At 37.0% G+C, this 136,588-nt stretch overlaps 24 protein-coding genes and 1 pseudogene across 30 annotated transcripts in view; 12 read left to right on the top strand and 13 right to left on the bottom strand.

Moving 5' to 3' along the window:
- LOC137746796 (20 kDa chaperonin, chloroplastic-like) overlaps window positions 1–21,720 on the bottom strand; it is a 28,328-nt gene extending 6,608 nt beyond the window's left edge. The window contains exon 1 of the mRNA XM_068486802.1: window positions 21,717–21,720. The gene's annotated coding sequence lies outside the window, so the exon portion shown is untranslated. The remainder of the gene's footprint in view (window positions 1–21,716) is intronic.
- On the top strand, window positions 6,125–7,268 carry LOC137748935 (ethylene-responsive transcription factor ERF017). Its single transcript, XM_068489124.1, has one exon. It carries the CDS (start codon window positions 6,191–6,193, stop codon window positions 6,893–6,895), a length of 705 nt encoding a protein of 234 aa, XP_068345225.1. The 5' UTR covers window positions 6,125–6,190; the 3' UTR covers window positions 6,896–7,268.
- LOC137747731 (beta-galactosidase-like) lies at window positions 8,268–11,534 on the bottom strand (annotated as a pseudogene).
- LOC137748217 (FCS-Like Zinc finger 13) lies at window positions 14,394–15,631 on the top strand. The gene is made up of 2 exons (XM_068488331.1): window positions 14,394–15,048; window positions 15,257–15,631. Exons 1-2 carry the CDS (start codon window positions 14,468–14,470, stop codon window positions 15,417–15,419), a joined length of 744 nt encoding a protein of 247 aa, XP_068344432.1. The 5' UTR covers window positions 14,394–14,467; the 3' UTR covers window positions 15,420–15,631.
- LOC137746795 (oligouridylate-binding protein 1-like) lies at window positions 16,668–21,497 on the bottom strand. Of its 2 annotated transcripts, XM_068486800.1 has the most exons (12): window positions 21,158–21,497; window positions 20,262–20,323; window positions 19,815–19,917; window positions 19,530–19,606; window positions 19,390–19,451; window positions 19,198–19,285; window positions 18,952–19,027; window positions 18,819–18,849; window positions 18,576–18,695; window positions 18,094–18,179; window positions 17,463–17,636; window positions 16,668–17,166 (listed from the first exon to the last, which is right to left on the bottom strand). In XM_068486800.1, exons 1-12 carry the CDS (start codon window positions 21,236–21,238, stop codon window positions 16,888–16,890), a joined length of 1,239 nt encoding a protein of 412 aa, XP_068342901.1. In that variant the 5' UTR covers window positions 21,239–21,497; the 3' UTR covers window positions 16,668–16,887. The 2 variants fall into 2 exon arrangements, with proteins under 2 accessions (XP_068342901.1, XP_068342902.1); XM_068486801.1 differs by lacking the exon at window positions 20,262–20,323.
- Window positions 21,721–27,975: 6,255 nt separating the features above from the next.
- LOC137748272 (protein TIFY 10A) lies at window positions 27,976–30,101 on the bottom strand. The gene is made up of 5 exons (XM_068488399.1): window positions 29,705–30,101; window positions 29,079–29,265; window positions 28,596–28,912; window positions 28,445–28,502; window positions 27,976–28,344 (listed from the first exon to the last, which is right to left on the bottom strand). The coding sequence occupies exons 1-5, from the start codon at window positions 29,877–29,879 to the stop codon at window positions 28,233–28,235; spliced, it is 849 nt and encodes a 282-aa protein (XP_068344500.1). The 5' UTR covers window positions 29,880–30,101; the 3' UTR covers window positions 27,976–28,232.
- A 14,531-nt stretch (window positions 30,102–44,632) lies between these two features.
- On the bottom strand, window positions 44,633–50,367 carry LOC137747394 (probable polygalacturonase). Its single transcript, XM_068487499.1, has 5 exons — window positions 49,620–50,367; window positions 48,033–48,153; window positions 47,027–47,275; window positions 46,136–46,289; window positions 44,633–45,431 (listed from the first exon to the last, which is right to left on the bottom strand). The coding sequence occupies exons 1-5, from the start codon at window positions 50,043–50,045 to the stop codon at window positions 44,906–44,908; spliced, it is 1,476 nt and encodes a 491-aa protein (XP_068343600.1). The 5' UTR covers window positions 50,046–50,367; the 3' UTR covers window positions 44,633–44,905.
- Window positions 50,368–57,438: 7,071 nt separating this feature from the next.
- On the top strand, window positions 57,439–59,110 carry LOC137747433 (photosystem I chlorophyll a/b-binding protein 6, chloroplastic). Its single transcript, XM_068487540.1, has 5 exons — window positions 57,439–57,567; window positions 57,668–57,847; window positions 57,929–57,966; window positions 58,237–58,751; window positions 58,878–59,110. The coding sequence occupies exons 1-5, from the start codon at window positions 57,521–57,523 to the stop codon at window positions 58,896–58,898; spliced, it is 801 nt and encodes a 266-aa protein (XP_068343641.1). The 5' UTR covers window positions 57,439–57,520; the 3' UTR covers window positions 58,899–59,110.
- A 679-nt stretch (window positions 59,111–59,789) lies between these two features.
- Window positions 59,790–62,540, top strand: LOC137747432 (pollen receptor-like kinase 3). Its single transcript, XM_068487539.1, has 2 exons — window positions 59,790–61,334; window positions 61,846–62,540. The coding sequence occupies exons 1-2, from the start codon at window positions 59,909–59,911 to the stop codon at window positions 62,412–62,414; spliced, it is 1,995 nt and encodes a 664-aa protein (XP_068343640.1). The 5' UTR covers window positions 59,790–59,908; the 3' UTR covers window positions 62,415–62,540.
- Window positions 62,541–65,059: 2,519 nt separating this feature from the next.
- On the top strand, window positions 65,060–67,063 carry LOC137747574 (uncharacterized). Its single transcript, XM_068487705.1, has 3 exons — window positions 65,060–65,292; window positions 65,945–66,066; window positions 66,496–67,063. Exons 1-3 carry the CDS (start codon window positions 65,169–65,171, stop codon window positions 66,817–66,819), a joined length of 570 nt encoding a protein of 189 aa, XP_068343806.1. The 5' UTR covers window positions 65,060–65,168; the 3' UTR covers window positions 66,820–67,063.
- A 1,216-nt stretch (window positions 67,064–68,279) lies between these two features.
- LOC137747701 (sm-like protein LSM1B) lies at window positions 68,280–70,715 on the bottom strand. The gene is made up of 5 exons (XM_068487860.1): window positions 70,372–70,715; window positions 69,568–69,636; window positions 69,342–69,457; window positions 69,178–69,240; window positions 68,280–68,781 (listed from the first exon to the last, which is right to left on the bottom strand). The coding sequence occupies exons 1-5, from the start codon at window positions 70,430–70,432 to the stop codon at window positions 68,704–68,706; spliced, it is 387 nt and encodes a 128-aa protein (XP_068343961.1). The 5' UTR covers window positions 70,433–70,715; the 3' UTR covers window positions 68,280–68,703.
- A 1,163-nt stretch (window positions 70,716–71,878) lies between these two features.
- LOC137747730 (protein DEEPER ROOTING 1) lies at window positions 71,879–73,793 on the bottom strand. Its single transcript, XM_068487888.1, has 6 exons — window positions 73,788–73,793; window positions 73,584–73,656; window positions 72,976–73,502; window positions 72,300–72,444; window positions 72,122–72,137; window positions 71,879–71,912 (listed from the first exon to the last, which is right to left on the bottom strand). The coding sequence occupies exons 1-6, from the start codon at window positions 73,791–73,793 to the stop codon at window positions 71,879–71,881; spliced, it is 801 nt and encodes a 266-aa protein (XP_068343989.1).
- Window positions 73,794–77,707: 3,914 nt separating this feature from the next.
- Window positions 77,708–80,120, top strand: LOC137747589 (protein LAZ1 homolog 2). The gene is made up of 8 exons (XM_068487722.1): window positions 77,708–77,887; window positions 77,992–78,048; window positions 78,280–78,388; window positions 78,690–78,877; window positions 78,952–79,040; window positions 79,154–79,403; window positions 79,519–79,746; window positions 79,843–80,120. Exons 2-8 carry the CDS (start codon window positions 78,022–78,024, stop codon window positions 80,041–80,043), a joined length of 1,092 nt encoding a protein of 363 aa, XP_068343823.1. The 5' UTR covers window positions 77,708–77,887; window positions 77,992–78,021; the 3' UTR covers window positions 80,044–80,120.
- Window positions 80,121–80,289: 169 nt separating this feature from the next.
- LOC137747588 (uncharacterized) lies at window positions 80,290–85,594 on the bottom strand. The gene is made up of 13 exons (XM_068487721.1): window positions 85,070–85,594; window positions 84,694–84,849; window positions 84,354–84,566; window positions 84,174–84,269; window positions 83,970–84,086; window positions 83,590–83,859; window positions 83,108–83,264; window positions 82,792–82,869; window positions 82,348–82,448; window positions 82,010–82,180; window positions 81,463–81,537; window positions 81,111–81,197; window positions 80,290–80,834 (listed from the first exon to the last, which is right to left on the bottom strand). Exons 1-13 carry the CDS (start codon window positions 85,460–85,462, stop codon window positions 80,481–80,483), a joined length of 2,268 nt encoding a protein of 755 aa, XP_068343822.1. The 5' UTR covers window positions 85,463–85,594; the 3' UTR covers window positions 80,290–80,480.
- Window positions 85,595–87,150: 1,556 nt separating this feature from the next.
- On the bottom strand, window positions 87,151–90,917 carry LOC137747385 (protein trichome birefringence-like 16). 3 transcript variants are annotated; one of them, XM_068487491.1, is made up of 6 exons: window positions 90,735–90,917; window positions 90,094–90,245; window positions 89,786–89,983; window positions 89,238–89,450; window positions 88,931–89,132; window positions 87,151–88,433 (listed from the first exon to the last, which is right to left on the bottom strand). In XM_068487491.1, exons 2-6 carry the CDS (start codon window positions 90,242–90,244, stop codon window positions 87,605–87,607), a joined length of 1,593 nt encoding a protein of 530 aa, XP_068343592.1. In that variant the 5' UTR covers window position 90,245; window positions 90,735–90,917; the 3' UTR covers window positions 87,151–87,604. The 3 variants fall into 3 exon arrangements, with proteins under 3 accessions (XP_068343592.1, XP_068343590.1, XP_068343591.1); XM_068487489.1 differs by having other exon boundaries at window positions 90,743–90,917; XM_068487490.1 differs by lacking the exon at window positions 90,735–90,917 and adding an exon at window positions 90,503–90,727.
- Window positions 90,918–93,038: 2,121 nt separating this feature from the next.
- Window positions 93,039–95,923, top strand: LOC137747243 (methylthioribose-1-phosphate isomerase-like). The gene is made up of 10 exons (XM_068487315.1): window positions 93,039–93,197; window positions 93,288–93,383; window positions 93,516–93,571; window positions 93,660–93,818; window positions 93,892–93,991; window positions 94,110–94,252; window positions 94,382–94,487; window positions 94,828–94,966; window positions 95,049–95,317; window positions 95,399–95,923. The coding sequence occupies exons 2-10, from the start codon at window positions 93,300–93,302 to the stop codon at window positions 95,477–95,479; spliced, it is 1,137 nt and encodes a 378-aa protein (XP_068343416.1). The 5' UTR covers window positions 93,039–93,197; window positions 93,288–93,299; the 3' UTR covers window positions 95,480–95,923.
- A 534-nt stretch (window positions 95,924–96,457) lies between these two features.
- LOC137747346 (ATP-dependent DNA helicase Q-like 3) lies at window positions 96,458–101,283 on the top strand. Its single transcript, XM_068487443.1, has 19 exons — window positions 96,458–96,779; window positions 96,920–97,030; window positions 97,154–97,161; window positions 97,256–97,339; window positions 97,465–97,605; window positions 97,718–97,752; window positions 98,092–98,175; window positions 98,332–98,420; window positions 98,539–98,691; window positions 98,792–98,888; window positions 99,083–99,086; window positions 99,217–99,366; window positions 99,468–99,560; window positions 99,644–99,709; window positions 99,803–99,936; window positions 100,048–100,139; window positions 100,251–100,375; window positions 100,466–100,572; window positions 100,711–101,283. Exons 1-19 carry the CDS (start codon window positions 96,626–96,628, stop codon window positions 101,165–101,167), a joined length of 2,184 nt encoding a protein of 727 aa, XP_068343544.1. The 5' UTR covers window positions 96,458–96,625; the 3' UTR covers window positions 101,168–101,283.
- Window positions 101,239–105,870, bottom strand: LOC137747345 (protein STRICTOSIDINE SYNTHASE-LIKE 4-like). Of its 2 annotated transcripts, none has more exons than XM_068487440.1 (6): window positions 105,562–105,870; window positions 105,132–105,344; window positions 104,388–104,455; window positions 102,217–102,453; window positions 101,846–101,978; window positions 101,239–101,723 (listed from the first exon to the last, which is right to left on the bottom strand). In XM_068487440.1, the coding sequence occupies exons 1-6, from the start codon at window positions 105,709–105,711 to the stop codon at window positions 101,451–101,453; spliced, it is 1,074 nt and encodes a 357-aa protein (XP_068343541.1). In that variant the 5' UTR covers window positions 105,712–105,870; the 3' UTR covers window positions 101,239–101,450. The 2 variants fall into 2 exon arrangements, with proteins under 2 accessions (XP_068343541.1, XP_068343542.1); XM_068487441.1 differs by having other exon boundaries at window positions 105,204–105,344.
- Window positions 105,871–107,214: 1,344 nt separating this feature from the next.
- Window positions 107,215–107,664, top strand: LOC137747729 (uncharacterized). The gene has a single exon (XM_068487887.1). It carries the CDS (start codon window positions 107,215–107,217, stop codon window positions 107,662–107,664), a length of 450 nt encoding a protein of 149 aa, XP_068343988.1.
- A 3,186-nt stretch (window positions 107,665–110,850) lies between these two features.
- Window positions 110,851–114,788, bottom strand: LOC137747442 (aldehyde dehydrogenase family 7 member A1). Its single transcript, XM_068487550.1, has 15 exons — window positions 114,620–114,788; window positions 114,353–114,489; window positions 114,075–114,161; window positions 113,856–113,987; window positions 113,612–113,684; window positions 113,400–113,422; window positions 113,209–113,272; window positions 112,955–113,000; window positions 112,532–112,712; window positions 112,265–112,441; window positions 111,950–112,114; window positions 111,701–111,841; window positions 111,510–111,607; window positions 111,255–111,404; window positions 110,851–111,155 (listed from the first exon to the last, which is right to left on the bottom strand). The coding sequence occupies exons 2-15, from the start codon at window positions 114,485–114,487 to the stop codon at window positions 111,101–111,103; spliced, it is 1,527 nt and encodes a 508-aa protein (XP_068343651.1). The 5' UTR covers window positions 114,488–114,489; window positions 114,620–114,788; the 3' UTR covers window positions 110,851–111,100.
- A 2,188-nt stretch (window positions 114,789–116,976) lies between these two features.
- Window positions 116,977–119,311, top strand: LOC137746889 (uncharacterized). Of its 2 annotated transcripts, XM_068486907.1 has the most exons (8): window positions 116,977–117,141; window positions 117,274–117,317; window positions 117,393–117,511; window positions 117,879–117,961; window positions 118,168–118,289; window positions 118,428–118,592; window positions 118,763–118,856; window positions 118,959–119,311. In XM_068486907.1, exons 2-8 carry the CDS (start codon window positions 117,293–117,295, stop codon window positions 119,158–119,160), a joined length of 810 nt encoding a protein of 269 aa, XP_068343008.1. In that variant the 5' UTR covers window positions 116,977–117,141; window positions 117,274–117,292; the 3' UTR covers window positions 119,161–119,311. The 2 variants fall into 2 exon arrangements, with proteins under 2 accessions (XP_068343008.1, XP_068343007.1); XM_068486906.1 differs by lacking the exon at window positions 116,977–117,141 and having other exon boundaries at window positions 117,157–117,317.
- An 87-nt stretch (window positions 119,312–119,398) lies between these two features.
- On the bottom strand, window positions 119,399–122,910 carry LOC137746890 (DNA-directed RNA polymerases II and IV subunit 5A-like). Of its 2 annotated transcripts, XM_068486909.1 has the most exons (6): window positions 122,643–122,910; window positions 121,268–121,368; window positions 120,945–121,153; window positions 120,683–120,862; window positions 120,071–120,184; window positions 119,399–119,726 (listed from the first exon to the last, which is right to left on the bottom strand). In XM_068486909.1, exons 3-6 carry the CDS (start codon window positions 121,143–121,145, stop codon window positions 119,601–119,603), a joined length of 621 nt encoding a protein of 206 aa, XP_068343010.1. In that variant the 5' UTR covers window positions 121,146–121,153; window positions 121,268–121,368; window positions 122,643–122,910; the 3' UTR covers window positions 119,399–119,600. The 2 variants fall into 2 exon arrangements, with proteins under 2 accessions (XP_068343010.1, XP_068343009.1); XM_068486908.1 differs by lacking the exon at window positions 121,268–121,368.
- Window positions 122,911–126,492: 3,582 nt separating this feature from the next.
- LOC137748191 (cation/calcium exchanger 4-like) lies at window positions 126,493–128,981 on the top strand. Its single transcript, XM_068488297.1, has one exon. It carries the CDS (start codon window positions 126,838–126,840, stop codon window positions 128,797–128,799), a length of 1,962 nt encoding a protein of 653 aa, XP_068344398.1. The 5' UTR covers window positions 126,493–126,837; the 3' UTR covers window positions 128,800–128,981.
- Window positions 128,982–129,343: 362 nt separating this feature from the next.
- On the bottom strand, window positions 129,344–130,778 carry LOC137746522 (protein LURP-one-related 6-like). The gene is made up of 3 exons (XM_068486545.1): window positions 130,459–130,778; window positions 130,101–130,343; window positions 129,344–129,995 (listed from the first exon to the last, which is right to left on the bottom strand). The coding sequence occupies exons 1-3, from the start codon at window positions 130,693–130,695 to the stop codon at window positions 129,861–129,863; spliced, it is 615 nt and encodes a 204-aa protein (XP_068342646.1). The 5' UTR covers window positions 130,696–130,778; the 3' UTR covers window positions 129,344–129,860.
- Window positions 130,779–136,386: 5,608 nt separating this feature from the next.
- LOC137747303 (guanine nucleotide-binding protein subunit gamma 3-like) overlaps window positions 136,387–136,588 on the top strand; it is a 3,271-nt gene continuing 3,069 nt past the window's right edge. The window contains exon 1 of the mRNA XM_068487392.1: window positions 136,387–136,588. This exon is cut by the window's right edge and continues 703 nt beyond it. The gene's annotated coding sequence lies outside the window, so the exon portion shown is untranslated.

Genomic DNA, 136,588 nt, shown 5'->3' with positions numbered 1-136,588 from the left:
CTCTCCTTGTTTTGCGCGTCAGAAGCCTGCCCCATTTTATGTGAGTGGAGCCCGCCTTGTTTTGCATGTCATGGCTCACCTCGTTTTGCATGATTCAAGCCCTTTTAACACCCATGTTTTTTGACAAAAAATGTAAATTTTTTATTTTTGCAAAATATTTTTCATGAGCATTAAGTTAAACTTTTTAAGGAATTTGGAAGAATTTTACGGTTTATTGAGCAACAAAAGTATATTAAGTATAATATTTAACCCGAACACTAATAAAATAAGTGCAAAATATAGTATTGAGGCACCAAACATTGTCAAATGGGGTTCTACACTCAAAAATCTCAGCGGAAAGTCTCACCTTAATTTTCAAAAAATCACAGTGAGGCGAATGTGAAAATAAATAGAACTATAGAGAGATCACACACAAAATAAATGTAGAATATTTAAATTCTTTATGTCCCGGAAGAAATTCTTGGTTATCATACACATGGGAAAGCACGCACACAATTGGTTAGGTCCTTCAATATATAGATTTTAGTGTTATTATGCTCACTCGCTTTACATTGGTTCGTCACACCTTGTCATTTAAGCCTAAAGTGAGTGGGAAGATATAACATGTGAGTGGGTATAGCATATAAGTCCCATACTTGATCAAGAAATTCTTCCATTCGGCTGCCACTTTCACAGTAGGTGGGTTTCATGTAGCGCTTCGACTCAACTGTTGTGAGAGTACTATCGTATACAACCAGCCGGGCGATCAATTTGGTGCCATTCATTTTGAGCGTGATGTCCTATTTTGCAACCATGCTCAAGACCCCTTCATGTTCCTATTCATATAGCCGTCATTTCGTGATTCAGCGTGCTCAAGTTGTTATCCTTAACTAAATCACCATGATAGAAAGAGCTCATGGAAACTTTGCTGGGGAAGTAGTGAAGGGTGAAGGCATCAGCAACACTACTTGTGGTCGAAAAAAACTCATGGAAGAGCTTTTAGGCATCAGCCACACTACTTCCCAGCACTTATGGTGCACCAAAAGCTTGGAAATCCTCTTCCACAAGCACACTCGTGTCTTCTAGCATGGATTAGGCTCCACCTGAGAGCAGAAGCTTCAGCCTAAAGAACACCTCCAGAACCAAATTTAGCTACATGTGTCATGCATTCGGATTATAATTCATTTACTTTGAATCTATCATTGTTCACATTTAACATATTTTCCACTTGTTAGTTCATAAGTTCAACAATCCAATCAATTTTGAAATCCTGGGTTCGTTCCTTTAGGTAATAAAGTTATTCTCAAATAGTTAATACATGTTGTTGAAGAATATAAGAATCTCATATTAGAAAGCTTACAAAATTAAAAAGAATTTGATTTTTGGGAAGTATCATGATCATCCAATAAGAAGGGTTTCAATTTTTTTAAATGAACTATTGGAAGACCTATTGGTTCTAACAACTGATTGCATAGTTGATCATTCGGACCTAGCAATTCATAGATGAAAAAATAACGTACATAATGTTTTATTCCACCTCTACAGCGATTAGAAAACTTACAACCAATTTGTTGTGCAAGTGATCCAATGCAACTTGGAAAGCAAAATAGGAGTTCGTCTCTTTGAAACTAAGTCTCACCGCGGGATAGATATTAATTCCAAGTGGGCGGCTTAAGGAGCTAGATGACCATGAATTCATGAATCAGGTGCTAACTAGCTAGTTGACTGTCAATTTAGTTTCCCACACTATTGATTGTCAATTTCATTTCATTTTTTATCATAATTGTGTTCAAATTCAGCCCATATATGTATAAGATCGGCAAGAAAACGTGCGAAGTGGGGGCAACTAAAATGATCGTTTAATAATCATTTTGGTTTTATATAGAGAAGAAATGCAAACGGAAAATAAGAGATGAAGGATAGTGAGAGAAATGTATAAGAAAAAACACACACGAAAAACATTAAAAATCAAAACGAAAATTTATTTTGTGTTGTTTTCACTTTTAAGGTTTTGTTTTCATTCATTCATCCGTTATTTCTCTTATATATACATTCGTCATATTTCAAGCAGAAAAAAGTGAAAAGCTAAAAAACAAAAGAGTTATAAACCGAAGTAGAAGAGAAGTTTACCCTGAACTGAAAGATAAGAGATGTTCAAAATCATTTACGCACTGCAATGTTTTTTTTCTTTCTTAAATAATAACGCGTGATTGAATTGACGTACTACTGGTAAATGAATTTAAGTTCTTCTATAACTAATTGGTCTCGTGGAAATTACAAAAGCTAATTAAATGAACATTTACACATTGGAGATATTTTTCAGTGTAACCGTTACACGAGGTGGTACACCACGTGTTCCTATATAAATGGTGAGTTATGTGAGTTAAAAGGTTAATAACTTAAAAATTAAAAAATTTCACTACTTCCATAAAAACACGTAGTGTACCATCCGTATTTCCGTCATAACTATAAATTTCTCTACGCATTGAACAGAAAAGTGAAACAAATTAATACCCGTAAATAGAGATTTAGAGGAAGAGACAAAGCACAGTGAAGAGACATGCAACAGGCATGGGGTTGGGAATCTTCGGATCAGCTAAGGTCTTAGCCCTAGATGACGCAATCCCAAAGACCTTATGTTGCATAGAGCAAGCGTGCGTCATCTCGGATATGGGTTATATATAAGTTCAGCAGTTTCTGAGAAAGATTAGATTTTGAAGACAAATTTGACCAGTGCAATACGACGAAGCTGGGAAACCGAGTGATCAATTGGAACTTTGGATAAGGACGACCAGATTAGAATTAAGGTGAAGACGAATACGTTCGTCAATGAAAAAGCTTTGAATAGCCAGAACTATATCCTAAACTACTATGTTCCAACAAGCAATTGGAAGATGGACCCGAGAAAGTGAAAGGTTCCACGCTTTTAACTGCAGCATGTACTTTCTTTGGAGTCGAAACTCTTAAGCAAAGACACATTTTCTTCTTTAGTTACCAAACTGACCTGGACTAACCAAGGAGCGGATCTACCTTGGGGCAAGGTGGTCAGTAGTTGACACTCGCAAGCTCAGAAATCTTTTACAAAAGGGCTGGGAGCTGCCCTTTAAAAATATGAGATGCCGTTGAAAAGTGTCCTCCATCTGCTAGACGAATTCCCTTTAGAGGCATTAGATAGGGTAGTTGCTAGCCACATGTATTTGTATGTCTTGTTATGGGATTTGTCGAGAGCCTCACTCAATATACATTGGCATCTGTCGGTATACTCGCTTAAAAGCTATTAATATCAATCGACACGCTCGCTTAGAAAATGTTAGTATTTGTCGACATGCATGTAATATGACTTGACAATTGACTTCAAACCTACTAAAACTCGATAACATGCTAGTTTGCATGTTATTATGTCCATACAAATATTGTGCGTTGTACGTGCGATTCTTACAAACCTCCAAATATTTTTGGAATGTGCTTCTAGACTTGCCTTTTCATTGTTGTTCAGGTTTGTCCCGCGGTGACGCTGCTACTAGACTTACCCCTTCACTGTTGTTTAGGTTTGTCCCGCGGTGACGCGTAGTTGACGTTGAATTGATATCGTACCGTAGTTGTTGAATCAAACTTTTGGGTGTGCTGAAGCTATAAATGTACGTATTTTGGTCTTAAAGAGAGAAAGACGAACGGCGTTGACGCTTTTTGATATCATTTTCAAATGCTTAGGTTTGTGATGACGCATTTGGGCACTCAATTTGTATACTACATTAGTTTATAAAACAGACAAAGAAGCATGTGTATGTAGTGCACAATTTTATTCTATTTAAATGCAAATATTTCGTTGATACACTATTGATATCGTCGATTTTGCTAAACTTAATACTTTGACCTTACCATATGAGACTGTTTTTGAATGGAACATTTCAGCTCATAAGCATTTTTACTATATGTACTTTATTATAAACACGTTAAGAAAAATGTTTTTTAAAAAAATACTTGTCATGTGGTTATTTAAAAAGCGCTTCTATAATATATAAACACTTTTAAACGTTTATGCTTATAATCATTACGGGTTTTGGTCATTTCATTCTAGAAAAAAAGTCTCAAACAAACTTTTACTGCACTTATAAATAATCATTATTTAACACTTGTGTTTACATATGTACCATGTATGTTTATACTAAATTCATAATTTATAATTGCGGGCTGACGATCGAGTTTGAATAATTCTTAGTAACTTGCTAGTGAGTGAACTAATTCATAGTAATAGTCTGTATGTGCATATATATAGATGATGATTTTGGACTTCATTCTTCGGTTCTACCATCTTTTTTCATTATTTGTTTAATAAGCTTGACAATATCAAATTGAGAATCATGCGCGTGCTTACTCTTATTTTAATAATAGAGGCATGTTTATATATATATATATAAGGATTCGAAAATATACGCTTTTGATACACATTTTTACACAAAATTTGTAGAGCACATTTTGTAAAGTATTTTAACGATCTGAATCGTTTTTGTTTTAGTGCATCATTCACGTGTCATTTTTGCAAAAAAAAATAGACAAATCTAAAACCATTATGACATTCATTTGTATTGAAGAAAATGGACAAATACGATTTTACAAAAAACGCTAAATTTAATTCAGCGGTCATATAGTTTTGAATTGTGGGGATTTCAGTAGACATGATTTTTTAAGGTAAGACATAAAAGATAAACGGTTGGATCGTTAAAATACATTATAAAGTGAACTCCACAAAAACGTGTCAAAATTATGTGTCCCCAATCCTATCATATACATATATATATATATATATATATATATGTGTGTGTGTGTGTGTGTATATATATGCACTGTTGAAAACTTAGCTCCTTTGTTCTTTATATTCTTTCTACGCGATTATGACCTTTTCCTTTTTTTTTTTTTCCTTTTTTTTTATTTTTATCAACATGAACTTTTGCTTTTTCTTATCAATATGAACTTTTCCTTTTAATTAATAGTATCTTGACTTTCCCTTGGGTAGAATGTCTATAATCACATCAGAACCTTCGAATCCCTTATTATCATATCGCTCTCACTTTTTTTTTTTTTTAAATTTATTATTATTAAGAAGTTAAGAATGTTCGAAACTATTACAATAATTTAGGATATAAAAATTTTCGATATTGAAACTCATGTGTGGAAGCCAACACCTTATCACTAAAATATTGGACCACATGCTATTATATCGCTCTCTCTCATTATTATACAATCTTATGTTCAATTTTGACAAAAAGTGATTAGGTAATGTTTATGTTTTGGTGTAGACGAGATTAATTCAATGCAATCCTATGTTTGGTACTAAAAATGAACTATAATTCCATCATTTTGGAATCTTGTTGGATAACAAACTTTTTTTTTATAATATACAACGGTATAGTTACGCTAAGTGAGTTTACATAATGAGTCACTCATAGTAAATTAAGATCAGACAATTCAAACTCACCATGCACGAGAATCGAACTTAAAAATACTTTATTATAACTGAAGAAGAATAACACTAAACCGCAATATTAAAGTGGTGTTGAATTATTAATCCTTAGAAAACACATGATAACTAACCTTAATTATTGCACAAACTAAAAACGTGAGCCCAAACTCAAGTATTAGAATCGAACTCGAGACCTTGGCGTTCAGCTTCTAATACTTTCAATTGAAACCTATGTTACGTTAAACACGGAATTTTATTATAATTATCGTAATTCAATCTAGTCGATATTGTTAAAAAATATCAAATTCAATCTTAGAATAATAATCCATGGGAATATTGCGAGTCCAAAATTTTCCCAAATTAGTCACTTGGTTTGATTTTCATATTTTTCCAAATGAAGAAAAAAAAAGAAGTATATATATATATATATATATATATATATGGGGTGCAGTGCACGAGCCGTATGAGGAAATAACACACGTGCTTCCAAACCCGTCTCTCTGCGGCTCTTCCCCCGCGTAAAATTTCGTACTACCACTCTCTGAAGCCGCCATTTGTCCCTTCAAAAGCCATTCCCCAGACGCGGTTAATAAGTATTTGACCCACCCACAGTCCTCAGTCAAATCCCCCTCTCCTCCCACACTCCCCCCTCCTCCCCCACATATATATACCCAGCGGCCGCAAATTCCATAAAACCCAAAACCCACAAAGAACTGAACAAATCACTTCTCGCAAAAGCACTTTCACTGCATGTCAAACCACTTCTCCAAAATTTTTGATACGTCGTCGTCGTCGTCGTCCATGTTGAACCAGACGAGCGGGGAGCCCTCCGAGCGAAACGACGTGAAGTACAAGGGCGTCCGCAAGCGCAAGTGGGGCAAATGGGTGTCGGAAATCCGCCTCCCCAACAGCCGCGAGAGAATCTGGTTGGGATCCTATGACACGCCAGAGAAGGCGGCGCGTGCCTTCGACGCGGCACTATTTTGCTTACGTGGTCGCACCGCCAAGTTTAATTTCCCCGACAACCCGCCGGATATTCCTGGGGGAAGGTCGCTGAGCCCTGCCGAGATCCAAGTCGAGGCGGCGAGGTTCGCGAATTCGGAGATTCCGAGGAGCCACCAGTCCATGTCGGCGCCGCAGGCTGAGTGTCAGTCGATGTCGGAGTTGCAGGCGGAGTCTCAGTCTCCGTCCCTGTCGGAGGGCAGTGGGACCGCCTTCATGGACACTGATTTTCAAGTGACTCCAAACGAGTCGTTTTCGGACCTGTTTGGGACATTCGGGTCGGGTAATTACGCCACGGAGTACGGTTTGTTTCCGGGATTTGATGAAATGAACGGTCAGTTTTTCAGTCCAGCTTCGGCGGCGCCAACGCCGGCCGTTGATTACTACGCGGAAGAGAACTTGGACGGTCAGTTTTTCAATCCGGCCCAGGAGTCTTTCCTCTGGAATTTCTAGAGAAGTAGAGAAGTACAGTAAAAATTAAAATTACAAAAAAAAATTAAATTAAATTTTTAACGGGTCGGGGCTCCGAATAATTTTAGTTTGTGGAGCTTTGATTAAAACCCGGATTAGGGATGAACCAATTTTTGTGCGGCCATGCCCTTGATTAAATTCATTGTTCATGTTATTGGTACAAAGAAATTTCCCACAGATGATATAGATTTCTGTGACCTTTGTATTTATTCATTGAGAATTCAGTGGAAATATGTCTTTAATTCATGTTTTGGACTAAGCAATACTCTAAACTATTTTCATATCTCGAGAAAAAGAACTTGCGTGTCGCATAATCAACAAGTTTAACATACGTCTGCTATTCAAGCTTCCTTTTTATCTTATTTTTTAGAAACAATGTTACTCTTATAAGTTAAACTAAAAATAGAATGTTTAAACTCAAAATACGGTGAATAAAAGAACAATATGTTGTCTTCAAGACTAATCCACCACTTGCAATCTCTTTTTTATTTTTTACTTTAAAAAAAAATGAACGAAAGGGCGTTATTATCCCTTTGTATAACACTCTAGTATGCACCCACGTTTTAAACAAGTCATGCATCTTATATAATATCTCAGTCCAAATCCAGAGGGTCCAGCAGTAGTGCAGAGGTCACGTAACCAATTACACCATGGACGCTTCTATCCGAATCCAACCATCCAACAAAACGGTATTGCGATTTGCTTACCTATGCAATCACAAGTTATCGGGACAATGCCTGATATGTTAAAATAATATTAGACATCACTAATTCATTTGTAATGTGCAATGTTCACGTTTGGCCAAGGTCTTGTTAGCGATAGTCTTCTTCGGATACTTGAATTCGAACTAAAATCAAGATTCATCTCAGAAAACTAAAAGAATCACCACGAGATGATAGAGTTTTGTCAAAGGAATAGAGATTTGCTAAATCATTTAAGTTTGGTTGTTATATATTGACAGTTGGAAAATCTCATCCCTCAAGCTATATAGGCACAACTATCGTTCTCTGAGATTTGAACTACTAGAACATTGATGTTAATTTCTTTTTACACAAATGATATTATCTAAATTAAAGGAGTGGGAAATTAGGCTAAGCCTCATAATGAGCTAACAATAATGTGGTTCAAACTCACCTTCGGCGAGAATCAAATCTAAGATCTCTTACTGACAAGTGAAGATGAATACTACGATACTGTAGTACTAAGTGGTAGAAATTAAAGCTGCAGTGCTTTTGAACACGGACTACACTGATAGAAACCCTAGTTAATTTACAAAACAAGATACTTAGATCATCATGCTAACTAGTATAACTAATTTCATGGCACAAAATTATTAAGAAGAACCTAAACTCTACTAGCAAATTGCTTCCGCAGCCAGCCTCTTCACAGCATCACCGCAGTTTGCTGAGCCAAATTTGGTGTCAGAAACATGAGCACTTCTCCTTGCCCACACATTCCTACAAAATCATTAGGAAAAATAAATAAGAATTTCTTAGCTATAGTAATATAAATAGAAAATTAGGGTTCATGAAATTTAAGTTGACAGAAAAATTAAGAGTTCAGAAAAAAAAGACTTGCCTTTTGAAGGATGGACAATGCACTTGCAGAATCACAACTGCCTTTATCAAATGATCCACATACAGGTTCCTTGTGGATTACCAAAACTAGCAAACTTGGTTGCAGAAATGGACAACCTTCGCATGCAATTCCACTGTGTGCTTCTCATATGCATGGGCACAGACAGCTCCAACTTGGATGGTTAGGAAATTCACAAGAGATGGATTGCCACCAAACTCCTCAAACAAAACAATTGTATTTTCTCCGTCTTGCATAAAAGATCGAGGAACATGGTACCTTCAATACAATCAAAAGAGATTAAATCAGTGATCGTTATTAAAATACTAAGTAAATAAACATGAATGCGAAAAATAGAAAGCTATTACCATCTTTGGGTAGGATTGCCACAGTTGAAGGAATACTTCTTGTTTTCATATGAACCACGGTAAGCACAAGCATCGAGACTACAATCAGTGTCGTATGACAAATAACTCGGCCAATATCGCCCGATACTATGACCACTGATCCAAGAGTGACCTTTACCTTGTAAGTCCACAGCAATTGGATCGGTTCCAAGTGGAGCTTTGAAAGTTGCCTATTTAAAAATCAAACAACAACAAATGTTATAGTTTGTCAAATTTAATAAGTAATCATATTTGAGTTAAATTTGTACTATGTCAGCATCCGGTTAACGGGTCAGTTTTTCGTTGTTATACCAGCTAGGAGCGTAACGAGAATCAGTGCTGAAGAGCTTTTTTTCAAGCCATGAAGACCAACCTTGTATATATGGCCATTTGTGTGCGGATAGAACTTTGATCACAGTTTCATCACCATTTTGTCCCACAAACCAGTACAAAAGGACCAGGAATTCCAGTTTTGATCTCTTCAAATCAACCTCCGTAATTCTGATATTATTCAAATTAGGATTCAAAGTTTTAAACAAAATGAGATTACTAATCACAATTAAGTATTTGTTTTTAACAATATAATACTAACCGGAAATCCAACAGTAGCACTCCACAATGAAATAATGTTCTTTCCAGGATGTAACTTGACATTTTTTCTCAGAAACATAGTTGAAGACGTAGTATTGAGCCCATTGAGAACCTATGAAGGATGAGAAAATAAATAACCTTAAAACAACAAATTTGTAAGTATATTAAAGATTAATCAAGAAGCAATATTGGTTAATCTTACCAACATGATCCCCTTTGACATATGCATGAAGAATTAAACCAGCGCCATTGACCCTTAAAGCCATGTTCTTACTCCAGATTGGTTCATATTTCTTGAGATGAACACTGGCCAAAATTCAAGATAAATAAATTAAGTAAATCAAACCCTAAATATATATGGAAGGAAAAAACAACTTGAAAATAAAAATTAAAATATCTTCAGTACCTTGTCATGTACCAAAGAGAATCACTAGAATCGTTTCCAGCTTCCTTTTGATCCATACGTTGATCTGCGCGCAGTACCTTCTCCCATTGCAAGGAGTCTGGTGTCATCAATGGTCTCGGACCTCCACGACCAAGCAAATGATTCGGGTTCATCTTCAGCCTTGTTCTGTTGTTCACTACCTTCACCTTAACTGTTGTTTGTGTGTTGACCTAAAAATATGTACAAGAAATTCAGAAATACTTAATAAACCAGATTACACACACACATATATAAATGAAAAAATAGTTGTGAATGTTAATTGTTCATACCTTTGCAGTTTTATATCCTTCTATTATGCAATTAATCAGGAAGAATACTAATAGACCAGGCAGTACATGGTGTATGTATTTCCTCGAACTGCTCTCACAAATTACACGCTCTCTACTAAACCAAAGTCCTATTGTTTGGTTGAGCATTGAGTATTTGCAAGAGAGGAGAAGGTGCACAATTTAGAGGTCTGTTTTGTCCTCTGCTTCTACGCGTTAGTTTAATTTATCGAATTCTAGCTTTGATACTTGTGTGATTTGTGGTTCATGAGCTTAAACTGTTAACTTATGTTTTTTATTAGTCTTACATAACATAGATGATAGAACAAACAATGGAATCAAATTAATTAAATGTTGCAACAATTAAACTATGAAATAATTCACTCTCCATTCATCTTATGGGAAGATGAATAATAAGAGGACCATTGTGAAGGTACGCAAGGTCGAAAAAACCGTATCGCTGAAGCTGTTTACTGCTTCTGGCTTTTCGCTTGCTCATGCCACGATTTTCCCAGGAAATATGCACGAAACCAGCTGCAGGTCTAGTGAAAATCAAGCAAATTGCAACACAAGGCGTACAACAGAACACCAAACGACTGAAAATTAGAACATGGCCCAAAGGCCTACATCAGGAACAGGAAAGATTAAATTTATAATAACATTAGCCAGCTGATGAAGCTGGACGACCAAACACTTCAGGAATGCTACGTAGAGAAACAAAACCCCCATACACATTTGCTCATATTTTCTTGGCAACCAAACAGACAGTAAAGCACTTCATTAAAGACAAAGGGAAGTGATTTTCAAACACGTTTTTTTTTTTCCTCACACGCACTCATGTTTATTATGGCATTCGAATTTAAAAAGGGGATGCAACTTGCAAGAATAAAATGCTTGCATGTAGAAGGGAAAAAAAGGTGTGGAAACCACTTCTCAAAAAAGAAAAAAAATTAAACAAAGATCTTGAGTGAAAATCATAAGGAAAATTAACGAAAAATCATCAAAAACTTTAGTTTTAATCAAAATGACAAAGTAAAGGTGTAAGTGAATAGTAACAGAAATGACTTTTTAGGCAAAAAATGTCTTTAACGTTAAAAATGAACAATATCAATAGTTTTTCATTAAGATTCTCAAAATCACATGTAGAAAATGCAACAGTGGAACACCAACTGCCTTGACAATTACTAATTAGGGTTGTTCATGATCTTCTGTTCCGGAAGCCTATAAAAATGTAAAGTCAAGAGTAGTTGGAAAATGTGGTACATTTCTATGACACTGCTGACTGCCAGAAGGAAGATCCTTCCTGGTCCTTCCATAAGACCTTGTGAGTAACTAACAGTTACCTTGGTCAATGCCATTTTTCTTATTCCAACGTTTTCACCCGAAGGTAGCATTTTCAAGCGGTTTAGGACTCGTTCGGAAGTATTTTTAAAATAATTGAAAACGTTTTTAGTGAAAATGTTAATAGAACCAATTTTTGGTAAAAACGTAAGTAAATCCTGGAAAAACATTTAAGTGCTTACCAAAAAAAGTACATAACTAGAGTTTCTTCCGAAAACCAATTCAAGTGCTTTTGAACCAAAAAATATTTTTTTTACAAGCGTTTTCAGTCATTTTAAAATCATTTTCAAACGAATCCTTCATGTGTACTGATCGGGTGAATATGTACCTCAATGATGATATGTCTTTATCAAAATGGCATCTAAGCTTGAGCTAAGTAATATTCAATTTGATTCAGCTTGTTTACGGTCCTACAATCTTATACGTCTTTGGCATCGCGACCTCTAACCCTATCGATCTTACATTAGCATTATCCGACGACGAGCCCATTCATCGAACCAGGCCTTGATTCACGTAACTCGACCCAATACTAATATGGTTCATATGAAGCTCAACTTGGTTGGTGAATATTTGATCAACTTGTCCAAGACTAGAACAAAATGGAGTAGTTTTAACCAAAAAACAAAGGACATAATGGAGTAGCAAAAGTCCATACATAGCCAAAAGGTGATATCGCTTTCGAATATTAAGGTGAACGTAAAAAATGGTACGTCCACATCTTACATCTAAAATTTATAATTTAAAAGATAGAAAGTTGAAGTTGAAGGGTACTTGGTTTTTCAATATATTTTAGTTTTTTTATATTTTAATTGTTGTTTTGCAATTAATAATTGAATGCTGTCAACATCTTGACGCCCTCTCATGTATATATGATTCTTAGGTCGTTGTCGCTGGCCACTGAAAGAAGTGTCGACTTAGACGGATTTATTGTTTTGTGGCGTCCGAGACACTACGAAGAAGTAAATTCATCGTATATAAATTGTTCTCGTAAACTTTCGTCATAGTCTTGTTTATTTTTATGCGAAAATAAATTTACATAGAATGAATTTACTGTCACCTGTGACAAATCCAAAATTTTATGTTTATGTGCGGGGAAATATCGCCACACATGGTTTTCAAGGCCCCGTCGTGGTTTGTTGACGTTTTTGGAGCTTTCTCTTCTTGTAAAATATGTACTTCGCCAAATGACCAAATTGCCCTATGCTGGTAATATAATAGTAAAGCCTTTCCCTTTCTTTGAATTGGTGTTCCTCTATATTATATGAAAAATGAAAAATGTTAAATAAACAAATGATGACACGAAGATTAGAGGCTTTCATCACCACACATAAAAAAGTAAAACAAATCTTATCACTAAATATCTCTCAATATTAAATTACTAGCATGATTTATTCTGAATACATAATTACATACTTTAAAATTTATTTAAAATGTTTGAGTAGATTCTTAAAATAACAATTTAATTTTCTTAATTAAGTGCTATTTACACAAGCCTATAAAAATAGTAATAATGCGTGTTTCTCAAAAAATTTAACAACTTATTATCGACATTAACATATTAGAATATGCTTGATGTGTTCACAACATGAATTGAAATCTCGTATCTTTATTTTAACTCATTTGAAATACAATAAGTTCATTTTTATATTTAAAATAAATAAATTTTCTGAAATTTAAAAACAAACATTCAAACAAACACAGAAGTTATATGAAAACTACACGTTTTAGAAACCCAATTAAAATTTGAGAATATAAAACATAGAAGACAGCTAATACTCTCAAACAAATTGTATTTTGTCCCCTTACGGGACTATCATAATGCAAGGGTATTATAGTCATTTTAAGTTGCGAACAAGAAACCAGGCCCGCATCGCTTTCAATGCCGGAAATGGGCCCCCAGTTTTCTGTGGGCTCATACAGCTCTCTCTTTTAGTGGTTTTAGTGGTTTCGTAATTATTGCAGTTGCCCAATTCCTTTGGATCTCTTACACGTGAAACCGATCCGACGGTGCTAAAGCTCAAGGAATCTTATGGTGGGCCCTGACTGAGTATGTGGTCCCAATAATTGGAAAACGACATTTCCTAAACAATTGCCTCTTGACAAAGTGACTGATTGGAACCAATTTTATGATAAAATAATAATCATATACTTAATAAGTAGGTTGATCTCAGAGAAATCATAATTTTTGTAGACCACATCTGAACAATTTTTCTAATAGAGATGGAGTTTACCAATACAATTCAGTCACGCTTCTATCGAGAGTTCATATGTGGTTTACAAAATATCATTCTATAGCATTTTAGAAATAATTAAAGAAATAAGTGATTTTCGCACTCAATTTTTATTCTTATTTCTATAGAGAAATAATCTAAAATGATGAACTTATAAATCTTAATTTTAAAAATTATCATTCGTTTAGTACTTAACTGATTTGTTGTCGTTAATTTGGTGAACACATCGTTAGTATTTTCTAAACAGTTGAGCGGTTGAGATTTATAACTTCATCATTTGAACTAAAATTTTCTTTTTTAACAGGTGGTTGAACAAATCGAATAAGAATTAAATTACAGATAGAAAAGAGATAGAAAGATAAAACGAGAATGAAAAATGAAAATGATGAGCATACATTTTTTTTTCTATTTATACTCTTTTCTTTATTGATACTGATGAGTGATTGAATTGAACAAATAAAATAAATCAACAAACATATTAAAATAAAGTGTTTTAAAAAAGAAAAAGTGCTTTTTATTATAAAGTTCTCGTACCAAATTCATTTCCCATAAAGTAAAGTAACTCAATGATTTCATGGGTGTTTGAAAACAATCATCACCCACATAATTCCAAAACAAAACCATGGGCTAAGTCCCATGTCCACCCACTCCACCATCATATATTGAGGAGCCTAAAACTCAAGAGCATTCCAAACACCCTTGACACTTTCACTTTTCTTATGTTGAAGTTTGCCAAGAGACCTTTCCCGATGATCGGAAAGATATCGGAACTCCTAGTTTCCGGCAACCGTGCCGGGTTTTCCGACACGGAGACAAGCCCTAGAAGTCCACTGGACCTCAAGATGCAACCTTCTCCAAGTCCTAGAGGCTTGAAGAGCTATGACGTTGGCGGTGTAGGGTTGGGCATATTAGCTGCCTTGGAAAAATCAGCCCATAACGGACGTGAAATATTGGCAAAATACGGCGTGTTCTGTCCGAACAGGAACCGGTCCGACCCGATTCCGGTGAACTCGGGTAAAAACAGTGATGGGTTTTCGTCAAGAGGTGGCCAAGAATTTGAGGAAGATAGTCTGGAGAATTATACTTACGTGACTCTTCGTGGACAAAACAAGCCGTGTACGAAGGTGTACTATGACGGAGGTGACTGCGCGGGAAGTGCCATGCACTGCCGTACCGGTTACGGTGGTTTGACTATATGTGACGATGATCTTGAAAGCTCGGTTTTTCCGACGTCGGATTTTCTCAGTTGCTGCCATTTGTGCAAGAAAAGCCTTCATGGAAAGGACATATACATGTACAGGTATACAACCTTGACAATCTTTTCTTCTTCTTCATTTATTCGAGTGATGTTCTAATTAATCTAATCTAAACCAGCGCTAAAATATTCGAACTTGAGTACAGAAGAGCGGTTAAAAAACCTTAAAAACCATTCTTCTTCGTGTTTAGCTTTTATTTGTTGGTTTTATGTTTGATTAGGTGACTAATGTTTTATGTGTTATTTTTTACAGAGGAGAAAAGGCATTTTGTAGCACAGAATGTCGGTCAACCCAGATAATTGCCGATGAGAGGAAAGAGCAGTGCAGATCAGAAGCTTTGAGATCTGCAGATGCTTCGAGATCATCGTGTTCGAGAGAGGAGATCATCTTCTCTACTGGGATTCTTGTGATTTAAGGCAGATAATTACATAGACGGCCATACACTCTATATATATGAGGATATTAGGTTTTTTTTTTTTTTTTTTTTTTTTTTCGATTAACTGGAAAAAGAGGGGAAAAGAGAGGGAAAATTTTGGCTAAATGGTATCGATCGAGCTTGTATTTTGTTATGACAAACATGAACAATTTTGAATAATAAAGAACAAGTATAAATCTTGATTTGAATTATACATGGTTGGATGAGAGTATCGAATTGTTCTGCTGATCTAACGGTTCAGACTGTATTCGTATTACAGAATCTCAAAACTCGAGTTTCATGATTCTGCATATTGTAATGGTTCAAATTTCGTATGGCAGACAGTTTCTAAAAAAGATTTTGTTCTAGTCTTTATTTTAGTGCTAATTAGTGGCTTGTACTGTGTTACTGTTATGGAATATTTTTATAAAATATGCTTTTATGGAAATCGAACGAATTGAAGAGGATAAAGTATACAAATCCAGTCCCATTCGATTGAAAGCTTTCTCCTTTGAATCGGACACAGTTGGACCCCATTTTTGAAGACTTTTCAGCAAAAATTAGACAGTGACCCCCCAAAATTAAGTGTCCACCAACAGAGAGCATCCATACCCTATAGAGTATTGATGCCTGGAAAGTTCAGTTCAATCAGTCTCACTGCCCTGGAAAAGACTTGTAAGACCAATATATTTACAAGAGAAATGATTTTCGTACACCTGTTTCTCTTACAACAATTTCATGTGTAATTTTAATCATGAGATTAAATAAAGCAAACGCATGTTTTTCTCTTGGCAGTCCAAGTGTAATTTTGGCCGTCATATTAAATAAAATAATGAAATTAAGAGATAAATGTACAATAGTGTGCAAAAGAAAAAAAAAATAAGTGCGGAGATCATTCATGTATCCACAACTAAAGTCGGATGTGCAATAGTCCACTTTAAATTTTTATATGATGTTCGTAACCAATCTCATCCACCAGACGAGTCAGAAATCTTGTGGCCCTACTAGGGTAGAATTTTGGATGCGACTATTCTGATTCTCTCGTCACATGACAGTGTAACTAGGTCACTTGACAAGTGAGAAAGAGAAAGAGATATACAACCGATTACATGTTAGAATCCCGACGGGGTATGCATAAAGTCTTTCCAACCGAAGCTCTTGAAGCCATCTAGAGTGTTCATTTGGTAATATGAAATCCCACAATGACTCGCTAATAGAAAGCTGTAAATAAGATCATGCTAAGCTGAGTAAGGTCGTAACCCCCAAATATTAAAAATAAAAAGCACAGTATCCATATACACAGTGCAGGTATAAGTTAAAAAGATACATAAAATCTAAAAATTACAAAGAAAAACACCTTAAAACGAAAAGAAAAAAGGGAAAACCGAAAAACGTTTACACATCCTACAGGTTTTCTCAAACACTTATTCCTCAGTGTCGAGGTATATCGGAGGGTGTTCCGACTCAGTTACTGGTAGTACATGAGTTGCTGAGTTGTTGCTAAATTCTGGTAACCACCGTCGTATATGGCCTGACTAGCTCCAGCACCCATCCCCATAGCTGCCTTCAGTGCATGCTGACCCTGCGGAAGCATGAGGGCTTGGGCACCACCCATTTTGCTCAATGCCATTTGTCTTTCATAGGCCACAAGGTCAGCGGCTGAGAAACCTGGAATGTGAACTGCAGCTGGTGGCGGTAGGGGGGTCGAGCTTGTCCCTGGTGGAGTAGGCTTGCTGCCCCATGAACACTGTTAACAGAAACGGAACACATTAGATAAAGCCAACTGGTCACTCGACGACATCATTAGAACATATACATATCGCAAATATATAAAACATCAGATGGTAAAGCCAACTGATCATTTGACAATACCATTAGGACATACATATTGCAAACATTTAAAACAAGCATATGTGCCTGCTCCACACGACAGTCAACACTCTAATACTAAGAAAAAGCAATCATCTAAAATCCAACATATTTGCCAAAAATTTGTCAATTGTTGGTAATTCAACTGAATTGTGAGCTCCGCCAAGAGTGTACCTTAATTGGTTTGCCACACAGAAACCTAGCATTCCCCAACTGGATAGCTACAGCTGCTTCAGAATGGGTACTGTATCTCACAAACCCAAAACCTTTATCTCGCTGCACCCGAACATCTTCAATAACTCCCGCACCAAGGCCATGGAAATGACGATGGAGGTCAACTGAAGTAACCTGCAGAATAATGGTAAATCCTATTTACAACATTTTTCATTGTTTCTTGTGCAATTTTGACAAATGTAGACATTTATTTGTTATGCCCAATGGGAGTTCCATGCTAACCAGAGCTGTTTGCCCATGGATCCTACCACTACTACGCAATTAACCTATGACCTTATAACATTGGTAACTTTGCAGTTTTGAAAATGGGCCAGCTGTCCACCGCATATACATATAAAAGCACAATCAAAACCAACAGTGAGGTGATAAGCTGACATTAGTTTGCTGAAGAAGTCGGTTCTTGCACACTTTATTTACCTATGTTTTAACAGAAATTTCAGACTCAAATGTATTTAGTCTAGACAGTATTTGACTTCATTTGCATAAGAACATTGTAATTACAGTACGAAAAGAAAAGATATAGCCAATCCACAACCAGTTTAAAAATTAAAGTTAAAAAAGAAATCCTTGCCTCAGGAGATAGATTGCCCACATAAACTGTAGTATACTGAGGATTGTTCTCTGGAGCATCTTCATTAGGCTTCTCCTGACCATCTTCTGCAAGGGAAAACACAAAAACAGTAAGCTCATCATTATGGGAACACAAATGTGGCAGAAAATTAGAAAGTGAACATCTTATCTAACATCTTCACTACTCAAAGATTTCTGATTCCAATTCAAGATAATTTCGTACAACTAAAAAAAACATTTTGGAAAACGAAGAGTAGACAACAGATTTAGATGCAAGATCTAAAGACAAATCATTACCTCACAAACATGCCCTCATAAAACAAAAATAATAGTTTCTTACACATTTATCAAGAATAACAATAACGAGAGCTACACCACTCATTCAAATCAAGGATAGTAACATACAAGGGAGAACACAAAACCAATGTTACTTCTACATAAGCAACTACAGAAACTTGTTTCGTTACAAATGAAGCAGCTTACCTGATGTTCCATTCGTCAGCTCTACAACACTTTTAGAATCAGAACTCTGCTTGTCATCACTGGAAGTAGCACCTTTTGTGGCCCAATTGCACCGAATCTGTCTACTTCCAAGCCACTTTCCTGAGATATCAAGTTAAGAGTTATGTCATCGTAGAACTTCTTAATGGGTAGTCACACTAACCAAAATCTAAATAACATATGCAAGGAAATAAACTTCCATCAAAACAATGTACATTGTCTTACCATTTAAGTCATTAATTGCACTTTGGGCCTCCTGAACCAAAAAAAATCAGTGGCACAATCATATAACAAGCCCAATCAGAAAACAAGGAGTAAGAACAAAAACGCAAAAGGAAATGTTTAATAATTTCAGTACCTGCTGATTTCGGAAAGAAACAAACCCAAAGCCCCTTGAACGCCCAGTTTTCTGATCCCACATAACTCTAGCATCTCTATTGACAGCAATTAGATCAAATTAATTTAAACAGCCAAGTATGTTTGAGATAGAGGTACTTCGATTATCCAATAGAAAAAAAACCCAAAATATCAAAAGACATCAGCAGAATAACAGTAAACATCAATGTTGAATAAATAAAACAAAAGACATGGAAGTGGATCTTACGAACAACTGGAATAACCAGAAAAGCATGCAAACAGTGTAGCATCAGTAACCTCAGGGCTAAGATCACCAACAAAAATATTAAAATGACCTGCATGCCAACATAACAAGCATAAGAAATTAAAATTTTGGAACACATCATTCCATGATAACTAATGCATACACTGATCCATGATAACTGATGCATATACAAACCTGATGTATCCTCTCTCTGACTACTTGCATATGCCCAATTAACTTTAATCGGCTGCCCAAATCTGAACAAACAGCACACTCAGCAAAAGACACCACCAAAAAAACGAGAGCCAACATGATTCTGTAAAGATTTTACTTACAGATGCCTGCCATTAAGGGTCACAATAGCAAGAGCAGCTGACCTACGATCGAAGTAGTCAACAAATCCATAGGATGACTGCATTGAGGAAAAACGCAAGTAAAAAGTCTACCGAGGACATCTAAAAGAAAATAATGCAAAGTACCAACATTTCATATGAACCCACAGCTCATCCTCAAATAGTACAAACAAACAAAAATTCTCGCAGGACTAAGAAGAATCTATCATCTGTCCTAACCTCCCCATCCAAAGAAAAACGCACAAAGTAGGCAAAAATAAACCCCACCTTATCCTTCCTTATGAGCTTGCATCCTTCAAGTGGACCAGTACTGGCAAAAACTTCTTGCATAAGGGGTTCGGTAACTTGTGGGTGAATATTTCCGACATAACTGCATTGTTTCACGAATTACAACATTATAACATGCAATCTGATAAAATGACAGAGAAATGCATTCTACCTAGCAGATGCTTCAAATATACAATAACACGTTACCCATCCCAAATATATATATATATATATATATATATATATATATATGTGTGCGGCAGAAAAGGTCAACTGTGCCTGATATGCTTGTGCACACTATTATTAGCACAATAGATTGCATTCATTAACATACGAACTAAACATTTCAGGCAAGAAAACAAACTATTTTCAACGAGTACAAAGGAAGCTAGTTGTAAAGAAGAATAAAATAAAATAGAAAAAGAAAAATATCTATACAACACTCACACACTGCGGCAAGTACTCGAATCAAACCCAGGAGGCAGATTTCCACTCAAGATAGGCTCTATCTGCAAAAAAAAAAATGTAAAAAAAAAACAAACAAAAGGAAAAGGAAAAGGAAAAAAAACCGAAGTAACGAATTTACACTCCCCACAAAAACTTAAAAGAGATGCATAAGCAAACAAATGGTTGAAACAAAAAAAAAAAAGACGACCACAGGCTTGGAGACAAGCTGGCATATGATAACAAAATTGACAGAAAGAATCCAATCTATGTATAATAGCTACCCCCATCAGTTTCGAGCAATCCCGATAAAGTTTTCCCTTATCAATTTTCCAATTTATATAGGTAGTGGTAACAAATACTAATACTTAGAGGTGCTCGGTCATTTACCGGGACTGATGTACACACATTATACGCCCTCAGTCGAACAGTAGATTAATAGAAACAAGGAAATAATAACAAGCACGATAAGCTACTAGACCAAACAGTAGTTTGCCACATTATATGTATAACAATGAGGTTCCTCAATGGATAATAAGTACCCAGAAAGTATACAGCATTACATGAATACAGTTGACATAAAATTTCAACATTAAACAGATAAATTTAGATAATTTCAGCTGAATTTCAATTAAGTTACAGAAATTTCTGGAAAAAAAAAATCCAACTTTTAGGATCCTTGTAACACAAAGCCGCACACAGATCAACCAAAAACAAAAATCCCTGAAAATAAATAATTTCAATGGTAATAAAAATACATTTTATCAAACATCTAGCATAAATTTCAACCTACAAACAAATACCCATATCCAAACAGCCAACAAGATCAAACTTTTGGCCCAACAAAGCGAACAAATTAAACCAGAGAGAGAGAGAGAGAGAGAGAGGGAGAATAGAACCTGAGGGGCGCCTAAGAGGGCAGGGTGTTGGTATAGCGACTGCTGCATCATGGCTTGCTGCTTGAACCTCTGCTGTTGCATATCGTCCTCCTCACGCAACGAAGAGAATTGGGGAGTTTATATAAATTGCTTAGAAATTGCAATTTTAGGGTTAGGGTTTCAGGGAAAAACGAAGACCAAGATGAAATTACAAGGGAAACGAGGGAGGAAGAAGAAGAAGAAAAACAATAAAAAATGAAAAACCAAAAAAAAAAAGGGGAAAAAAGAAAGGAAAAAAAAACCCTCTGGAAGAGGAGGGAAAGATGAGAAGGAAAAAGCAGAAGGATTGGGAATTGATTCAAGAAAATGAGCAGAGCCAGTCTCTGCTTTTATATCTGCCGAATTTTTATTTTTTACTATAAAAAATATTTAAATTATTATTTTTTTTTTTTTTTTGTGTGGTATTTTATCCCATTTGATTATTGTGTCATTTATATTGGAAACATAATTAAGATGAATGCCTAATTTATACAGTCGTAGGTTCAACTTCTGGTACCGAGGAATCAAATGATGGTGGTTAGAGAGGTTGAAATGTCTTTTTGAATCTTCTATTTTTTTAAAAAGTGGACTAGCGTGATAAAATCGCAAGTAGGTCTCCTTTTTATAATAAATAAATAAATAAGTAGTTAGGCTAATTTTTTATGTTTAACTAACTTGTGGAAGGCGAAATCATATAATAGGAATCAACTTACTTATAAAATAAATTTTTTTAAGAATAAATAAAAAATTTATGGGTAAAGTACCAAAAACTACCTTAATTATTGGTGTCATGACACTTTCATACCTTATCTTTTAAAATTGAAAATGTCATACCTCATCTTTAGAATTTGGTCAAATGTTATACATTCCGTTACTTGGTCGATTATTTTTTAGTTAAATGCTGACATGGCTTGATCCGAATCCCACTTTTTATTAAAAAATTAATAAATATTATTAAAAACTAAAAAAATCATTTAATAATTTTTAAATATTAAAATAATTAAAAAAAGTTTTTAAAAAAAAAAAAGAACTTTTGTTCGTACCCTTCCACCCCCCCCCCCAAACAAAAAAACCCTCCCTCTTCTCTCTCTTCTCCCCCATCTTCATCTTCTTTTCCCTAGGCCCTTCCTGCAACCCAGAAAAAAAGATGGAGGAAGAAGAAGAAGAAAAAAAAAAAAAAAAAAAAAAACCGAATCTACATCCCAAGAAGAAGAAGAAGAAGAAGAAGAATATAAAAAAAGAAAGAAAAAAAACCAAAAAAAAAAAAAAAAAAACTCGAATCTGCAACCCAGAAGAAGAAGAAGAAAAAAAAAAATTCCTGAATCTGCAAAAGAAGGAGGAAGAAGAAGGAGGAGGAGGAAGAAGGAGGAAGAAGAAGAAGAAGAAGAAGAAGAAAAAAAAAAAACCCAAATTTGCAGAAGAAAAAAAAAAAAAAACCCGAATCTGCAAAAGGAGGAGAAGGAAGAAGGAGGAGGAGGAGGAGAAGAAAGAAGAAGGAGGAAAGTGGGATTTTTTTTTTTTTTTTAATATTTAAATTTTTTTTTTTTAGTTTTTAATAATATTTTATTAATTTTTTAACAGAAAGTGGGATCCAGATCAAACCACCTTAGCATTTAACTGAAAAGTAAATGGCCAAGTAACAGAAGGTATAACATTGGACCAAATTCTAAAGATCAGGTATGACATTGTTAATTTTAAAAGATGAGATATGAAAAGGTCGTGACACCAATAATTGAGGTAATTTTTTGTACTTTACCCGAAATTTATTGTTCTCTCAATAAATTAGTAATATTTCTCTTTACTAATAAATAAAACTTTTTAAGTTGAATTCAAATGGATGAAGATGATGTATTCTAAGTTCGATATTTAGTTAATGCTTGACTTATTGTGTGACTTGATCTAATCCTCATGTCCTTTTATAGTATAATATCGTTGTAAAAAGTTATATGAATCATTTAAACGAAGAAAATAAATTTTTTTGGTTGTGAAATATAAACGAAGTAAAAAAATTCAAGAAAATGATTTTTTTTTTTTTTAAATAACAATAAAACAAAAATAGTCCCTTCTTGTTGGGCCAGAAAGCAACCAATTTCATAGATTGGGCCACAAAAGCAATAAGTTTGCTATTGGTGGAGGATGTATCATAAACGCTCAAGAGTCAACTTTAAGCCCAACAAGTTATCATCCGGCCTAATTCGGGGTCTCCGTAAATAGTATAGTGACTTCAATTGCTATTAGACTTCAATTCGTACAAAGTATTCAATTCACCAATATAGGTACGACTGAGCCACGAGAGTTCAAATCTTCTACACTTAATTTGTGTGTAGCCATAAAGTGACACGCATTAAGTTTATGGACAACAGAGTTAAGGAGCGTTAAGTTTATGAACACGTGTCAATAATGATAGAAGCCACAGAAAAATCACGCACAAAATGACTGCAGAAGATTTGAACTCGAGAAATGAGAGATTTGGTAGCTCAATACAATTGTCCACTTCAATGAGAAGTTGATGATTCAAGCCCTTCGGATGAGTATTAGAATTATCCTGATTCTCGATCTTTTTTTTTTGTGCTAATTCACATACAGAACATAATCAACAGTGTAAGTTCCACTTGTAATTCATTACTTGAAAATTTTACGAGTCAAATCAATTAGGGGATCTATTTGATCTGATACCCATTATTTTTAGAAAACTTTAAGGAAAAGCTCCCGGTACTGTTCACTTTAACGAAAAACCACATTTTTACACTAAAAAGTCAATAATGGTACTATTCACTTTACTCTTTATTTTGTCGTTATCGTTAAAACTCAAAGTTTTTAAATCATTTTCATTAATTTTCCTTTATTTTTATCCATGTTGAGGTTTATTGCCTCACTCATTCCAAGTAAACATACTTTTAAGGGTTGGTACCAAATGAAAATAATGGGTTAGAATATGTATTCATTTTTTTCATGGCCAAATGCCCAAATAATCCAAACTCAACACCACCCAACTAGCTATTGGGCTCAGAATTAGTAAGCCCCGTAAGCAGGAGCAATGAAACCCACTTTGTAAGGCACCCAAAAACATAAAAAGATCCTCGCCGGATCCTTTTTCTGGAAATCTTAGGGATCACGTGATCATAATTGTTTCTTGTATATCGTGCAATCAGTTTTCATTAGGTACTATTTATATTTAATTTTAAAATTTAAAATTTCAAATGATTTCTGACCGCACGATGTACGATGAATGACCACGATTATGGGATTCGGCGAGGATCATTTCCCCCCCAAAAACTTCTCCATCTCTCTTTTGATAAATACGAATGCTGAACGCAAATGAGTCAGAAAAAATTGTGAAAGCAAGTGATGAATTGTCTGGATGATTAATATAATTTTTTTTTAAAATTACTTGTGTAATTTAAACTCTTTCCCTTCTACTTATGTAATTAAAGCAATTATATTGCTTGTATTAATAAAAAGTACAAAAGCATGTGAAATCTATTTTATTTCAATAATTGTTCATGCGAACTACCATGGGGTGACTTAGTAGTTAGGGACGAATTTCATGCCCGTATTTTATGCGACACGTCTTGGGTTCTTTCCTCGTACTGTTGACTTACACGATGGTGGTTATAATGAGGATAAAATGCATCTGTGAGTCTTTCTATCCCAAAAAAAATAGATTGTCATAATAAAGCTACCTACTGTTTCTTTTTAAATAAATAAATCAGACTCTCTATATTATTCAACATATTTTTTCAATTCATGGAATCCATCACAATAAAATAAAAAATAAATTTCAATTCATGGAATCCATCACAATAAAATAAAAATAAATAAAAATAAAATTGGGTCGAAAAAGAGAGGCGACCCCACCTACCCACCACCAAGAACATTGCATGTGATGCCCAATTAATAAAAATTAGCAATTACCCTACTAAATATCTCCACTCAGCACTCGTATGCTTTTGGAAGATAAACGAATAAATAATGTAGAAATAAAGATATGATCGTGAACAACGTGACAATTTCAAACCTCTTTGTTTGAATAAAGATGCTCAGTGCCTTGCAATGCAAGTGTCTGCCACTATTACTTTTTGTTTCTATATATCACATCATCTCAAATAGAAAAACATATATATCAGCTGACACGTTGCGCTATCTTTTTTTATTTTATAAACGTTTAAATATGTTCATGTAAAGTTCACTTCATAATATATTTATCGATCTGAACTGTTTATCTTTTAATTTTTTTTTTTTTTAAATTATGTCTACCAAAATCTAAATCATATGACGTTAGATTAAAGGTTTAAAGTTTATTTATTGAACTATATTCGTTTATTTTCTTCAATACAAATGAATATCTTAATGATTTTAGAGTTGTATGATTATTTAAAAAGATGATCTACGAATGATGTTCTAAGAGATAGACTGTTTTGTTCATTAAAATGAATAAACCCCACAAAAACGCATATCAAAATCATATAAAAAAATAGCGTTACGAAATCTTTCCATACGTATATTTGTATTTGTATACAATATACCATACAATTGTTGTATTTGGGACGGTCAAAAGAGGCCAAAGAGGCCACCACTTGCCTAACCAAAACAATTCTTTGTTTATTTTGGTCGACAAGAAAAACTAATCAGAATGCTTTCGTGTTCAAGTTGGAAACCGCGTGTTTTTAAGATAAGTTTGATGGAAAGCACTACTTTTCGTTACTTCATGAGATACTTTTAAGTGGTAATTTTCTCGCTTATAAATTTAGATGGCCAAATCGGTAGTTTCACTCATATTTAAATAGAGTCAAACAAAAAAAGCAACTCCGTGAACCAAATGAGATAGTTGAAAAGTTCAAACAAAGTGATTTGATTAATCTGATCCACAACATTTAATCTGGCATCACTGTTGTTTACAATTAGGATGTAATTAGCATTAGGCTTTTCAGTCAAAATGATCTCTGACATAACTCTTCATTTTGATCCTTAATATTGAAAATCGATAGACGTGATTCTTAAGTTTGTCTCTGTCCATAAAAAATCTCCGTCGAATGGAAAAGCAAGTGAAGGGTTGATTGATTGAACAAAAATTAGCCTCAATTTAACGAGATTTTCACGTGATTACCAAAATGATTGACGGTGGACAAACTTAAGAATCATTCTATCAATTTTCAATATCAATGATCAAAGTAATAAGTTATATCAATCTCATAAATCATTTCACTGAAAAGCCTTAGCATGAACATAAATGAACACTTCACCTCATTTTTTAATTAACAATGTTTACTAAATTTTGAACACAATATTTTGCAGCAAAAATGGAATAAAACCTAGAAAATGTGACTTGTTTGAATTTGTTGCGTGTTGATTTTCTTGTCCAACTTGAACAAGTCAATCATGTGAACCACAAGAGAAACATAATCTAAATCTAGTGATAATGCTGCCATTAAAGATAAGAGGAGTGGTTGAGAGGTGGTGGTTAATGTTCCAGCATATTTAGCAATTAGCATCAAAACTCATTTCCCTTTAAGTCAAAGCATTGTGTGATTTATCAACTATATTATGCATGTTCCATTTCTAAAATTGCACGATTCAACATGCCAACATGATTATTTGGTGACTGGTCTAATGACATTCTATATTTGTTATAGATAAAAGATATTAGTGTTGAGAGTATGAATCTCACGTCAACAACATGAGGGGTTGTGTGTGTTTTTAGGTAGTTGGACGACTCTCCATATTGCTAATTAGTTTTATAGTGGAACCTCAACTTTCTTTATGGTATCAGAGCAGATTTATCTCATGTGTGAAGCTCAATGGCCACACATTGTCCACGTTACCCAATGTGTGTTGTCCATGTGTTAGGCTTAAAAAATTACCATACATTAGGGGGTGTATTGAGAGTATAAATCCCACATCGAAGAAAAAATGGACCTTACATGTACTTATAAGTAGTGGGGCTTCTTCCCATATTGACAATTGATTTTATGATGAAATCCCAACTTTCTTCAATAGTTCTTAATTTCTATGACTATTTAGCACAGTGACACCTAATATTTACTTTGCTGGAAAATAATTTAATTTTATCTGAACTATTTGGTATAGCGACACCCATAATTCATTTAACCAATAGGTTTAACGACCCTCAATATCTACTTTGTTAAAAAGATCAGAGTTTACAACACTCAGTTTTTACTTTGCTGAAAAACAGTTTAGTTTCATGTGAACTATTTGATCCAATGCCACCCAGAGTTCACATAACTATTTGGTTTAATGACAGATGAAAAATACCCGAGTGTACGATGGTCGGTTTTTTTAGTTCATATCTCATCAATGAGACTTGTTGATAAAGTAAAAAAAGCACATAATAGTTGCCTACGTTAGAACCCACATGCTATTCTTTATTTGGTCAAACAAGGAATTCATATTGTATGGTACCACTTAGTCTTCTTACTTTGGACACAAACCACAAGCAATGGGGCCACATATATCACATATGTTGATGAGAAACCAAGATTTTGAGGACCACTCAAATAAAAATGTTGAACGTGCTTAAAGCAAACCTTGTACACATCTATCTACCTCCACCAACAAAGAGTGAATATAATTCACTCGTCGTGGATCGTTAGTTGCAGATATAATTGTAATTTTACAATTTAGCTGTTGCAAACCCCAATCACAGATGGAAACAGTGCCCCAATAATTAAAATTGAAAATTATAATTAAACACATGCTCATCTGAGATTAGGACTTCAGCAGTTGCTGCTATTGTTTCAGCAGCGAAGTAACGTTCTTTCGGGCTTGACACTTGTGGACCGTTGTCAACAAAAGAAAAAGTAAATTTATTTTATAAAAGTTCAAAATTATATCATTAATAATTGAATTCCTTCCATCAAAAGCTTAATTACATGCTTACATAAACTAATTAAGATTAACCAACAGTTAGATCTAATATGACAGACAAATACAGAGCTAATGGAACTCCGGGCTTTAAATCAAACCCGCCAAAATTGAAAAACATAGCAGAGGCTTGAACCGTAAGAAAGCCTAAGGATGCATACAACAGCACAGGTTCTCATATCATTGGGGTTTGCTGGGCAGCCAACCCTAACCATGACTTGTTTTCGGTTGGCTTCGCCGGGCCGGATGCAGGGCTGCTCGTTTGGTACGGTGCTAGGGTGTTGAGCCTGTAAAAACAGAAAGAAATTGCAAACCAGATCAATCAAATGGATCTTAAAAATATATTACTCCAACATGAATTATGGTATAGTTGTTTCGGATGCCTACCTATCCTTTCTCTTCTCGAGGAATCGATGAAGCGAAGCTTTCCTTGCAATCGGAAGATCTGCAATGGAAAAGGAAATCATTGATTAGAAACGTGTTGTTGATAGGACTACTTAAGATATGGAGACACCGATGATCACAGAAAGAAAATTACCACAAACAACGGGTCGAGGGGGTGGTTTGACACCCTCCTGAATCGCTTGATTGCCAAGGTTAGGAAACATGTTGGCGCTCGGAGGAACTGAACTGCTGGAATTAATGGGACTCTTGCCCAAATGAGAGGCAAAGACATTGTTAGTATTGGCCGGAGGTGAAGCCGGAGCGGTGTGGCTCTGAGAACTCTCCTTGCTTGCTAAGAGCATGACTTCCTTGGCCTTGTCCGCCGGAAAATCGTTGTACACGATTACTTGTCCACCATAAAAGATAGTCATTTGCGCCTTCTGAGGCTCTCCAGGAGCAGATTTCTTCACACTGGTACATCATGAACAGATCAAAAAGAGCTAACAAAGATTTCACATATAAACCGAAGAACATCTTACGTTGCTACAATAATTCAGAAATCCGAATTTCGCCTTCCAATATCGACAAAAACTTTAACTACAGGAACCTCACAACGCCGTAAATTTCGAAAAATTACCTAGAGTCGGCCATCTTGGGGACCTCTTCTCTGGGAGTGGGGGCAGAGGGACCAAAACCAGCTTGTTGAGGAAACAAATCCATGGACTTGAAGTCTGTAGCCGCAGTTGGCATGTTCCGAGAATTTTCCATAAATGGAAAGAAGTTCATGGGTGGGGCTTTCGGACGAAACATCTCAGGTGTTCCTCCTGTCAAAACATTGTCCAATTTTAGAAACCAAATAAGGAAAATTCTGAAACCCTTTTGATATAGAAACAAAATTAAACAGAGCAGTGCTTTTTACTGCAATTTTCAGGTGCTCTTGGTCAAATTTGAATGAGATCTTATTAAATCTTAACAGAAAAATAACATGAACAAAAAATAAAAAAGTTCACAATTTATTTCAGGTGGTTTATGTGACTAAATACTTTCCCTTTTCTGATGGTTTATGTGACTAAAAACTTTCCCTTTTCTGATTTTCTAATTGGAAAGCTTCTTTGTTTCTCAGCAACCAAACAGAAACTAAAAGCCTAAAACATAGACATGCACACATAAGATTCTAGATGAAATTCATTTTCTCTTTCTCTAATTTCTCAGCAACCAAACAGAAATTAAGGTCCGGCTAAAAAGTAAAGACAAGTGTTTTACGATTAGATTGTTGCATGTTGTTGCCTGCCATGTCAAGATTCAGATCTCCAAAGCTGGCTTTCTCCTTGAGGTACTGGCAAAGCATGCTGCATGTCTGAGTGAAGTTCGACGGCTTCTCCGCCGTCCTCATCCCTCTCTGGCCTGAAACCTCCGCAGTCTCCGACGAACTCGACATTTCTCCACCGACCCAATACACAATCCGACAATCCAAACACAACCCACAACTCAAAATCCACTCTTTTCCCACCGACCCAGTTCGAAATCACAGAAACCAAACACAACCCACAATTCAAAACGCAATATTTCTTCCCTTTTCTGTCGTTGCGCTGAGTCCTCCTGCCTCCATACCCTTCTTGTAGCGAGAGAAGACTTGTGGTCCTATGTGTCTCTCCCCCTCCTTTTATCAGCAGCCCACGGGCTCATCTTCATTTGTTTATTGATTTTTAAATTAATTATTTAATTATCAATTGGTTGTTTTATTGTTTTATTGTTTTAAATTATTATTTGTGTTCGAGTTAAAAAGCACGAGGAATATATGTGTATTTAAAAAAAAAGGCCATTGGGAGTTGAGTTGGTTCCTCGCAGCATTCCGCGTGGATCCCACCACCCGTCGGTTTCACATTTCCAAACACGTGTTCTTTGCGCTCGTTGGTAACGTCCGGGTTCGCGTTCCTGTCTGCCAACTTCAGCATGGCCCATGCATTCTCTGTTTAGTTACAGAACTGCCCTCCCCCTTTATTTTTTAATTTTTTTTATTCCAACGATCTCCTGGATAATCTACGTTCTATCTACATACTCATTTTTTTTACTTCACACAAGTTTCTCAGTTTCAGACGTCAGACCAAATGAATAGAAGATTAAAGGACAAAATGTGTGTGGCACATAAGAATGAGTGTGTGGATTGAAAAAAGTTGAGGACATAAGAATGAGTGTGTGAATTGAAGAAAGTTGAAGTTCCATCCTAAAATCAATTGGCAATATGAGAAGTAGTTCAACCTCTTATAAGCCCATGCAAGGTCCCTCATCCCATCAATGTGTGACTCATTCTCAACACCCCCTCATGTTTGGCAAATTTTTTAGCTTAACACGTGGACAACACAATAAGATGACGTGGAACACATGTGGTCATTTGGTTTCATATGTGGGACAACCTACTCTGATACCATGAAGAAAGTTGAGATTCCACCATAAAATCAATTGGAAATACGAGGAGTAGCTCACCCTCTTACAAGCTCATACAAGATCCCTCCTTCTATCAATATGGAACTCATTTTTAACATAGATAACATCATCTTCTATACAAATAAGAAAGAAACATATCTGAAGAGCGACATAGTGAGTTGAAGTGGCAGCCTCTAATCACCAAGGCAGTAAGTTAATAACCACTTGTGCCCTCCCATTTATTTCATTACGTTTCAGGAGGTGCAATCTACAAACTCTTTGAACCATTTACTAGGGGTGGCACTTGATTTGAAAACTGAAATTGAAAAACCAATCAAGTCAAATCGAACCGATCGTTTGGATTTTGCGATCTTGAAATCAAACCGCAGTAAAGTAAATTATTTTGGTTTCGGTTTTAGCCTTCTGAAACTAAACTGAAATCGAACCGTACCATAAAAATTAAAATAATATATAATATGGACTTAATGACGCCAAAAATTCATCTATTTCTTAGTGTTTGTCACTCAATCAGGTGGTCTCTCTCAACTCTCATCTCTCTCAACTTCATGCACTCCAACTTTTCAACTTGCTCCGTGCCCTTTTTGTTCTGTTTTGTGAAAATAGAAAGCAAGTTGCTCTCCTTGTCTGCAAACTAAAACAATGACACGGCACATAGAATTTGGAGCCAAAAAAGCAAGAACAGAGACCCCCTTTAAACTATTTTTTTCTAATTTTCGAAAGAAACACATTTTTTAGAAACAATCAAAGCTCAAATTAAAATCAATAAGAAAGGGACAATTTTGACGCTGATGATGACATGAAGAACTGAAGATTAAATTTGGACTCAAATTAACATGAAGGGTGCAACTTTGAGAGAAATCAAAACTTTAGCTCTGAAAATTGACATCAAATTGGAGCAACGACACGTGGTAGAGCTCTTTCACTTGAATCACTTCAGATTTTGAATTTTCCTGCTCATCCATTTCTTTGCTAGGGCTGGGCATTTTACAAAAAAAAAACCGATTGAACTGTCTGAGCCGCACCGACGGTTTAGTTTGGTTTCCTTTTTTTTTTTTTTTTTTTTCAATTTTCAATGGTTAAAGCAAACCGAACCGACCTTAATCAGTTTGGCAATCGGTTCTCAAAATTCATAGGGTACAGTTAACCAAACCGACCCGCATATATTTAATCTTATTTTTTTAATTATAATTAATACATGTAGTAATATAAATGGTTAGTTATTTACGAGTTACTGTGTTTCCACCACATGAAAACAAAACATGGCTAGTTAAGAGTCCATTTGGAGAAGAACAGGGGCACCATTTGGAGAACCCAACAATTGTTGCTTTGGGCTGCTTCATTTGTACTTTTCTTTGAGCAATCACTCATATTGGTGTTATGTTATGTACCTTTTGGAAGAGAAATCTATTATGTATTTTCGTCTTCACACAAATCGAGAACCAATCCAAACCAATATGCTACATTCGGTTAACCGACTTGATCGGTTTTAGACCCAGCTTGGTCGGTTTTGATTTGCAATTTTGGCCAAACCAACTAGGTCGGTTTAGTTTCGGTTTTGGCCCAAAACCGACCCAAATCAACTCGCGCCCACCCCTAGTATAATATGTAGCCTTATATAACTATAAAATATAACCTTAAGACTTATACTTTGAAATCAAAATCGAAACTGTTTGAAACCAAATCGAACCAAAACCAAATGGTTTGGTTCCACTTTGATTTTAGCTAGAAAATCGAACCGAATCGAAAAACTTTCGGTTTTTCTCAAAATCGCACCAAACTAAATTGTGCCCACCTATACTATTTACCCACCCCTTATTAATTTATGGCATTTAATCATCTTCAATTCATTCGATCCGCTAATTGAAAATTGCGAGAATGTGAAGATAAAAAGGGCTACATGGCCAGCCCTTTGTAAGGCTTAACTCGCTCCCCCACCATTTTAGAGTAGATAATATCGTTTGTTTAAAAATAAAAATAAAAGGTACATAGATAACACCACCCTACATTTTTACTTCCGCACCATAATGTTCATTTTTCGGTTAGGAAAAGGTACACAAATACACGTTTGAAATTTTCCTATATGATTTTGGAGCTTCTTCTTCTCCGTGCAACACAAAATTTAACATAACAGAATATTTTTGCATCAGTGTAGGACTTAAATCTATATAATATATAGAATAACAAATTTTCAAACCAAATTTTTAGATTAGGTAGAAATAACAAGACTAAGAGGAGTATCCAAATAATCTAAAAAATAGGTAACTAATATTTGGGCAATCATGTCACTTAACACTACGTTCTAGTGGTATTCTTCTTTACTTGTAAGTGAGAAATCTTAGGTTTGATTATGGTAAATTTAAACCACATTATTAATAGCTCATTGTGAGGCTCAGCCCACCCACTTTAGTATAGATAATACCGTTTGTAAAAAAAAAAAAAAATAATAATATTTGGGCAATCCTCATGAGAACCAGTAGAGAACTTTAATATACCATATATAAGTTCTTTTCATTTTTCAATTCAAAAAGAGAAATGATAAGAAGACAGTTTCAAAATGTGACTGTCTATAGACTCTTCATTATCTTATATTTTGATATAATATTTTATAATATTAAAATTTTATCAAAAAGATAAAATGCAGAGAGTCTATGAGAGTCTCGTTAGCATTTATCGTTAAAAAAGTTGCAAATGGTAATGGAGTGTTTAACCATACATAATTTGTAATTTTATATCAGGGTTTGGGCTGTTATATTTACTAGTGAAGATAGTGGGGTTTTATTATATATTTCATTGTGTTGACCGAGTCTAAAATAAAATACTCATTGATTCATTGTCCTGCGATTGGTCATAACGTATTTTATTTAATCTATTGCAAATGTTATTTTGTACTGAATGCTTTTTAAATATATCCTTTATGCAGTGAATAGAATATTTATTCAACGTAAAATATCGTTGTTGTTTAAGGAAAAAATTGGAAATAAAGTATACAAATATATTCAGTTTCTTTCGCGTGCACTTCAACTTCAATCCACTAAGCACTAACATATAAAGTATACAATTATTTAGGTTTTTTATTATTTAGGTAACAAAAAAATGCTTTTAGTATTTCTTTAGGGTATGAATGTTTGTGAGAGAATTTTGAAGTCTTAAGGTACTGAGACGATGTTATTAGTGGACCATAAAATGTAGATGAGATGAATTAGAAATGCATCAATTGTACATTATAAAGGACGAGGTTCCTCTCCGAATCATTTTTGTGAGAATCTTAAGGATCATAACATACTAGTTGTTTATCGTATATTGTGCGGTCAGTTTTCATCAGGTACTATTTGTGTTTAATTTTAAATAATTATAAAAATCAAATGATTTTTTACTGCACGATGTATGATGAATTACTAAGATTTGAGAATCCCTAGCATCCCCACAATTTGGATTCCGGATGGGATCCAAATCGCGTTATAAAGTCATGTGTCATAAGAATAGTTAAAATAAAAAATGGTACTCTTGTCATTTAGTTGTATCATCTCTTTAATAGAAAAGGGACCTACATGCGTTCGCAGATTCTATCTTCATCAGAGAATGGTATAAATGATGGAACAATTAGATGATAAGTGTAAAATTACTTAAAAAAATATAAAAGATTAATAGAATAATTAGTTAAGATTAGGATAGGATCAATTTTAAATTTTATCAAATGAAACAAAATACTAGTTAAAGTGTGGAGAAAAATGAAAATGACTATAAGATGGTAGGCGCATTTGATAAATATTTTGTTTTTAGTTTTGTACTTTCATTTTTTTTTGGTTAAAGATTCGGTTTTTCAGTTTGATGAGGAATGGTGTTAGAGATGTAGAACAAATGCAAAAACAAGTGAACAAAATGAAACTAACAATTAAAAATCATTTGAAGTTCATTTCACTTTTAATAAATTTTTTTCATTTATTTCTCAAATCAATGTTGTTTTCCATTCATCATTCTTTATTTCTTCTTCGCTCGCCACCATTTTTGTCATTTAATTCACGTTATATGTTGGAACTTGAAATATCTTTTGTCATTGTCTAATCCGTATAAAAGTTGACATATTCTATTTATCAAAATATCTCCGGAAAGGATGAATTACCGTAACAAAATTACGTAGTATTACGATCTAATGATATTTATCTTCACTTATAAGTAAGAGATCTTAAGTTCGATCTCGTTAAAAACGAATTTTAACCATATTATTATTAGTCTTATTATGAAACTTAATTTATTTTCCTACCACGTAAATAATATCCAACGCTAAAAAAGTAAACATATAAATTATGAAGTATGCCACACAAATCAACTCAAAACTGTAAAATAGGGGAGATCATAAAAATCCAATGTATAAATTTTCCCGAGTAAGAATTAATTAATTTATTAAATAATGCTAAGCTGGTGAAAGAGTCAGCATTCAACGGCGCCATGGTCCCCAACCCCTGCCCCACCATTCCCAACTTGCCGAAAAGGGCCAAAACTGATGATTTAATTTATCATCCGTGGGTATTTTGGTAAATTGAGTTATTAGTACACTTTTGGGGCTGTTAACGGCGTTAGGTGTGTGGTTGGTATCTTATGTCCCATCCCACAGGTGCGCAACGGGACGGAAGTAGCGTCACACTATTCATCGTCTTTTCTATTGAAGCGTCACACTGTAAACTCACTGCCCTCCATTCGACTAGCATTCGTTATATAATATTATGCAAAAAAAAATTTACATATATTTTAAAATTATATTCTTATTAATACGGTAATATTTAGTAAAATGAAAATGTTACTAAATAAGATAGTTAGTTATAAAATAAATAAAAATAAATAGAAATTAAATATTCATTAAGTGCATAGATATAATTATTTTTCGATACTGCAGCAGTGCAAGTTGAGCCCATTTTTCCCTCCCGCCAACTGAAACACTTCACGCGGACAGTGCTACTGCCAAGTGCCAACTCCCAATATCGGAAAGTTGCCAAAGCATATATAAAATATCTCTTTCGCATTCTTCGTCTATTTACTTGCCAAAACATGCATGCAACCCATAATTCATTAGAGATTTTAATTAAAATATACTTATATATATTATTTTTCTTTTAATTTTAAAAATTGATTTAAAATTTAGATACTGTTGAAAATCGTGCGAAGAAGTGATATATTTAAAAATCTAGGCATATGCATGCATATTCCTTTTCATTTGCTTTTTTTTTTTTTTTTTTAGTCCAATTAATCGTGACAGCATGATTAGATACTGAATTAGACTCGCATACGAATAATAAAAGGAAAAAAAAGAAGAAGAATGGATTACAAAAAGCATGACGAGATACACGATTCTATACTTTTTTTCTTTTTCTTTTTTTCTATGTCAAAATGGCGACTCTACGCTACTGAGATTTCACGTTTTGCGAAAATCGGAAAGGAAACATCTATCATATACAACCTTAGTCTTATTCTTGTTTTGTAAAGAAATTATTTTCACAACTCGAACTCGTGATCTTTCGGTCACAAAAAAATAATATTTTTGTTACGTTAATGCTCGTCCTAAAATATGCATGTGTAGCGAGTAAGAGTCATTCTTATTCCATGTTATTTCCTTGTTTACTAACTTTAGGAGAATCAAAATATGCATGTGTCGCGCATAAAAATGGGAATGAGATTCTCTAGTTTGAATAATGGCATTCACAAGGAAGGATGTGGGATTGGAGAAGGAAGAATGGGAATCAACTTTTTTATAAAATATTACCCTCATATTTTATTAAAGATGTAAAGTAAAATTAGTTTTACCAAGAAAAAAGAGTAAAACTAGTTTTATACTAAGGTACTTTAGCAATCAACAAATTTTTATGTTGATTCATAAAAATACTATGTTAGGAGAGTAGAGAGAGATTCACATCGGACATATGATATAACACAATCCAACTTATATATAAGATATTTTGTTATATCTCACATCGTCTAGGGAAGTGGATCATGTAAGCTTTACATGTATATTCTCATCTTTATCTAGTACGAGGTCTTTTGGGAGCTCACTGGCTTCGAGTTCCTAAAGAATTCCGAAGTTAAGTGAGTAGCGCACGAGAGCAATCCCATGATGGATGGCCCACCGATAAGTTCTCGTGTGAGTTCCCAGAAACAAAACCGTGAGGGCGTGGTTGGGATCCAAAACAGACAATATCGTGCTACGGTAGAGTTGAGCTCGGGATATGGTGGGGGTCCAAGCCGGGATGTGACATATTTTATCTCTAATACCATCAAGACCTTTTATTATAAATCCGATATTGCTAGATAGTTAAGCATGAACAATATCAGTAAGGATTGCAAGGTGGTAGACCTGCATGAGCGTACAAAGTTAATCACACTATATTAAGTTTCAACCTTATTTTCGTTTTGATTCGTAACAGTTAGTAAACATTTCAATGTAAATTCTTTTTTAGTTTCATGCTCACTTCGATTCGTTCATAATCTGATTTGTCCATTTCGTATATGTGCTCTTTATCAAGTACAACTCATACGTAGTATACCAATCCTGTAGTATAGTATACGTGTACTTCATGATTGATATCAAGTTATCAACACTAATATACATGATGTCATTTGGGTCAAAATAGTAATATCAAGTATGAAATCTAGATTTTTCGATACAACGATGGAGGACCAATCAACCACCAATTTCCTCCACACCAAAACATAAAAAAAATCAAAAGTCATAATTTTCATTATATAATATATTTATTTATGTAATATTTATTTTCGTGTTTCAAATTATGTAGCTGACAAAACAAACCACAAAAGTGAAACGGACGTTGACAAACCCGTGTGAGAAACGCGGGAGAAAGACGAGAGAGTGATGGGGCAGGGCGCACATGCGTCACACGTGGCGCAAGTTAATTGTACGGATAAAGGAGAACATTTTACTCGTGCGACGGTGTCGTTTCTGGCCCGCCCCCACTGTGGATATTTTCTTTTTTCATGTTCGTGGAGTGAATGAGAATCTTTGAAATTTGAGTTTGCATTTCTGTTTTAATTTGGTCGACATTGAATTTGTATTTGTGTTTGCGTTTGTGTTTGTGTTGCCGACTTTTGATTTAATTTGGACTCTTCCCATGCGGTCACGGGGTTGCCGACATTTTTATCTATTTTGGGACACTCATTCAGCCATTCGTAAAAAGAAAATACTAAAAAAATTATGTTTTTAGTTTATTTTGTAGAGCACGTAATGTATCGGTTAACGGTTAATTTTATTTTGTTTAATGATTTAAAGAAGTTTAAACATCTTAGGTTTCTCTTCACTTAGTTTAAACAACTTAGGTTCTTTTTCACTTCGGTTCTTTTGTAAGTAAGAAATCTTAGGTTCGTTCTCACCAAAGACGAATTTGAACCACATTATTATGGCTAGCTTAATTTGAGGCTTAACCAACTCCCCTACCCATTTAGTTTAGATAATATCATTTATTCAAAAAAAAAAAATAATCACCCGCAATATTATGTGGTCTACAAATATGGTTCTAATATATGGTATCTCTAGCTTCACCCACATATAAACGTGCATTTAGATGCATCTATGACTATTGATCCTTTTTTAAGTAGCATCTAAGAGCATTTCCAAATAAGATGTTAAAATCTTACTGAACTATTTTGATAAAAAAGAATGGTGTTCTTGTTCTACAAGAATGTCAAAATCTTGCATGAATTGACATTCTCCACTTTGCTGCCAATTTTGAAAGCAACGTCAAAATTTCTTTTGTTTTATTTTAATGTTGGGCCCACATATTTCTATATTTTTCTTCGCTTATTAATTAATTTATTATTAAATTCTAACTTGGTTGATTTTATAAATAACCCAAAAAATTTATATTTGACATCTCAATTGGTATTAAGAGACTTTACAACATGTTATTTTGCCACATCAAATATAAAAATCAAATTTAACATTTTAATTTGGCATCTCCATTGATGATGGTCTAACACGTAATATTCATGCATGCACTTGTGCGGTGATGTGTACTACCTGAAGTCAATCACGTCTTATGCTAAAAAATGATTAACAAATATGTTATGGATGATACTACAAAGACCATCTAGTTAAATTATATTTTGTAGATCATATGATGTGGTAGTTGATGATTAAATTTTTATTTTTAAATAATTGAAAAAAAATTAAACCATCAATAATCAGATCCTTTGATTTGAAAAAAAAAAAAAAAAAAAAACCCATCAATAATCACATCATTTGATCTGAAAATATAATCTCTAAGCCTATTTTTGTGGAGTGCTTGAACATGTCCTACCCAAGCCTATTTTTAATTTTATTTTCTTGTGAGCAAACGCATGCATGGAGAATCCATGCTCAAGATTTTTTTCATACGTACGTACTTCTCAACCAAGCCTTTATACGAAGAGAATTAATTTTTGTGGTGTTCAATTCAGGTAAAAGATGACGTAGACCAAATTTGATAACTAGTGACACATGATAGAAATTCTAAATTGTTTTAGGTTTAATGTTTAGTAGTATTTAAATTACAAATAATGTAACGAAAACTACAACCTCAATGTGATTGTAGACATGACATCAGGGCCGGATGGAAGTAGGGATCAAGGTGGTCTCAGGACCACCTGAGTTTAGAAAATATACATGTGAATGTCTTTTGAGGACCTTCCGAATATTTGGTATGAGTTTTTTTTGTGCCTATTAAATGCTTGAATGCATTATATGCATGCTAGACATATCTCGATATGGTATGTCGACAACATTCAGCATGGTGTATCAACAACACTTGACAAATTCTCTCTGTATTACTCATCAGATTGCTTCAACATTTGCGGATATTTGTTGACAATTGCATAACAAGTCCACCAAGTGAATAAACTAATTTATTTTGCGCGCTTCACACTTTGTTCCTATCTAAAAAAACTTGTATTTAACACTAGGTCCCCCAAAGTTCAAATTCTAGATCCACCATTGCATGATACGTGAACAACTGTTAAGCATTAATGCGTTTCATTCTGTAATAAACCTTACAAATGTATGAAAGTGTGATGTCTTAATAATTTGATAACTCATCCATGTGCACAAGTGACAATTCGAAGGAGAAATCATTCTCATATTCATCGTCTACCTAAATATCTTTTAGAGGGAAAAAAAAAAGGTTAAAGAACATAGGTTGAGGACCACCATTAGCCAACGTTATGGTTTGTGACCCCAAACAGAAGGGATGAGACGTTAGATGTCCATGTCTGACGGCCAATTATATAGAAATAGACTAACAGTGGTCCATAAAATAGGAACCATAACTTAGGGGCGGTGCAGGTGATGTACTAGCTAGTAGCTACTAGCATGAATTCGATGGAATCTCACATGCAGTTGAATGGAAAGTTTGTGGCAACGATGCTTATATATATATATAAACAAATAGTTTCTAAGCAGTGATAAGATGCGAGCCTCTTACATTCATGAGCAATAAGAAAATATTTAAGCGGGTGTAGACGACTGATGGTAGCATGATTTTTAGTCTTAACAATCTATAGGAGAGTGTACAGGGACGGATTCACCTTGGGGCAAGGTGGGTCACATGACTCTCCAAGCTTAGAAATCCTCCATGGGAGGGAGGGGTGCTGCCTTTGGAAAATCTAAGATGCCCTCTATGAATTGCCTTTATGCCACTAGGCAGGGTAGCTGCTAACTTCATGCTTTTGTATGCCATTGGCTTTATTGATAGGCTCACTAGGCATGTGTTGGTATCTGTCGGTATACTCACTAAAAAACTATTGACATCAGTCAACATGCTCAAAAGTTGTTGACATCTAACAATAGACGTGCAATAGGACTTGTCTAATGAACTCAGGCAGAGGCAAAGCCATGGAAGGACCAGAATGGTCCCTGGCCTAACTTGACATTTTTTTTTCATAGAGAAAAAACTAGAGTTACCCTTCTAATTTTCTAAGATTTTTAAGGGACTAGAGCCCCAACCAAAGGGAGAGAGAGGGTAGGTGAGAAAGTTGGTTTTCCTAGAGTTTAATCTTTTTCACATGGTAATGGTGGTTGTTGACAAACTTTAATTATGCTTTCATCCATGTGCGATTTTTGTGTTCTCGTTAGCTTTTTCTATTAGATTGTTTTCTCCGCTAATTAACACGGCTCCTAACTGGTCAGAACGTACTGATGAATGGAAAGAAATTGAAAAATCAACACCATTGTCATCGAGCAAACAAACATCATAATCGGACCACAAATCTAGAGCAGCAAAAGTAGTGGCCGAGACAATCACCAAACAATGGATGAGACGATGACCAGACAATGCATGAGACGATGGCTAAGAGATGGATTCGTGAGCATGAGAGAGGGATTTTGCGAGCGTGTTGCAACATTGTTTTATTGTCACATCCCCGCCCGGGAGGGACCACTTCCCGGGCCGGCTCCACCACCGTAGCACGATATTGTCCGCTTTGGGCCCCGACCATGCCCTCACAGTTTTGTTTCTGAGAACTCACACGAGAACTTCCCAATGGGTCACCCATTCTAGGAATGCTCTCGCGCGCTACTCGCTTAACTTTGGAGTTCCCATGGAACCCGAAGCCAGTGAGCTCCCAAAAGGCCTCGTGCTAGGTAGGGATGAGAATATACATATAAGGATCATTCCCCTGGGCGATGTGGGATGTCACAATCCACCCCCATTAGGGGCCCGATTTCCTCGTCGGCACACCACGGCTAGGGTTAGGCTTTGATACCAAATTGTCACATCCCGACTCGGGGAGACCACTTTCCGAGCCCGCTCCACCACCGTAGCATGATATTGTCCGCTTTGGGCCCCGACCACGCCCTCACGATTTTGTTTCTGAGAACTCACACGAGAACTTCCCGATGGGTCACCCATCCTGGGAATGCTCTCACGCGCTACTCGCTTAACTTAGGAGTTCCCATGGAACCCGAAGCCAGTGAGCTCCCAAAAGGCCTCGTGCTAGGTAGGGATGAGAATATACATGTAAGGATCACTCCCCTGAGCGATATGGGATGTCACATTTATGGCTAGTGTTGTTGGCGGTGTTGCAGCATTTTTTTTTTTACATTTTTGAGAGGCCCCTCTTAATCTGAAATCATGGCTCCGCCACTGAACTCAAGCCTACCAAAGCTCCATAAAATGCCAATTTAGATACTATTCCATCCAAAAAAATTTACGCACTGCACGCTATTCTTATTGACTTCCTAAATAATATTTCCTCGATTCGCTACTGGAATGTGATCCTTGGACGATTCCCCACACGGTATCAATACTGGATAAACCACAGAACCAGCAAGAATGATAAATGTTTTCACGTAAACCAGACTAAAGAGAGCTATGTTTTCCTACATGCATGTCACAATGTGGCACCAAATATATAATGAATGTTAAGAATAATATACATGGAGTCGATAAATTCAATCCACTTGCGTTGGTGTATGATCCACTTGAAAAATAAGTTTGTTGGAGGCATTGGTGATGGCTTTTTGAGCTTTTGTCATGGTGCATGCAAATTGCAATTATTAATGCTATATTTATAATTTTATATCTTGAGAGGACGATAGTTGATCGATTATTTCTAATTCTGAACGTGGTCGGTCCAATTATTTTTCTCATACTATATAAAAAAATAAAACATCTCTTGCAGTCTATCCTGCTATAATTAGGATGCACATGTTATAATGTTATATAGACTATAGCAGATGATAATCTTTGTGTGATCCACTTGAAAAATAAGTTTGTTGGGGGCAATTAGGATGCGCACATGTTATATAGACTATAGCAGTCTAGCAGATGATAATTTTTGTGTTGAGCGTGAATTTCACATGATAAAATAAGAGATTTTGTATGTGTTAGTAGGAGGTTTGGGTTGTTCTCCGTATTGTCAATTGATTTTATGATAGAACCTCAAAATTTTCCATAGTATTAGAGGATGGCCACATGTGCTTTACGTCACTCAATTTGTGTTGTCCAACACTTCCCCTTTAGTGTGTAAACTTCAGCTTTCTTCACTTTATAATATAAAGTTTATATAGTATGGTTTAGAACGTGGGTGGATCAATAATGCAAGAATTTTGATAACAACCCAATTACTCCCTTTTCTCAACTACTCATTTCTTTGTGTTCCCTATGGAGGAATGCATATATTCTAGCCTTGCAATTAACACATCTTCATCGTATAAACTCCATAATCAGAATCGTTCAATTTTTTAATCTTCATTTGAAGATCATCCCTACAAAAAAATTACTCTAATCGAAGATCGTTTAATTATCTAAATGTATCAAATAAATAGACGGTCCATGACGAATATGATACTTGGTACTCACACTGTCAATTCGCTTCAAGAAAACTAACAATTAATTAATAAACAGTCAAGGTTTCTATCAACAAAACTGAAAGAATTTCAAATCAAATTTGGTTTGGAAATCGTTTAAAAGGACCAAAGATTGCATCTGTGGAGGTTCGAACTCACCTTGAGGGTTCAACTACCGCTTGCTTTCCACTAGACCACACCTGGGAGTTACTTTTCACGTTTTTGTTTAAATTTTAATCAGTGCATTACTCATTAATCCTATTTTTATTTTCCACATTGCTCATTTTAAGTCATTTTTGACCAAACTCTCCCTTAATATCATGCTTTCGTTCCTACATTGCCCACTGTAAGTCATTTTGACCCAACTCGCTCTTTAAATCATGTTTTCGTGTCTGACGTTGCTATCTAGAAGACATTTTGATCCAACTTACCCTCTAAGATTAGAGCAGTTCCACCGGGGAACTGATAGGCCAGCACCCAGCAAAAAAAATGGCCCGGCACCCAGGCTTTCCCCTCCAACCTAGCAGATAGGTTGGCACTCAGCCTAAGCCAGGCAAGAGACCGGCTCAAAATCGACAGACCCAGATGCCGGGCTATCTGACATCAGCCGGGCCAACCGTGACGACCTCCGATTCCGACAGAACAACGATAAACAAACCCAGAAAGCAACCTGGCAAACCAAGAAAAACCCATATCACAATTTGCAATACCAAGCTCAAGAAATTAATTTTCTGAAAATTTGGATAGAAAAAGGCCACCTTCCAATAGAACCCATGAGGAAAAACTGGTTTTTGTGAGATTTGTTGGTTGTTTGGTTGATTTTCCGGGAAAAACCAGCTGAGGATGGAAAAGGTGGGCCGAGGAACCTTACTGCTGCTGCGGTGTTTCATTTTTCTGTGGGGAAGACCGGAAGAGCTCCTTAAATCCGAATCGGGGGGGGGGGGGGGGGGGGGGGAGAGAGAGAGAGAGAGAGAGAGAGAGAGATGCAGAGGGAGGTTCCAGGAGCGGCGCGACATGGTGAGGTTTTGAGGGGGAGTGGGAGTGATGGATTGGGGTTTAATAAAATTGATAATATTTTAATAAATTAAATTATTATTTTATAATAAAAATTAATAATATTTTATTAAAATTGACTAGGCTATTAAGTTTTAGGGATGGAGATGCTCTTGGTCTATTACTGTTCATTGGGGTCTATCATTGTTCATTGAGTGGATAAATGCGCTGGGTGCTGGCGCAAAATCTTTAGGGATGGAATTGCTCTTATATGTTCAAGTCCCACTTCACGCCGGTTCCACTTGAGTTTATTTTTCTTTCTGTGAAACGGGACGGAGTACCAAACTCGACTACTTGAAAGGAATTTGATATGGTTAAGCGATCTCTTGGACGTCTATACACATAAAACACATGGACGTCTATACACATAAAACACATGCATTATGCAATTGCAAGCAAAGGTGATTAGTGTACAACATCAAACTATGCCCCCTTTTCTTTCCATGAACTGAAAATTTTTCGGTATATACAACTACGTTTAATAAAAAAACGACGTGGTGGGAACAGGAGAAACACAAACAAGAAAATAAAAATTAACATAAAATGCTCCGTCGATCTTCATCCTTCCAAGTTGCTTCATAAACAGACGTTGCAAATTGTTGACCTCCAAAAATCTGAGCCATTGAAACGGAAAACCTCTCACCTCAAAAATCATAATCTATGTCTGTCATGTTCTGGGATGCAGAGTGATTCACCAGCTTTCCTTGCTCGTCGTACCTGTCAAGATTCTCGCATGGGGCAGGGAAGATGGTCCCTATCACACGACCTTGAACAAAGGCACATTGGAAAATGTGCTTCTTTTTGTATGTTAGCCCAACGGACATGTCCCGGAAAGTCACATTTCTCACTGGAATCTCTTCACTCCCATGGATACGGACAGGCACACGAACTCCCTGTCCATGGACGCTTGTGAAGCTTATGTCCTCAAGCACTGGAAGAGCCTTTCGATCATACCCCTCATCGGGGTGCTCGTTGTAGTCTGTCTTGATAACAATTCCAACTCGAACATTGTCAAATGTCAGATTCCTATAGGTTATTTGTCGCACATATCCGCCTCTTCCAGGGGCAGTCTTGATCCGAACAGCACGCCTTGAGCTCCACACAAGCAGGTTCTCCACAGTGACATTCGAAACCCCACCAGACATCTCACTGCCAATTGATACGCCAGCACTGTTGCATTACAGCCAAGGGTAAGTTTGAGCTACTTCTGATAGCCACAATATCTATACATACTGACAAGTAAAGGAGTAGTAACTTCCAGGGCATCAGTGAACTAACAGATGAGTGAAGCCTACACTCAACACACGCATATGAAAGGTTAACCTTACTATTATATTTACTGCCGGATGGCATCCAGAATGGGGGCTCAAAATCCGTACAGGTAAATCCAAACAGTTTTCTACTCAACATTGATGAACTGATCATTCCCCACTTCCCATTCAGAAGCTTTAAGGACTCGCAATTCTCCTTTAGTATCTTCGCCTATTCTTTTTTATTATTTTCTTTTGTTTTTGTTGTTTTGTAATTTTTGGGTTGACATGGCAAGACATACTGAGATCAACTGTGAATTATCTTCTGCTCTAAAACAAAGACCATATTCCAAACAAAAAGAATAATTGGAGCTAGAGTGCAAGAACGCCCGGACACAAGTATTGGGGAATCTTAAGAGGAGTGCTATTCTCATTACCTGTTGCCCTCCCCCACTCTAGGGTATAAGGGTAAGTGCATAGCCTGCAACGGAAAGTGAATGACACTCCCCAATAGTAATGATGAAAGAATAACATGATGCCAGGATATACAGTCATGAAGTACGCTTTTTGACTTAAAGATGGCAACAAGAATGTAATGATAGGCTGCTATAAGCATAAGATTACCTGACCATAGAGCGGACAACAAGATTTCTAATGAGTATATTCCTCGATGGCCGTCCATAAGAAATACCATACTGATCCCAGCCACTCTTTATTGCAATCCCATCATCCCCTACACTAATGTAGCAGTCCTCAATCACCATATCCTCACATGAATCTGTTTATACCAAAAAAATCAAAGTTATTCCATATTGATTTGATAGCAAACAAGAATGAAACATACCACTAAAATTACAAGAGCAAACCAACAATCTATAGCTCAAATTATCTATAGCTGACATTCTTAATCGTATTAACTTCTTTTACTTGGGTGTGAACTGGGGTGCAGGAGCATGCAGTACCATTCGACATTGAAGGCATACAAGAAATTAAGTGATTTTGTCTTCTCTCTCTTTCTCATGTGTGCAACATGCACGCACTTGGGCCTTTTTTGGTGGGATGGTGTGAAGTGTTACCAGAATGAAGGCACACAAGAAAATCATAGATTTTTTTTTTCTCCAAGTGACCTGATTTCCTTACTCAAGCAATCCATGCGACATCCAGACTAAGCAAAATCAAATAGCAAGGCAATCCTTTTTCAGTTATAATCCCTAAAAAAACACAACTGACTAATCCCTGTTCATTAACACAACTGGATAACTGATCCGCAAAAACACAAAATGTATGAATTCACATTACTGAACTCCTTTCTTAAACATTAACTGCACAATACACTTTTCAATTTATGCCTTTTGCTTCGCACAATATCTTCTTTTGTATTAAGTGGTGCATTTACATATTTATAAGCTCATCCAAAGCATGCCTGAATAAAGAGAACGGCAATCCATTCAAAATAAATAGCGCTATCAAACATAATGTGGGGGGAAGAAGCGCCCTCTAGCAGGATCCACTTACCAGGATCTATTCCATCAGTATTTGGAGCTTCAAGTACGGGAGCCAAAATTGTAACATTTCTAACAGTAATGTTCTTGCAGTCATATGGATGAAGTGTCCAAAAAGGAGAATCACGCAATGTTATATTACTGATCAAAATGTCGCTAGACCACATAATCTGAACAAGTGGACCCCGAGTGTTGTTGAGAAGCTTCTGGCGGTACTTCTTCCACCATGTTTGACCCTGTCCATTTATGGTACCATTATGCCCTGTTGGTCAGTGAATACATAAATATAATTAGAACAAACCAGAAATTGAACATTAAGAAAGAAGACAAATTTACAGCTTGGATTCTACGATAAAAATGTCCACAGGAGCTCTTGATTGACATAAAGAATAAGCAAATTTTAAAACCAACCACAACATCTTACTAGTGTAGCAAGATGATTTGGTGAAGTATCCATGGCAAAAATGATAGCTAGAAAGAAAGATTTTCTAGGCCTCATATATTGGACATGTTAGGATCATGAACTTCCCTAGGATACATAATAGCCAAGTGAATGAAGAGAAATGAAACAAAGGCAAGTTAAGGGACCTTCTCTGACAGAGTATTTTCTTTAAGTCAAAATACCCGCCTCTGGTATTTTATCATGATAGACTAAGATGCTTTTATCAATCCATTTGCTTTATAGACAATCATTTTTCATCTCTTTCATTGTCTATACCATATATAATGTCGAGATCACCCCGATTCAACTTAAGACCTAAGGTCAAAATTTAAATGGGATACATCATCCACTATCAAAATATTGCTAAGATGCTAATTCGTCTAACCTTTATTGGATTTTTAACACCAGTATAATGTCAACAAATAATATTCGTGGCCAAAGGCTACAACAACCACAGGAAACCCTATTTGCCTTTATAATGTCACGTTTTTATGTTATGAACCGTGACCTTCCAGTTAAACACAATTGTTATGAAATAAAAATATAACTTAAATATGAAAGGGATGAAATATCTAACCTGTTATAACAATATCTTTAAGATTTTGACCATGAATCAGACTTCCATACCGAGGCCCATGATGCTCTCTCCCATACCCGTACGAAGGCAATGGTGGCATCAAGGTCCAATACTTCTCATCCTGTCATGCACATAAAAGTATACGGCATCAGAAATAGCTAAAGTGATGTGTGCTGTCATGCACATAAAAGTATACGGCATCAGAAATAGCTAAAGTGATGTGTGCGTGCATGCTAGAGAGAGATAATCATAAGAGTATGCAGCATCAGAAATCATTGTGTGGAAGAGAGGGAAGAGAGAGAATCACTATAGAAGGATCAAATTAGTAAAACCGTGGCAGTATGTGTATTTTGTGAGCAAAAATGATAGATTGTTTCACTGATTTGTTCCACCTCATGAAAGGTTTAGAATAAACTTTACATGGGATATGTGGGTTATATTGAAACTGCTCAAAAGTACAGTATTTAAATGGTCGGGCCCTGCACTGCTCAAGTCTTTTCAAGTAAAATTTTCATCTAAGGTAATACCGTAATAGCTCGAGGTAGTGGGTTAAGCAGTCAGGCATATCATAAATAAGTATGTACATCAATTGTTTTCTAGTTTCAATCCCCTGTGATGAGTTAACACTTCCTACAAATCTGGAAAAGCCATATGCAGGGCTCATTCTTCAGAACAAGAATACAGGTTTTTCACAACTATCTAAAAGAACAAGATATTCCAGAATACATCTAACATTCATGAATACTATATGCAAGTCAATGCCAATTAAATGAGTAAAAGGAAAGTTTCTGAGGTATTTACCTATTGGGTTCATGTTATTCCCGAACTCACTCATAACATAATTAACTGATGATTTAGTCTGGGATGTAACAGTTAGCATCATATATGAGCATTACTAGGCTGCTACAGGACAAGAAAATCATAATGCTCAAAAGACTTTGGTAGCATAATATTTACAAATCTATAGCAGGATCTCTCCATGTTTTAATTCGAAGTAAAACAAATGGTGGTAGGTCAAATTAAGTTTGAAGCTTGCTAGCACCACCTACTGAAGTTCGAAGCTTACTTTCGTTGACAAACATCAAACCAGTCCTAGGCATCTCTCAATAAACAGACGTCCTTCTTTTATTATTATCAAATTACAAGTCCTACATTGCAAGTAAGCAACTCCTGTTCCATTTGTAACAAAAGCCAAATGAAATTTACGGGTAATGAACTTTACATGTCCTTGTGACTGAGATTTCCCTTTTGAAACTTAGTAAATTAGATCTTACTCTAATGAAAATATGTCGAAAGCCATGCCTTTACACCTTACAGAATAAAGTAACCACAATCATGATATAATCACCATTAATTCCAAACTACGCAATGCCAAATAAATAAAGAGAACTAAAATACAAATACAAATATGAAAGCAAATGAAGGATACCAAAAAATCACCTGATTCACAGAAAACTAATAAATTACAGTGGAAAGTTTTCACATTTCGATACGAAATGGATGCAAATTCAAGGCAAGTTTTCACATTTCGAAACGAAAGCAGAAAGAAATACAGATACCAGATTGACCAAAAAACAAAAGATTTACCTGAATTCCAAGTATCTCAGCATCTTCAGCAAGAAACAGAGTCATGTGACTAGTGAGGTTAAACGGCGCCGTTAGCCACCGTCCCGGAGGCACATTGAGCTGCCCACCGCCTTTCTTCCCCAGCTTAGAAATAGCCAGCACCGCCTTCTCAAACGCCTCAGTGTTCAAAGTAACCCCATCGCCCACAGCCCCAAATTCCGTCAAATTGAAAGCCACCGGCCTCAGCTTCGGCATCGCCCTCGCCGGAGCTCGCCTGAATATCGAAAACCCATCTACAATGTTCCTCTGCCACAAGAAAACCGAGGCGAAAGCGGCGATCCAGAGCACGGTGAAGAGGGTTTTGTGGGAGGACAAGAAGGTGGGGAACCACCGCTTCAGGTCAAGCCTCTGGTGGTGGAACCGTCCTAGCGGCAAGGCCTCCAACATGGTCAGCACGACTCTGCAACCACCCAAAAGCAGTGATCTTTCTGAGAAATGGGCTACTGGGTTCCGGCGATTCGGCTCAGAAGATCGAGGGGAGGTGGGGATTGGAGGTTGGGGAAATGGGTGAGCTTGATTTTTGAGGACATGGGATTTCTGGGATTTGGTTGTGTTTAGTTGAAGGGAATGAATTGGACCCAATTGGGTGGAGATGCCAAGTCTTGGTGGAGATTGAGAGTGATGGATGTGGTTTGTGAAATGGGCAAGTTTGAGTGCAATTCAAGGGAAGGTTGTTGCTCTCGGCAAACCAGAAAACAAAGTTTGGAACTTTGGCAGTGACGCAAGTGACAATTGAACAGTTGATCTCATGGAAAGTTTCATGCTGCTTCTATCAGGTGAGGCCACGTGTGCCAGAAATTCTGATTATTTATTTACTAATGCAAAATTTTTATTGTGCTCCGAAATACAAAATAATTCTGAGTCATTACCAGTTGGATTGTGATTTTGTTTTTTTTTTTACTAAAAATCTAACGGTTCAAATATTCAGGATATCCCATATTTCTGAGTTGCCAAATCCACATACTGGAAATATGTTGTGGTTAGTTTAGGTCAACAATTAGCCCGGAGACGAAAGTTCAGGTAATCTTAAAAAATGTGTTAGTTAAGTAAGACTTTTTTTGGTCATTTGTATATTTTAGGTGTAATGTTACGAAATGTATTATATATTTTATAGCATGAATGAACCGACATCACCATGTGGTAGTGTTTATCAAATCGTTTTGTATAGGAAATTTTTTGAACAATAAGATCAAATTAGCACGTTTATTATAAATCCACGTGTTATGATATAATAGACAATAAATTGATATTTCAAAGGTCTAAGAAATATATTAATAAATAAAACACCGTATTATAACATAAACGAAACTGAGAACACTATATGGCAGGACAACGAGAAATTTCCCGACAGTGTCGCATTTAATTTTTCTAAACTCATTGTAATAGATAATCGATCAAACTTGTATATTAATTTAGAGTTGAAACATGATTTTCTTAGTCTAAAAACTCATTATTCTAGCCTGCACAAATCAACTGTCTCTTTTGCTGCAATGTGAAGTAATAACATTGCAGAAGTATATACATCAAGAAGTCGACTGGTGGCAGGTTTACAATATTCATATGACTACTTGGTCGCTATGGATGACCTACATTACCTAACACACTCAACTGGTTAAAGGGTGGGTGTCAAATTCACAATTATATATACAAAAATAGTTGAGTTGTTGCATAAGGTTCTTTTTCTTTTGCTCTTTGATCACAAAATACTTGTGCAGATATTTCTTAGCATGAATATGTGATGTATAATTCACGAAAGTAAAATTTATAAGCATGGTTGAACTATAAAAGTATGAAACGAAGAATTATCTTCAGTATATTTCATTGCAATATCAAAGCATAGGAACCGAGAGGTAGTGATCCTTTTTTCATATTGGATTTGAATTATTTAGGCTACATTTTATTCGTTATTATACTGAGATGTTGGAGAAAATTAAAATTTTTGCTCAATACTCTAACATCCAAGGATGAAATTCCTAAATCTATAGAAGAATGGGCTGGTCTTGACATTCTGGTATTTTGTCATGGAAGCTGATTTTACTGTTGTTGATATGCAGATTCTACAATTGTGAGCTCAGCCAAGACCGTTGGACAAAAGATTGGAAGATTTTTGAAGTGCAGAACAGTGACGGATGCGAATGGTTCATGGTGTTTATCTATATAATATAATACTAGCTTTCATGCACGCGCTCACGTGCGTGCATAATGCATTTTTTGAATTACGACATGCTACATGCGATTTACACGTTTAAATGTAAAATATGCGTAAATTGACAAAAGGAAAGTCAAATATTTAAAGTAAATGAATAATCTTAGATTATACTAGAAGAAACCCCTCATAAATCAATTAAAACAGCTGAATTCATATAATAAAATCGGTCTCTATAGAATTTACATTAAGAATAGAGAAAATAATATTTAATAAACAATCGATTTAATCACATTATTGCTAGTTTATTGTGATGCTAAGCCCACCCCCTCCCCTTAATGTAGATAACATCGTTTGTTAAAAAAAAAAAACAATAATTGACAACTAATTTAATCACATTATTATCCTCGTGTGAAAGACATTTTTCATAACCAGCATTACACTCCTCTTAAGATGTTTTGAACGTGTTTAAAAATAGAGAAAATAATATTTAATAAACAACTTATTGAATCACATTATTGTTATCCCATTGTGAGGCTAAGCCCACCCCCTGCCCCTTAGTGTATATAATATAATTTGTTTAAAAAAAAACAATCATTTGACAACTAATTTAATCACATTATTATCTGCGTGTGAAAAACCTTTTTTATAATTGGCATTACACACCTCTTAAGATGTTTTGAACGTGTTTAAAAATAGAGAAAATAATATTTAATAAACAACTGATTGAATCACATTATTTCTAGCCCATTGTGAGGTTAAGCCCACCCCCTCTCTCTCTTAGTGTAGATAATATCGTTTGCTAAAAATAATCATTTGACAACTAATTTAATCACATTATTATCCGTGTGCGAAATACCTTTTTTTTATAACCGGCATTACACGCATTTTAAAATGTTTTGAATATGTTTAAAATAGAGAAAATAATATTTAATAAACAACTGATTGAATCACATTATTTCTAGTCCATTGCGAGGGTAAGCCCAACCTCCTCTCCATCCCCCTTAGTGTAGATAATATCGTTTGTTAAAAAAAAACAATCATTCGGCAACTAAATCACATTATTATTTGTGTGCGAATGACCTTTTTTTATAACCGGCATTATACGCCTCTTAAGATGTTTTAAACTTGTTTAAAAATAGAGAAATTGAATCACATTATTGCTAGCCTATTGTGAGGTGCTAATGTCACATCCCGGACTCAACTCCGTCATAACACGATATTGTTTGCTTTGGGCCTCGACCACACCCTCACGGTTTTGTTTCTAGGAACTTACACGATAACTTCCCAGTGCCAATCCCTGGCTGGAAGTGTGCCGACGAGGACGTCGGGCCCCTAAGGGGGGTGGATTGTTAGATCCCACATTACCCAGGGGAGTGAATCTTGTAAGCCTTATATGTATATTCTCATCTCTACCTAGCACGAGGCCATTTAGGAGCTCATTATTAAGTGGGTTCGCTCGAGAGCAATCCCAGGATGAGTGACACACTGGGAAGTTCTCATGTGAGTTCCCAAAAACAAAACCGTGAGAGCGTGGTCAGGGCCCAAAGTGGACAATATCGTACTACGATGAAGTCGAGTCTAGGATGTGACAATTAATTAAAAAAAAAACAATTTTTTTTTTTTTGGTCTTGGGGACATTTCTGTTCAAATATTTTTGTTGAAGCATGGTGACACCAAAACACTATTCACATTTTCCATTCTCTTTATATAACACACATACATAATGGATAGATAGATAGATAATATGTAGCCATATTTACAAATATTTAAATTATTTGATAATTTGTTTTGTCTTTCTTCCATAGTGATTATTTTATTTGCTTTTGTCATTTTTTTTTCATTCCACCAATTTGCCTTAATTTGCTATCATATTTGGCTTATCATAAACACCTTCATAAAGTATTGTTATGTTTTTTATGTTTGGATGTGGATATTTAATGACGGAATTAATATCTATTAAATTATTATGTGTAAGTTGAACGGATAATTTTTTCATTGATGAAGATGTATATAATCGTTAACTGATGAAAAATTCGTTACCCGGTGGATATGGTTATGGATAATCCTTGATAGTTAATTTGCAGTTATAGGTATGATTAATTTTTGTGATTATGAGGATGCTATGACATTTCCGTTCCCAAACCGAACCATTGCTGTTTCTATCTGTACTTGTATGGTTGGTGGGATAAAAAAGTGAAGCATTCAATAATACCAAACCTGTCTCTTTATTTTCTTCACAATCAAATTCAAAAAGTTTCAAAAAACAAGGACAAACTGGTAAATATATAACGGTACAGTCTGTACATGAAATTGTATTGAACAAATGCAAGTAAAAAAAAAAGGATAACATCCAAAAAATACAATAAAAAGCATATCTCTAAGAAAAAAAGGAACAAATACTTATCCAAAAATAGAAAACTCCATTGGGTTAGTAATTTACAAACTTTTCTGCGCGTGCAAATTTTTTATTTTTTATTTTTTTTATTTACGGTACAACGCCCTTGACACACCCCGTCCCGAAGGAGGACATGCTGGCCGTCACGTGAGAGTGACGTAACCATTTACACAGTACGGAAGCTTTAAAGATACAATTTCTAGATGAAACACCCAAAGGTGAGTCCTAATTTTTGTCCATTCTGTTAGAACACCGTTGGATTCCTCGTAGCCACCAAGCTCTGATATCTTAAACCTGGAGGGGCGCAAAACAAAGTTGAGTGGGTCAGCAAAACGAACGTATTCAAAACCTTCTTTTCTCTTTGAATATACTAACCCCTCGCCGTAAAACAAGTATAGTTTCCAGAAAAATAAACATATATACGTATGTATAAATATGCCAACATGCTCAAGGGTATATCATTCATGCTCAAGAATATGCCATGTCGGAAACTCATAATGAAATGTAAGTGCTCAAGCATAACTCATATCAATAACATATAATCTGGCAGCCGGGAGTCACCTAACGTGACCTGTACGGCTGCATATAGAGCTCAAATCTCAAACTCAATAACTGAATCTGCACACGAGTCGGAACCACCTAATGTGGTCTGTACGACAGGCTGGGTGTAATATATACGCTCTAGTGCTACGATCACGTGAAGCTGTGCGATAAATCGCGGGTCACCTACGAGTCGGAACCACCTAATGTGGTCTGTACGACAGGTTGTGCACCTAACTTGGATCCAAGCTGAGCGTGTGGTGCGGGAGGTGAACATACACGTGAAGGCTGTGCCCTGGCCACGGGCGGGAGCACTAACACCAGGGGTGCAGATTATGAGCTCTCTAAGCATCTCAAGCTACTACTGAATACAAACATGAATACCACTTACCTGGCACTTACCTGTGCGTCCACAACACCAAATACACATATATAAATGTATGCCACTACTAATGCATGTGATGATAGTATTTCAATCGTATTCCAAACGTATTTCGTACGTATATCAAATGTATTTCAAATGTAACTTACCTGGGCCTCCTCAGCACCATGCAACAGTATGCATAATTATGGTAATGCACATATTAAAATATGATGCATATATGACAGGATATTTAATTCGTATTTCTTTTAAAATACGTTTTCTAGGAAATACGTCAAGCATACGTATATATATATACTGAAAAGTAACTGCCCACTCACTGATAAGTAGCCGGCTCGTAACCCTCACGCCTAGTTTGGTTACATTCGTCGTCCGTACCAGTTTCACCTATAAAAGAATGATTATAAAAATCATCAATTAAACGCACACACAAACATTCGTCCATAACTTTTTCATACGTTACTCAAATTGGGTGTGTGAATATACCACGGTGATCTACACGACGTCACGAACACGTGACAATTTTCAGAACTCAATTTGGAGCTCTCACGCGCCCCCACGAGCCATGTTCACGCGCTGCCCACGCGCGCGTCTTCTTCCTCGCGTCGCCGGACTGGTTTCGCCGGCGGTGGGTGTTTTGCCGGAATTTCTGAGTAAACTTCAAAGTGTCATAACTTCTTCATTTCTTAACCATTTTCGACGTACTATATATCAAAATGAAGGTATTGACGAGACGAACACATCCATACCTGCCTCGACCCCTAACTCGCCGTGGGTTCGCCGGAAAAAGCCTCGAAAGCTCCGGCCAACTTTGACCACGATGATCCCGACGTCCAAACTTCTCCAACGAAGTACTCCGAGGCTCCTTGGGACCTCACTAAGACATCTACAAGCTTCAAAATCCCAAAAACAGGCTAGTTTAAGTTTGCATGAACAGTGCACACACACGGTGAAATTGAAATCCATGTTTTCTGAAGTGAAACTCACCTAAAATTGGTACCATCGTGATCGTGTGGTCTTCAGGAGTACGATGGTGGTCTTAGATCCTTCGTTGGTATAGTTTTAGGGTGGTTTTGTGGGTGGTCCGTGTGAGTTCGAAGGAGAGAGAGAGAGAACTGAGAGAGAATGAGAGATTTGTGAGGGAGGAGAGAGAGAGAAGAGACAGAGAAGAGACAGAGGGGGAGGGAATCACGGGAGAGAAAGAGAGTGTGTGAGTGTGTGTGTGGTCCTACAACATCACACAACACAACACTACACGTAAATGTAACGAATTAGGGGTAAAAAGGTAAATTCACACGTACGTTTTTATAATCTCGGGATGGGATGTCACAGCCCTACTAGCCGTTCTTTTTTTATTTTTCACACTTGAGTTTGCATAAACATATTTTTTATTTTTTATTTTATAAAATCACGCCGAACATTCTTTACATTACTAGTTTTTACAATTATTTACAGTAAAAGCAATACTTTTCTTGCTCTCTTATATATTGTCAGTACCCCTGCAACTCAATTTCTTTATATTTTTATACATGATAGAATTGTAAGGGAGCAAGCAAGGGTTCTAAGCTTGAGAGTCTGATGTAACATTGTTCAAAGTTTTTGAAGGGCTTAAGTTGTGGTCGTAAAAAGCAAGAAGAGGATCAATACATAAGAAATTAATGTATCCGGCTAAAGGGTAGCACCACCTTTTATTTTTTTTAATAAAGTGTAAAAGATTTGTTAAGTACTTAGATGAACACTCATTATATGCTTCTTTCGAATGTTTTCACTATGATCTGGTACTTTATAATTTATATGTCATTTTTTTTACAATTTATGTATCATAATACAAATATATATATTTTTTATAAATAAATATTTATTTATATATTATATAATAAATTTAATTAAATTAAAAATAAAAACCGTCTAGGCCCTGCCTGCCTTCCAACTATGTCAGTAAGAAATTGAGCACGCTGGTTTAACCAATTGACCATATAGCTGCATTTGCACTGCTAGAGATAATTGAATGGACCCAAAAATCTTTCAGCAAAACAATGGGACTAAATTGTCCTTTAAAATGTTACTTTTGCACATGAGGCTTTACAAAAGGTTAACTGGGTAAGTTGATTGACTGCATGCAGTTCTGCTTCTAGCTCAGAGCTGTGTCCAAACGCCAGTTCTGGCTACATCCAATCCACACCTCAAACTCTTTACCGGGGTTTCTACAAGGCTTGGACAGGAGCCTCATATCTCGACGACACGTGCCGAGTTCCCATTGGCTCTTTCTTGTCCTTGTATTATGAATTATCCATCTTCCTAGCTAGGAGTACAAGAAAAACACTGGAGCAGAGGAAGCTCCCAAACTCTTCACAATTTGACTTATTGAAATATACTGCTCTGAGTGCTCTCTCTCTATGGCCTTGTCCATTGCCTCTTCTGCAATTTCAAGCATTCCAACCAGGTAATTACAATAATTTCCTTATTAATCACTCCCTTAATAACTATTAATCTTGTTATTAATATCCAAGCAGTAAGCTTATGGATGGAATTATCTTTTACAGGGAAGTGCCTTGGAAAATTTCCTCTGGAAAAGTAGTCACAACATGCTTGCTGGGAAGAACAACCGCAGCCACCCGTTTACATGCAACAAAAGGAGGAGTCTCAAGTGTATGTGAGCCACTTCCTCCAGATAGGCCATTGTGGTTCCCTGGCAGCTCACCTCCTGAATGGCTTGATGGCAGGTTTAAATTAATTTTAACTAAATCTAATTTATTTATTTATTTATTTATGCTTTCACTCTGACTTCTTTGTTGATACTGTAGCCTTCCTGGTGATTTTGGCTTTGACCCCCTTGGATTAGGTGAGAATTTGTTACTTTTAGAACAGTTTTACGGGTCTGGTCGACTATCTTTTGAACACGTACTCAATACAAACATTTCAAATTTCATTGTCAAGATCCCTTAAGTGGTGTATATACTACATTATCCGATTTGTAGGTGTTCATACTTAATACGTGTTTGCACTCTATAAAATTCTGTGAAACTTTATATAATTTGTACACTTCTATGAACATGGTCTAAGTTTTTAATTTCCATAGAATATATAAGCCCCAATTTGATAATTTTTGCAGGGTCTGATCCAGAATTGCTAAAATGGAATGCACAAGCTGAGCTGATGCATGGCAGATGGGCAATGCTGGCAGTGGCTGGAATTCTAATTCCAGAGTGGCTTGAAAGATTAGGGTTCATAGAGAACTTCTCATGGTTTGAGGCTGGTGAGAGAGAGTACTTTGCAGACCCAACAACCTTATTTGTGGTACAATTAGCACTAATGGGGTGGGTTGAGGGAAGGAGATGGGCTGACATAATTAACCCTGGAAGTGTTGACATTGAGCCTAAGTTTCCCAACAAAAAGAACCCTAAACCAGATGTAGGGTACCCCGGTGGGCTCTGGTTTGACCCCATGATGTGGGGAAGAGGGTCTCCTGAACCTGTCATGGTTTTGAGAACAAAGGAGATTAAAAACGGGCGTCTTGCGATGCTCGCTTTCGTAGGGTTCTTGTTTCAAGCCCTTTATACAGGGAAAGATCCCATTGACAATTTGATGGCTCATATTGCAGATCCTGGCCACTGCAACGTATTTTCGGTAACGTGATAAAACTTCATCACCTGTTCTCAGTTCTGCAAAGAAACATATTTTTCAGGACTTTGGCTTTCGGTGTAATGCCTTTTGTTGTGTTGATAAATTGTTGCCAACAATTCATGTGTGCAGGCTTTCACTTCTCAGTATTGAAGCTGATGAGGACTCCTGGAATGAAGGCTTGCAAACACACCAAACTGCCTGGAATTAAGTGCCTCTGTGCATTACGCAATACTCTCTTCATGTTATAAAGATCAAATATATATTTTACATACCAAACGTCTCCCTCCTTAATTGGTTTTGAATTGGTTTTTTAAAAGTTTTTATGTTACAATTACTAGTTCCTTTAGAGATTGGATTCATCGTTTTGCCATTTCTGATCTTAGAATGAAAGTTTTTTGAAAAAACATACTAAATACACAATCGCATGATATAACCACTATCACACGTATCATAACATGTGTATAATTAGTTATTAATATTATACCAACTATATAAACTCGTCGTTCGCTTATATTACAGCATGTGAATCGGTTACTCCCCGTGACATTCTATTGCAGATAGCACGAGTATTTAGTGATCAAGAACTCTAGATGAAGAATCTATTTTCTCCTACTGGCTGTCTAGTATTATTTACACAACACACTTTGACTTGTGATGAATCATGAAAGGGTGCCAGCTAGAACAAAACAACACGAACATGGCGTCTCCCTCTACCAACTCTACCCAACTTTAAGGAATGAATGAAAATAACGTTTGTTTTTGTACGTAATTTTTGGAATTGGGAGTCCTAAAATGTAGGGCATCCAGTGGCTGACAAGGTCAATGCAAGTTTCACAACCTCCACAACCTCTCTCTCTCTCTCTCTTTCCCCCTCTCAAATCCCCCACAAGAGGCAAATACAGCCCCCTCTCTTCTGTCCCCAACCTCTATTCTTAGATTTTGTCTTGTAAAATCTGGTAATCTCCATTCCCCCAATACACCTAAACATGTCACACCCAACTCCTCCTCCTCCTCCTCCTTCCCCTCCTCCCCCATACAACCTACATTGATGATCACAAACACACCAAACCCTCAGACAACAACACCACCCCATATTGAACAGCGGCTCATTTTCTATCCGGTGGAGACGACACCGCATTGTCCCCCTTCCGGCCCTGCAAATGGCCGCTGTTCCCTCGTTCCTCTTCCTCCTCATCTTCTTCTCCTCCTCCCCTCACCTCTCCCTCTCCTTGTCACAAGAACAAGATGCTCTCTTGAAGCTCAAGAGATCTCTCTCTCCAGCAGATAATCCGTTGGACAACTGGGACCCAAACACCTCCCCATGTAACGACAAATGGGCTGGGATTGTTTGCAACCAAGATGTCATCACCGGTCTCCATTTCGCCAACATGGGTCTCTCCGGAAATATTGACGTTGATGCATTAAAAGACATTCCTACCCTCAGAACCATTAATCTCATGAACAACAAATTCTCAGGTCCAATTCCAGATTTCCACAAGCTTGGTGTCTTGAAATCCTTGTTTTTGGCGGGAAATGACTTCTCCGGCGAAATCCCAAAAGATTACTTTTCCCATTTGACGTCGTTGAAGAAAATTTACCTCAACGGTAACAATTTCACAGGAAAAATCCCAGAGTCATTGACCCAATTGACCAAGCTAGAAGAACTTCATTTGGAGAGCAACCAATTCACTGGCCCTATACCAAAATTAAAACCAGGAATATTGAACTCCCTTGACTTTTCAAAAAACAAGTTACAAGGTCCTATCCCGGAAACCCTGTCGAAATTTGACCCCAAGGCGTTCGAAGGAAACGAAGGACTATGTGGCGGGCCACTCAAGTCATCATGCAAGCCGCCTCCAACACCGTCATCTCCTCCGCCAAAATCCCCATCAAAGTCTCCGCCAGAATCCCCATCAACATCGCCGCCCTCAACTCCAAAGAAGCAAGAGGAAGATAGAAAATCAAAAACCATCATCATAGTCATCAGCGTCATTGTCGGTATCATGGTTCTGCTCCTGCTTTTCGTGCTGCTCACGAAGAAGAGGCGAAAACGGGAGGACGATTTCAACGTGCTCGGCAAGGAACAGATCGTGGATGACCATCGTAACGTACAGGAGAAGGTGGTTGAAGTTCATATTCCAAGCACCACAAATCGCAGCGTGGGAAGTACAAATGAGTCGAATCGTAGCGTGGAGGTCAACCAAAGCAATAGCAAAAAAGGTGGCGGGGACTCGAAAAAGGGGTCGAGTCAGGGGAAAAACGGCATGAACGAGCTTTTGATGGTGAACGAGGAAAAGGGTACATTTGGATTGCCGGATTTGATGAAGGCGGCAGCAGAGGTTTTGGGGAATGGAGGGTTGGGATCAGCTTATAAGGCGGTGATGTCTAATGGATTTTCTGTGGTGGTGAAGAGGATGAGGGAGATGAATAGGTTGGGGAGAGATGGGTTTGATGCTGAAATGAGAAGGTTTGGAAGATTAAGCCACAAGAACATCTTGACTCCTTTGGCTTACCATTATAGGAGAGAGGAGAAGCTGTTGATCTCAGAATACATTCCTAAGGGCAGCTTGCTATACGTTTTGCATGGTACGAATTTGTCTTAGTTTTGTTCAATTAATCTTGTTTTAGGCTTCTGTATATGCTAGAATCATTTTTTTTTTCGATTGACTGGTGAAGAGTGTCATTCTCCACTACTTGATATGTCATTGAGATATTGCGTACCATTCTTGCATATACTTGGTATGTCGTTAAAGTTGGTCGATATTATCAAATATCAGTAGACTATATATTGGCCAAATATCGACAATGTACCAAGTAATATAAAGTGGTATTCATAACAAAACTTTTTTCCTGCTTAGAGAACAAGTTACCATTCTATGGTTTCTTAGTACATTGTAGATTGTAATAGAGATTGTTTAACAATATAACATGTCAGATTGTTTAAGAAGGCACTTCTCACTAGACGAACGCAACAAAAATTTCCATTGGATAGATATAAATATCAATTTTTTTTTTTGGTGGTATACATCTATAAATTTCTGAAGCGCATAGAAATCTAACCAGACTAATAAATATATGCACAATATTGAATTTGCAGGTGACCGTGGAATTTCTTATTCGGAGCTGAACTGGCCTACCCGTCTGAAGATTGTCCAAGGAATTGCATGTGGAATGGGATTCATCCACACAGAGTTTGCATCCTATGACCTGCCCCATGGAAACCTAAAGTCCAGCAACATTCTACTAAAAGAAGACTATGAGCCCGTCCTCAATGATTATGCCTTACATCCTCTCATAAACCCTAGCAATGCTGCACAATCCATGTTTGCTTTTAGGACCCCAGAGTACATAGAATCCCAGCAAGTATCTCCAAAAGCCGATGTATACTGCCTTGGGATTGTGATCCTTGAAATCCTCACCGGGAAGTTTCCATCTCAGTATCTGAGCAACGGGAAAGGCGGAACCGACGTTGTTCAGTGGGTCCAATCAGCCATGGCTGATCAAAGAGAACAAGAGTTGCTAGACCCAGAGATAGCAAGTGAGACAGACTCAGTGGATCAAATGCTGCAGCTTCTGATGGTTGGAGCTGACTGCACTAAGAGTGAGCCTGAGCAAAGGCTTGATTTAAGCGAAGCCATTAGGAGGATTGAAGAGGTACAAGCTTGAGAAGCTTGCAGGCATGCATATATATAAAAATATATATATGCTAATATGCTTGCTATATATTCTTCAATGGATTTACTTCAATACAAATGGGATTTTCTTACAACGGTGAGGAATTAAAAGGGCTGATGAGGGGATCAGAGAGTGTTACTGCAACCACAGAAGCAAATGGAAAACGAGTGAAAAATACTAAATTAAAAAAGGGTGCTAATTCAGGAATTTTTTTTTCTTTCCTTACCATATATATAGGTGAGTTAAAAAAAGGGTAGGAGAGAGAGTGCTGGGTTGGAACAAGGGAGGAAAATTGGAATTTAGTGAAAAATACTGAATAAATTAAGTGATATTTCTATTTTGGAGGAAGGTTTGGTTCTTAGTTCTTGGTTTTTTTTTTCTTCTTTTTTTCTTCTTTTTTAAATTTTTAGTTGTACAGAGAAGGAACGATAATCATAATTTTCGTTTTTTTAGGAATACTAGCACACAGATTCATTCATCTACATACATGTTGATTGACTAAACATACATGTATCACATGATTTTATTTATTTGTCATTTATCAGGTTTTCAAAACTGCCAAAGACGTTGCCAACATCTAAGTTTTATGCTAACCTTATCAATGAGCAAATCTACATTTTAGAAATAAATAAGATTGAATTATAAGAAAACTGCCACAACGAATAACATTTGGTAAATAAATTTGGTAGTCTAAAGATAATCAAAAGTTACATATGAGCCGATAACGATAATAAAATAGAGAAATAAATACGATGATGCAAATAACTTCTATCTCAAAATAATTAAGAGCAACGGTTTTTAAATTTGACGCATGCACCCACATATCTGCATCCCTTGTCATGTAAAGTTTTTCTACTATACTTGAGGTTGTGTTCTATTCCTTATAATCTCACTTTGTATCGAAAAGGAATGCAAGGACAGGCCAAGAAAACGTGAGTCTTATGGTCAAAATTATTCACTGTTCATGAAGAAATTGGTCTACGTAGACAAGAACTTGCATATGGTTGCATGTCATGGAGTGTATATATTTGTTTCTTTCTCTCTTCTCATATATACAGTCAGTAAGTCACATATGAAGAGAAATAGAGAAAAACGTGTATATTTTAGAGTAGGTTAGTTTTTTTCGTCCATGTATTCGTCAATTGAGGAAGAAATTTTTGCATGTACTAGAACATTGTCGTGCGGTGTTATTATTCACGTGTTACTATATAATATCAGTAGACGACGGATTTTATTACATATTTAATGTATATTAATAAAAAAAATTAGAATATTATAATTTAAATTATATAATAACGCTGCATGATGGTGTTTCGGATACAATAAGAGCAGTTTCACCGTGGACTATTGCCCGATGGACTAAATCTCAAACAGGGCCAGAGATCCCGAGTGGGAAGGTCTAGCGTGTGCTGGCAATGGAGCCCGAGCGGGCCCAAGGGAGAGGCTCGGCAGCAGTTGCCAGCCCGAAGGCCATGTGACGCAAGGCTGACGTCTGGGCGATGTCAGTCATCATCTCCTCTGCATTTCTTGAACTCTTTTGGGTACTATTTGATTCGAGGAGGGCGAGAAAGAGAGTCAAACCTCGTCCTTTAGCATGTGGATGAGGGTTGTCTTGCTGGCATTATCGAGGCCCAGAAACAAAATCTTGGCCTCATTCTGCCACAACCTGAGGGAGGCGAGGAAGCCGTAGAACCAATCAAACAGAAACATGGTGGCGGCGGCTGATTCTTCTCCGGGAGCAGATCGATTGGCGGGGTTGTGAAGGAAGTAGGAAAAAACCCACAAGGAATCGGAGTGGGAGAGATCGAATCGGAGGGGGGGTTTAATAAATGGATGTGTGGTGATTTGTCGTTTCGGTGGAGACAAGCGAATCTAGTTCGGCGGTACAACTGGAGGAGCCAGGACTCTGATGCTTTTGCTTACCGATAATATACTATGTAATTTTGGTTGGCTTTTGATTTGTTGTCATCTTCTTTCTCTCCCTTTGCATTTCTGGGGAAACAAAAACTGACCTCCGTCGTCCTTGGAAGCTGCGGAGCCAAACAACACGGGGTTGCTCCGGCGCAGGACGGATTTGAGAGATTGAGAAGGAGGGAGTCGGGACTTGAACGATCCAACTTCACGGCACCCCTCTGCACCACACCGTTTCATGAAGTCATGGACTACAGAAGTGCAGCAAAAATTAAGAAAGGCATTCAGGTGTGCTGCTCTGCTGTGTGTCGGAAGTCCAACAAAAAAAAATGGTCGAAGTTTCGAGAGATAAGAAGAGATTTCCAAAAGGAAAGGATAAATTAATAATATAATATCAATTTATACAAAGTAAATAATATAATATTAATTATAAATAAAAAATATATTAATATTTTATTAACTATTGTTAGGCTATTAAGTGTAGGGGTGGAGATGCAAAGATAATTACTGTTTATTACAGATAATTATTGTTCACTAGATGAATTAAATAGTGAATAGCCCTGAGGGCTTTTGCAACGGTAAAGTTGCTCTAAAAGTTTACTCCAATGAAAGCCCAAACCCACTTATCCCGTATGGATCGACAGGTTCTGGCGTTATTGGGTTTAGGCTGCCATGTCTGACCAAAGAAAGTAGCGCCCTTATACTATTTTTATATGTCGCTTTGTCAAATCGCCAAAACCTACTACATGTCAAAGGTACCAAACACAGATCACAATCGAATATAGTGGCTGTTGTCAGAGGAAGACGAAGAGTTTAGAGATCCCAAGAAGGAACATGGGAACTACATCAGAGATTGTAGCTAAACTGAAACTGAATCCCCACCCTGAAGGTGGCTTTTATTTCGAAACTTTCAGAGATACTTCCATTGCCCTGCCTTTGTGTCAGCTTCCCCCAGACTGTAAGATTTTGTTTCTTCTGCTTCTCATTCATTCATTCCTGTAATTTTTCATGTTTTACAAATGATTTGAATCTTGGATATTTGATTTTTGTTCATGTATTGGGGTTTTGTTTTTATCTGCATATGGATCTTCGATTTATAATTTTTGGAAAATATTTGGAAGCTCATAAGTAGTGAAATTGATTGGTTTGTATTGATTAATGTGTTGTGTTGTATGAAATTGGATTCTTTGTTATTGGAATTTAAGGCTTCTGTGTGTGTGTGTTTTTTTTTAAAACGAACATTTAGTGAGTTAAATTGTTAGTTGTTAGAGAGGAGGGGATCTTTGGAGATTGAACCCGCACTATGGTGCATAGGTATGATTACTTTTCGCTGCTGCTGGGATAAAGTGCCATTTGCCTTCTCCTCTGTGTTAACTGCACTTTTAATCATATTGATCGCTTGTCGACAATTGTAAAGTTGAAGTATCGATAGTGTCAATAGTATTATTATCTACAATGTATCGACAACATATCCGCATTCATACGTGGGATGTGAGAATCTTTTTAGCCCAATTGAATTTTGAAATAGGATTGAGTCCAATTGTAATGTATGGGAATTGTGGTTGTCTTATTTGTACCATTTTCTTTTACTAACACAAGTGTATCTGCAGACAAGGTTGAGCGGCCTGTGAGTTCATCTATCTACTTCTTGCTGCCGTCTGGGAGTGTATCTCGCCTTCATCGTATACCAATGGCAGAAACCTGGCATTTTTATGTCGGAGAACCCATTACGGTACACTTCGAATCACGGCTCACTAAAAGATTGAATCATCTGCATTCACATGTCATTTCTGTAGTCATTTCAAGATATTCATATGATGCATAACCATCTTACCGTACCAACATATTAGGACAGACGTTTCGCCTATGCTCGGAATTGTGTAGGTTTTCAGCTAAATTGGTTGATACTCGGCCTCGGCTTTTGAATTAAGATAGATAATCTGACATTTGCTCTCCAAGTGATTCGTTGTTCTTTGATCTTATATCTTGCCTACTCTTGCACTCAAAATGATTCATTTCACCGTGAATTCCGGGTAGAGATTTCTCATCCGATTTCTGCGCTATGTTTTCCGTTTGGTAATTGTGGGAAGCATTTAAATGTTTATAGAGAAACAGATAATGTAAAATTTCTGCTCTTTAACACCGCTGTATCTGCTATCAGGTCGTGGAGTTGGGTGAAGATGGGAAAGTCAAGTTAACCTGCCTCGGACCCGATTTGGGAGCGGATCAGCAACCCCAGTACACAGTGCCTCCAAATGTATGGTTTGGTTCCTTCCCAACAAAGGACTACAGCATTTCACCAGAAGGGGCATTGCTCAAAGCTGCTCCAAGGGATGCCGAGACTCACTACTCTCTCGTGGGATGTACTTGTGCACCTGCCTTTCAGTTCCAGGATTTCGAGTTGGCAAAACGCTCCGATCTTCTTCCCCTTTTTCCTGGTTACGAGGCTCTCATAACGCTGCTTACTTTCCCTGAAGAAGCATAAGTATTTGCTGCTGTAATGTTATGATCGTATTAGCTCAATGTTCATTCTGAGTTTTTACATGTTTATGGATTCGAAGCGACCAAATGTTCGAACATCGTGTCACATACTTATATGTTAATGTAAGATAAATAAGTGCGGAATAAGTGAATCACGATACCAAATTAACTACTAATCTTATGACGCCATTGCTGCAATGAACTAAGGGTTTTCCTACTCTCAACACAGACCGAATGCACTGCTACAATCAACGGGGCTTGATATCTTTTGTGCGTAATTAGTGTGAGAGCAGGGGACCTATTATTTATCCTAAATGGTGGTGTTTGATAAGAAGACTTACCATCATGTAATCTTTATCAAACTATCAAACTGATAACCCTTATCACCACGAAACCATATTAATCATATCATTATAGATAGGAAGATGGGAGTGCTGGAAGTTTTTGATGCTGCAGAACAGTGGGAGTTTTGATCATGTTTAAGACATTTGTTCTTGGACATTGGTTGATTCAGATATTTTTGGAATATGCATTGAAGTATTTATGTTTTGATCATCTTAACTAATAAAGTTATATGCTGCTAGTTGCAAAGGTTTCCCAGAAATCGCAATGTTATATGATACAGATACATTATGAAAGTGTATCTTGGATGACGATTTGTTTGAATTGTTGTAACAGAAAGGCAACTTAAGGGTCTCAGTACGAGACAACAAAGTGGACTAGTTTACTGGTCTTGATGGAGGACCACGTATTTGCATCCCGTATTATTTTTTCATGTCTTGATGGAGTTTCATGTGTTTGATGGTTTCACGACAGAAACTTGTTATCGGGGTTTTGTTAATCTTATGCTCGTGGCGATTCAAGCATGATTTCTTATTAGGTGGTACTGTGATAAACAAGTGTTGGCTCTAGTGGGAGAATGTAAGCTTTGTTAGAGCCGTTCACTTGTTTAACACGTGCTTAAGGGATTGAGATCATAAGAGATTAGGATTGACCATACTTGTAAGCGTTCCAGGAATGTGTGGACCGATACATAGCTAAAGCAATTCTGATGTATGTTTCTTGAATACTGCCACTGGAATAGCCTTCTTCCAAGGACTACAGCATTTCACCAGAAGGGGCATTGCTCGAAGCGGCTCCAAGGGATGCCGAGACTCACTGCTCTCTCGTGGGATGTACTTGCGCACCTGCCTTTCAGTTCCAGGATTTCAAGTTGGCAAAACGCTGCGATCTTCTTCCTCTTTTTCCTGGTTACGAGGCTCTCATAACGCTGCTTACTTTCCCTGAAGAAGCACAAGCATTTGCTGCTGTAGTGTTAAGATTGTATTAGCTCAATGTTCATTCTGAGTTTTTACATGTTTATGGATCCGAAGCGACGGAGTATTGTTCGAACATCGTGTCACATACTTATATGTTAAGAGTTCAGATTTGATGATCCATTGATTTGGCTTGATCATACAGATCTTATATAAATATAATATGGATTTGAACATGAATATCTTACAAATGTAATAACACTGAACGTGCCATGAAATGTGAACCTCCATCAACGGTTTACAACCCATGGAAAATCAAAACAAATTATGTTCAACAGAGAAACAACTGCAAATCTAAAACCCGAATCAGTTCTGCAGAACCCGAAACCATGCTTGCACGTATCAATCAAATCCAAATGAAACAGGGGAAGATCATCGACATTGCCACACATTTAATAGACCCAGATGCCACACATTTAATAGACCCAGAACACAACTTCCACTCAATGAGTCCTCAGAACTGATATGACTTCTCTTCTTGTTTGCGCTCCTATATAGGTGAAAACCTCGGGTCACTGTCGCACTAAAATTTGCGGACATGGCCTGAACCCACGATAAAATGGGTGGGCAAGTTAATCAAAATCGAGGAACTCCATTCTTTTTCTCATGGAGCCTTTTAAATCTGTCGCATCCCTCTCTGCTTTCTGAGCCTGAACAGAAGAGAAATGTAATCGAATTATTGTAAAGTGCAAACGGCAATAATAGCAAGGAACAATCCAACCCAACCACCTGAATAATACATTACAAAGATTGCTATTTATACCGTAATCTTAAAAGGAAAGGATATAACCGAAAGGTTGCAACATCCAGCCATAACATCTAGGAAGAACCAAAGTGAATGTATTCCCATTCAAAATAGCAGCGCATAACGATGCTCGTTTGTTAACCGTGGCAGGACAATGTAGAATTACGTGCAAAGTATTTATCTATGGCACGTATGCATTCACAAAATCAGGGTTTTCTTAATATGAACTAATGCCATCACCCTAAGCATTGCAGATTGCAATTTTCGATTGAAGTCTTAACCAATAAACATACAGACTTACCCTTTTTATCTCTGCTTCTGGTACCAAAGTCATATGAGGGGGAAGCTCCTCCTTATCCAATTCCTATAAAATCGATAACAAGAATTTAATAAATGAACTGATAATGGAGTAAAAGATATCAACAGTAGTCAAGTCTCACAGGACTGAACGAGAATGCAATATACCAGCTCTCCAATTAAGACGACATTCTCCCCACGGATTACATATAGACCTAATGGGATGTCACAATAAAGGTCACCCACAATTACTCTTTCACATGCGCCTTCAAGAACAACATTAGCTGTGCAGATGAAAGACCACTACCATCATTAGCTATGGTTTCAATAGAAATAATAAGAGTGAAGATAATGATAACTCAGTAAGTCACGTGGAGTAACAGATCAGTATTACCAAACTGATCAAAAGACCGTAGCAATCCCAACAGCTTTCGTCCATCTCGCAGCAAGACAAGAAGCTTTTCTGAAAAATAAATAAAAAATCATAATAAGCGAAGTACTTTGCAATGAATCAATCTCTAATGACAATTATTTCACTGATAAATCCCACATATTACCAATCCCTACAATCACGTAGAGATTGCAGTGACCTTAAAGCACTATCAGCATCCGAGTCATACTTATTACCGGATTGAATATTGAGGCATTACGAACATAGCCTTCCATTTTCTCAAACTATTCACCAACGGGAATGCACAAAGTGATACTGCGAGCAGTTCTAATAGCCCGAATGAACGGTTCTCATTTCTTATTCAAAACTCTTGCTTCATCATCACCTTCTACCTTGAGAAAATATTTCTACCATTTATACTTTTGCTTATGAAGCAAATATACGCTTTCGATTCTAACAAATTGGGAAAATTGGATAACACCCCCATACACAAATCTTCAATTCAGCAGTAGAAATTCAACATCACTATAATTACTCAGTGCAAAGACCTAAAGTTTGAAGCTTCACTTCTTTATCTTCCTTATATCTCATCTTAATTCAAAAAATGCAACAAAACAGTACATACAATAAGGGATCTGCAAATTAAACAGTATAGCAGCTGCTTTCAAACCCTAACAAAATTTTACAAGAAAAACACCAGAACAGAGCTCAATAAGGCAATTCACAGCTAAAACATACAACATATAAAAAAAATTCACAAAACCCAATTTTCAATCACTTCAAATTAGATCTAGAGAGAGAGTATACTGTCAAGATAGGTAGCAAGAGAAGTGGAAAGGAAAGTATCTTCTGGCCCAGCCCACGACATGAAGTAAGAAGTATTCCTCCTCTTAATCCTACTGGGAAATTGGTAACTTGAAACTGCAAGCAAAAGAACCCTTAAAGCTTCTCCAATGGCATTGGCTTCTTCCCACCAAAAAAATAAAAATCCCCAAAATCCCCAAAGCCCTAAACTTTCAATCACACACTTCCTCCACCAACCCTATTTCCAAATTTCCAACAATACCCATCAAAGATGAATATTGTGAGTTGGGTTTGAACCATTAAAGTCATCGGCTTGGCCGAAAAGAAGACATCTTTTATTGGTTCTCTCTCTCCCCTTCTGACAATATGTTACAATTATTTGTTATTTACTTTTTTTTTTTTAATTATTGAAATAATTATCTGTTGATAAATAATAATTATGTTTAACCGGAATTGGGATTAATACCTCGCTTAAGAGGGAAATCCTTGATTAATTATAGGTGTTTTATGCAGCGGATTAGATTAATTTTAGTATCATAGAAAACGTCAAAATTAGATCTACACGATCTGATTAATTATACGTTCCCTCATACGTAATCCTTTCATCATCATATATGAAGCCATTGGAGAATAATGTTTTTATTTTTTTTGTAATTTAGAAAAGGTTGAGAAATAATGTTAAACCTTAAAATAAGGTTTTCAAACAGAAGAAAAACAAAGGTTCCTTTGAATGAAAACTTTAAAGACTTTTGCTTATTTACCAGGAACTAAAGTTATTAAGATCATTTATCTGTGTTTTCAGATTTGATTCCTCTTTCCCTCAATATAATTTGAGTTAAGAATTTTTTTTTTACTTATTTACAAAATGCTTTTGATCTCGTTTAATTATGTCCAATCATGGAGATGGAGAAGTTTAATGTAAGCACTATCATAATCGTTAGAGAAATGAAATGTAGACTTTGTTAAAAGTATAAATCTTCATAAACAATTTGCAACTTCATGTTTTTAGCACAATGTTTCATAATAATGTGGTTTTTAGCACAATATGTCATAATAATTTGGTTTTTAGCACAATATTTTATAATGTTAGTACGAAAAATTAACGCTAAGCTGTAAGTTGACAGAGAGCTATAGAGAGTTCCGCTTTTGAAAAAGTTCCTTATCATTTCTCTAATTATTTTGTGGTATTATATTGTTGATCCGGACTAAGAAAAAGTTTTCACGTATTGGTCTCGTATTATCTTGTTACTGCTTTTTTATTGCCTTATTGCAATAAAACTATTTACTTGGAGTAAAGAAAAACATTATAATTTTATTAAAATATCAAATGCAACGCAACACAGCAATAGTAAGAGCTCAAAGAGTCTCCACTTTAGCAATATCTGCCGTGCAAAAAAAAAAAAGGAAAGGTGATGGTCTCCTTTTTTTGTTATTTTTCTCCTGATTATGTTCCAATCAAACATAGGCCAAAAATGTCACACTTCACATTCCACAAAGCCAACTGTAGCGCTCAACCGATCAACTTTGCGGCAATTGACAAAAATCTGCACATTAAATTTAAATTCAACATAACAACGAAGAATTTAACTATAACACTTACATATACACAATTCAAATCTGAATGTTAAAAGATGAATAAATACATGTATTCACATAATTATATAACCGTAGATAAAGATGACATTGTAGTAAGTCATAACAAGAGGAAAGTCAAGTAACAAATCAAAATTTTTAAGAGACGTTAAAAACTTACCCTGTATTGTTTGAAGCTGCAACAAAGTGGTAGAAGTGATTCAGTAAACTTATATCTCTAGAACGATATCTGCAACCAGAGAAAAAAAATATAGTGTGAATAAAGTTATTTCCAAAGCACATGTGTCTTTGCATAAACAGACTCTTAATCCATGTGTTAATCATGTTTAAGTGCTTACATTCAGAATCTGTCTTGTCCCATTTACTCCCCTCATTAGCTTTAGCAGACTTGGGGTTGCTGTTCTCCAAGTACTTTTTCATGGACATTGTTGAAGTACTTGAACTTTGGGGGTATATCTTCTTGTGAAGTATTGCCCTCAGTATCTAGCATTGACCCAAAACAAAAAATAAGTTAAAAAGGATAAAACAAAGAAAAAAAAAGAAAGAAGAGATAAATCTTGTTATGAAGTATTGCAAATCGTAATAATTTAAGGACATTTTCCAACTTTTGTTAATTTTTTGCTATGTAATCCATCAAATTTACTCTCTGATCTCATGTAATGTAAACGTGAAGATTTAATACAAAAAATTAACAGAAGTTGACATATATATTTCGCTTGAAATATATCGTTTGGAAACTACATTCTAAATGACCAGATGACCAATTTGATGCCCTCTCATTTCATTAAGATTCACTTTTGTTCCTTGTATTTTCAATTGCAACAAATTTTGTCCCTATAGTAGGCAAATTGTATGAGGATATTTTTCAACTTCTCATACTTACCCTCTCACGTGCCGTACCGGAAATTAACGCACGTTCCCAAAGATGACCGTATATGATGCAATACAGGCATGAAAGTTAAACTTTATATATTAAAATTACAGGGCCAAATATATGTTGTATAATAGATTTACCTTCTCCATTCTTGACTCTGGGACTGGATCTCTTAGACCACTAGCAGCAGCAGCTGGTGCAAACCCACTGCTACAAACAAACACTTTCTTGAGGAGAAAAGAGAGTGATTTCTTCCCAATGGTGGACTTTGTGTTATCCAAACAAACATCTTTCCCACGGCTGAGAACGACACTCGAGCTCCGTTGGAATCGACTCATATTTTCTTTTGGCAGCTCGTCGCAATCTACATTGTCAGTACTTGTTCTCTCAGGTTTCAAGCTCGACTGCTTGCTTAGAAACTTGTTAGGAGCTTTTTCAAGCTCTAGTAATGCAGCTGAGTTTGATTGGTTCCAGTACGAGCTCAACTCGTTCTGAATGTGTGTAGCTTCCTCTGGTGTGAAATCATGGAGGTGGTCGTTGGGGGAGGGTGGTGGATTGGTTTGTTGATCTTGTTTCAAGTCACCATTTCCTAATGTTCCAATTGCCAGCAGACCGTGAGGCCATTCATTTGCTTCTTCTTTGGAAGGTTTTTGTTGCACCTTCTCGTCTATAAAAGAACAAAAAGAACAAATTAAATATATTGATCCAAGAATAATTAGCAAATACATATTAATAAAAAATTAATTACCATCAAAGACTTTTAAGCTTGGTTTTTCAATCCGGGGTTTCCCAGTTAGCTTGCTTTGCATCCAATCAAATATCTGCAATCAAACAAGTCAAAACACTTCTAAATTACGAGAGAAACTTATTTACACGCAATATGTTACTATGTAGGTATTTTGAATACATGCAACTGTTAGTATATTTTACAAAAACACAAGTATCTTGTTACCTTCATTTGTTGAAGTTTCTTCTTCTATTTGAAATGAAGTTTCTTCTTCTATTTGGGTGATTAGAAGCAAGCCAGGTTTGCAGATTAAAAGAGCTTAGAGAAAGGGTGTGGATAAAAGTGGGCTTATAGAGATAAGGTAATTTTTGTGTACACAGATCCCATAAGCCAGTGAGAGCTTAGCTGCAAAAGCCTTTATATAGAAATAGAATAGAGCTGTGATTTGAGAAGTTCCATAGTTCAAGTTCCCAAACACTTACTTTGGCGCCTTTTCTCTCTCTCTCATCTCTTTGCATTTGATCACCTGATGAGAAATCTGTCAGTGTGTCTAGAACAAGATTCAGTACAGTAAGTGCAACAATACAATTGGTTAGAAACTTTTAAAAAAAAAATTCAACAAATTGTATTGTGACACTACTTGATGTACCAGTATATTTTCCGAACACACTAAAAAGTTTCTCCACCTAAATATTTTCTGTTTCCCAACCAGTATCTCTTTTTCTTTTTTTCTTTTTTTTTCACACTATATTATTATTTTTCGTTCCCCACCAGATTTCCCACTAATTGAGGAATTCTGAAAATTGATGAATATCTGATCACATAATTTTTCATGCAAATTCCCTAAAATGAGGATGCTAAAGGAGACAGTATCTATCTTCCTATTGACCAGAGCAAAAGCAACCTGCATATATATAAGCAAGAACACAGACATTACCAATTTTACCATCTTAAACTTAACTAATAATGTCCCAATTACTCTATTTAGAGAGTTACTAATTAAACGCAAACTACCAATGTCCTTATTTGTAAGAATCACTAAAATATGCCCCAACTAATGTCATGAAGAAAACTAAAAAGTTTATGCAATAAGATGGAGTAATTTACCAGTCTATTATATTAAAAAATGGACACATTTTGAATCTCACTTATTTTTTACAATACTTTAGTATGTGTTAAAACAATGACGGATTCACATAAAAGTCGATGCATGTAATTGCCCCTCATGCACCCTAACTAAATAGTACAATATTATCGTGATATTTTTTCTTGAGCATGGCTATATGTGGGTAAGATACTTGATAAAATGTTTTTAAAAATGGATAATATTATGGAGAATAAATTTTTTAAACCAAATGATGTAGTTGTTGATGATTGACTTATTACTTAAGCATTGATTAACGTATTTATTTCTTATTGACAACACATCATTTGATTTGTAAATTTAGTTTAAAATTTTGGTCTCCTAGCATTACTCTTTCAAAATATTGAGGGTGAGTAGGTAGCCAAGAAAAATAAGCCAAAGTCGCGTTCGGACATCTTGCCCTTGAAAGAAAACTTCATGGATCAACCACTGATCGTAAGCAAATTTAACTCGATTTATAGTAAACATAGGGTTGATGAGAAAAATTAGTGCGTGTGGTTTTGTGAATTTAAATAACTATATGAATTAATTGTTCACCAAAATCCACTAAAATTCTCCCTAACAAATCACAATATGCATGCTATGAGATCTGTGGCGGCCGGGCCAACGTGCTGTTCGTGGGGGTTCATGCATGCACGTGAACATGTTCAATCCATTGCTAAACCCTAAACCCAAAGCAAGTTGGGGGAGGCTAGTGAGGTGGAGATTTGCCAAGTGTCAAATGACGACATAGTGATGACTACTCATCTGACCGTATCCGACCAACACGTGTCTCAAAGGAGATCTGACTAACATTTCCATTGCTCGTGAACCTATGTGCTATATCTAGATTTAAAAATGAAGCAACTTTAATTTATCGACTCCATGCAATTGTCTCTCGCTTTGCTAGAACTAACCATTAGATTATATAGTATGTGTTTTTTTTTTTTATCACAGATTTAACGGTTGAAAACTTAAAGTATTTGTACTCTAGAGTTCAATAGAGAATCGCCTCTACAATCTACATAATGTTATATTTTTATTATTGTAACTATTTTCAGTGATATATAGCTTCTAAATTCAGCATACATGTAAATTTAGTCATTGAATCGTATACATTTAACTCGAAAATCAGTCAATTGATTATTAATTGAGAGACTCAAACTATTATATATTAACACGAAATTTCATCTTCAAAGCCGATGCATGCTCAACATACCTCTTTAACTACGTGTTGATAATTCTGACATGGGATTCACTTGTTATACAACACGAGAATAGACCAGTTAGTTACTGATATTAGGACTGTACAAGAAATTATGTAAAATAAGCCATTGATGGCCTCGAATCAAGTAAAAATTGCATGGGAACTCTTCAAGATAGTAGTCAATCACCTTGACCAATCGCTTCTACTTTTCATGCAATGCACGCTTAATTAGGATTACAAATATATATATATATATATATATATATATATATATATATAAATGAATTGTTATTAGCACTTCAAAAATTTTATTTGGCACTTCAAATTTTTTATAATTAGAAAGAAAAATACACTTGCAAGAAGTGTCGAATGAAATTTTTGGAATACTAATAACAATTTCATATATAAATGCAATCAAACATATCAATCTTTTGAATATATTAAGAGTTTGTTTGATAACAAATTTATTATTAGTTTTTATTTTTATTTTCATCTTATTTAATACTTACTTTTAATTTTTAGTTTTCAAAAAAGTAAAAATTTAAAACTATAGTTTTGAGTTTTAAAGTTTGGCATTGAGTTTTTATTTTTCGGTGAAAAACTAAAAGTAATTATAAAACAAGTTTTCGAATTTTCGAAAAAATAAAAACGAAATGGTAAGCGTGGCATGGAAGTGGCATGCATTTAATGCTTTAGAAGTGGCCGAAAAATTAATTTGATTCGGTTTTTTCTGTCTTACCAAGTACGTGTCGTTGGTCTAACGAGAAAGTTGCAACAAAAAGCACACGTGTTGTGTCGACACGTGAGCTTATAATGTAAGTCTACCTATGGATAGTAACTAACTGCCGTTGTTTCCTTTGAACTTATCAGTTGAGATTCGAAGGAATAGATTTTCTGCAACAGCAATGGCAAAACCATGTTCATCACAAGTCAGAAAACAAGACAAATCTCACGTTTTATAAGGTTGGCGGGATCTTAATTATTGCTTTTGGCGGGAATTTGCATGAATATATATATATATATATGTTTATATATTGATTTGCTTTCTTTTCGTTTTGTTATAAAAGTTAGGAGGATTAATTGGGGCTTCAATTTAACGTATAATCCTTTTTAGTGTTTCTGGTTTTGTTATCTACTTATTATGGACCAAATTAACAATAAATTTATAATGAGTTGTGATATGAAAATGATTTCTGTACACAGTTTTTCATCTCGTATACTACACTCATACAGTTTTTAGTCATTCGATTGAACAAATAATTAGGAGTGAAGGACCATAATGGATGTGCAGCGGATGAAAAAAACTGGACAAAAAATAATTTTGCCAAGCCGGAATTAAGCCTTCTAACACTAGGGTTTTGCTTGCATTGTTACAAGTAAGAGATACGTTCTATTAATTTGGAGTTTACTGTATTTCTATTTAATCGAGGATTTATGATTTTTTCAGGTGATTTCGTATTCACAGTGAGAGCTGTTATAGCTGTATTGATATTATCGTCTCTCCTTTAGGGTTTAGGAATTATGAATTCTTTGGGAGTGGAACATGTTCGAGTAATGGCATCAGATTATAATTCAGTCCATGGAAACATATACGCAGATCTCTACAAACCAGCTGTTATCATTGGAGCCTGTTTTGCAGCTGTTGCACTCGTCCTCTCCATTTTTCTCATTTTCCAACATCTCAGATCGTACAATAAACCCAGTGTTAGTTCTTTTTCCACCATATATATACCTCCACAACTCTTTTAGGGTTCCTTTTATTGGTATTCTTCTGATATTAAATGTTTGTTTACTCAGGAATAACTTTAGCAATAATGCAGTTCATATATTAATTTTACTGAATTCTGCATATCTTGCATGAATGTGATATTGTTCAAATCGGTGTATGCTTATTATTCGATTCTCGGTTGCTACACCGGTGTGAAAATGAATGCATCATGGTCGAAATTGAAAAGCAAACTACCTTGAAATTCATCTTTCGTTTGTGCTTAATATGTAATCATTGATTCAAATATTTTTAAAATTGAAAATATAGAGATTGCTTGGTGGTTTCCAGTTTGGACTAGCAGTATTTAATTCCCTAATTATTTCTTTTCCAGGAACAAAAATGGCTCGTTGCCGTAGTCTTCATGGTACCTGTATATGCTACTGAGTCAGTAAGATTTCCTCTATCTAAATATCATATCCTTGTCCCCTTAATTTTTGGTATACTGCCTGCAGTTCAGAAGGAAGAACAAAATAAGAGAAGGAAACATGATATTATAGGTTTCTTCTCTGGACCGAATCTGTATCCTTCGTCAACGTGTTCATTTTCTGTTGTGTTCTTTGTTTTTTGATGGCTCCGTCATGCAATATTGGCATTAATTTTCTGGTTTTGACTTCTACAGATTTTATCCTTGTGGAACCCGAACCTTTCTCTTGCCTGTGACATTTTAAGAAACTGTTACGAAGCATTTGCCTTGTATTCTTTCGGAAGCTACTTAGTTGCTTGTCTCGGTAAGTCACTCGTTAATTTCTGCATTGATCTCAGAAACATATATATTAGTATTTGGATCTGCTCACAGTCATGCCAGTTTTAGGATTGTGTGTGTATCTTGGGCTCAGTTGTAATGTTATAAATAGTTATTTGCTGTTTGTTTTTCTTTTTCCCTGAAAAACTCGGTAAAAACACGTTTCCAAGCTTTGCTAAAAGTAATTCCTTAAAACCGCACAATGTTCTCTGTAAAATCCATTAATTAATCAATAATATTTGAAGATGTTATAATTTTCCTAATCACTCTTGATGGTTATTATGTAGGAGGTGAAAGAAAAGTCATAGAACTACTTGAAAACCAATCGGAAAAACTGCTCAACAAACCACTGATAGAAGGGAGGGAAGACGAGGATCACACCGTGCCACATTGGTCCCTTCGCAACTTCTTCTTAAGACCATCTGTTCTTGGGAAACATTTGCTCAATATAGAAAAATTTGGCCTTGTACAATATGTAAGTCGCTACTCTTTTTGCCCGGTAAATTTAATTCAACTTTGTTGGCTCTAATACATGCTTGGCATGTCCAGATGATTCTGAAGACAGTTTGTGCATTCTTGGCTTTAGTGTTGGAGCTCTTTGGTGTGTATGGAGACGGAGAATTCAAGTGGTATTACGGGTATGGAATTCATGCAGATATGGCATATTGCTCAGGCATTCTTCATGGATGCTTTTGATGCGCCGGTTTAGATGCATCTCCCCATTCACACTGCAAGCCTTACTTCTTTGCAGGTATCCATACATGGCTGTTGTACTGAACTTCAGCCAGATGTGGGCATTGTATTGCCTTGTGCAATTCTACAATGTAACACACGAAAGACTTGAACCTATTAGGCCGCTCGCAAAGTTCATCAGCTTTAAGGCCATTGTGTTCGCCACTTGGTGGCAAGGTGTGGGCATCGCGCTATTATGCACATTCGGTGTTCTTCCTAAAGAGGTTAAACTACAAAGCGGCTTGCAGAATTTCTTGATTTGTATTGAAGTATGTCGCTTGCTTTGGGAACTATCTTTCTCCTCGATCAATGATGGCCACAAAAGCTTCGTCGTAATTTTGTTTACTCCTATAGATAATGCAGGTTTGTGTCTGTGATATGCAGATGGCAATTGCGGCAGTTGCACATGTGTTTGTCTTTTCAACCGGACCATACCATTACATTACGGCATACGAGTATGGGAAGGTCACCACTGAAACAACCAAGGCAGAAGTGAAGTTGGAGGCAGGTGACGCCCCAGTCAGGCTCGAAAAAACAGAGACCAAGGTCGAAGCGCCCGGAACAAGTATCACTGAGAGTGTTCAGGACATTGTTGTTGACGGTGGTCAGCGTGTAAGTTTCTTCCCCATCGATAATTATCCACCGGATATTATGTAGTCTGTATCGATTCTTCTAAATTTATACATTCATTTTGCACAATGTAAGCAGGTTGTCAAGGATGTTGTGTTGACCATAAATCAAGCAATAGGCCCAGTTGAGAAGGGGGTCGAGAAGGGCGTGACGAAGATCCAGGAGACGCTCCACCACAGAACAGTGGACTCGGAATCGGGAGAACACGAAGATAAGTCAGAAGTAGAAGTTGAGGAACAAGTCGGAAATACTGTCAGAGAAACTCATATCGACCTGTAGGAAAACATAGAACTCTCTTTCTGCTTGCATTGAAGGAATGGTCACTGTAATTAATATTTTTGACGGAAATAACGATTGAAGAACACGAACAGATTTGAATGTTTATTCGGGACATTCTTGTACATAAATCTTTCTTCAACCAGGCATAAAACAGTGTTGAAATCGACGAAACGCAAGTCTTAGCCCTCTGGAAGCACACTGGCTGTAAGAATGTGAAGAATGTGTCGTAAGACATTTTAGTTTTAACCATATATATCATTCCTGTTGAAATGTACAATGTTCGCCCACTGTAAGAAAGAAATCCGAGAACAGTAACGTTACAACGGTGCATGAATTTCTCGTCTACTCGCCGTCTAGCTGTGCGTATTTGATGCCATGAACAAAATCCTATACACTATTTGTATTCTACAAGATAGTCCAATTCGTACGGCCAATTTTTACGATCCGCCATCTCCGCCACAGCATCCACGCCAGCAGAACGCACAGCAGTTGATGCAGCCGGCACACGCAAGACCAGTGAAGAGCTGAGTGAATACGGTTGCACATTGAGGATTTACCTTGGAGCAACACTGGATGCAGGCCATGCAGCAGCATCTGTTCCATATTGCGCCACAGCAACTTGAAGCTGCTCTCACAAAAATTTCAGCAGCTTCCGGGAGTTTTTGTTCTTCGGATCCAGGAGGAATGTTCTCGGCTGTTGCCACTAAGTTGCCAAAGCCAACGGATAGTGTCGGAAGCAACATCGGTTTTTCAGAGTCTCTCGTTACGTTTGTGCGGCTTTTCTTTGATGCCTGTTATGATGTTTATCAATCAGAAAGATTATATTCTATCAAATATACGAAAGCACACACTTTCATCTATTTAAGTTGCAATCATTTTGGAAATAAAAAAAAGGTTCAAAAAAGACATACTATCTCTCACTATAAGGTGAAGAACAAGATAGAATGAAACACTAATTTTGCACGACGAAGTAGTTATGGACTTGATGATAACTACACGATGCGCTATCAATTGTCCCAGTAGATCAACACGGCAGAATTTTAGTTCTGTTTTAGAAAAATGCTTACCTCTTGTGATCCAGATAATTCTGTGTGAAGTATCACCATGCGCGTATACTCACTCATGACATTGGTCTGCATGCTCAGTTTAGCTACCTGCAAATGGTAGGATATAACATCAGAATATTCGTAATTACTATGAAGTGGAAACGGATTCGTTAGATTAAGTGGCATATGGCACAACTTCGAAAATCAAGGACGCTTGGTAAGATTTTCGTCTTTAGTTTTTGGTTTAGAGATAGAGAGGAAATACGTGGAGGAAATGAGAGATAGAGGAGGTTGAGGGAGGTGGTCATCTTTTCCTAACCTCCCTACTTTTTAATTTTCAGGCTAGGGAAATGTAGTGAAGCAAGCAACAAACCTTATCCTCAAGCTGTTTGTTATCTCCATACCATGCCTGAGCAGTCAGCAACTCAATCTGTCCTTTTGTACATATCTGTACAGAAAAGGGAAAAATTGTCAGGAAACAGGAAATAAAGTACAGTCCTGTTGATGGCTTGTTGCAAAATTCGAAGGACAGGAGGATTTATTTTAACTGGAATAAGAACGTAGAGAACCCTAACTTGTACTGAAATGGCAAAATAATTCATTGATGTGATCATGCATTAGTGCTGAAACAGATATTTTGTATGGGACTAAGCAACTACAACTTAAACCAAGATAAAATGGAATGTGAACTGGAATCGTGCATGCATGGAGAGAAGTGTACAATCCAGTAGGAGGTAACACAACGAACACCATCATTCAGTTCACGAAAATACAGAACTGGCAAAGCCAACTCAATAGCAAAACTATCAGACTGGCCAATAATATACTTGTTTACTCATAAAAATTAGTCTAAAAAGATTTATGAGCAGAAGTCAAACTGTAGTTAAGCTAACAAGTCAATGGCTTAGTTGTGCCCTTACCTTGTCAAGAGTTATGTCCTTTGCATCTTGTAACTTCAAATCGATCTCAATATTAGACATATCGGGTAAAAGACCTTTAACCTTAAGTGTGCTGGGAAACTTTCCTCGGAATCTGCCAGATACAGTTAATGGACTCTCAGATGAGAGGTCTGGAATATGGGAAGGGAACACCTAATGCATAAATTGCAGATATGTCATGATAAGTCAAGATAAATTGTTAAAGTTGATGTAAGTTGAATATAATGTCCAAAATGAAACAGCCAGTAAGTCGATGTGTAATGTTGGGTTCAAATTGTAAATACAAAAGGCCACAAACCCTTAAAACAGAATGAGCATACCTCAACATCGTCAAGATCATCCAATGTCTCAACAGCTATATTTGAAAGAATCACAGATGAAGCTCTGGTAAATAGGTTCTGCATTCGAGACTCGACCAAATCTGAAAACAAAAGAATATAAATTTATAAAGATTAGGGTTTAATTAAGTACGTACAACAGCTAAAAGAAGTTAGTATAAATTTCTGATAAACCATTGCGATATTTGTTCACGGCCATATGACAACAGAAGGTGAGTCATATAATTTGTGATTTGAAGGTCAAGTTTCTACAAGTTTAGGGTTATAAAAGCTTTTTATTTGACAAGAGAGACCAAGATTCATACAAGCTCTAAGGTCCAGTATTCATATGTTTTTATAAGATATCAGATACTTCATATTAGCTGAAGTACAAAACACAGTCTCCGCAATAAAAGATCGTTTCCCAGAAAAAGATGGTCAACTGACCTATATCATACGCAGCATCATATTGGCCCCTTCCAATCATTGCAAGCATCCGAAGGAAATAATGGTTGCAGAATGTACCTGGAATATTTTTTATGAAAGTTAGCCAGAAGATAGAGCAGACAACGTAGTTATTTTTTCTCCTCTAATGCAAGTGTACTAAAAACAATGTGTGCTTGATGATAAAATAAATGTGACTTTATGCTGGCAGAGGCAAAGTACTCTTAAATGATCTTAAATCATCAGATAGAGGCTATAATGTCACTTGAAAATATAATACTAGCCTGGTCTCTAATGGCACAATAGCAAAAACCCTTACCTATTCCAAAAGTGTATATACGTGGAGCTATAGGACCTGCTTCTGTAAGTCGATTTTTCATTGCATCACAAATTTGCCTCTCATCTTGAACAGACCCATCAGTAACAAGGAAGATGATAGGAAATGAACCCCGAGTGTTCGATAGCATCTCTATTGCCTAAAATAGAGGAGCAACAAAAGATAATGAATAACTCTCAAATGATATTATTTTAGAAAATCCTTGAAGACCATATAAATAGGGATTAAAAATTAAACAGGTAAACTGGCAAATATACATATCCACACAAACACTCATATCCAGATGCAGAAGGACTAGACCATGAAAAATGGATACTCCTTAAAATTATCATTTTTTACTACTGTAATGTACCTTAATACTTAATAGATAGCCATGTGCTTATGCATGAAAGAATGAGAAAGAAACATAACTGGTAAACTTAATGGCAGAATTCACAAAGAGGCAAACAAGCTTGAGAAAATACTTGGGTAAGGGGAGGCAATATATCTGTATCACCGCCAGCAATAAGATTTATGCCAATCCACTCAATGGCCCTTTCAACAGCCTCCTTGGTAGCCGATTTCATTGATGTAGAAGATAAAAAAGTCTGTCCATTAAAAGCTATAATACAGAACGAATCTTCTGGATGAAGCTTCGAGAGGGCTGCAGATAGTACATTCTTAACATCATCAAGTGGCTTTCCCTGCATACTTCCACTAATATCAACAACAAACACTACATCCCTTCTGAAAACCTGAAGGACCAATTAGGAGGGAAGATAAGAATAAATTTTTAAGAAAAAAGAAAATACAGAGTAAGAAATAAAAAATGAAATGTAGAAGTTCTATTTAATATAACACCAACCTTCCTGCTCTGCTCGTTTCCTGGTAGAAGATAGACAGAGAATATTTCTCTTTGATCAATGTCATGCATGGGTGGTGACTGCACGAGAACAGCACCATGTGTATGACTTGAAGAGACCTAAAAATGCCCAAATATGTTAGAATGACAAAGACCTTGTAGAATCTGTCCACATATAGCTGGAAAAAAAATGCATGCGAGCCTTACCGTGTATGAGAAATTAAAGTCGGTATTTGACCAATTGAGAACATCTGCCTCATACAGAAAACCCAATTTTCCAACTTGGCTTATTCCCCGTAATTCCTGGAAAAGTCAAGAGAAATATAAAAAGGTTGTCACCTTGCTTACAAAAATAATAAGCCCTCAGAGTTATGATCAACGCTGCACCTTCAAAGAATGACTAGCTGTCTTGCACGAAACTTCAGTTCCAACGCCAGAGTTCACGTTTAATTGGATCTTTTCCTTTTTCAGGTATTTCTTTCCTGGGGGAATGACATACTCCGGAAAAGTGAATGGTACATTCAAGGAGAAATTGCCATTCGAATACGATAATTTCTGAGACCAACTCATTTTGATTGAGATATTGGCTCCCCCATTGACCTTGAAAGAACAAGAAGAGTACATTTTAGTGAAAAGAACAAGAATTAAAATACAGGATTCTGATGATAATAAAAACCGAAAACTGTAAAAACGAAAGGTATGCCGATTCTTGGTAAGCTATTATTACCTGAGGGGTTGTCAATGTAAATATATGAGGTTTGACTCTGAGAAAGCCTCCCTCTACATGGGTCATCTTCTCCATCTCCTTGTCATCTTCCAATTGACTGAGTTGAGTATGGTACGATTTACCGTTTACGTCAACCTCAACACCTAGAATTGAACCCTGTTAGCACAAATATATAATTTGCTTAACAATAGGGATCAAAACCAACACACCTAAAAATTCAATCAATTTCAAAATTTCCACATTTCAGCAACAATATCATCATTAAATCAAAAACCCAAGAACTAGTTCAACAAATCAGAGACTCCAAAAGCAATAATTTAACGGATTGAATCCAGAGAAGCAAAAAAAGATTCTAACTTTATTCGAATTTACGCACCTGTTCACCCATAGGAATGGCAACGCGGCAACCGCAGCTCTTGTTACCCTTTATGCAATGGACCCTCCACGACCCAGAAACCCGAATGAAGGCGGTGTCCATGTAGCAATCGACCTGGAGCTCGACCCGGTTCATCGTCAACGGAATGAGCGCCGGGGGGTCGCACCTTCCGTGCACGTGGGGCTGGTAGCTGGGGATGTCCGGATTGTCGACGATGCCCGGGTCGGAGATGACCGCGTAGACCATCGGCGCCGTCGGGAGGAAGGCGCACGACGTCGCTTTGTCCATCGACGGCGGCTGCTTCGGCGGCGACACCGCTCGATCCTTCCCGAAGTATAGTCGTTTGGAGAACTTGAGACCGTCATCCACGGCTTTGGAAAAATCCTCGGCCATTTCCGACGATCAAATGGGGAATTTCGGAGCCGAGAATTTGTGGGTCAGCAGGAAATCGGATGTTATAGCAAATTGGGAGTCGATTGGCGATCGCAGAATTAGAGGAGCGAGAAAGAGACAGAGAGAGAGAGATGCGTGTGACCGTTGGGAAACGCTGGCTTTTCCTTTTTTTGAATATTTAGAGCGTTTTTTGCTTTTCGACGCGCTCGAAAACCAGCTGGCAAAACGACGAATGACATATCGACGCGTGGAGGATCCCCGGGGCGTTTGGATCTGGTGTTTCGCGGAGGACGCTGTGGCGCATGTTTGGCGCGTTGGAATGCGCAGGTATTGGTTGGAAGATTGAGTGCGTTGGTGAATGAGAAGCACGTGATCGTGGCTTTTGGGTAGGAAGGTTAATCTGGATTTTATGGGTGATTACGTGGATGATCAAGTGGGTAATTAGAGAGTGGGAATTATTAGGACATGGATCCTTTTTTTTACTAAAAAAATCTTAGGACAACAACACGTGGAGCGTTGAGGTGACGCCATGTGGTGTGTAATAGCAATTTAGTGGGTTGTCCATAAAAGCTAGATGGGAAGATTTTGACATGATTTCAACTTTTATCAACATTAATCAATATCTTAAAAAGTTCACAAAACAAAGAATCAAATATTAATTAGTAAATAAGTTGAATTCTTAAAGTTTTGATAGATATTTTAATAAAATGGGAGAAATGTACCAGAAAGTTCAAAAAATAATGATTTCTTACCTATTTTATGGATGAGTTAAAACAAAATAGAGGATATAGATGCAAATTTCCGCATTCTTCTCATTTGACAAAAATGCAATTGTAAATTAATAACACCTAAGATCAAGGTCAAGAGTCTCAAGCACCCACGATGAATAAGGGGTTTTGGCCAAAGAATCTTTGATGCCAAAGTTAGAATTTGAGAGATAAGGTGTTTAGGAATTTTTGGAAGAAAATGAACTTAGCTTTTTGAAGAAAAATGAGACTATTTATAGGGGTGTGGTCAGCCCTATTTGGAGAATAGGGACCGCCCACTTATGGTGGTTTTATGAGATTAATTGTAAGACATTATGTGACATAATATCTTGCAATTAACATGGTAATCAATCCCAATTTAAATAGAATGATTGGGAGTTATCTTTTTCGGTGAGAGTTTTGAATAAATACTATTTTGATCATCTTTGACTCATTGTCTGTTGCATGCGCGTGAGAATCCCGATGTGTCTCGAGAGTAATTTTATCTTTTCACCCAAAAGTTTACGTGTCGCCTCCATAATTTTTTTGATTATTTTTTGCTCAACGGACGATAAGTCGTCTTTTTTTCGTAGAATCTATTTTAGCGATGGAATTATGTTTTTCCTACTATATAGGATGGTTGCCTAATTTTACAAATTCAATATCATCATTGTTAAGTCTGATCGATTTAATCCACTTTCAATGATAAACTCTCGTATAAACTCAAGTTTGAGTTCGCATTCTTGAAGTTTAGATTATTTTGAAGTAAATTATCCCTTATATCGAAAACATAATAAATTATCGAATAATTTCAGTTTCTTTGGTTTGATTCTTGTGCTTGACTTTTCGTTTTCAATATTATCAAGGGATCAGATGAATGTGTGCAAAAGCAACAAAATTCCCATAGAAAATGCCGATGGAAGATTTAAAAAGCTGTATATATTCGACTATTTGGAATTTGACATTACAATTTACGAGTACACAAAATTCTACACAATAAATTCATGACTTGAAAATCTCATTCTTTCAATCCTGGATCTCTAATCCTACCTCCCTCTGCAGAATATCTGAAATTTCGCAGCCTCAATCCCGGGGGTTAAGCAAACTAACCAAAACTGAAGAGAAGGTATCGATCAATGAAGATACAAACCTACAACAAGAGATAAACAAAGTACACCACAGGGACCGGGATTCACATTGTCCGCATAATGTTGTGGTCGGTGAATCATCTGGTCGCCATTTTCTCCAGCAATCAAAGTCCGTGCCCAACTTCAATGTAGAACTTCGCCCGTGACATCTCCCCTTCTTTGGGATGGAGGCCTTCAACCCTTGACCTGAACCATGGAGCCGTTTTCAGGCGTTTGAGAAAAACTTCACCGGTATCAATTACATTGGACTAGATTTGTGCAAAAAGAATTTCATTCCATGTATCTGGAACACCAGGTAAACACCAATGCAGACAATCTTGCACGCCTGGTTTCGCTGTTATGCTGAATCGGGACATATGACCCTCATCCCTAACCTGGGATAGAGCTGTTATATCCAAGAGCTTAACCCCTGTTCCCTTCGCTGCGCCTGCAGCATCTGTGTCAATAGACACGTCTTGCAATACTTCCTTTCCTATTGACATAGGAGTGGTGTTGTCACAGCTTCCTCCTGTGTTCCATTCACCACCTACAAAATGCCTCGGCGAGATGGTCCGGTAGAAAGCTTTGAGACCTGGGTATTTTGGGAGCTGGGAGTTCACCCAATTAATGATACTGTGGACTGTCACGTTCTTGGCCTTCCAAATCACAGCTATCTTCCTGTCAGTGTTCGGCACACCCCCAAGATGCATTACCCAGCGGTTAGCTTTAAGCTTTCCACGATTCCAGTGGTGCCCAGTATTGAGGACCAGGATGTTAAGTTTATGAATATATTGGCGCAAGAATGCAGGTGGCCTATCAAGGTGCATGGCATAGTCAGTGGCTGGGTTTGAAGGATCAATAGGCTCCAGATCACAGAGGGTTGATGACCAGTAATAGAGGATGGTAGTGTTGGTGCTTGGGAACCGATATGCCCACCCACCAGGGCGGAGATCACCACGCGCTTGGACTATCCCGTATTCAGGCCCCACATCTATAACATCATGCCTCTCCTTACCACCTGTGATCATGCACATTAACGACTGGAACTGCTGTCGGCCCAATGAATCTCCAACAAAAGCTAGAGTTTTGTGTTGCATCCTGAATACAATAATACAATACTCACATTATCACAGTACGTCAGGCTATAGTCGCTCTGACAAATAAAGAAGAAAAAGAAGCAAATAAATCACTCAAAGTGAATAAAACCTAAAGAAAAAAAGGTTAAAAACCTTAAATTCTTCAAATAGATGAACGGACAAGAGAAACTAAAATGCAAGGTATTTTTGAGGTGTCCATTGTTTGGAAAGTGCTGCAAGCCTTAGCAAGGTCAAGTGTAGAAACACCAATGGTCTATGAAGCCACCGAATCCTCGATTGATACTTATGTGTACGAAATAAGAGATCTACTAACTAAAACAACATAACTTGTTCGTTAACTTGAGCGCAGAATGGATTGCATCTATAGAAGAAACAATCATTATAGATCAGATTTATGCATAGGAGGGGGCTAAGGTCACATCAGACCAGATCCAAACAAAGAATAGTAATAATATGAAACCTTGCAATCGAAACTGTTTAATTTTAACATTTTAATACCTTTTCAAGAACTTAGAGCCTTCAAATTCTTCCATTTGGCAATCTTTGGGCTGCCATGAAACCTTCTCATAGGCAAAATCCGTGCGCTGTGTCTTCCGGCAAGACCACATACTTGACAGCCACTGCTTACAGCCATGCCCAGAATACAGAGGCTTCTTATGGTCCACAACCCATTTTCCCTTTGCATAATTGCAGACTGGAGCTATCATCAGATAAATGACAATCAGTAATATAATCACGAAAGCTAACAAATAACAAATTGGTCTAGGTAGATTCTTTTATGGCATAACTTAAAAGAGATTATTACCTGGAGTTTGTGTGTGTGTTGTCAACTTGTCAACTGAGGTATTTGCATACGCAGAACCTAATGATGTCCCTATCTCCCCATTTTGCTTTTGTACATCTGCATTATTTTCCTCTGCTTTTTCTTTCTGTCTTACATCAACAGCCTTGCCATCTATTTCCGCTTCCTGAACTTGTTTATGTTTTTCTCTTTCTTTTGACACACTTGTTAAAATCCCTGCACCATAATAACATACAATTCAAGTCCATATTATTTCATGATGTTTAAAGCATAAAGATGACATGTTGACAAGAGAAATAGAATTACAGGGATGAATGTCAACATTTGAACATGTCTGTACAAAAAGAAAAACAAGATAGTAATGTCATAACAAGATAATTTTAAGAGAATATTTGATTTGGCACAACACCACCATGCTACTCTAGTGAACGCAACAGTTTGACTTACAAGACGTACGACAAATTCAGATATACAATCAGAAAACCAACATATCAATCACAAACTCTTCACAAGGATCTAACTCCAAGAGCACAAAGGAAAACAATACTTACCATTCTTCTCAACCTGGTTTGATGCTATGTCACTACTAATCTCTTCACTTTTATCAGAGTTTTGTTCAGAGTCTGGTGGAGCTCCGAGTTGTAATTCTTCTTTTACAGTATCTTTTCGAACAAATGTTGTTACCCCTTTGCCTACATCTATTTCTTGTTCTGAAGGTACATTGTTATCTACAAAATCATCCGTTATCTCTGCACCGAACACCAAATGGAAAATACAGACAAGCTATTGAGTATTGACAGAAAACCAACAGCGTTTGTCTAAAGGAAAAGAAATGCACTACTAAAGTATAGAGACAAACCTGGACCCAAATGCAAACGGGTTTGGGGCGGTACCAAGCCAGTAAGAATCGGGGTTTTCTTCCATCCCCATATAAGAATGGTGGTGCACAAGAGAACAATGGTAACAAGAGAGAGGTGTTTACCCTTCAGTCCATAAAAGCATCCTTTCATTCTACATCCACAATACAAAGATCATACAAGCATGTTAGAACTTAAAAACATCATACAACTTTACACAGTTTCCCGGTATCAAAAATGCGTCTGCTCAATACAAATCTCAAGATAGCAATGAACAACTCCGTCTTTCAACATGGATTCACTCTATTACCGCACGAAAACACGCATTGAATCGATGAAGGAGCCTAAGATTCAATGCATCATAAATTAATGGTTCAAAATGATAAACAGTAATCCAACAAGCTCCCCCACCTCTAACAAATTGAATGCAGAAACAAAATCCTAGCATATGAAGGCTTAAGCAATCATGGGTTTGTCCTAAATTATACAAGACTTCGAATTCGAAGCTGAAACAGTGGCATTTCTCCAATGGAAAACTCCCGGATCTGAAAAGGGTTCGTTTCCCGCATACAAGTAGCTAAATTGGGGGAAAAAATACAAATTAAAGCTTGAAACTTTAGCTGCATCTGAGAAGAAGACAGACCGGATTACCTGAGACGGAAACTGCCCAAAAACGCCAGCAATTCCCAGCACCGGATTTACCGAATTGAGAAAGTTAGTGAAAATTTGTGGAGAAAATGGAAAGCCGTGTGAGAAATTTGTTAGGAGAAAAAAGGGGGAAATGGAAATTCTGGTAGTTTGGTGGGAGGGCTGGGGATTTGACAGAACGGGTTGAGGCGCATTACAGTTGTGGAAAGAAATCGTACGGATTATTCAAACACTATGCGTGTGACAACTGTTTTTTTTTTTTTTTTTTCCCAATTAAATTATATAGTTTTGTGTTTAAATTAGAATAAAATCTTCTTTTTCTGCTAATATATAAAACCATGCGTTGCCAATTTATAAAACGATGTTCTTATGATTAGAATTGCTTATATTATAAATTATTCTGTAAAGTTATTTTTGCATAAAATTAAATTAAAACTAAAATAGATGAATGAAATTAGTAAAAGTATTACAAATCTTCTATTTATTTGGTACAATAGATTGACTAAACAATCTAGTTTTAATTCATTTTTTTAGAGAATATTTACATAGTGATTTATAATATGAACTGTTTTGATCATATATACAAAATTCTGTAATACAAATATGAAGAATTTTGAATAAAAATTTTTACGTATCTTTAAGTAATCAAATATTATTTTTTGACAAATGAAGAAAAAACATTGTTTTGATTGTTATATTTATTTTTTAAATGAAGAAAAATCTTTTATCAATCGGTGAGGTTTGACGACACAATGGCTTTTGACTAGTGAATTGTGGCCATCATTTTCTTTTACGAGAGTACATCAGTTTCTTACATAAACGTTTTTAATAATCTATTTTTTTTATAAATATTTTAGGACATTTGTTTTGTTATTTTAATACATATTTACTCACAAAACTTGAGAATTAGAATTATTTTGATTATTAAGTTGTCTACATTTACTAAAATAAAAAGAACTGAAATCAGTTCGCTTCTAAATTTTTCATGAAGATAAAAAAATATTAACATTCTCCTAAAATTCGTAATTAAATATCTAAATATCAAAATTCAAATCAACTTTAAATTCTTCCATTCCTTCCTTATTCCTCCTTGAAGGAAAATTTTCTAACAAAAACTGTAATTATTTTAAAGAAGGAAAGTAGTCAAAACTACAATAGTATTCAAAATGGACAACAAGGGTCAATAATAGTCAGCTAAATATGATAATTTTCCGACCCATATTTTTCACACAAAAATATTAGTTGACTTTTTTTTTTAGCAAGCAATATTATCTATATTAAGTGAATGGAGGAGTGGCTAAGATCCAACAAATATATAAAATAATAATTGATGAAATACGTAAAATAAATAAACGTAATCACTTAGTACTATGATCTAGTGATATTCATCTTCACTTATAAGTGAGAGGTCTTAGATTCGATTCTCGCCAAAAGTAAATTTGAACTACATTATTACTAGCTTCTTGTGAGATTAAGATCATCCATTCTTCAAAAATATCGTTTGTTAAAAAAAAAAATGTAAAATTCATATTATATACTTGGGACCACTTGACGAGTCACATTCACCCTTTCTTGATATTTGGACAAATCACTTAAACTATACCTTTTCTCACTCGAATATTTTCTTGGTTTGTGCCTTTTAACATTGCTATTTTGGAGGCAGATTGTCTGCCCTCCGAATATGGTGTTCTCCTATTTGTATGGTCACGGTTAATCCATGTTAATATTTTATATTCCTATTGCTTTTTGTCTTATTATCTCTATAAAAAATAAAAAATTTAATATAAAATATTAACGTGGCTTAACCGTGACAGCACAAAATAGGAGGGCACCATATTAGGAGAGCAGACAATCTGCCTCCTGCTATTTTTCATCTCATCACGAATACTGTGTTGACCTTTTAAGAGTGGTTTGGTACTGTTGATTGGCTGATATAGAGCTGATACTTCTCTCGAAACTATTGTTTCTAAATATGCTGGTGGTTCAGTGGTAAATGACGGATTACAAGACTTTCTTAAAACAAAAAATTGGAGATCTCAGGTTCGAAACCTGCTGCTCGTGTGGAAGCCAATCTTGTAACTAGGAGATGCTGAAATGTCTATATGAGTTTTTCCGACCCCTAAAAAAGATAAATAATGATATTTTTAATATTAGAAAAAATACTTTTATTTATAAATACGCGTTTTTAGTCTTCCTAAAAACATTCCTGGATAATAATCTTTAAAATCACATGCCAAACGGTCCATAGCTTTGTAAAACTGATACCACCTTTAAAAATCACATGCCAAATGGGCCCTACATTTTGTAGCATTGGGCCCGTTCCACAGACGTGGCCCATTAACAAGCGGTTCTTTCCCTGCCTCCACCGGTAAGTCTCCAGCAGCAGGCAACAGCACAGAAGAAGAAGAAGAGGGAGAGAGACACAGAAGCTGACCGGAAGCAGAAGCAGCACCGTCAGGTAACCTTAACTTTGCCTCCTCCTCCCCTTCCTTCTTCTTTCACTGAAAACCCTAAAACTCTAACGCAATTGGAAACGTCGTCGTACTAGGCTCAGCTGGAAATGGAGTTCACAGACGGTACCCCAGCGCCCAACTCCCTCCAGGCCATCTGCTACAAGCGCGGCTCCCTTCAGCTACTCGATCAGGTCTCTCTCTCTCTCTCTCTCTCTCTCTCTAAGAATTCAATTGTATTTATTTGTTAAATTTTTATGGGATTAAGCTCTCTCTCAGCGAAAAAATGGTAGAATTTAACTATTAGGTTTGTGGGTTTTGAACAGACGAAGCTCCCATTGCAAAGTACGTATTTGGATATCCGGGACTCCACAGATGGATGGTGAAAGACTGAAGCTTTGCTCTTTCCAAGTGCTATGAATCTTTTGTTTTCTGGTTTTACGAATTCGGTTCTTGTTTTCTTTTTTCAGGCACGCAATCAAAGATATGGTGGTGCGCGGCGCACCCGCCATTGCTATCGCGGCGGCTCTCTCATTGGCTGTGGAAATTTTTAACTTGGAGGATTTCAATGGAACCCCCGACGAAGCGTTTTCTTTCATTGTCATGAAATTGGAGTACCTTGTCTCCAGGTATGTTTGTAGTTTTCAAGTGTTTGAATTGTGGAATTGATGCGGCATTCTGATTGTGTGGTGTCCATTTTAGCCGACCAACTGCTGTCAATCTTTCGGATGCTGCAGCTAAACTGAAGCAAATTGCATCCGAGGTTGCCACTACTACTTCGGACGCATGGAAAGTGTTTGAGGTGCTCTTTCCTTCGAAATCTGAAACGTTACTTTTCTTGTGATTTGATTTTGGCCCTAAGAATCTATTTGATAATGCTAATCTTCCGTTGTACTTGCTTTGTTTGCTCAATTTGATAGGCTTACATAGAAGCTTCCGAAATCATGCTCAAGGACGATGTAGCCTCAAACAAGGCTATTGGATCTCATGGAGCAAGTTTTATTCAACACCTACTGGGAAACTCTAAGAACATTTCTATGTTGACCCATTGCAACACTGGCAGGTATTTTCCCGGGAACGCATACTTGATGATTTGGTTATTTACATTGAACAAACACAGGGTGGTTTTACATATATGGACTCAATTTTTCATATTGGTTTTGTCTGACCGTGATATGTTTTTTAAATGCAGTCTTGCAACAGCTGGTTATGGTACTGCTCTTGGTGTCATCCGTTCACTTCATACCGAAGGAGTGTTAGAAAGGGCCTATTGTACAGAGTCGCGTCCATTCAATCAAGTGAGTGTCAACTCTCTAGGTGTTCGATTTTTTCTTAGCATCAAACATTCTCCACAGAATTTTTCGTGATATTCACATATGTTAAGTGTTGATATTAGTTAAACAAGGTGGTCTTGAGAGTAGTAGCATGCTGTTGTTTGAAGTCGGGTGAAAGTATTGTTGGGATTTAGTATTGCATCCGAACATGATTGGAAGCCTGCCTAGGTGTTATATTTAGCCACTCTTGTGGTGTAAATGTCAGGTCATTGAGCTGATAGTTGTATTTAGCTACTCACTTAAGTGAAAATATTCAAAATGCGTTACTGAATATTATTGATACACGATTATAAATCAATTACAGGGATCCAGACTCACAGCATTTGAGTTGGTGCATGATAACATACCAGGCACTCTTATAGCAGATTCTGCTGCAGCTGCATTAATGAAATTTGGACGTGTGAATGCTGTAGTTGTTGGAGCAGATCGTGTGGCTGCAAATGGTATTTGAAATGGAATCTACCACTCATCTGCTTTAGCATTCTATTCATATGGAGGTTTGTGTAACTGATTTACTTAATTCAGGTGACACCGCTAACAAGATTGGAACCTACAGTGTTGCCGTAAGTGCAAAGCACCATAACATTCCATTTTTCGTGGCTGCACCACTCACTTCCATCGACTTATCTCTTTCCTCCGGGGAAGAGATAATAATAGAGGAGAGATCCCCAAAGGAATTGTTGAACACACACGGAGGGCTCGGGGAACAAGTTGCTGCATCTGGAATTGCTGTCTGGAACCCAGCTTTCGATGTTACCCCTGCCAATTTAATAACCGGTATCATAACCGAGAAGGTATACTCACTCTTCTCTATGTGATATAATCAATTAGAGCCCATTGTGTTTGAATGTGATGACCTTGTGTTCACTTAGCAGGGTGTTATTACCAAAAAGGGCACTGATGCTTTCGACATCAAGGGTTTTGTTCAGAAGGCAGCCGTGCAGACCGGTGCATAACGGAGCCTTCTGGCATTGGATGAAATATTCCCCGAGGTGGTGACTGTTAGTGCTGTGTAACGTAATATATAGAGAGCTTTGTGCTATATATGTCGAATAATTGGGAGAATCGGTCTTACTCCAAGCGATGACTGTTCTCCCAAAATGTAAGTAGGCCATTTTTATGGTATCATTGGTAGATGTAATAAGTAGAAATTTTATAGTAAATAAGGGAAGTGGGTGAGAAGATTTGGAGGAAAATTCATATGGTTTTCTCGGGACTTCGTCCATGAATGTGAATGTTTTCTCGGTCGCTCCGTTCTCGGTCGATCCCGGAAGTTTGTGTAAGCATGTAGTGGTTTTTTAGACTATTGAAGTACCCTGAGCAATACAATATGTATGGGCTTCATATGGGATGTTTGTAGAGCAATCATCAATAAGAAGTTTCTTGGGGATCAAGCATCACATTTTTGTTACATAAGTAGACTAAATTGATTAGAGGGGTGAACAAATTATTAAGAAATTCACTCGGACCGGATTTCGAGTGCAAGAGGAGATGCACTTAACTACTTGAGCTACAAAACTGTAGTGCAAATTTTCATGAAGTTCGCCCTCTTCGTTTGGTAGAGACTAGTTCACACCTTTGAGCAAACATTGGTTAACTCAACCCTGACTCCCAGGACAAAGTTAGTCCATCACTAACACATAATAACCGGAGGAAAAGAAAATTATAGCCCGTCCCGTTGAAAGTTCTTGATTCCGCCATCGACTACAACATCACATGAGTCTAAGGGTTAAAACTTCACGTCTGTCGTTAATTAACGTGACATGAGCTTCACGTCTGTCGTTAATTAACGTGACATGAGCGTATAACTGGGTCACAATAAAACTGTTAATAGATTGTGAATTTGGGCCGGGACTCCGGTTCGGCCCAATATTTAGGCCCATAATATCGACCTCTTCGTCTCTCTTACCCTCACAAAGCTAGCTTCGCGAATGACGACCAGCTTCTTCTGTAATCTGTGAAATGCAGAGAAAAAGGTCTTCATCCGATACAAGTATCCAAGCAATTAGCTTTTCTAAAGGTTAAGGGATAACAGTTCATCGGATTTCAATTGGGTGGTGTTTGGAGACAGGGATATCCGAGCAGGTGAAAAAAAACGAAATATGAAGAAATCGCCATTGCCGTTGCAGAATGCGAGCGGCAGTAGCAAGAATCAGAGTTTGGGAAAGGAAGCTCTGGTGAAGCTGCTGAGGTGGCATTTTGGGCATCCTGAATTCAGAGGGAAGCAATTGGAAGCCATTGAAGCTGTTCTATCAGGTATATTATGTATATTTTATTTACATTTTACTCAGTGCGGTATAGAATTGCTTGTTTGGTTGCTGAGAAAATGTGGGAAAATGTTTACAGCTGACTTTGGAAAAACCCCATTTTTTGATTTTGTGTTTTGTGGGTTGCAGGGAGAGATTGCTTTTGTCTTATGCCCACTGGTGGCGGGAAATCCATGTGTTATCAGATACCGGCTCTCGCCAAGAAAACCGGAATCGTGCTTGTTGTCTGTCCTTTAATAGGTGAATTGTGTGTAAATTTATGTGTGTGTATAAGTGCATTACATATCATGCTTGATGTTTACATGTTTTAGCAAATGAAAATGTTGAACTTGACTCAATTTTTGTTTTGCATTTTGTGTGCAGCCTTGATGGTAGGTAGGCCTATGATTGCTCTTGGTCGAATTTCGGTAACTTTCATGCTTGAGAATTGAGTGTGGGATTTTGGTATGTTTCTTATTTGACCAGGAAAACCAAGTGATGGCATTGAAGGAGAAAGGAATTTCTGCAGAGTATCTCTCCTCGACTCAGACAACCCAAACCAAAAATAAGGTAGAGTTCGGGTTTATGACGTCTTTCTTGCTTTGCATCAAAATGACTTCCACTGGGATCAAAAAATATTGGAGCCTATGTAAATTTTATGCATGAGAACATTGATGTCTCTCTTTTGCATTAAGATTCATGAAGACCTTGACTCTGGAAAACCATCTCTGAGGCTGCTTTATGTGACCCCCGAATTGATAGCAACATCTGGATTTATGATGAAGCTGACAAAGATTCACACGAGAGGGTTGTTGAATCTCATTGCCATAGATGAGGTGTGACGCTAGATTGTTTTTGTGCCGATAACTAGTGTATGTGAATGTTTGAGTTTTCCTTGACAATTTTTCAGCTTTTGTTTAAGTTACATCTCTTTTTCAAAAATTTCAGGCACATTGCATCTCTTCATGGGGCCACGATTTCAGGTTTGTAATAGATATATTGTCTCTTCCACATTTATCATTTATTATGTTTGATCCACACGATTGGGGGATTATAAATCATCAGAAACTCTTAAGTGAATGCACTAAGAAAACCAAAACTGTCTAAGAACCTTACTAGTGGTAGTAAAAATCAAATGCCAGCATAACCCTAATCCCTATCAGACATACTGCTAGATTTCATGACCTATTTAAGTCAACTTCCCTATCATTAGTATTCGAATAAAGTGAGAGTGAAGCGCTACAATGTTGATCTATACGCCATAGAAACTCTGACATGCTTTCTTTTGGTTCTCTGTCTCCTTAATTGCTGTATTGAAATAGGCCTAGCTACCGTAAGCTGTCATCTCTAAGGAGCCACCTCCCAGGTGTACCAATATTGGCTCTAACAGCTACAGCCGTTCCTAAGTGAGTCTTTTGTCACACTCTGTATAGAAAATTAGCTCGTCTTTACCATTTATTTTTTAATTCGTCTGTAGATTTATAGAGCAGTATATCTTCTTTTTAAAGTGAGAGGAACTGGCTAATTATATTCTTTGATCATCAAATTCTTTTGTTGTGCAGAGTTCAGATGGATGTGATAGAGTCCTTGTGCCTTCATAATCCATTAACCCTAAGATCTTCTTTCAATCGTCCTAATATACATTATGAAGGTTCACCCTGCGTCTATGACTTGATTCAGATCCTGTTTTGTATTGTCTCTTAGCTAATATTTATTACCTTGCATCACATGCATATGGACAAATCTGACCAGATTTCTCTATAATGCAGTTCGATACAAAGATCTTTTAGATGATGTCTATGCTGATCTGTCTGGTGTGCTAAAATCTAGCGGAGATGTTTGTGCAATTGTTTACTGCCTTGAACGTACAATGTGTGACGAGTTGTCTGCTCATCTATCACGGAGTGGAATTTCATGTGCTGGTAAATCAAATGTTTTGGCATTGTAAATTAATTGCTCATATACCCTTGTGTTTTTATTCACTTATAATATATATAATTCTTAGTCTTTTGCTTCTTTCAGCTTATCATGCAGGGTTGAATGATAAGTTACGAAGTTCTGTCCTAGATAATTGGATTTCCTCTAAGATACAAGTTGTTGTGGCAACGGTGGCTTTTGGGTATGATTGTATATATAAATTAAACCTTTGTTTTTTGTTTTTCTTTCTTTTGGGTGTGTGGGTGAGGGGAATTCATCTTTTTGCTCCCAGCTCATGATTGTTATTGTGATGTCCTTGCCTCTTTGTCTTTTATGTATGCGTTTGGAGCTTATTCTGGTGCATGGACAGTAATTGTGCTTTTGGTGACCCTTCAGGATGGTATGAAACTGAATTACCATTTATTTAAAAACTCTTACAATAATTTTTTGTTTTGTTTTTCTTCTCTCCGTGTTGGAGATAATGTTTACCAGATCTGATGTGCCTTTGATGGCTTGTGGTTAATTTTAAGGGCATAGATAGAAGAGATGTCAGAATTGTTTGTCATTTTAATATTCCCAAGTCAATGGAATCCTTCTACCAAGAGTCGGGTAGAGCTGGTCGTGATCAACAACTCTCCAGAAGCCTTTTGTACTATGGAATTGATGATTGCAAAAAAATGGTTGGTTAGATAAGACTGTCTACTAGCAACTCCAATGCTGGTCTATACTTGGTTTCATTGTTCACTTCATTTTTTTTTTTTTTTTCAAATTATTTTTGTAGAAATTTATTCTAAGCAATGCTGATAACAAGAAGTCAAAGGTCTCCAACTCACGGGAAGAGTTGTCAAAGAAAACTCTGACCGACTTCCAGCAGGTAAAGCCAATAAATTGTTTTTTGTCTGTGAATGAACTCTTTATGAATATTGTTTTTTGGAATCTGATTTCAAAAACATGCAGATGGTCGAGTATTGTGAGGGTTCTGGATGTCGTAGAAAAAAGATTCTTGAGACTTTTGGTGAACAGGTAGTATAACCTAGTGAAACTTTTGCTTCATTGTGCTTTAGAGTGCAAGATCAGTGCTCCAAAAGAGCTACGTACTGACATCATTCGAAACAGGTACCTGCATCACTATGTAAGAAAGCATGTGATGCCTGTAAACATCCAAACCTAGTGGCCAAGTATTTAGAGGAGCTCACAAGTACTTGTGTCGCTCGGCAAAAATTTGGTTCATCTCGAATTTTTATGAGCAGGTGCTCTCTTTTTACCTAGTCCTGATATTTGAATTTTTTTATTAGCAGGTCTAAGGTTCATTGAATAGTAACTCCGGTGCTTGCTTATTCATTAATGTCTGTCAATTTCAGCTCCTCAGATGTGATAAATGAAGATCAAACCTCTGAATTCTGGAATCGTGATGATGAAGATTGTTCTGAGGAGGACATATCTGATTCCGATGGTATATTTTTTACAACATAGTTCTCTTTTTACTTCTTTTGGGAGAGAAAAGGGGGATTCAAAGAACACTGCAAGTTTATGTATCTCATTCATTGTCTTCGTCAAATCGCAGATGGTCTTGCTGCCAAGAACCTTGCCAGGTCAAAGTTGCCAGCAAAGTTGGGATTCAATGAAAAGATTGAGTGCTTGCAGCGTTTAGAAGAAAGATATTACAAGGATAAATCTTCTGATAAGCAGGTTCGATCTGATTAAGTTTTGCCGTTTTTTTGTTATTATTTAATTTTATCTTTTCCCCTGAATACCTATTATTGCCTAATTTGAGGACAGATGAATAAAGCCGACAAGAATGCTATATCTGATACGCTGAGGGAAGCAAGCAAGCAAAGATTACAAACTTCTCTCAAACAGGGTCAGCAGCGGCTTGGGAACTTAGCGTAAGCATTTACTGGTGTCTGATGTATTATATCGTTATATGCAACAAACCAGTTAAACACTTGAGATTTTAAATTCTCTCGCAACTATGGAATATCCTTCTATCTGTAGGTTCTAAAAGTTGACAATCTTCTGTGCAGGATTGAAGTGGAAAAATCGGCCTCTTTCCTCGAAAATGAGTGTTACAACAAGTATAAGAAAACTGGGAAATCATTTTATTATTCTCAAGTGGCGAGTACGGTGAGGTGGTTATCAACTGCAGATTCTACTGCCTTAACTAATCGCCTTGGAACCATTAACTGTTCCCCATCAGATAATGCTCGGCCCAAAACAGAACCTTCTGCAACACCATCACCTTCGGTGGATGGAACAACAGAAGCTGCCAGCGGTGACTCCCACAACAGTGTTAGATCGGAAAATTCTGTGGCTGTGTCACCAACGGAAAGTGCTTCCCCGAGTATAACTCTTCCATCAATTCCATCCTTCTCAGAGTTCATCAACACCAGAAAGGCAAAAGACATCAGCTCAAGCGCGTCGGAAAAGCAGTCACCAAACGGAGTTCAAGAGAAAGGGTTGAAGAAAATGAGGTTGCATTAGGTTGAATGTCTTGGTTTTATGCATTTGTACCGATTTATGCTGGGCACAAAGAAAAAGTTGAGGAGACGATGTAAATCTACTTCCGTTTATTTCTAGATTGGATCGCGGGAATTACATATTCGATACTTGTTCCACCTTGATGTAAATGCTATTTCATGCCGAAACAGCATTCAGAATCAGATTACCTAAAAACAAGCATGGCTTATGCGTTTCGGGGATGAAAAAGTCAAGAAAAACCGGTTCTTCATTCTTCCTACAAGCTTCTTATTCACTCTGATTCATATTATGCATCTTTCAGTGGTAGCTTGCCAATGAAGTTAGTATTCAGGCTTCCCAAGTAAAGATGATCCTCAAACTCCAAAGCATTTGTCACAAAGGATATCACGCTTCCATCAGGATCCATAAGTTTCTTGATAATCTTGCCGTCAGCTGCCACATTCACCGCCATCGCTTCTGTTCGCATTGCGCTCACTAGTTCAGTCAGTTTCCGCGACGCTGCTACTAAGTGCTTGGCTGCTTTGGAGGTGTGCACAAACTCAAACCCTTCCCTAGTCAACTGCGTCATTCACGCACAAATCATAAAAACGCGTATGACATACGAATATTGTTTGAACCGTTATATCAACAAAAACCACATAAGATACACGAACGCTCTCCGAACAGTTAGGATTGTATTACCTGAAGTAGAGCAATCCAAAAAGACCCATCTGGAGCAAGATTGATGTTGTCAGGTCCACCAGGAAGATTCTCAACGAAGATCTCTGTCTTCCCTTTGTTCTTTCCCTCCAGCCAATACCTTAAACACCTAAATCTAAGCATGAACATACTTTAATTGGTTGCCACACACTTTTCATATCGATAATGTTATTTAGACACATAAGATTGCTGACACACTCTCAAACAGAGGTGCGCCATACAATTATGTATGAGACCCGCCTGTATTAGAGTCGAGTGTGTCTGCAATGTGGTCAGCATTGTGTGTCAAAATAGAATTACTTTTTTCTTATCCAAAATATAGAGTGAGAAAGAAGTGTTACATCACAACTTACTTCCATGTTTCACAGACCACCAGATAATCTTGGTCTTTTGAAACTGCAACACCATTAGCAAATCCCAAATGATCAAGTAGGATTGAAGTCTCTCCGGATGATGGATCATACTTGAGCAGCTGCCCATGGGGTTTTGCCTCTAGCACGTCAAGATACCAATCATGGAGCCCAAATTTGGTGCTTGCAACACTAAAATATAGACTACCATCTGGTCCCTCAATCACATCATCTGCAAATCTGATTGTGTTCAACATGTAAGTTATAACTTTAGGAAACATCGACATATGTTCATTCATTGGGCCTGTGTTTTTGGTTTTGAGAAATGTTAGGATCAGTCAATACATAACTAGAGACATGACCTGAAGCAACAAACAACCACCAGTGAATTCAATGTTTTTAGTACTAAACATAGCTAAATATGTTCGGTATTAAGTTTCATTGTGCGACAATTTTATGCACACGTGAGCTAATTTTGGCCATTAATGATTGTAGGATCTGCAAAGTAAAATAGCTAAAAGTCAGTCATCTATGTATTCGTACAAGAAATGTTAAGATCAATTGCGTATGCACATATGATCCATTTCCGACCATTTATAATTGTGAATCCCATAAAATAAGACTAGTCAGATCAGTCTGAAAACGTGTAACGACTAATCTTAGCACCACTAAAGTATTTTCCAACTTGTGCTAACATTTTGTACTATTTTGGGATAAGAATCACATGCATATGGCAGAATTGTGGACCCATGAGCCATTTGGACCATATTGTTAAACTCTAGCTCCATGAAAAATACAGGTGGAATAAATTCTTGGTTGGACATGGTCTCAACTGAATCATGTTTTTTTCATTTCTCTTTAGTTGAAAGGAAAAAACAGTACCAAACTTCGATGGCAACAGTCATGGATTCATCTTACAAACCAACAAACCATGATGTTTGTATGACATTTCGCAATCGGTCCCAATATTAAGAAAAAGATTCCTTACTTTATAGTTTTATTATACAAGAGCAGTTTAGATGAAACGAATTAATCATCATTGTAACTTTTTAGTTTAATAATAAATCATTATGTTCGGAAAAACTTATACATAAAAACACATTACTAATCAAGATATCACATGACAATTCGTTCCACATAAATCATTCTTTTAATGAAGTGTCTAATAACTAAGTACAAGTCCCCATTTCATGGAAACTTATCTCCAAATCCAAACCATCTGGATCCTGCGGATCTCCCTACTATCACCCACCTCCCCCTCCTTCTCACACCCCAATTCCAACTCCATAATTCTCCGACCTTCAACCCCTCTCATTTTCTTCTTCTTTTTTTATTTCTCTGCGGTTTTGCTTTGCCGATGGCCGCCAAAGTAGAAGATAACGATGTTGAGGAGAAAGAGTGAGAAAGTTAAAAGAAAAAAATGATCTTAACCACGCGATTTTACATAAACAGTTAAGATTATTTGCTCCACATGATCCGATTTGTTAGAGCCTAGAGAGAACCCATTTCGTGAGGAAACTGCCGCACCTCACAGTATGTTATAAGATGACCTTATTAGTAATGTTCTGGTGGTGTCACATCAGAATTGTATTGGGCATGGCTTGCACATGGATGTTGTTTTCCAAGTGAACACATTGCTGTCCAGTCATTTTCCACAGTCGGATGGAATCACTGACTACCTATTCATCTACTTTTTACTTTTTACCTCGAGAGTAGATCTGTGCCTCGGGAAAAATATTCAGCGATTGCTCAAGAAAAATGATTTTCACGCTTTTATTTTTTCTTTTTTTATTATTTTCCTGACCCTCGATAACTTGTTTATACGTAGAGAGATTATATTCACATTTCAAATTACTTTTCTTACATTTTTTTTAATATTTTAATATTTTTTACATATTATTAACACTTGATAAAAAATATTTAAAAATTAAAATAACTTGAAAGAAGTAATTTGAAGTATGTAAATATAATATTTCTATATGTATTTCGTACAATTTTAACTTTTTTGCATGTAAAAAATTTCACATGTTTTATAATGAATAACGGGTCAAATATATAAATTTTAGTTCTCCAATCGAAAAAGTAGATGACGCATTAAAATAGGTGATTGTTCAAGACATTCCCTCCGGACTAACATGCAATAGCGTTTGGTGGTTTAGGATAGATTGTGTTACCTTATTTTGGACCCATTAACGTGTGAAGTGAGAACAGTCACACCAGCTTCAGTAATCTTCAGCAAACCCTACACATACAAGGGGCAACAATCAAAATCAAGTATTGCAATGTAGATTCTTATCAGTAATTAGCGATTTACGGTTAAACGGTTTACTCTGTATCTCACTCATTAGGTGAATCAGTGTGATACGTTAGAAGTCTCGTGAGTGAGATAGTGTAAGCGGAGACTTAAGGTTTAAAGGGTTTGCTCTATCTCTCTATCTCACTTATTATGTGACTAAGCGTGTTGAGTGAGCAGTGAGAGAGTCAAAATTTTAGCCTAAAAGGGCCCAAAGTCTCAATCTGAAACACTTTCCTAATCTTACAAAAATTACTATGTTGTGTGGTGAGCAACTTGCCATTGTCGTCTAGAGTTTGCTATGGTCTCATCATCATTTTCTTTAAACATAAACCCCAAGCCTCTTTGACTTTCTTCATCTCTCCCTTCTCCTCAAAACCCACGAGCAAGCCACCAATCTCAAGTCTAACCTGATGAAACAAATTAAACTAAAAACATCGGATTTGGGCCCTGACTCTTATGGAGAAAATGACAGGTTAGCCTGGAACCATTGTGGTCCCTTCATAGCTCTACCTTTGTGAGTGAGAACGAAAAAGTTACGTGAAGAGCAAGATCGAGACATATAAATAAATCTCTGGGTGCATATATTTTTCTCCATTTTTGGGTCAGAATGTTATGCTCTTACCTGATCAGTATCACATGCAACAAGATCACCATCTTTTGTGAATGTGATTCCAAGAGTTGTATCAGTATTCACCTTCTTCCAGTTTTCCCAACTCCCATTTTTGTGAAGCCTTTTGATCCAACCATCTCTGGTTGCTGTATAGAGTGTGCCTTCCTTATCCACATCAACATCTTCCGGTTCCAGAAGCACTCCATCCCCAAGTTTAATCACTTTCTACATAAACCCAAAAAAATAATAAAAATCAGAAACAAACACCATGGTTACAAGTATATACTTCAAACAAAAAGCTCGTGGCCCGTATGCTAACCATTTCATTTTCGGTCCCTCAGTTCTGTTACCAAACAGTTATGAAAACTGAAAACAAAATGGTTATGAAACGGCCAGCTGTGAGGTTTCCGTTTGAGAACTGAAACCAAAATGATTACGAAACCTGTAATAAGTTGTTTTGGGGAAGGTGGGAAGGTGGAGGGAGGTGAAGTGAATCTGGCGATATTGGGGAGAAGTAGATTTGGAGAGAGAAGGCAACCAAACATGCCAACAGAAAGCCAGAAAATGGAGTGAGCAAATGTTTGAGAGCCATGAGGCCTGTCTGGTATATCTCCAAGAATATTGCGATAAGGGTGATAAGATGGGGATTATGTTCTGTGTGGCTTCATATTTTTTATGCGAAACAAAACTGCAGTTGTCAGGATAATCCTATCGAGAGACCGGGAAAGCCAGTCACTCTTTGCTTTTCTCACAAAAACTTGCATGCCAAACAAGACTTTAGGGTTAAACATATCAGATTTTTTGGTATATTCCGGAGTTTTTAACCATTAGGTTGCTGTCAAAGATACAATGAAAAGATTTATCGGCTAAAATCTCTAGAATGTAGAGATTGGCCAAAGGGTTTGATTAGCCACGAGGTCGAAGTAACCCTAATGACAAAAAATACACATGATTAGATTATGGTGAGATTAGAACCAACCCTAATCACTTTTCAATACCGAAATTCGATCATACTACTTATCTTAACTACCAAACAAGGCCTTACGTACTCATAGGCACACAACATATCACCCTTTCCAAGCCAAATTCTCATAAGATCCCAAAATTTCATTCATTGGAATATTCAGGGAAATGTAGCTATCTTTCATTCTCGCATTTTTCTACTTGTCTTTCAGATTCATTGGTTATCATTCTTACCGATTCGCTGGTTATAATGTGGATTCCACTATCTAAAAATTTGGTCTACCTTAGAATTATTCTATTTAATATGTTAAAAATTTAATCATTTAATTTCCGCATATGCCGCTCGTAACCCACCAAAATTTTGTTTTTTTAACAAAATTAACCCACCAAAACTCGAAAAAAAAAATAAATAAATAAATAAAACAGTCTACGTTTTTTCAATTATTAAATTACAAACAAATTTGCAGGAAAAAAAAAACTCAACACACCAATTAATCGAGGAAACCAAATGGCATAAATCAAACCATGTTTGCAATAAACTAAAATCATCAAAATAAAATCCTACGATCAACCGACACATTGTTTGATTTACAAAATATAATATAAAAGAACGATCTTTCTTACATTCTTTTTTACAAAATATTGGCCAAAAAAAAAAAAAAAGTGGTAGTTACCAAAATTATGGCCATGAGTCTCATAAATTTCCAATGACCCATTTTCCACCTGATGTCACAGAATGATTAAAAAACCCAATTTAGGCCCTGGTTAAATAGTAAGAAAATCCATGACACAACCCCTAATTTATAGAAACAATTTAATTGTATACAATACATAGACACCCACACGTCCCGAGATCGGAACACAGATAGTATATCACGTATTTTTATATAAATGTTAAAAAAATTTATTTTTTAAATTATTAACTTTTTAACACACATATCTCACTATTTATATCATGTAATGTACTATTTCGTGTACCGTCGAAAAATCTCTCCGGTTCGCGTTGTTGGTTAGTTTTCCCACACACACACATCTATTTAACATAGACCTCCACTCTCTCTCCTCTGTTCCAAAAAAAACAGAGATAAAACAGAGAGAGAGAGAGAGAGAGTTCAATGTTCTGCTACATTCCATGGCTATAACAGGCACAGACTCCCAGCAGCAAAGCTCAACTAAACCATCCCCAGTTCCTCCACCAGTCGAAGTCCAGTGCGTAAAATGCCACTCCTGCGGGTTCACAGAGGATTGCACCCCAGCCTACATCTCCCGCGTCCGAGACCGCTACCAGGGCCGTTGGATTTGCGGGCTCTGCGTCGAGGCGGTAAAAGACGAAGTGGTGCGATCAGATAGGCTCATCTCCACGGAAGAGGCCCTGAACCGCCACATCAATTTCTGCAAAAAGTTCCGGTCGCGGAAAGAAACAGAGCACCCCATCTTCGCCATGGGTCGGATTTTCCGGCGGAGCTTGGATACTCCGAAAGCCCTGAGGTCAAATTCCGATAGTAACCTAGGGGAAGTTGAAGGGGTTCGCTGGCCGCCGCTTGTTCGATCGGGAAGTTGCTTCCCTTCTCTGTCTAGGTGAAAATGGTAAAAAACAAAGGATTAAAAGGTAAATATGTGAAATAGAGGAACTCTGTTTTTTACTGGGATACGGTAATAAATTGGAACTAAGGTAATTTTGGGTCGGTTTTTCTTGCTCTAATTGGGATTATTAGTATCATTGTTCTTTTTTTTTTCCTAGAATTTTATGTACATATTTCATGGGTTAAAAATACATTTTATGTTCTCTTTCATCTTATTTAGATTGTTTCTGTATTTAACAACTGTCGTCCATGAAATTTGAACTCAGACCTCCTTCGACAACTCCAGCAAAGTGAAGACCAAATAGCCATTTGTTCGGCCATTTTGATTATCTTTGGTAATTAACAACTGTCGTCCATAAAATTTAAACTCAGACCTCCTCGGACAAGATAGAGATCGATGATTTTTTTTATTATTGGGTTTGGGAGATTAATGGAAATAAATCTAGAGCCATTAAGTGATTAAATATTTTCATTGCTGGCTATTCCTCAATGCATGCACCTCACTAAACTTTCCATTTTTATGGTGTTTAATTATTAATTAGCGGTGGTTTAGTGACTAATTTGCTGGATCTGATCTGTTTTAGGGGTATTCAATTGAGAATTTGAGAGACTTTAACGGATTTATAAATTCATAGATTTTTATGAAGTTTAATTGATTTGTAAAGATTCCATATAAAATTTTGATTCAATTCTCATGGGGAGAGGGAAGATTTGTAGATGCTTAAAATACACTATGAAATATCTCCAATTCCCTCTAATTCCTCAACTTTTTCAAATTCTTTAAAATCAATTTATAATTTAATACAATTTGAATGTTATAAATTTCTTTAAAATCCTAATTAAATACATCCAAATTTCTAAGGATTTTAATAAACTATCTTAAAATTCTGATTGAATACCCCTAAATTCATTAAAAGAATTAAAATCCTTCAAAATCCCAATTGAATACACCCTCTTTAGTTAAGTGTAAAATTGGCTTATTTGGAGCAAGAAAAAGGTAAGAAAATAGAAGCACAAAACGAAATTGCTGAGAAATTTCCTATAGACAATGTTGTTTGATCCAACAAAAAAACAACCACGGAGTTCACTCGTTGCAAACCTTCCATGAAAATAAGACACTAAATTTGCGGCATCTCAAACATAGTTGTATGAATTGGTTTGAGACACGAACACCTTTGACGGTTTTGTCTGTCTCTTTTGTCGCACTTGTAGCAAAACATTTGTCCCTCCCAAGTATGAACACTTGAAATATAAATCGAGTACGACAAAATAAAGGGAGAGTGTGGGGAACAGGTGGAATGGCACCGACTCTAGCAACTTGGGCCAGCTTCGTTCGAGGTTTCTTTTTCTCTTCTTTTTTGGGTTAAAAGTTAAAAGAATGCAGTTGTTCCAGCACTCACTCAGTCTCGTCTCGATACCAACTTTTGTTGCCTCGGTTTTTGCCGTGTCCCAAGGTTTTATTAGTCAAAGTGTTAATATTGATAATGTTAGCGAGAAACACCTAAAGAATTGGATTACGGGAGAAAATCAGTCACTTGTCGTGCAATCGGATGCAATAAGGTAACATTCAGATATAGTAGCAGTGAAGTTTATGAGTTATTTTTCTTCAAAACGGTGATTTAAGTGTTTTTAGCTATGAAATTGAGTTTTGACGAAGTGTTCCCTCTAATAAGATATCTGTTTGCTTTGACATAGTTTTGCTTTGGGAAACGTTAAACGCACATCTTTTTAGCTTGGTCGTTGGTTTTATTTAATTTATTTAATATGATGGTTAAAAATAAAGAGCAGTATATAAGATATTTAAAACGTGTTGTTAAAACTATTAATTTTTTAATCAAATCTCTCAATAATTGTCAGTTCAGTATTAATTTTCTAAGTTTTGTCGCGTTGTTCTTGGTCATGAATTTGTGAATTTTATAATAATTCTTCTCTCTTGTTTCACTAGTCGGTTGTTTGACTTAGAAACGACTTGAAATCAATCATAGAAGTTTTCTGTTATGCAATTCTTATCTAACAACATATTAAAAAAAAATTAAGGCCTCTGTTTTTTTGTGTTAAACTAATCATGTCCCTTTGTGTTCTTCACTCTAGCATGCCACTGCATTTGAGGTGGACAACGACGCTTCATAGATACTGTCATAGATACTGTGAAGAGTACGGTGCCCCCGCATTTAACAACAGAAGGGTTGGAGGATTCTTCTATCTGCCCCCCCCCCCCCTCCGTATGCGGTGTTAGACTCATGAGCTGTAGTTAATTTTTGAGTGTGACATTTAATACATCCGATCTCATGAGTCTAATGTCGTATACGAAGAAAAAAGATGAAAGAAGTAAGATAGGGGTAGAGCTCTTCGGCTAGATCTGATTCGGAAATAGCCCACGCTTAGATTGATCATGCATAATAACGAACGGAACGCTGGCTATATGCTTAACACATCTATCTTGGCTTGGTTTTAAATCATTCGTACAGGCCGGCCGAATGTTAGAACTTTGCAGTGCGTGTACTGCTATCAAAACTTCCCTTGTAACCACCACAAGATGGCCCAAAGGTTGGAAACGAAGTTCAGGTCCGTATTCCACACGACACGTTCTGAGTTCGATTCCTGACACTCGTGAATCAAATGATGGTAGCCAGGGAAGGCTAAAAGACTCCAATGAGTCTTTCTGACCCCCTCAAAGGGTGGATGGTTAAGCCACCAGCTGGTCTGTTTTTAAAGAAAAAAATTTTAAAAACATAAAATTTCCCATTTGTTAGAAAGTAGCATTTGGACAGGAAAATCCATTTAGCCAACGCACCACAATGTCAACTTCTTAGATGGTTGACAAGGAGAAAATTTGAAGTATGTGATGAGAGAGAGATACATACTTGTATGCATCCAGTGGTAGAAATTAAACATCTTGTATCCAGTGATAGAACGATTGTTTAATGAAGAAAAGAACAGACACATAATTGCATACATCCGGTCAGGAAAAGATATTCATCACCGGTTGTATACAAGTGGTCAAGGATCGCAGGAGATATTGGCCACACTCGTTCGGCCTGTCAACCTTGGCAGCGATAAGCCTAAAGAGGCTTTCTGCTACCACAATCATCTGTTGGGCCCATTTGATGTATACTTGATCGGTTCACAAATGGACCTTAAACAAAAGCAAAAAGCAGAAGTGCCACAAAGCACAAGCACAACCATTTGAGTATAGACTGCTTTTATTTCCCAATAAAAAAGATGAAAGAAAGTTCCATTTATTTGTCAAGATAGAAATCTGGCATCAGCCAGAGACCAAAGCATCATAAACATCTGTTTAAGGTTTCTTTTTCACACATTCAAGCTGGCACGGTACTCGTAACCATGACAGCAGCAGATTCGGCAGAATGTACCTTTTCCTTGACATGTCATGACCAAGAGTTTAGACCGAGCTTTGCTGTGACGCCTGGTACACTAGCCGAAATTTATACCCTGAGCAAGTGGTAGTTCAGTCCCGTAGTTGATTGTACTGTCAAGGATAAGAATTGCTCATGTCAATGATGAAACAATCATAAAACAGTCCCGCAATCAACTTAGATATGTGATCAATTTAGATATGAAAGATTACCATGTTGAACGCCTCATATATTGCTTCCAGGAGTCGCTCCCTGCTTCACGACCACCGCCAGTTGCCTTTTCTCCGCCAAAGGCACCGCCAATCTCAGCTCCATTTGTAGGTATATTTACATTCACTATACCACAATCACTACCATGTGGCCTGCATCGTATTCGAATGCAAACAGTTAAAACACTGTAATTTGAAATATCCCTTTGTCAGAAAATTGGTCACTTTCTAATCTCATCACCCATTTTAGACACTTACCCAATCCATTTGAAAATAGTACTGGGCTTGCTTGTGAAAATTGAACTACTCAGTCCTTGTGGTACTGAATTGTTCAGTTCAATTGCTTCTTCAAGAGTCTGCATATTTTCGAACAAAAGCCGCAACATTTATCGGAGTAGAAGCGCATAGAAAATAATAACGCAAGATAAACTTTTCATAAGTTGGACTACCTTAAACTTCATAACATAGAGAACGGGGCCAAACAATTCTTCTTTCACCACAGAAGCATTTGAAGCAATCTCAACAATTGTTGGTTGAACAAAATTGCCATCTGACTCTATAACCGATCCGCCTGTAAGGATCTTTCCACCCTGAAAAAATAAATTACGTTGTGTAAGACATAAGATCCATTTTTCCTCTGGGGTGTGTGTGTGTGGGAGAGGGGGCGTTCATGCTTCTCCAAGAGACAAAGAACATGCCTGAGATTTTATGGTTGAAATCCCCTTCTCAAAATTCTCCCTCGATGCCTTAGTATGTACTGGACCGACTAGAGTTCCCTTCTCTAAAGGATCCCCAATTTTGACTTGCTTGTAAAGTCCAACTAGTTGATCTAATAAATTTTGGTATATGCTTTCATGAAGATACTGCACTCCAGTGAAGCCATACATGCACACAAATTTGTATATATTACTTTCAAGAAAAAGAAAAGGCAAACAAAAGCAACGGTGAAAGAAACCTTAACTCCTATAGCCACATCAGATCCCAAAAATGGAATTTTTAAGATAAATAGTTACCAATCTACGACAAGTTGTGCAGCGCTGACCAGCAGTACCAACAGCTGCAAAAAAGATAGAACGCACTGCCAGCCCAACATCGGCATCATCCATAACAATTAAGGCATTGTTTCCACTTAATTCAAGTAAGCATCTACCGAATCTCTCAGTGACAATTTGTTGCACCTTCGAACCTACCTATATTTATTTGGTAATGTGGAATAGAAGCTTAGCGTCACGGTGATGGGAGCAAGAATGTTAAAAGGAACATGTCTGTAACCAGTGTACCTTTGAACTTCCAGTGAACGAAACCAGGGGTATCCGTGTGTCTTTTGCTATTGCTTCACCAATTTCTGCTCCTCCACAAAAAGCGGTGAATATAGCACCAGGTAGGTTATTTCTCTTAAGAACCTCGGCGATTAGCTTTGTCACAGCAATAGTCACCAGAGGAGTTGTTGGTGCGCCCTTCCTGCAAAACATAATCAAAAGAAACCATTACATTATAAAACCACATCCTCTTAATGAAATAATGCAATAAAACTCAATTATTTGAGAAGATAATATCATATCATATCAAGTTACTTATGGTACCTCGCAGTGTAACAATGAAACAGTAGAGATATTTTGACTACACTTAAATGCCTATATTATGCACTGACATGATTGATTTGCTCAAAACTCCAATTCTGAAATTAAGACATTTAAACTTACCAGACAACGCAGTTACCGCAGACTAACGCAATGCAGGCATTCCATCCTAAGACACCATAGGAAGAAAAATGTACAGTTGGAAATCTCACAGTATAAAATTTATAATGTATTCAGTAATTTATGGTGACAAATAAAGAAGCAAAGATCAATGATGACACTAAATCCTCAAGTTCGTTGATGCTCTTAATGGACTATAGATCCAGCATCATGCACTAACTTATGTTGCTGACTTTTAAGGCAAAACGGGAACATACCAAGAACAGCGCATGGGAAATTGAAAGCAGTGATGACACCAACTATTCCCAATGGATTCCAGACCTGTGGTGTATAAAAATGTAAATCATTGTTAATTACAACATATCAAGCTAATTGTGTAAAATGAAAAAGTAAAAGTCCCATCAGTATACAAATCGATCAAGGTTCAACGTAAGAACTAGCAATGCACCTCAAACATCATATGATCCGGACCTGCAAACAAAAAGCAGACAGAGGGATTATATTGATTATACAAAAGTTAAAAAACCACTGGCTTGGCAACAGAATTTTAATTTCACTCATCCTGGAGCTTTAAAATTTTCCGAAAGCAATTCACATATTAACAATTAGAGAAAGGATGATAGAATATAAATTAGCATGAAATATAAACTTTGAGCTCACGTTCAGAAGGTATGATAGATCCATTCAATTGTCGGCTCAGTCCAACAGCGTAATCACACATATCAATCACTTCCTGCAAAAATTAGTGCTCCAGGATTACTTACTAAGTTTGACAAAGATTTTGACAGACAACAACAACAGTAACTGAAAATTCCATCTTAAACACTCACGGACAATTCCATAGCTCATTCACTACTCAACAGATGCAAAACATTTTAATCAAAGATATCATCCTCTTCCGTACCTGCACTTCTCCAATTCCTTCAGCAAGTATTTTTCCCATCTCGAGGGACACAAGCTTCCCAAGATGCTGCAATTTCTCTCTCAGTGCGTCGCCTATCTGCCTAACAATCTCACCTCTCTTCGGTGCCGGAAGCTGCACCAAAAATACATTAACTTTGTCAAAACAAAGACAAAGTCAAATACCATTTATCAAGTGAAATGAAAAATAACAAGAACTAACAGTCTTCCATGTCTTGACCGCCTCATTGCAGCTGCGCAGGCCCTCCTCATAATCTTCCATCGACACTTCCGTGACTTTTGCAATTTCCTAATATCCAAATGCAAAAACAACATCATCAGAAACATCGAAATTCTGGGTTTTGTGATCGAACTCAAATCTTCATGTTCTTCTGATCAAAATTACATCTTTACGCAAAAATAAACAAATAAAAAGCAACCATCGATGAAAAAATGGAGATAATTAACAAAAGAAACTAAAAGGTTTACTATTTCACAAACCTGATTGTTGGAAGGGGTGACAGTGGAGATAACCGGGCCGCTTGCCTTCCAGTTGCCATTGATGAATCCTCCAGGATTCTCGGGAGCCAGACCGATCGCGCTCATAAACTCGTGCTCCTTCTTGGCAAAACCCATCTCTGCAAATTCATCATCTCAGTGTCGTATGATTCATTTCATCAAAAACAGAAACAAAACAAAAAAACCAAAATCTGAAACAAAACAAAAAAAAATCAAAGAACAAAATTTTTGACGATGATGATCAATTACCGATGATTTGATTTGGATTATGAGAAATGGGGTCGTGGGAAATGAATATGTTTGGATTTTCAGGTAATAATTTAGACTATTTAGTTGAAATGGAGGATGAATAATTGAATCAGAAAGGAGTGGGATGAAGAGTGCAGTAGCTGATTTGCTGGGTTGGTTTTTTAACTTTTTATAGAAATGGGAGTGCTGGAACGTTACGACACGCCACACATAAAAAAACAACCCATCGTTATCTTGGAACTGCATCCTCTCCTTGCTCAGGATGGGAATCCTTTGACCAGCATATTCGAACAGTTGAAATTTGATTCAACGGCTCCAAATAAATGGCTCATCTAAAATTATAATAATTGCAGCCGTTGAATCAAGTTTGAACGGTCCGAATAAGCTGCTCATGAGGATCCTCATCCTAACTCAATAAAGGATCCAGTTTCGTTATCTTTACAAAGTATGCACACGTGTGAAGCACCAAAGTACATGAATTGTCCTGATTATTTAATATAAATATAAATATATCGTTGTATCACCAACCATATGAATAATATTAGAGAAATTAAATTTGATAAATTAATATTAGTAGTATATGGGTATGAATGCACATGTATTTTCATGTCATGTCATGCCTCAAGAGGCCCTATTAACACGTTAGGCTAAATACGTGCATCGTAGTTTGAGTGAATGTGAAACTTATATATGATCCAAATAATTTAAGTTTGGTACATATAATACTATTGCTACACTAGTATGAGTTGCATTTAACAAGTTAAATTAAATATACAATAGTTTGAGTAAGTGTGATACTTATATATGATAAATAGAACTTGAGTTTGATATCTACAACATTGCTGCTACACTAGTGTGAGTTTAATATAGAGTAAATTATAACAATGGTCTCTCAACTTTAATCAAATTGTAGCAATGGTCCCTCAACTAAAAATATATTATCATTAGTCCATCAACTCATTAAAATGTGTAGCTATAGTCATTTTCGTTAACTTCGTTAGAATTTTGTCAAAATGATTTATATTGGAATGACCATTGCTACAATTGGAGTCTCTCAACTCATCAAAACGTGTAGCTATAGTCATTTTCATCAACTTCGTCAGAATATTGTCAAAATGAGTTATGTTGGAAAGACCATTACTACAATTAAGTTAAAGTTGGGGACCATTGCTCTAATTGGGTTAAAGTTGAGGGACCAATGGTAATGAATTTTTAGTTGAGGGACCGTAGTTCTACGTTTTGATGAGTTGAGGGACCAATGGTAATGGATCTTTAGTTGAGAGACCATTGCTTCAATTGAGTTAAAGTTGCAAGTGAGCCGAGGGAACCACAATTCACCACTTGCAAATTGAAGAGCAGATAGAGGCAGGCCCAGCGTGTCTACAACATCAGCAGGAACGGTTGTATGCTGGCGAGCGCATGGAAGACACAATTTCTACGGCCTAAAGGGTCATTCAAATCCAATGGTTGGTGCGCCTCTTGAGTTTTGATCCAAAGTGGCATGCCCAACTTCATTTATTTATGAGATTTTAAACCCTTGAGTTGGAGATAGCCTAATTGCTCCTTAAAAGTTGTTTTGGATTGTGTTTTATGGTCCATTTCTAATTGGATTGTGCTTTGTGGTCCATTTCTAACCTACAATATAGGAGCATAAGCAACATTCTTATCAAGAGCATGTGTGACTTGAATTCAATCATGAAGTACAAGTACAAAATGCCATATGGGGAAAATGGCCTACCAATCCACTGGCCGATATGCAAACTAGACCTGCAAAACGAGTCAAGTTTATTGGGTTTGGGTCGGGTTTCATCCGACCCGTTAAGTTAACGGGTCATCAAAATCTAACCCGTTAAGTTAACAGGTCACCCAAACCTAACCCGTTAAGCTCATTGGTCACCCGCTTCATCCGTTTCACCCGTTAAGACCCATTAACAATTTCTTTTTGTTTTGTGTTTAAGTTTGCATTCCAATACAAGTTACACATTTGAATCAAAATTTCAAGCATGGAGGTACAACACATTTGGAAGCCCCAAATGCAAAGTTCATTATCCACGTGAGCCGATAGTATAAAACCTCCCAATTAAGAATAAATACGAATGTTACCGATCCTCTACTCAACCTAATGGTTGAGTGCACTTGCATGAAATTTTTGGTTGGTGTTGGTGCTGGTGTTGCTATGCTATTGTCGAAGCGTATATTATATTGTTATTTTGCTTGAGTAATAAAAAAAAATAAGTTAGAAGACAACAAACATGATTAAACACGATCCCGTGAGAAGCTAAAAATGGTGTATACGTTGCTTGAATAACCATATATGTTTATCATTTTCTAAAAGAAAAGATAGATACATGGCAGTTTTGAGAACACCATGAAGAATCAGGGTCCAACTGGTAAAAAAGAAACTATTGTGGACCAAAACCTGAAAACGCGACTGGACTGGTCCGATACTCTCCCAGTTCCAAACTCACAGGAGCCGTGTAGATCGCATCGCAGTGCAACGCGCAGCAAGCAAAAGTTTATAGGTAAACTTCCACTGCCTTTGAGGATTAATTAATCGTTAATTAGCTTATAATCTCAATTAGTATGCTGCTCTCAAGTCCTTTCACTTCCATAAGCTTCCCTTCACCAAACTTTAATCTTCCCCACAATCGCAGCCCGAAACGAATCTTGAAAATGGCAGAAGCTGCGAAAAACCCAGGTCAGAAATTTCATCACCTCAAGTTGTATATGTTTGTCTGTGAATTTCCATGTTCTTATTGCCATCTTGTTTCAGTGGGTCAGCAACAGAAAATCATCGTACCCAACAAACACGGTGAAAAGCTTGTGGGATTGTTACACGAAACCGGTTCCGCGGACCTTGTAATCTTATGTCATGGTTTTCGAGACACCAAGGTTGAATTTTTGATACATCAAGTGTTGTTATTATTGTTGTTGTTGTTGGATTCGCTTCCAGCGTGATTAGGATGTTCTTAATTTAAGTTTTTTTTCCCTAATATTTCGTTCACAATCTATCGTCGAACTTTGATTGTTAGATGATTTAGTTTGTAATTTGAAGACGACGATGTTTAAGAATTGATGGATAAAGAATAATGCACCTTGGGCGAGTTCGATCCTCACCGGTTCCCTACCCCCTAATAACTATCTAACCCACTAACGCTAGAAAAGGAATACCACATCATTGGTGGAAAATTGTAATGCTTGGTTGGCAACTTGGCATCATTGTGGGCAAAGTTCACAGCTTGTGTCTCTTGATTTCCAGGAAAACTATATTATGGTGAACCTTGCTGTTGCACTGGAAAATGAAGGGATCAGTTCCTTCCGTTTTGACTTTGCCGGAAATGGGTAAGGCTGTCGAATTACAGGGTTTGAAATTCTTGAACATAACAGGATTTGTGTAGAGTTTCGTTGTGTGGACCTCGTTTGTTTCATAGCTGTAAGCATGGCTCTGTCTTAGCCATACTGTTCCTACTTGCAAAGTTTGCGTTGTTGTCAGTTTGAGATCTAACGATTACATCGATGCTCATTAGTTGTGGGTTCTTGGTTGTCAGGGAAAGTGAAGGCACCTTTCAGTTTGGTAACTATCGGAGAGAGGCGGATGACTTGCACTCTGTGGTCAAGTACTTCTCTGTGGCAAAACGTGCACCCAGTGCAATTGTTGGACACAGTAAAGGTACATTGGATTGTTTTGCACGATCGTTATGTAAGATTTTATTCAGATCAAATAAAGAACAAAATGCTATTGATGAATGTTTTGAATGAGTAATTTCCTATTGTGTACCAAAGGTATTGCTGAAAATTGTTACTACAGGAGGCGATGCTGTGCTTCTGTATGCTTCTACCTATCATGACATTCGTACGGTTGTCAATGTTTCTGGACGTTATGATCTGAAGAAAGGCATCGAAGAACGCTTGGGGAAAGACTTTATGGAAGTAATCAAGAAGGAAGGGTTCATTGATGTTAAGAATAAGTCAGGTAATTTTCTAATTCCTATCGTGTGGTGAATTGCAAAATTCGTTTATGAGTGCAGATGTATGCAGATGAATTGCGTAATTTTCAGTAACACATGCACACACTTAAAACACACAAAAACGAGCAACGCGTATGCTGGCATTTAACAAGGTTAATGGATGCTATGCTTGTAGGAGATGGTAATTATCGTGTGACCGAGGAGAGTTTGATGGATCGCCTAAGTACTGATATGCACGAATCATGCCTTCAGATTGACAAAGAATGCCGGCAAGCAAACTTTAGTTAACTCGGTTCTCATGGTTTCATGTTTCCTTTCTTTTTGTTGGATTTCCCGCATGAACAAGTTTATCAGCGATTCTCTACATACAGGGTGGTGACAATCCATGGAACTGCCGACGAGGTCATCCCTGTTGAAGATGCTTTAGAGTTCGCCAAGATAATACCTAACCACAAATTACATCTTATAGAAGGCGCTAATCATTCGTACACCTCGCATCAAGCCGAGTTAGGATCGCTCGTTGTGGACTTCATTAAGGCAGCTCTGCAGCAGGACAAGGCTACTTCAAACTAGATACTCTGCCTATAAATTTCTTAAAGTGTTGCACCCGTTGACGACTCAGCCGGATGGAGTCCTTATCTTGAATTTTGATGTAGCTTGGGACGTACATGCTTTGCCACAAGTTTGTGCTTACTAATCGAAATCTCATCTTCTCGATGGTCAATTGTACGCGAATTCAACGGATTGTTTTTGCTACGTGATGCAAGCCATTGCATCACGAAACACAATGAACAATACTAGCAAGTCGTAATGCGTAATCATATGAGCTAGAATTCAGGTCCACATGAGCGCACATAAAAGTATCGCATAAGGTACTGAGGAATCCACAAAATGAGTTCAAAACATCATCTCAGTTCCCTACAATCCGGATTGCAGCAACTGCTCGCTTTAGAGCTCCAATTCCGACATAATTATGAATGGAAGATTATCAAGTTGAGCTGACATAAGAGTAATTATATAACGTAACGGTAGGTGACATATCGCCCTGCAGTCTCACTTGGTCGAATTATCTTCACAACTTGTGCGCGCTTAAGCCCGTAGTATTTCGCAATTGGATCAGTCACCTGAATCCGAGGGAGCTGAACAATAAAAAACACAAATACAAGAGAAATAGTTAGTATGCAAATTTCCCTAATTTACCACAGATATGCAGGCTAAGATACGTTTGGAAACCAAACGTAAAATAGCCATTAGGAGGAGAGAGAAGGCTTTGTTACTTTGTCGTAATAGTTTAGATGGTATTAAGACGCATTAAGCATGACTCTGTACTTGAGTTAATATTCCAACACAAACAGTTGAATAAATGAGGTGGTAGATTTGTAACACTTCTTAGTGTTATAAATCAAGATTTAAAGTCATGGCATGCCTTATGTAGCATCGGAATTTCGTAAATGCAAGATTAACAACAATGTGCAACACTGACCTGTGTTTCTTTCACAGTGTACCTCTCCAGCAAAGTCTTCTTTTCCTCATTTGTAAGCACCCGATGCTCAGGAACTAGAACGTGTTCTTTAATATTCACCAACAATTCTGCCTCCTGAATCAATAGAGACAGAGCAAACGTTAATATCCTCTTAAGTTTGTACTGAAAGCACCTGATACAATTATAGGTGGAGCCAATTTTTTGTAAGTGGGGTAAAAATAATTCTCTTGCAAAGCTGAAGTTAAAGCTGCATACCCAGAAAAAGTAAATCAAACAATGAAAGTAATTATTCAAGAAGACCCTAACTAGGCCTCTTGGTTAATGGACATTATTAAGATGACCTATGCATCCAACCCGTCCCTCTAAAAGGTAGGGCCATACCTACTCATCAGCTAACAAAACTTTTACGAGCATTTGATCAGATAAAGGCCCTTAGAAGTTAGAACATAAACAAACTAATCAGGTAATTGCAACGGTGATTTGTATGTGTATAGCCTTCAAATTTCTGATACTAAGAACTCTGATATTTCTGGTTTAATTGATTAACGTGATATTCGTGAGGTATCAAGAACACAACTTCGTACTAACAACAGATTAAGCAATGAACCTCACCAGAAAAACCTCCAAGTGGAACTTTCCCGATATCTCACTGATACAGGTCTTTGCAAAGGGCGTCAGACTTTGTTGAGTAACCAAGATTGCTCTGAACACATTCTCCGATTTCATGCGGTTGGTATAAGTCTTCATTGTCTTGACCCCAACCTTTGGTTCGTCAGGAAAGAAGACATAAATCTGAAACACATAAACCAACAATCAGACACCGTCAACAGTTAAAGTACTACATCCACTGCAATAAAAAGCATCAGGGAAACACCTGATCGTTGCTGTCACTTCGCTTAGTCTTATTGATGATAAGATCTTCCCTTTTCATGTTCTCTCCGTATTTGTCCTTGAACTGTTCTTTTGACATGTTGATCTCAAAATCTCCAACCAAGTAATTCCGATCTTTCAGCATTTGCATCACAGTCTTTCGGACTCTGTAAAGCCTTGTGATTTCTTCTTCTGTTAAAACCATCTTCGTCTCTGATATGTTACAAAACACAGCTTGTCAGTTATGTTCCACTTCCTCCAGAAATACGAAATTTCGGTTTCACAAATATTACAACAAAAATCCCCATTTACAGCCTAAAAATCAACCTTTTATATTAAAAATTTGTCATATAGGCAGCCTGCCAATCTGCCAATCTGTTGGACGTATAAGTATATAACCAAGCCAATCTGTACACAAATCTGCCAATCTGCCAAGTATATAGCCAGGCTGAAAATTTGCCATATAACCAATCTGTGCACAATAGCATCTGCCTATTCAATCTCTACTACACATGCATGCAATAAAAATAAATTAAGTAACAAATCCAAAAGAAAAAAAATTATTTACAAGCCAAGGTTTTAAAATAAATAAAGTAACAAACCCAAAAGCAAAAAAATTAGTTATGAGCACAATAGCACAGTAGAAATTATGATTATGTTTCACCAGGCTCCGGTTGTAGTGATAAACATCTGTAGAAACATGACTCCCACACGTTTTACATTATTACATATATAGTTGTTGGTAAACCTTTTCATATGCCATGATGATCCAAGTGACTTCATTCAAACCAACTGCTCAATACACCATTTTTTTCTTAAGATATCTTATTTCAGATTTATCCTTCCATACCACCAAATATACTATCTCGAAGAAAATCAAGTGAAAAGTAGTAGGGTTTGTAAACGTATGGATGATAAGCAAGCTCTATATATATGCATTCTCGGGTCCCAAATTGCACTAAAATCACATGGGGATGGTACAGAGGAGCTTTTGATGAACAATTGTTAGTGGAATCCGTTGTGGTTTTATCTCAACAGTGCCTGCTGATGTAACATGCATTTTTTGTTTTTGTTCTTATATATAGGCCATCACACATGAGAAATTATATGTAAAAGATAACATCTGACATATAGGGTGCAGAATGGGAAATGACTACAACCAGGCTCCGTGCTAGTGAAATGAATGAGGGTGGACATGAATTGAGTTAGGAAGCACAGAAGCTGACAATGAAGACTTTGACAGAAGTAAAAAGTATGCAATGGGTACAGAAGGCACTGATACTCTGGACTTCCAACGGAGGGGGAAGAGATACTCTGTAAAGAAGCAAAAGGTTGAAGATAAAAGCCATCATTTTGAAGACATTAAAGAAGTCGGTAGCGGAACAGAGGAAGGACAGCAAGGGAAAACTTGAAACTAAAGTTGCGAAATCCTTTTACAAGGAACAAAGAAACAAAGGTAAAAAAGCTCTGATTGCAGAAGGTATTTTAGAAAACATTTAAGTCCAGCTCCCTCCCCCCTTTAACCTCTCATTCCCTCTATAACCTCTCCGTCGATTCAAAATCCCTAATTCCAAAAGCCCTAATTCAGAAACCCTACTTTCAAAATTCCTAATTCAGAAACCCAAATTCAAAATCCCTAATCGAATTGGGAATCAAACAATTTGTATGAACTTCAGTTGAGTTTATGGCAGGAATTTCTTACCTTTTGCAGTGAGGAGGAATGCGGACTGAGACCGAGCTCGATTCAGGAGCCGGATTCGGGTGGTATAGACAGTGGGTGAAGGTGCGATTCAGGTGAGGATTGAGGATTGAGAGGAATGAGGACTGGTGTGGGTAGATTCGGGAGAGACAAATCGGCGAGGAGAGTGGTGGTGAGGTTCCGTTCAGAAGATACTAGGTGACGTGAGGTGAGGAAGGTTTGAGTTTGAGTCTGAGGGGAGAGGTGAGTGTCGAGAGAGTAAGAGACCAAGAGAGAGAGAGTCAGACTGGGTTTGATAACTTTGATTAAATCTCAACAGAATCCCAACGGCTATTACAGTTTTAAATATATTTTTAAAAATTAAATAATATATATTTTTTTTTTTTCGGTTCGATTTGGGATTACTGAAATTTCAAAAATTTGAGACCGATTTTTGTACCGAAATTTTGGAATCGGTTCAGTATTGGATACCGAAATTTTTTGGAAGTTCTATTTGAGATTTTTTCGATTCGGTTTGGAATTTTTGGGATTTTTTCCAGCCCTATTTATAGATGTAGCCCCCAAAATTAGCTCCCAAACAATTAAATCACAAAACTGGCCATTCAAATTGAATCACAATCAAGCAACAAGAGATCAATCTTAAACAAAATTATAACAGTTTCACTAACTTTCTCGGTTTCTCCCAAAGTTTGAAATCTCTAAGGTGTATAGCGAGGCGTTCCAAACACTGCTTGTGAGGCATAATAAACCCAAATACATACATACATACATACATACATACATACATACATATATATATATATATATATTAAACAACAGCTTCATCATTCATCTTCATTAATAAAAAAAAACACGTATAAATTTATGTTTAACAACACCGTAAAAACTTTAAAACAAAAACAACCCAAATTCCAACAGTAAAAACTTGTTGGACTTGTTTATCCCACTTAATCACTGCCCTGAACAGCAAAATTGCAAAAATAAAAAATAAAAAAAATCGAAACCTTTCACAGCTGCAGAAACACCATATCCAATCCTAACTCCTAACAACACAACAAAAACATAATCTTTCAAGGAAAACAAAAGGAGAAATACCAGACGAAATCGAAAAAGATTAAACCTTTGGTATGACAGTATCTAATGATTCTAACCTGTTAGACAGAAAAAATGAAAAAAATTAGCGTTTGTTGTCGGAAGTTGAAGATGATGCTTGTACAGGATATCACCCTATGAATTGACGGGATCTTTGGAGATTGTTAGTGACTTGATTCTAGGGTATTTTGTAACATCTCACATCGTTCAGGGAAGTGGATAATGTAAGCCTTATATGCATATTCCTATCTCTACCTAGCACGAGACTTTTTGGGAGCTCACTAACTTTGGGTTCAATAGGAATTCTGAAGTTAAGCGAGTTTGCGCGAGAGCAATCCCATGATGGGTGAGCCACTGGGAAGTTCTCGTGTGAGTTCCTAGAAACAAAACCGTGAAGGCGTGGTCGAGGCCCAAAGCGGACAACATCGTGCTACGATGGAGTCGAGCCCGAGATATGATGGGGGCTTCAATCGGGATGTAACAATTTGGTATCAGAGCCAATCCATGGCCGAAAGTGTGCCAATGAGGACATCGGGCCCTTAAGGGGAGTTGATTGTAACATCTCACATCGCCTAGGGGAGTGGATCATATAAGAGTAGTTCCAGCGTGGGAACCCTCCCCCCAGGCAATACACTATGCTATCCACCCAGTGAACAGTAACTGCCCTTAATGAACAGTAATCACCTTTTGCATCTCCACCGTTGTACTTCAATAACCCTGGCAATAGGTAATAAAATATTACTTTTTTTATTTATTTATAAAATAATACAAAATAATTTTATTTTTAATTTCGGATGAGATTTTTAATCGTTCTCGTTGCGCCTCGTGTCATAAAATCCGAAAAGACAATTATTGGTGATGGATTTCCGATAAGATTTTTAATCGTACTCGTTGAGCCACATGTCATTACCCGTAAGCAAACTATGAGTAACTTCAACCCAGCTAGTATACAACGCAATATCTTCAAGAAGCGTCCAATTCGTACTTGCATCAGTGGTCATTCTGTTGAAAAAAAAATTGGATTGAAACTTTGAGAGAAAGATAGGAATTTGATTGAAAGTAGTTGAGAAAATATGAAATCGTGGTGTAAGGTAGATGATAATGAGAAGGTATTCATATAAAAGTAAAAACAATTCTTTTAAAAAAAATTCAGATTTTTTTTCGGATTTTTTACAATTTTTTTAAAATTTTTATTGAACTAATTAATCTCTGTCGTTGGATTTAAAAAAAAATCGAATTCCAACACTCCAGATTGTGCCACGTGTCACAACGGTAACTTTTCTTAATTTTAAAACTATATTTTTCTTTTTATTTATTTATAAAGCAGAATAATATCAACCGTTGATCTCAGACCCAACGGTTGATATTAAATAAGATTTTTTTTTATTATTATTGTTACAAATCGGACGGTCCAATTTAAAGAGCTGTTGAAATCGAACGGACCGTGGGAAGCCACGGTAACCTCAGCAGACTGCGACGCAGGTCTTATACTCTGAAAAGCTGTCGGCTGACGCGCTGGTGAGTTGTATGCGCTTGACAGAAAGAAATATAAAATTGGGCTGACGCCAAGATGACGTCAGCCCTGGCGTCACATCCACTCGGGCTGGCAATTCCTCACAGGCCCGGAGCTCGGGCCTTCACTCTCCATCGGGCTGCCCATGCTGGAGCTTTAAGGCCCGGCTATCTGGCCCTATGTCGTCCTCCGTCCCCTGAGCACCAGCCCACGCTGGAGTTGCTGTAAGCTTTATATGTATATTCTCATCTCTACCTAGCATGAGGCCTTTTGGGAGCTCACTAGCTTTGGGTTTTATAGGAACTCCGAAGTTAAGCGAGTTCGCGCGAGAGCAATCCCATGATAGGTGACTCACTGGGAAGTTCTCGTCTGAGTTCCTAGAAGCAAAACCATGAGGGCATGGTCGGGGCCCAAAGTGGACAATATCGTGCTACGGTGGAGTCAAACCCGAGATGTGATTAGGGCCCAGGCAGGGATGTGTCAATTTTGATTTGGACAGAAACAAAAGGCGCACTAACAAGAGCTACTACCTCTGTGTTGTGCGCAGGATCTGCGTTACGAGAGAAAGACAAAGGGTTTTTAACCGAAGCTCTGTACCGCTACAATGTCATTTGGGTTTCTCTCTTCATATATCATAATTTTTTAAATAAAAATTCAACCAAATTAGTGAAGGTATCACTTGCTAATTTATTTAAAAAATAATATAGAATTTGTTTGCAAAAAAAAAAAAATAATAATAATATAGAAGTTCGCATTCACGGTTATATTAGTTTCCTCAAATATCTCATTTTATTTATGCCGCAAAATTTAAATGCACCGTTTTCGTAATCGAAAAATGAATCTAGCATGAGAGTAAAGAAGGAACAAATTGCACGACAAATATAGAAAGGAGTATCGATTAATTGCATTAAATTAACTAATGAATATAAGATGTTGTTTCATGACAGGCATGAACAAGATAACATAAAAACTATGAATCACTTTCATTTCACTTTCTACTATTTTAGTAAAATCATATAAAATACACTTTATAGATTTATACTACGTGCACGAGTAATATCACACGACAAAAGTAAATATATAGCCAATCTAATTTGGGTCTATTGGCCCATCAACAGTCTTTCTAATCTGGGCCGGACCAGCCCCCCGAGTAAGTCTTCCCACCAAACCTTTTGGATTTGGGGGCCTAAAATATGAGACATCCAATTTCTGCTGTTGCCTGTTGGTACGCGCGCGTAAAGACACGGCCTTGAGAAGAAAGGAACTACGACGAAGGTGCATTTCTTCATCTTCTTCCTTAGCACTCTCTCTGTGTCTATCTCCCTCTCCTCGCAGAAAGAGTGCTAAGCCCCTCTCTCTCTTTCTCTCTCTACGTAAACGTACCCTCTGGAACCCCTTCTAATTTCGCTTGAATAATTTCAAAATTATCATCCACCGCATCAATTTCTCGACCCCTTTATCGAATTCGATATTTTTTTTTATTTTTTGCCGAGTTTCTTTGTTTCTCTTGCTCGGCGGTTCTCGATCGGCGCCTGTTCGAGTTTGAATTCAGAAATTTAGGGTTTGATCGGTGGGTGGTCGGGAATAGAAATCATGATTAAACCCAAGTGGTTTTTTGGGGGGAAAATTTCCCAATTTCGTGGGCTTTTCAATGGAATTTTTACTTTGGTATTGGTCTTCTTGTTCTACAGCCAGGAAAGTTTTCTCAGAAACCCTTTTCTGGGTAGCTCGTATTCGGTTCTTCCTCCTCGATGGAGCTCCAAATTCAATGGATTTGGCGATCCAAGTCGTCGGGTCGATATTATTCGCAGGGGAATGGCCGAAGTTGATGTTTATGCTTCGAATTATAGTGTCAGTGTTAATGGGTCGGATGCCAATTTGTTATCAGGACCTAATCCCGAATTATGCACCAGATTCTTCAAACACGAAGGTTATGGGAGCAAATGTGAGTTCTTGATCGCCCATCCGGAGTGTACTTCCGGTGGTTATTTTAATTACATTCATTTCTTTTACTGCAGCTGTGAGAAAGTTAGCATTTTGGGGTATGTAGTGTTGGCAATATGGTTAGCTGCTTTGTTCTATCTATTGGGCAATACCGCCGCAGATTACTTTTGTTGTTCTCTGGAGAAGCTGTCGAGTCTCATGAAGCTACCGGCAACTGTGGCCGGTGTGTCTCTGCTTCCGCTCGGGAATGGTGCTCCTGATGTGTTTGCCAGCATTGCTGCTTTTGTGGGTAAGGATACCGGGGGAGTTGGTCTTAATAGTGTGTTGGGTGGAGCTGTCTTTGTTACTTGTATTGTTGTTGGGACTATATCTCTATGCGTGGCGGACAAGGGGTTTCAGATTGATAAGAAATGCTTTATCAGAGATATATGTTTTTTCCTCTTTACTGTTATGTCTCTTGCCTTAATGTTGATGGTTGGTGAGGTTACTGTCGGGGGTGCTATAGTGTTTGTCTTGATTTATGTGGTTTATGCGTTTGTGGTAGCTGCAAACGAGCTTCTGAGGAAACATGTTCGGAAATTGAGGTTGGATGCTGTAACACCGTTGCTACCGGTCAGGGGAAGTATATTTTCTCAGGGAAGCGACAAGGAGGAATCTGTATATGCGTCGCTCCTTGAGTCTGAATCAGACAGTGAGGTACCTCATCTCCTAAGTAAGTTGCCACAGTGGATGTGGGCATCAAATGTGGCAATTTATTCGAATCAGAATGCGAAGGCTCGTTCAGACAGTCCAAGGTCATTGTGGGGTTGGAACGAGGATGAAACAGTGAAGGAAAACTCTTCCTCTTTTAGATTTTTATCACTACTGGAAATTCCGTTGACGCTGCCAAGACGGTTGACAATCCCTATAGTCGAGGAGGATAGGTGGTCCAAAGGTTATGCTGTTGCCAGTGCTATACTAGCTCCCATTCTTCTGTTATTTTTATGGAACACCCAAGAAGATGTCGGATCTCTGAGTAAGGAAATTGCCTACTTTATAGGCTTTCTCTGCAGTGGTGTCTTTGGTGTTCTTGCATGTCTACACACCAGACCGGACCAGCCCCCTCAGAAATTTTTTTTTCCATGGGTTTTAGGAGGGTTTTTTATGAGCATCATCTGGTTCTACGTTGTTGCAAATGAGCTGGTCGGGTTGCTGGTGGCGTTTGGCATAATTTTTAGAGTAAATCCATCAATCCTTGGATTGACTGTATTAGCATGGGGCAACTCAATGGGTGATTTAATGTCGAACACTGCATTGGCAATGAATGGTGCAGATGGTGTACAAATTGCAATGTCAGGATGTTATGCCGGGCCTATGTTTAACACACTTGCTGGTTTGGGGATCTCAATGGTCCTTGCATCCTGGTCTCAGAGACCGGAACCATACAAAATTCCCAAAGACAATAGCCTATTTTATACAATGGGATTTCTAATATCAGGGCTTCTTTGGTCACTTGCTGTGCTACCGAGGAATGGCATGCGCCCTAACAAGACCTTAGGACTCGGCCTCATAACCATCTATCTGGTATTTCTCTCCCTTAGGCTAGGCACGTCAATGGGCTTATTGTGGTAGATCTATGAGGAAGATCTCATTGATTGATAACTAAAAATATGTTGTGTCTTGTACAGTGTTGAGTTGGAATGGCAATGTTGACATAGTAGTTGTGTCTTTCAGCATTGCTAACTGATGCCGAATTATTATCCCAGATAATGTATTACAACTTCCATGTTAATATGAGAACGAGTTTTTGTTTCCACGAATTCAATTTGCCTACTTATATAACCTACCTTATGGTTATTTAAGATTGTTATTTCTCTGCGGCGTTTTACACCTCTATTTGGTGATGAAATGTTGCGATACTTTTTCATTAATTGGTTTGTTATGTGTGGTTTTGTTGAAGAATGCTTGGCATACTTCTGTAACATTTCTCGTGCCTACTGCGAACTGGTTAACTGAATCAGGCATCTCAGCTAATGTTTAGATTTTCCGGCGCATGCTTGCCTGTGAAGACGGTAGAAACATAAAGCTGAGATGTCCGAAGGTCCGTGGACAGAAATCTTACACCAGTACTCGGTAGCTTAGCATCAAAGATGTTATCATTTATCAGTCTCTTGTAATCAAATTTCCCATCCCATTAGTTGTAGCGAAAACATGTTTCATTTCAGAAACGTTTCGTTTGTTTGAAATTCCCTGTTTTGGCAACTCAAAACGGGAATGACATGCTCTGGCTTCTGCAGCGGCATGGCTACCTCCACGAGATTCAATTAAATGGCGAAGTCGGGCAAGAATTCTTGTTTGGTCTTCTTTACGTTGTGGAATTGGTTTGCACTTTTCATTGCTCATTTATTAGAAACGGATTCTGTATCGACGGTTAGTACATTGGTGGTGCATCCTTTTGAGAAGAGTAAAATGTTGCAAAAAAAACACCTAAAAGCTTTAACAGATGAGTTCCCAGTTAGTACAGGTTGGGGCAACTAAATGATTATCCATCAAACAATCCATGAAGAACGAAAATTAAAGGATTAGCAGCTTCCAAAGTGCAGAAAATTGAACTCTCGTCTGCTGCAGAATCGCAGATCATCTTGTTTCGATGTGAAATCAAGAAAAGCTTCTCTTTAGAATCTGTGTAAAATTTAACACCTGGTGGATTCACCATAGATGTAGTCGAGAATCGTAATGACTCCAATAACGAAAGCTTGATCCGTTCCCGGTGTCACCACGACATGGTAGAGATCCTCGCTTGCCATCAGTTCCTTCTTCACCCCGATCTGCATTTCATTTTAAACAACGACGAGTCCACACCTTAATCATTTCAGAAGCAATTTACAAACAAGGAAAGTCTTATATGTTCATCGTGAATGCGAATTACTTACCTGTGCCATTGTTTTGCCCTCGGAGTCAACAATACAACAATCCTTATCAGGAAAATTGCCCTTGATCTCAAAGTCCCAGTCTTTGTTCTTTGTGGCTTTCGTTGAGATTCTGATTGCTCGAGTCCTTGCCAAGCACGAGTTCGGCTCTTTTAAACAGAAAACCATCTGGTCCTGCGATCCTTCGTAGTCTAAACTGTACCCCCTCCATCTCCGATAAATGCTTAGGGCCTCAACCGTTGCACCCTGGTGCATATTCGAATCAATATGCATGAACGTAAATTGATTAAGCATCCCTAACACCTCTGCATGCACATGTACAATTCAAAAAATACATGTATATGCGTGATTGATAGTGTACCTTTCGGCGAAAGAGAAGCAAGGCGTCTCCATCACTGTCCCTCAGAATCATCTCATCCTTTTTCCCCAGAATTCCACATCCGTCAACCTTGAAAGCAACCTTCTGACTACAATCCGTAACCACAAAACCACCTCCGTTGATCACGTGCGGCCTCCTCCTCACGACAAGCACAGCCTGAGAAGACGAACAGTACATCTTGCTAATTATAGGCATGACGGTATTGTCTTTTGCTGCCATCTCTTTCTTTGATATCTACCGGAGACTCTTCTACTGCGCTCGATGACAAAGTTCGAGCTTGATCTCTTTGCTAACAAGGGTCTTTTCTTTTATACACAGCTTAGAGAGAGACTAGTTGTTTCTTGCTCAACAAGAGTTGGAGGAATATCTGATTTCAAATGTTCGGCAAGTTTTGACTCTGCATATACAATGTGCACTAGTTGGAAGAGTATCTGAATTCAAATGTGCTTGGCAGAGATGCAGTTGCTTGCTCGAGACGGCGATTTCTAGCCAATGAAACGACAGAGTTTTCGCGTGGGATCAACAGTTTTCCTCAAGGTAAGAGGCTTTTTGTTTAATTATCTGAGTTTGGTAGCTCAAAGTCGTAAAAGAGAATATTTCGAAGGGTAAAGCTCTTCGAAAGCGTCTTGTTTGGAGTCCAATTGGACTGCAGTTCAAAGAATCATTGATATCTTTACGTGAGCTTTTGAATTATTGCAACAGATGCTTGTCACCTTTCGAAGTAAGCAAAATTTAACAAAAGAATTCAAGTCCATATAATTATGTTAACTTTGCACTTAAAGTTGTAAAAACCCAAAATTGGGGCTCAAAACCTCTCCAAGGCATGTATTTTGGGAAGAGAGTTTGGGATTTGGTGTTTGGGGTTGGGAATTTGGGATTGGTACCAACTACCCACCCCAGATGGATAAGGTTGCAAATGGGCTGAGGGAACCACAATTCACCGGATTAGGATTCTCTCTCTTCCTCTTTTTATTCCCTTCTATCCCTCCTTTCACATTCTCTATTTTGTCTTTTTCTTTCTATAAAAAATTACTATAAGATGTTGATATAGCTTAACCGTGACCATTCAAATATAAGGGAAGGGAAGGAGAGGGAAAAAAAGAGGGGAGAGAATATGCAAATTGAAGAGCAGATAAAGGCAGGCCCTGTGTGTCTGCAACATCAGCATGAACGATTGTATGTTGGCGAGAGTAAGGAAGACAAAATTTCTACGGCCTAGATTAAAGGGTCGTTCAGATCCAATGGTTGGCGTGCCTCTTAAGTTTTGATCCAATGTGGGGTTCCCAACTTCATCTATCTCTGAGATTTTAAATCCTTGAGTTGGAGATAGCCTAATTGCAATTTAAAAGTTGTTTTGGATTGTGTTTTATGGTCCATTTCTAATTGGATTGTGTCTTGTGGTCCATTTCTAACCGACAATATAAGGACATAAGCGACATTCTCATCAAGAGCATGTGATACCTAATACAATCACGACGGACAAGTACAAAATGCCATATAGGGAAATGACCTGCCAGTCCACTGGCCCATATGCCAAGCTGAACAGGAAAGCCATCTTTCTAACTCATGTGATCGTTTATTTAAAACTCATTTCCTACGTTGGCTTGGTAATCATTACGGAGTGGTTTAGTGGTTGAAAATGAATTTTAAGTTCGTATTTCATACGGTACATCTTGTGTTTGATTTTTGATGCTAGTAAATTGCACGATGGTGATCAATGAGAAGCTAAAATGTCTTAGTGAGTTTTTCCATAATCTCAAAAAAATGAATAACCATAGTAAAACCACCGGCTAATCCATTTGAAAAAAAAAAAAAAAAAAAAAAAAAAAAAAAAAAAAAAAAAAAAAAAAAAAAGAGAGAGTTCAATTTCAAATCCTTTAGGGCAAACAATTTTCATGAATTTCAGTGAAGGACAATATGGTCATACTAGCGTACCAATGAACTGCACAAATAGGAAACGTTTATAAAATAGTGAAAAAAATTGTCACAATTCTAATTCGAGTAAGTTCAGTCTTCAGTTATCAAAGAAGGTCATGAGCTAAAACTCATAAATAAATATAAACATGTCTTCACTCTAACGTTTTTTCCTCTCTTTCACATTTCTCTCAAACTTTTCTATCTTCTATATATTATCAACAAGGGAATTATTAGTAGCACTTCAAAAATCTCATTATACACTCCAAATTTTCTATATTAGGAAAGAAAAATACATTTGTGAGGAGTGTAAAATGAGATTTTTTGAGTACCAATAACACTTCCCTATCAACAACAATGAAAATCTTTTATATTTGCACTCACAATGTATTTCATCTACTGTATATTAACGAAACATTAAAAGAAAAGACGAATTCTCCAACTCGTCAAGCTCTCTCTCTCTCTCTCTCTCCCCCCCCCCCCCCCCCATGGTTTTTCCATTGATTTTGATGTGAGCTAGAGGTTAGAAGCTACAATTTTAGAGATATTCTACTTTCAATACGATTGCGACTTGTTTCCCACTAGTTCAGTATGAATTCGAGCTGCAAAAGACTTTGTTAGGATTTTGATTTGTTGAGATCCGAGGTAATTTAGTATTCTTGAGCATTGAATCGTTCCTTATGATTGGATTGAATTGTTTCGATTCACATTTTTTTTCATTTTTTTGAATTTGTTTTTTATTTTGTTGAACTTAATCCAAGCAGTTTTTCAAAAATGAAATAAAAAACAAATTCAGAAAAATGAATAAAAAGCTAATCGAAACAATTCAATCCAATCATAAGAAACGATTCAACGTTCAAGAATACTAAAGTTTCTCAAATCTCAACTGATCAAAATCCTAACATAATCCTCTACAGCTCGAATTTAGACTGAATTTAGTGGGAAACGAGTCGAAATCATAATGAAAGTAGAATATCTTTGAAATCGTAGCATCTAACCTCTAGCTCACATCAAAATCAACAGACAAGCCATGGGAGAGATAGCTCCCGACGAGCTGGAGAATTTGTTTTTCTTTTTATGATTGGTTAATATACGCTAGATGAAACACATTGTGAGTGTAAATAGAAATTTTTTTTGTTGCTTTTGGATAATAAATGGAAGATAGAGAAGTTCTAGAGAAATGTGAAGGAGAGGGGAAAAAAGTTGGGAGTGAACACAAGCTTTGCCTGTGAGTCAGTGAGGGCATATTTGCCAAACAGGGTGACTGTAAGCGTGCGCACGTGTGGAGCGTTGCACGGGCAACTATAGCAAAGGAAGAAGAAGACGCCAATCGGTACAGCTTTCACACACCACCTGCGCACGTTAGCATCTCACGAGGGGGGGGAGGCAGTAGTGCCTTGGGCTTTGTAGCCCGAGAGATGGTGGGCCCGGCCCACTCAACAGGTCACCGGTGACCGATCCTTTCGCCGTAGTACTTTGGGAAAGAGCGGGAAATTCATCAGTTTGCATTATGCGTCGCCTCAGCGGCGGGACCCACTTGAACGAATGAATGATAAGACATGGTGGCCCACCTCCCTCCAGAAACGTGCCCACTCCCACCGATGGCGCGTGGAGCTCAAAAACCAGTCCGCAACCGAATGATGTTTAAGCACGGTTTGAAAAAGGTATTTGTGGTGGCTAATGTTTTTTTTTTGTAGTGTAATATGTCCAACCGAATGATGCTTAACTTGTGTGATTTAGAATGAGTCATTTGTTATGGCAGTGTTGAATTGTGTGCTACAGTTTGGTTTTACAGTGGGTTATGTTGTATTGATACATGTTATGAGTGTTTATGACTAAATATGATTAATTATGAAAAGTAAAGACATAAGCATTAATTGAAACAATAAATGAAATTAACATCCGTAAATGGTATTAAATGATTGACTTTATAGACAAGCATAATAATATACATCCAAAAATTTGTACAAGTGTAGCATATAACAAGTCATGAAACTTGTACAAGTGTGCCACGTTACATGACAAACACCACCAAGTACCCAATGTAGCATTTGTGAAGTTCTCCTATTAGATTTCAACTCGTAATCAAGGTTTTATGCTCATTTCTCGGTAAGCATGGTTCAAATTTTCTCGAGTTCTTTTTGCATAAAAATGACGAGCACCTTCCGTTGCAACTTTTGAAATATTTTCTGATTGTTCTCCTATTGTACATAAAATTTTCAACTTATATTACATTTTACTCAAAATCTGCTCATTAATTTACGGTCATTTATGAACCAATTCCACCGATGAGAGTATAGTTTTATTATAAGCTATCCAAATCGAATCCAACGGAACAACTTGGTCCACCCTGTTGTTCTGCAAAGGGTGATCCGCACAAGAGAATTGGCATAATTGAGATTAAATCTCTGATTGCTGAACCTGACAAAAACGACATGGCAGGGAGGAGGAGGAGACAATGCTTTGGGTTTGGGGGGTAGAAATTAAATTATGGGAAGGATCTTGGTGAAAGAATATTTCCCCGGTACATGAAAAAGTTCTCAAAAGTGGGACTGAGGGTAAAAGAGGACTATTATCACTGTCATTTTTGTGTAAATGCAGTAAAAAGGCGACCCCCAAAGTTCAAACCCAATTGGACAACTTGTTTAGACACTCTTGTTGAGACAATTTTCAATTGAAGTGTGGCCCTATCATCGTATATGGGACTATCTGTATTAGAGAGTGTTTAACAAGTATGATGAGTGGTGAATCGGTAGTATGGATATGGTGGTATGCGGTTGCCCATGACAGTAGCCACAACGTGAAATGTTGAAGGCGTCGAAGAAGCCTGAGTTTTATTTTATTTTTTTTCGTCTTATTCAAACCCTGACCAAAATGACGTTGTATTGGCCATTTTTAAAATAGAAAACATCTCTTTTAAAAATGACTTTTTCTGAGATTGCATATGCCTTTTTCATCATCTTCTCTATTTCAAACCTATTTCAACAAAAATTACCCACTTCGCTCAAATTTCTCTATCCAACTTATTTCCTCAATTCCTTAGTGAGAAAATAACTTGTTAGCTTTTATATTTCTCTCAATATATATATATATATATATATATTTTAATATTACATGTCAGTTTATATGTCGAAATAGCATTACTCTTAGCATTTAGTCCATGTAGTTTTAATTTTGACAATTGTGATTATGTAGTTTGTTTACTTTTGCAATTATTGAAAAATCACTAGTTTGGTGATTGAAGAATGAAACCTAACGTGGCAGCAATGTGCATTGGCAATTTCAACATTTCAAGCACATTGATTTTACAAGAAAGCGTCACCTGCGTGGACACAAATCAATAAGAGAAAAGTGGATATAACACATGAATAAATCAAAATGTTCATGGTCTTTTATGAATCTAGATTGTCGTTTTAGGTACACGAATACCCAATATGCATGTATTGCCATGCCAAATATTTCTACTTCAGTTCAACAAAGTTAATGATTGAAACTACCAAATTTACAAAAGTAAATTAACTTTGCCCAAATTGAAACTTCAAAAACTAAATGAAAAACTACTGCCTCGCCTAAAAATTAAGATAAAAGTCGATGACAGTACAACTTTCATAACACGAGCACATTATTACCATAACGTCTTGTACTAATATTACAACAAGGTGTGTAAATTCCTCTTCCCATAAGGTTAAATTTTGGCACGAAACATCAATATAGCAGCTAGGTAAAGGTAAAGGCAAAGGTAAAATTGACATGAGATTTTACCCAGATGGTTAGTTATTCTCAGAGTCAGGGCTGATTTGTCCAAAGGCTCTGATTTGCCCAAACACCTCTGATTTCCCCGCCTTTTCTCTTTCCTACGCAGTGGTCACGTGCGGTCTGAGGTACTTCCCCATCGTGCTTTTCGCTCCTTCCTCTGCAAATCCTGCAACTCACTCACCCCTTCACACTAAAAATAATACAAATTGGACCAATTTATTTATTTTTAATTTAAAAAAAAAAACCCACAATCATACAAAAAGCTTGAGTTTTTACTTGTTTTTGTATAAATCCAACTCCAAAAATCTCACTCAAAAGCTCTCAACTTTGCCGAATGCGTCCGTATACACAGACACTTGCAGTTGCAGGCTTTTTGCACAGCCGTCTTTACTATTACCATTGCCATTATTAACTGATTAATTAATTAATTAATTATCTCTGC

Source organism: Pyrus communis, chromosome 10 (genome assembly GCF_963583255.1).
Source record: "Pyrus communis chromosome 10, drPyrComm1.1, whole genome shotgun sequence".
Taxonomy (NCBI): domain Eukaryota; kingdom Viridiplantae; phylum Streptophyta; class Magnoliopsida; order Rosales; family Rosaceae; genus Pyrus; species Pyrus communis.
The sequence above is the reverse complement of the archived record's forward strand: the minus strand, read 5'-3'. Positions and strand labels throughout refer to the sequence as shown.

Bases quoted from the DNA above. Each gene is read 5' to 3' on its own strand.
- LOC137748935 (XM_068489124.1), top strand. From the start codon at position 6,191: ATGTCAAACCACTTCTCCAAAATTTTTGATACGTCGTCGTCGTCGTCG.
- LOC137748217 (XM_068488331.1), top strand. From the start codon at position 14,468: ATGTTGAAGTTTGCCAAGAGACCTTTCCCGATGATCGGAAAGATATCG. The intron at 15,049-15,256 runs GTATACAACCTT...TATTTTTTACAG, and splicing joins AAGGACATATACATGTACAG to AGGAGAAAAGGCATTTTGTA.
- LOC137746795 (XM_068486800.1), bottom strand. From the start codon at position 21,238: ATGCAACAGCAGAGGTTCAAGCAGCAAGCCATGATGCAGCAGTCGCTA. The intron at 19,918-20,261 runs GTGAGTGTTGTA...GAAACAATGCAG, and splicing joins TCGAGTACTTGCCGCAGTGT to TTATGTCGGAAATATTCACC. The intron at 18,850-18,951 runs GTACTGAAATTA...TTTTTGGTTCAG, and splicing joins TTTCTTTCCGAAATCAGCAG to GAGGCCCAAAGTGCAATTAA.
- LOC137748272 (XM_068488399.1), bottom strand. From the start codon at position 29,879: ATGTCGAGTTCGTCGGAGACTGCGGAGGTTTCAGGCCAGAGAGGGATG. The intron at 28,503-28,595 runs GTAATTTTCTTT...TTTCCATTGCAG, and splicing joins CCCTCGACCCGTTGTTTGTG to ATCTTCCGATTGCAAGGAAA. The intron at 28,345-28,444 runs GTAGGCATCCGA...CTGTTTTTACAG, and splicing joins CTCGAGAAGAGAAAGGATAG to GCTCAACACCCTAGCACCGT.
- LOC137747394 (XM_068487499.1), bottom strand. From the start codon at position 50,045: ATGTTGGAGGCCTTGCCGCTAGGACGGTTCCACCACCAGAGGCTTGAC. The intron at 47,276-48,032 runs GTTAGATATTTC...ACTGACCAACAG, and splicing joins TAAAGATATTGTTATAACAG to GGCATAATGGTACCATAAAT. The intron at 45,432-46,135 runs GTAATCTTATGC...GTAATGCAACAG, and splicing joins GTTGTCCGCTCTATGGTCAG to TGCTGGCGTATCAATTGGCA.
- LOC137747433 (XM_068487540.1), top strand. From the start codon at position 57,521: ATGGCCTTGTCCATTGCCTCTTCTGCAATTTCAAGCATTCCAACCAG. The intron at 57,568-57,667 runs GTAATTACAATA...TATCTTTTACAG, and splicing joins ATTTCAAGCATTCCAACCAG to GGAAGTGCCTTGGAAAATTT. The intron at 57,967-58,236 runs GTGAGAATTTGT...TAATTTTTGCAG, and splicing joins CTTTGACCCCCTTGGATTAG to GGTCTGATCCAGAATTGCTA.
- LOC137747432 (XM_068487539.1), top strand. From the start codon at position 59,909: ATGGCCGCTGTTCCCTCGTTCCTCTTCCTCCTCATCTTCTTCTCCTCC. The intron at 61,335-61,845 runs GTACGAATTTGT...TTGAATTTGCAG, and splicing joins CTTGCTATACGTTTTGCATG to GTGACCGTGGAATTTCTTAT.
- LOC137747574 (XM_068487705.1), top strand. From the start codon at position 65,169: ATGGGAACTACATCAGAGATTGTAGCTAAACTGAAACTGAATCCCCAC. The intron at 65,293-65,944 runs GTAAGATTTTGT...GTGTATCTGCAG, and splicing joins GTGTCAGCTTCCCCCAGACT to ACAAGGTTGAGCGGCCTGTG. The intron at 66,067-66,495 runs GTACACTTCGAA...ATCTGCTATCAG, and splicing joins ATGTCGGAGAACCCATTACG to GTCGTGGAGTTGGGTGAAGA.
- LOC137747701 (XM_068487860.1), bottom strand. From the start codon at position 70,432: ATGTCGTGGGCTGGGCCAGAAGATACTTTCCTTTCCACTTCTCTTGCT. The intron at 69,458-69,567 runs GTAATACTGATC...TCATCTGCACAG, and splicing joins ACGGTCTTTTGATCAGTTTG to CTAATGTTGTTCTTGAAGGC. The intron at 68,782-69,177 runs GTAAGTCTGTAT...TCTTCTGTTCAG, and splicing joins CAGAAGCAGAGATAAAAAGG to GCTCAGAAAGCAGAGAGGGA.
- LOC137747730 (XM_068487888.1), bottom strand. The intron at 73,503-73,583 runs GTAATTAATTTT...GTTCTTTTATAG, and splicing joins AAGCTTAAAAGTCTTTGATG to ACGAGAAGGTGCAACAAAAA. The intron at 72,445-72,975 runs GTAAATCTATTA...GGTCAATGCTAG, and splicing joins CAGAGTCAAGAATGGAGAAG to ATACTGAGGGCAATACTTCA.
- LOC137747589 (XM_068487722.1), top strand. From the start codon at position 78,022: ATGGTACCTGTATATGCTACTGAGTCA. The intron at 79,041-79,153 runs GTATGGAATTCA...ACTTCTTTGCAG, and splicing joins GAATTCAAGTGGTATTACGG to GTATCCATACATGGCTGTTG. The intron at 79,747-79,842 runs GTAAGTTTCTTC...CAATGTAAGCAG, and splicing joins TTGTTGACGGTGGTCAGCGT to GTTGTCAAGGATGTTGTGTT.
- LOC137747588 (XM_068487721.1), bottom strand. From the start codon at position 85,462: ATGGCCGAGGATTTTTCCAAAGCCGTGGATGACGGTCTCAAGTTCTCC. The intron at 84,567-84,693 runs GTAATAATAGCT...TGTTCTTTCAAG, and splicing joins TTACATTGACAACCCCTCAG to GTCAATGGGGGAGCCAATAT. The intron at 83,265-83,589 runs GTATTTTCTCAA...CCTCTATTTTAG, and splicing joins TATTGCCTCCCCTTACCCAA to GCAATAGAGATGCTATCGAA.
- LOC137747385 (XM_068487491.1), bottom strand. From the start codon at position 90,244: ATGAAAGGATGCTTTTATGGACTGAAGGGTAAACACCTCTCTCTTGTT. The intron at 89,451-89,785 runs GTAAGTATTGTT...ATTATGGTGCAG, and splicing joins AAACCAGGTTGAGAAGAATG to GGATTTTAACAAGTGTGTCA. The intron at 89,133-89,237 runs GTAATAATCTCT...ATCTGATGATAG, and splicing joins AACACACACACAAACTCCAG to CTCCAGTCTGCAATTATGCA.
- LOC137747243 (XM_068487315.1), top strand. From the start codon at position 93,300: ATGGAGTTCACAGACGGTACCCCAGCGCCCAACTCCCTCCAGGCCATC. The intron at 94,967-95,048 runs GTATTTGAAATG...TACTTAATTCAG, and splicing joins AGATCGTGTGGCTGCAAATG to GTGACACCGCTAACAAGATT. The intron at 95,318-95,398 runs GTATACTCACTC...TTCACTTAGCAG, and splicing joins CCGGTATCATAACCGAGAAG to GGTGTTATTACCAAAAAGGG.
- LOC137747346 (XM_068487443.1), top strand. From the start codon at position 96,626: ATGAAGAAATCGCCATTGCCGTTGCAGAATGCGAGCGGCAGTAGCAAG. The intron at 99,937-100,047 runs GTGCTCTCTTTT...TGTCAATTTCAG, and splicing joins TCTCGAATTTTTATGAGCAG to CTCCTCAGATGTGATAAATG. The intron at 100,376-100,465 runs GTTCGATCTGAT...ATTTGAGGACAG, and splicing joins ATAAATCTTCTGATAAGCAG to ATGAATAAAGCCGACAAGAA.
- LOC137747345 (XM_068487440.1), bottom strand. From the start codon at position 105,711: ATGGCTCTCAAACATTTGCTCACTCCATTTTCTGGCTTTCTGTTGGCA. The intron at 101,979-102,216 runs GTAAGTTGTGAT...GTTCATGCTTAG, and splicing joins GTGGTCTGTGAAACATGGAA to ATTTAGGTGTTTAAGGTATT. The intron at 101,724-101,845 runs GTAATACAATCC...TGAATGACGCAG, and splicing joins TTTGGATTGCTCTACTTCAG to TTGACTAGGGAAGGGTTTGA.
- LOC137747729 (XM_068487887.1), top strand. From the start codon at position 107,215: ATGGCTATAACAGGCACAGACTCCCAGCAGCAAAGCTCAACTAAACCA.
- LOC137747442 (XM_068487550.1), bottom strand. From the start codon at position 114,487: ATGGGTTTTGCCAAGAAGGAGCACGAGTTTATGAGCGCGATCGGTCTG. The intron at 112,442-112,531 runs GTACACTGGTTA...AAATAAATATAG, and splicing joins CGTTCACTGGAAGTTCAAAG to GTAGGTTCGAAGGTGCAACA. The intron at 111,842-111,949 runs GCATGTTCTTTG...TTATTTTTTCAG, and splicing joins TTTCAACCATAAAATCTCAG to GGTGGAAAGATCCTTACAGG.
- LOC137746889 (XM_068486906.1), top strand. From the start codon at position 117,203: ATGCTGCTCTCAAGTCCTTTCACTTCCATAAGCTTCCCTTCACCAAAC. The intron at 117,512-117,878 runs GTTGAATTTTTG...CTTGATTTCCAG, and splicing joins ATGGTTTTCGAGACACCAAG to GAAAACTATATTATGGTGAA. The intron at 117,962-118,167 runs GTAAGGCTGTCG...CTTGGTTGTCAG, and splicing joins TTTGACTTTGCCGGAAATGG to GGAAAGTGAAGGCACCTTTC.
- LOC137746890 (XM_068486909.1), bottom strand. From the start codon at position 121,145: ATGGTTTTAACAGAAGAAGAAATCACAAGGCTTTACAGAGTCCGAAAG. The intron at 120,185-120,682 runs GTGAGGTTCATT...CTATTGATTCAG, and splicing joins TCCACTTGGAGGTTTTTCTG to GAGGCAGAATTGTTGGTGAA. The intron at 119,727-120,070 runs GTCAGTGTTGCA...TTTATTGTTCAG, and splicing joins ACACTGTGAAAGAAACACAG to CTCCCTCGGATTCAGGTGAC.
- LOC137748191 (XM_068488297.1), top strand. From the start codon at position 126,838: ATGATTAAACCCAAGTGGTTTTTTGGGGGGAAAATTTCCCAATTTCGT.
- LOC137746522 (XM_068486545.1), bottom strand. From the start codon at position 130,695: ATGGCAGCAAAAGACAATACCGTCATGCCTATAATTAGCAAGATGTAC. The intron at 130,344-130,458 runs GTACACTATCAA...AATATGCACCAG, and splicing joins TGCTTCTCTTTCGCCGAAAG to GGTGCAACGGTTGAGGCCCT. The intron at 129,996-130,100 runs GTAAGTAATTCG...AATGAAATGCAG, and splicing joins AGGGCAAAACAATGGCACAG to ATCGGGGTGAAGAAGGAACT.